This window comes from Tenrec ecaudatus, chromosome 9, assembly GCF_050624435.1.
Source record: "Tenrec ecaudatus isolate mTenEca1 chromosome 9, mTenEca1.hap1, whole genome shotgun sequence".
NCBI lineage: Eukaryota > Metazoa > Chordata > Mammalia > Afrosoricida > Tenrecidae > Tenrec > Tenrec ecaudatus.
In genome coordinates this window covers 75,161,704-75,305,882 of record NC_134538.1, presented here as the reverse complement: position 1 = coordinate 75,305,882, position 144,179 = coordinate 75,161,704, and the positions used below count along the sequence as shown (strand labels likewise).

At 43.5% G+C, this 144,179-nt stretch overlaps 2 protein-coding genes and 3 pseudogenes across 3 annotated transcripts; 3 read left to right on the top strand and 2 right to left on the bottom strand.

Moving 5' to 3' along the window:
• The first annotated feature begins 23,469 nt into the window (after positions 1-23,469).
• Positions 23,470-24,038, top strand: LOC142456015 (folate receptor alpha-like; annotated as a pseudogene).
• Positions 24,039-50,413: 26,375 nt separating this feature from the next.
• Positions 50,414-53,414, bottom strand: LOC142456014 (large ribosomal subunit protein uL18 pseudogene; annotated as a pseudogene).
• A 4,065-nt stretch (positions 53,415-57,479) lies between these two features.
• On the bottom strand, positions 57,480-61,668 carry LSM5 (LSM5 homolog, U6 small nuclear RNA and mRNA degradation associated). 2 transcript variants are annotated; one of them, XM_075558210.1, is made up of 5 exons: positions 61,574-61,668; positions 60,448-60,543; positions 59,841-59,868; positions 58,314-58,386; positions 57,480-57,755 (listed from the first exon to the last, which is right to left on the bottom strand). In XM_075558210.1, the coding sequence occupies exons 1-5, from the start codon at positions 61,617-61,619 to the stop codon at positions 57,723-57,725; spliced, it is 276 nt and encodes a 91-aa protein (XP_075414325.1). In that variant the 5' UTR covers positions 61,620-61,668; the 3' UTR covers positions 57,480-57,722. The 2 variants fall into 2 exon arrangements, with proteins under 2 accessions (XP_075414325.1, XP_075414326.1); XM_075558211.1 differs by lacking the exon at positions 61,574-61,668 and adding an exon at positions 61,051-61,350.
• A 17,436-nt stretch (positions 61,669-79,104) lies between these two features.
• Positions 79,105-140,012, top strand: AVL9 (AVL9 cell migration associated). Its single transcript, XM_075558209.1, has 16 exons — positions 79,105-79,415; positions 98,074-98,194; positions 99,022-99,107; positions 104,014-104,085; positions 109,701-109,790; positions 110,818-110,884; positions 113,013-113,053; positions 113,785-113,823; positions 116,428-116,497; positions 116,785-117,323; positions 122,000-122,134; positions 124,044-124,263; positions 127,102-127,219; positions 129,751-129,804; positions 132,035-132,123; positions 135,775-140,012. Exons 1-16 carry the CDS (start codon positions 79,323-79,325, stop codon positions 135,888-135,890), a joined length of 1,950 nt encoding a protein of 649 aa, XP_075414324.1. The 5' UTR covers positions 79,105-79,322; the 3' UTR covers positions 135,891-140,012.
• LOC142456407 (COX assembly mitochondrial protein 2 homolog pseudogene) lies at positions 123,267-123,641 on the top strand (annotated as a pseudogene).
• Positions 140,013-144,179: the final 4,167 nt, after the last annotated feature.

Below are 144,179 nucleotides of genomic sequence, written 5' to 3'. Positions count from 1 at the left end.
TCTCTCTCTCCACCAACCTCACACTCTCTGCTTAGGAGAGCCACCATTGTCCGCTGAGCCTCCTGAAGGCTTCTGAAAACTCAACTAGAGATCAGAGTTCGCACTACAGCCCTGACTGGGGCAGGGGGTCAGTCTCCGTTGAAACCAGGGGGCCAGTGGGTGTTTTTAGTAAGCTTTCAGTATGAGAGATCTTCTTTTCTTTTGTTTTTTCAATCTCTCAAGAGATTTTAAAAGTCAGGAATTTTCCCTCTAGTTACATAAAATAGGCACTGTCCTGATAAAAGCCTTGGGGTGTCACACATTCCTAAATGTAAAAGTATAATACTTTCATGGTTTCCTCAGCTGTAGGTTAAAAGATCTGGTGGGGTAGAGTACTGAATATTTCTATAGCAGTTTGCAGTTTGCCAAGTACTTCTACATGCAAGGTGCTTGAGATGTCCCATCTACCTGGAAAAATGGGTAGTGTGACCATCCCTAGTAATAGATGACAAGTTTGAGGTTCACGGAGTATCTTACCCAAGATCACAGGGAAATGAACAGATGGAGATCCAAATTCGCATGACTCAAACCTACTTGTTCTTACTAATTCTCCCAGATTTCCTACCCTTAAAAAAAAACACTCCCTTCAACTGCCACTCCAAAATCCCCTAAGAGAGCGGGGTGGGGTGCAAACACTGATTCTCATCTTTACACGTGGAACCAACAAGTAGGAATCTCCTTCCACAACCCCAGTTCCCTTGGGAGGAGAAGGGAAGGAGCGCTTCCTTCATCCTTGTTTTTCCAAGGCAGCAAGGAAGAGTTTTCCCCACGGTGCTGACGCGGGCACAGAGCTAGAAGTCAAAAATCCATAGGATGCAAACTGCCTTGTCAGTTACTGTTTAAATACCTATGAAGGATGATCTTTCTGGGAAAGAAAAGGGGGAAAAAATCCTATTGAGCTCGAATTTAGACTTCAGTTTTAAAAAGGAGAAGGGGAAGGTATGGACAAGAGGACAAGAAAAGCAAAATCTTGTTGGGAGACAAAGCTCTTTCTCCTCTCGCAGAAGGTAATAAGTCCCCCAAGGTCTCCGGACAGCGGTTCCCCAGGCTCCTGGAGCGCAATAGAGGGGACTCACCAGCTGCGCTGCGGCTTCGGGGCACGTAGGGCTGGGACATACTGTCCGCGCGCTTCAGCACCGGGGACAGCTCCGGACTCGCCAACTTCGCTAGCCCTTCCTGGCTCTCGGGGCTCCTCCGCCGAGGCTGTGGCGGCTCCCAGGCTGCGGGCGGGGCGGGCGTCGCTCGGCGTCCCCAAGTCTTGGGGAGCACCGCTGAGTCTTGGCGAGCAGCAGCAGCAGCAGCCGGAGGCGCCTCTGGCTGCGGTGGCGACGCTCCCAGTTGCACCACTGCGTTGCGGGACCGCGCCAGCGCCGAGGAGACCGAGCCCATCTCTGCGGGACCCGGCCGGGCCCAGGTGAGCGGCGGTGGCTCCCCGCGGGACCCGCACCCTGTGCCTGCCAAATGCTCGCCCGCTGCTCACGCTGGGGCGCGCCGGCTGTCTGCTCCCTCAGACCCTGCAGGCTGCAACCCCTCCTGGAGTAGAAGGCTACGGACCAGCAGGGCTGCGCGCCCACCTTAGCTGGACGGCGGGTAGGTAGCCCAGGCGACAGTCCGGAGTGGATGGCAACACTTTAGGGGGGTTCCATGTGCTGAGGTTGTCTTGAGGCTTTACTGGGGGAAGACGGGGATACTTTCTGCTCTATTTTAAACACCTGATTCACCTGGGACCAAGAGCCTGGCCAGTCCTTCCTGCTCCTCCCAGCACGTCTGAGCCACCACGGTCCCCCAGGAGGGTGGGCGGTTTCCCGAGGGCAGAGGAGGGGCTGGGTTTGTTTGCTCCTTGGTGACTCTGTCTTGAGTCAGTACCCTTGCTCTTATGGAGGCTATTCTCCCCTAGTGGCCCTGCCCTCGGCTGACCTCGAGGTTGGCGTGCCAATCCTGCTGCCCAACTTGCCCCTCCTGTCCTACCCCCACCCTCGGCGCGACCTCTTTATGGGCACCCAATGGGTCCCTGCTCCTGCAGGGGGTTAAAACCCAGAGAGGCGGGTGAACAAGATGAGGAGGGGGGAGGAGAAGGCGCCTCTCAGCTGGTTCTCTGCTGGAGAGCAAGAAGGGAGGCGCCAGGGGACCCTGGGGGCGCTGGAGAGAGGAAGCCAGAGCGGCCAGAGGTCCTATTAATAGGCCGCTCGGAAGCCACTGGCCCTCATCTCTTCTTGAACTGGCTTGAGCAAGTCATACAATCGCACGTGCACGCGCGCACGGACACTCACTGTCCTGATTCAAATCCATTCCGACTCCTGAGCTTGCTGTTGTTAAGTGCCATCGAGTTGGTTCCGACTCCTAGCGACCCTGGGAACAACAAAATGAACCACCGACCTGGTCCTGCGCCGTCCTCACGAGCGTTTCCATGGCTGAGCCCATTGTTGCAGCCACTGTGTCAATTCAGCTTGTCGAGGAATATCGACGCTATAGGACAAAGTAGAACTGTTCCATGGGGTTTCCGAAACTGTTAGTCTTTACAGAGGCGCCCTGATGACCTAGTGAGTTACAAGTTGGGCTGCTGTGCTAATTGCAAGGTCAGCGGTTTGAAACCACTAGTGGCTCCACAGGAGAAAGAGGAGACTTTCTACTCCTGCTTAAAAAAAAATTACAGGGCATTTCTACCCTGTCCTACAAAGTTGGTATGAGCTAGAATCGACTTGATGGCAGTGAGTTTGGTTGGTTTGTTTTATTAATCTTTCCAGAAGAAGAGAGCCCAATCCCTGGAGGAAGGCTTTGTGCTTGGTAACGTAGAAGGACAGTGAAAAGGAGGAAGACCCTCATCGAGGTGGACTCACACAGTGGCTGCAACTCTGGGCAACTGTGAGGATGGCACAGGGCTGGGCAGTGTGGTGTTTGTTCTGCTGTACATACAGTCATCTCCCATGAGAATGATCGGTGGCACCTAACAACTACAGAAGATTGCCCATCTTCTGGTGTGTTTGAACCTCCAACCTGTGGTTAGCAGTCCAGTAGGCCACCAGGCCTCCAGGGAAAGATAGTGGTGCTTAATCTGGAGTCAGATGCAAGAAGGGGAACCTGGAGTGTTCTAGCTAATTGCCCAGAGAGGTTTTTCTTAGGTCAGCCCCAGGACACACGGCCAGGACACACGGCCAGTTATCTAGTGGCAGAGCTAGGTCTTGAACCTACAACTCCTCTTTCTGGATCCAGGTCTCTATCTACTCTGCTTCCCATTGCCAAAGTTTTCAAGCATTGGGTTACAAAGAAAGACAGTTGTGTATTATAGGAGTTCTCTGATATTATAGTGTCTCTGAAGAGAGTGGCTAACCAGGGAATTCTCAGCTGGCCTGGGACCAACTCCCCACTTTCTGCCCATGCTATTACTCTTGACTCTGTCATCGGTCAAATGCAAAGTAGCATTCTCATGGAAGTGGCTTCTAGAACCAATCAGACCAACAGACCCCAAAATGAGGAGAAGAGGACAGGCATTTGGAATCCACAAATGGTGATTCGAGAAGAGATAAGTCAGGATGAACTGGGGCAAGGCAGCTTCTTATCCAACACAGTCTTAGCAATTCTCTTGAGGCAGACAGAATCTGAAAGCATGAACCCTGAACCAACATTACTCAGAGGAGCCTCCTCCATAGTCCCCCAGTGATCCCTCACATCATGCAAGGGTGTCCTTTCACCTAGGCCAAAGTCAGCCACCTGTCTTCTTGGATCAGGCAAAAAACAAACAAAAAATACCTATGTATCAGGGCCTACCTGGCTATGAATTTCTTAATATGTTTCTTATCACTTTTTAGTCTTCTCCAGCTTCTCTGATGAACTGCAGGCCCTAGTACACATATTTCCTCTGGTCAAGGCCCTAGGAGAACGGAAGCTTCCGGGACAGGCATATCCTAATCCTGCATCTGACTTGATTCTCTTTCAAAGCAGACACGGGCATCAGGGTCAGTGATGCCAAAGTGAGTGCTGAAAGAGCGAAGAGCTTCTTGTTCCCAGCACCGTACTCCACTCAGCTCTACTTGTGCTGACAGTGCATAGCTACTTCTCTTTGTGATGTTAATAAGCTACTGCCCCGAGCTTCCACGGTCCACCTGCCAACCTGGCTGGCCCAGGCCTTCTCCCTAGACCCACCCCCTTCTTCCCCTCCTCCCAACCTTCCGTATCTGGTTACTAAGGGGTTGGCATTTGGTACAGCAGGGACTTCCAGACCAACGGCCAGTAACTGAGTCATAGGAGCACAAAACCTGTCCTTTTAATTAATGTGTTTGTTTGTTGCAGTTTTATGAAATTTTACAGAGCAAATTCCTTTTCCCATTCAATAATTCATAGACATTTTGTTTCACGGCACTGGCTGCATTGCAGGCCATGCTCTTTTGACCTGTTTTGTACTCTGCCAAACCCCCCCACCCCCACCCCCCCTAGAGTGAGCTCAGTGAATATCGGTATCCTTCACCTTTGCTTGCCCTTAACTTAGTCCCCATCATTTTTACCCATCTGTCAACCACCTGATGGAGCCCTGGTAGCTAGTGGCTATCACTGGGCTTCTAGCTACAAAGTCCAAAGTTCTAAACCATTAGCTCCTCCTTGGGAGGAAGAGGGGGCATTCTACCCATGTAAAGAGTTACACTCTGGGAAACTCACAGGGGCAGTTCTACCCTGTCCTATCGGGTCACTACGAGTCAGCATCAATTCAATGACGGTGAATTTGGTTTGGGTGATTAAGCACCTACTGAATGCTATGCACTTGGCAAACTGTAGTGACTTTAACCTTCCTATTGGCTTTTCAGAATAAAAGTCCCCTATTTTACAGATGATCAAGCAAGCACAAGAAAGAATTACATGACTGTCCAAGGTCACCTCAGTAGTGAGTAGCAGAGTCAAGTGTCAAATCCAGCTCTCCCTGGCTCCAACACGCAGTCCACATTTCCCTTTGCTCCCTTCCCAAACAAGTTACACCCCAGAGCCCAGTTCTTCCGTGACGAAGGATGCCCTGAAAGGGCTTTGCCACCTGGGGATAACACCTTCTCCTGTCTCCTACTCTTGTGTTTGGGAAAAGCCTGCTCCCCTGGCACGTCATGCACATAAACCCCTCTGGGAAGGAAATGTGGCCCCCTAAGAGTTTGCTTGCTGCTAATCATACTCTGCTAGCTCTCAAGCCAGTGGAAATAGATGCACTAGGAAAAGTGAAAAAGCTTTCTGCTCTCATAGTCCACCTACGTTTGGAAAAACAGGTTTGTGGGTGGTCAGCTGCCGCTGGGCCAGAGGACATGCCAGCAGTGGGCAATCTCATCCCATGGCCTGTGCCTTTCTTCTTCCCAGGCTTCTGGCCTCATCCATCAAGGGCAGGCGAGCTCCTGCCAGAGTGCCACCAGTGTGTGCTCAGCGGAGTCTGCTCAAAGGGGCATTCATTCACAAGACCTTCTGATCACCCAACATCTGGCAGGAACTTGGAATTCACCAATCAAGAGCCCTTGCTTGTGGTTTACTATCTTGATGATAGTCAACCTTTTAATATATAACTAGCTCTAAGAGAAGTTCGGTTAGCTAATACTTTTCATGGAGATTAGACTTGATGGTGCTGGTGCATAATTGTTAGACTGCTAACCACAAGGTCAGTGGTTCAAGCACATCAGCCGCTGCTCAGGAGACAGATGAAGCTGTCTGGTTCCTGTTCCTGTGAAGATTTACAATCTCGGAAATGGAGCTGCCGTGAATGGAATCAACTCGATGGCAGTGTATATGAAGGGAGGTGGACAGAAGGGCAAGAATACTCTTCCTGTAAGAAGCCTAGATTTTTAAAAATTTTATCTTACCTAACCCTTACAACAATCCTACAACATAAACATTATTGTCTTTCTTTTACAGATGTGAAAATTGATGCTCAGAGAGATCAGATGCCCTAGAGATTAGTCCCAAGATCAGTAAGAACCAACTTGGAAATGAATTGCCTCCAAAAGGAACCTAAGCAATCTCGGACTCCAGCTCCCGCCTTGGACAGGTGGGGGAGATTCGAGTCAACCAGTGTGTTAGTGACAGCAGAGCCTAGACCAACTCAAATCTTCACCCTCCTAGTGCGCATCTCACTTCCGTACAACCACAGTCACCACTTCTCGCCAGTTTCCTCGTCCTTTCTGTGAACCTTACCCTGACTGCTACAAGCTAAAAGCTCAAACTCACTGCCAACGAGTCAATTCCCGTTCATAGCGACCCCACAGCACAGGTGGAACTGCCCTCTGCGGGTTTCTGAGACTTACTCTTTAGAGGAACAGAAAACCACCTCTCTCCCCTGAGGAGTGGCTGGTGGTTTCAAACTGCTCACCTGGAGGTTACAACCCAATGAGCAGCTCACTACCCCACCAGGGTTCCTCTGCTAAGGGAGGGTAAATAATTCCCAAGAAAGTTCAAAGGATTACAACAAAAGCCCCTCGCTTGGGATACCCAATTATAGCAAGTCACATCAGAACATGCAAAAATCCCAACTGGGGTCATCGGATATTGGTTGGACAGAAATCCTTTTTATAATGTGTATGTGATAAAATATTAATACATTATACTGTGTAATGCTGACTGCCTGAATGGGACCACAGGCATTGAATAGAAATAAATGCATGTGATTTGGGTCAGAGAGTGACCTGCTCCAGAGAAAGCCAAGAGATTAGAAATGGTTGGATGTAGAGCCCTGGCTTTGAGACCCCATTGCTAAACCAATGGCTTAACAAAAATATAAAAATAATAAATCATAATTATTTTTCTTAAAAACAATAAGACAGTAGGAAATCACTATGATAAATAGCCAAGAAAAGATGTTCACAATAAAAGAAACATACTTTGATGATTACTAGGGATAGAAAGGGAGGGGGAAGCAGGCAGGGAAGGAGGGCAGATGTTAACTTAGGCTAAGAGTAAGACAATACACAAGAGGCAGGGGGTGAAAAAATAGTGGAGGCAGGGCAATGCTGAGAGGTTTGCAAGAGTTCAAAGCAACAGATGCAAAGACTTTTATTTATACAATCCTGCAACATGGTGACTTATGAGTAAATTAGATAGATAGATAGATAGATAGATAGATAGATAGATAGATAGATAGATAGATAGATCAACTGATATGACATGTGCATGAAATGCTAATAAAACTGCTTTTTAAAAAAAGGAAGAGCAATTGTGAGAAGGAATGTGGGGGTATACCCACAACTATATGAATATTTGTCAGATTATAGTGTGGATGTGTATCTTTGCTGCAAATATTTCCACAAATGTGGTGAAGCAGACAGGAGACAGAATTATGAATAATTCCTAGAAATCACAAAACTCCTCACAGTAATGAGTTGCTGGACCTGCAGGATCAGGCCTATAATCTCAGGGAACACCAAGGTCAATTGACATAACATTCCCACAAAAACAATGTTCTACCTCCCTCTTGGGTGAGTAGCGACTGGGTCTTCAATGCTCATGAGCAGCCGTCTAAGGGCAATTATTGGTCTCTCTCCATCTGGAGGAAAGAAACGTGATGAAAACTGAAAGACATAGAAAACAATTAATTGAATGAACTAATAGACCACACAAATATCAATATGACCCTGGAACCAGGAGAGTCAGATGGTGCCAGGCAACCACTAACAAGTGCTCTGGAAGGGGTCAATATTAGGAGGTCCTGAGTAAAGTGGGAGGAAAATGCAGGAGAGAGCTCAAGGTCATCAAAGGGACCAGGCTTACTGGTTGGAAAGAGACTGATGTGACTCTTTCAGGTCTGGAACTGAACTCACCCCTGTGGTAAAAGAATCAACCATTTAGGAGCAAAAGAGTAGTTTTCACCAAGGGCAAAACAAATGGGATAGGAAAGAAGGAGGCCGGGAAACGGGAAATGCGGGAAGAAGTGGGATATGCAATGCTCCATTGAGGGGATTGCAATAGACGGTACACAGTGGTCTGAAGCATTGAATATAAAACTGATGAACTGCTCTGTAAACCTTTACCTAACTCGCAGACACAAAATTCAATAAAATAAACAAAAAGCAAATCTATTTTTCTGCTATACTTGTCATTATTTCATTTGTCCTCACAGTGGCTTGTAACTTCGAAAAACTAAAGTTATTTGTCACCCTTGAAAATTAGAAAGGTAAAAGGTATTATTCACCTTCTTGCAATAGAGAACAAACGCTAAGAAACCTAATATGGGTTGCCCAAACTTAAGTGGTGGTTAGAGTCACAAGTCCAGCTCTCAAGTTTTTCTGACTCCAACCAATGTTATATCTAGCGCAAAAGTCAAAAAATCATTTGAGTTCTATCTTTAGGCCATCTACTCCAACTTCCCAACCAGTGGAAGGCCTCCTTCTATAGATCTCTGACAAAAATTAAAATATGAATATTTAAATCAAATTAATGCCTTAGTAATGGCAGTTCACTAATATTTTTACCCAAAACATTCATTTTATGAGTATTAAAGTGAGCCACAGTCATGGGATAAAATTTGGAAATTACAGAAAAGCATAAAAAAAGAAAATGTTAGTATTAAGCTAGCAATTGGACATTGGGCCTCCACTCAAGTACTCCCTCAATGCAAGAACACTTTGTTCTATTAAACTGTCATTACTGGGTGCATAAGCAAATGTGGTGAAGAAAGCTGATGGTGCCCGGCTATCAAAAGACATAGTGCCTGGAGTCTTAAAGGCTTGAAGGTGAACAAGCGGCCATCTAGCTCAGAAGCAACAAAGCCCACATAGAAGAAGCACACCAGCCTGTGCGATCACGAGGTGCCAAAGGGATCAGGTATAAGGCATCATCAAAAAAAATCTTACCATAGTGAATGAAGGGGGAAGTGCAGAGTGGAGACCCAAAGCCCATTTGTCGGCCACTGGAGATCCCCTCACAGAGGGGTCTAGAGGAGGAGATGAGTCAGTCAGGGTGCGACATAGCAATGATGAAACATACAACTTTTCTCTAGTTCCTAAATGTCTCCTCCTCCTATCATGATCCCAATTCTACCTTACAAATCTGGCTAGACCAGAGGATGTACACTGGTACAGATAGGAACTGGAAACACAGGGAACCCAGGGAAGATGATCCCTTCAGGACCAGTGGTGTGAGTGGGTTGGAAAGAGGGAACCGATTATAAGGCTCTACATGTGACCTCCTCTCTGGGAGACGGACAACAGAAAAGTGGGTGAAGGGAGACATCGGACAGGGTGAGATTTTAAAAATGATATAGTATCTAGGGTCTTAAAGGATTGAAGGTAAACAAGCGACCATCTAGCTCAGAAGCAACAAAATCCACATGGGAGAAGCACACCAGCCTGTGTGATCACAAGTTGCCAAACGGATCAGGTATCAGACATCAAAAAACAAAAAATCATATCATTGTGAATGGGGGGAGATTGCAGATTGGGGACCCAAAGCCCATCTGTAGGCAGCTGGATATCCCCTTACATAAGGGTCGTTGGGAAGAGACGAGCCAGTCAGGGTGCAGTGTAGCAACAATGAAACATACAACTTTCCTCTAGTTCTTAAATGCTTCCTCCCACCCCCCCACCCCCATCATGATCCCAATTCTACTTACAAATCCAGCTAGACTAGAGGATGTACACTTGGTACAGATAGGAACTGGAAACACAGGGAATCCAGGACAGAAGATCCCTTCAGGACCAGTGGTGAGAGCAGCAATACCAGGAGGGTGGTGGGAGGGTAGAGTAGAAAGGGGGAATTGATTACAAGAATCTACATATAACCTCCCTCCTGGGGGGTAGACAACAGAAAAGTGGGTGAAGGGAGACGTTGGACAGTGTTAAGATATGACAAATAATAATAATTTATAAGTTACCAAGGGTTCATGAGGGAGGGGGGAAGCGGAGCGGGAGGGGAAAAATGAGGAGCTGATACCAAGGGCTCAAGTAGAAAGTAAATGTTTTGAGAATGATGATGGCAACAAATGTACAAATGTGCTTGACACAATGGATGGATGGATGGATTGAGATAAGAGTTGTATGAGTCACCAATAAAATGATTTAAACAATACAAACAAACCATACTAAAGAAAATACCACCCAAAAAAGAAGAAAATGTAAAAATATCTTAATACCACATGGCTTATATCCGTTATCTTCCGCATACTATATATATTTTCATTTAATGGTACTACAATGAGTAAGTAAGTTCTAAGGTATGATTTCTATTACTTTTGAAATAGTTTAATTTGATCAATAAAATCATTCAATCCAGGCCAACAGACCCATATTTCATACAATTATGATCAAACTTTATATCCTGTTGGGGAGCCAGATTTTCTTCCTGGGTGAGGTCAAACTGCCAGACTTGCCATTGGCAACAGAGTACTTAATTGTTGTACCACTAGGGCTCCTTCTATCTTAGACACTCTAAATACGCACCCCTGATTTTGAACTTATGGTGTTAGTTACTCAAGGACAATGTGAGCTGTACATGACTAACATGACCCTTATCATATAAGACATACAGGACTAAGCCACATGAGAACTCCAGACTTTTGCTCTTTCATTCAGGACAAAGCAGAGGCAGAATGACTGTTGATTAAGTCTCTGACCTTCTCTGAAGACTGAGACTCTGCCACAGACTCTATCAGAGATATCAGGGACCTCCACCAAGAGCAAACAGTTGGTCAAGCTTTCCTCTCAAGACTAGTCATCAAAAGCGAATGCATGAAGGTTGAAGATTTTGACTCTAACTTTTGGACTAACTTGGGGTCTTACCTGTGTGCTGTGTTATGACAACCTTATAATAAGCTACATGAGTCTCTATGTGGCAAGCCTGAGCTTGTACTTACTTATTGAAAAAATATTGGAAGACAACACTTTTTTTCTAAACTTTTTCCGTGAATTGGGTAAAGGTTAACCGAGCAGGTCATCAGTTGTACATTCAACAATTCATGCATGTTTTGTTTTATCTCCTTCATTGCAAGCCCCTCAGGGAAATATTACTTAGCACTTGTGTGTGTTTATACAGAGAAAGGAATTTACTTTTAGAAATTGTAGAAATAGGTAAGTCAGTTAAGTCCAATCCAGCTCAAGTCACCCTTCTCTTGACCCTTGTAGCTGTGGAAGCTGGCAATTAGGAAGCAGGAAGAAGCAGCAGAGGGGGTCACAGATTGAAGGACACAGAGGTAAATGAATCTGAGGTTGGCTTATGAATCCACCACTTCTACTGCTCCTGGGATCAGCAAGTAACACAATAGGAAAAAGATGAGATGTTGCAGGATCCAGCTCTAGTAAGAGATGAAGAGAGAACAAGAAATCTGCTCTAGTCAGTCTCTGTCTTATACAAAAGGCCACATCCCCAAGGAGGATTGATAGATTAGACTCCACCCCTACTCTTAATCAGGAGTGTCTAGTTGACATAGTCCCTAACCATTACACCCAATCTCACAAGAGGAGGCACAAGACCATGAGACAAGACTTCCTGATGGACGTCACAACCACCAAAGAAGTCTTGTCAAATAGTCAAACTTGAATCTAATCAAGCTCCTATATATGACAACTGATTTAGAGGAAACTCAAGAGACATCGAATCATGTCTTCTGTTAAACGCCACCATTGGGAGCAACACCTAGACAATGGGATAACTGGTTTCTTTAAAACATAAATGACAAAGGATGAGGGAGTCTTACACATATACAATTGTAATGTGTGAACTTTATTTGGATTATGACCCAAGAAAACTATAGTGGTTCCTACCCCCTAGCTTACCCGTGGGGGATATTTCTCAAGACTTCCCAGTGGATGCCTAAAACCCTGGATCATATCCAAATTCTACACATATTTTGTTTTTTTCCTATACATACTTACAGGTGCCCAGAGTACCCTGGGCTGACAGCAGGGGTGCCATATGCTGGCAGGATACAGCATAACCACTCACTCAACTGCTTCTCAGGCACCATTTTGGAACAGGAGTGGAACAGCACAAGATTTCACCACATTCCTCAAAACGCCCACACAAGTTAAAAATTTTTGGACTCTGATCACAGGTAGCTGAAGCCATGGAAAGTACGATCATAGCTACTCCTGGGAACTACTATATTACAAAACCATTCCATGAGACTATGGAAGAAAATATGGAAACTGATTAGATATCTGATGATTTTAACAACTATTAATAATTTCTTTAGGAAAAAATGAATATGATGGGTAATTTTTATAGAGATACATTTATTAAGTTTTTTTAAGTTTCTTTTAATAATATATATATGTACACACACACACCTGGTAATGCAGAGGAGGAAAAAATAGAATCCGTAACAATAAAAAAAATTATTTCTGATTTAAAAATGATCTGGTTCCCTCCAGGGCGAGCAATTGCACAAATGTCCACTGAGTCTGGTCCAGGGGTTAAAGGAGTAGGACAGGCCTTAAAAGGTGAAAGGGGCTTCTGCCCCAGTCTCAAGACTTCCCCAGCCCCACTGCATTTTGTAAAAGCTCTTCATCCTTTTGGGATTGGTAGTTTAGAAATGTCCATGCAGGGGAGGGGAGCCCTTAAGGGAAGGAAGGTGGCCACCTGGGGCCAAGTTTTTTTAAGTTTTAACAAGTAATGACACTGATGAAGGAGTCCATCAGCCTGCGGCTATAATGGAGCAGTGGTTAAGATTTTATAAGCAGTCCTTATTATGTAACAAGGACTACTGAACTATTCACAGATGAAAAGATATGCTTGGGAATGAGCCAGATGAGAAGAGAAGGCAGGTGGAGATGAATCAAGATTGGTTGTGAGTTGATAACTGTAACAGCAGGGTTTGGGTCCAAGAGAGTTCATTACTGTCTGTGTTTGTATATAGTATCACAGGAGATTGGCTCCAGGATCAGATACCAAAATTTGCAGATGTTCAAGTCCATTATATAAATGATGTTGTATATAACCTAAACCCATCTTCCCATATACTTTAAATCAATCATCTCTGGATTGCTCAAAATACCTCATGCAATGTAAAAGCTATGCAAAGACCACATTATCCTCTCTCTTGGCCTTTTAGGGATTGCTTTGACCATTTAATTGCTTTTCAGGAGTTACTTTGTTAGATTTTTTATCTAAAAATGGTTTTATGTGGAATCTGTTTTAAGTTTTACACACAGTTTTATTTCAAAACAAAATAGAAGTCTGTTCTACGGGTCAAGTAGAGATTGGTAAAATCTCCAGTTTCCTTCAGGCATGGAAATGAACTCACACCACCCCACAACCACCTCACCACCCCTTGGTTCAATGTTCAGCCAAACAGTTGGTCTATAACATGAACAAAATCACCAGGGAAGTCTCAATCCCTAGAACAATCAGTCATTCCAGATTAAAAGGGCAGCATTTGCCCCTCAACAAAACTCAAAGGTTTAGGAAAGAAATGGAAATGGGAAACTCATGGAGGAATGTGAACAGGATGTGATACAGTGCAGATTGCAATGAGATGAAACAAAATGTGTGAGAACTTCTGAGTGGAAAACTGATATGCTCTAGATAAGAAAAAGTTAAAAATAAAGAATAATAAATTGGGGGAATTTTTTCTTGTTTTTGTGTTGACATTAGTGTGACTTCATTTTGCACTGTAGCTCTATTCTAGAGCACAGTATTCAAGCCGTGCTTTAGGCTCTCCATAGGGCCATTACCTTGTCTTATATGCAGAAGGATCAGAAAGGAGAAGAGAGAAGATCAGAGAACATTGAAAGGGATAGAATTGAAAACTGTTTTGAACGTTTCCTTTCAAGTTTGTTCATGTATGTAGGTGTCCATTTTCTCTTACATCATAAATTATACCTTTTACTGCAGATTGGGGTCAAAATATTTTGGAAAACATTTCTCTGGTACACAAGTCAGTAAACTTTTCTATAAAAGAACAGATGGTAAATCTTCTGGCTTTGAATACCATATCATTTTTCTCTCAACTACTCTACTGTTGTGTGCAAGAGGCTAAGCGTATCTACAAATTAATGAGCATGACCAGGTTCCAGTAAAACTTTATTGATGGACACTAATTTTGTTCATTTTTCTTGTATCACAAAATATTCTCTTCTTCCAATGTTTTTCCAAATGAGTTAAAAATGTAAAAACCTTTCTCAGTTCTCAAGCTATACAAAAATAGACCATGGGCTGAATTTGGTTCTTGAGCTGTAATTGGCAAAGCTCGGCTCCAGAGTACTGATTCTCCAATGGAAAGATATCTTCTTTTTTTTCTCCAACAGTTTTATTGGTAAGTAATTTACCTATCATATAATTCAATAGTTCAATCATTCGGTCATATCAAGGAGAATTGTACAATCACCCCCACATCTATTTTTCAGACCATTCCCCCTCCCATGGTTAAATCGCCTCCAAGATGGGTTATGCAATCAATCCTTCCCAGTGCTCCCTCCCTCCTCCTGTCTTCATTAGTTGCTCCGGAGAACTCCTTACCCTCCCCATCATCCACCCCCATCCCTGTATTCCCTATAGCCCCTTGCATGTATGATTCTCATTATGTATCCTCTCTTCCTGTGCTTCACAGCTGGGAGACCCAATAGACAACAATAAAAATACAAAATCCTGCTAAGGTGGTAAGGATAAAAACATAATAGTATTCAGAAAAAGATACAAATAATGCTTAAGAAGGGACAGACTGCTAACAACATTCAAAAAGCCAGGGAAGAGATTTCTGTCATGGAACCAGTAAGAGATACTTGCACCCAGACATGTTCAGCTTCCATCTGTAAAGTGGTCAAGTATCAAGTATCTGTAAAGTGACCAAGTATCAAGGTCGATCCGGCATAATCAGGATGACAATGGTCTCTGCTTAGTAAGGCTGTTGGAGCCTTTTGCTTGTGCCTTAAGAGGATCTGCCAGTGTCCAGCCTGACTAGATACTCTGCGGATGGGTTTGGGGCTCCCACCGTCCCCCACAGCCTTCCACAAATTGAGTGTTCAGAATTTTTGCTCTGATGCTTTTTCTCTTCACCATATTTGAATTTTCTAATTGTCATCTCTGGGTCACACACGCTGGTGGACTTCTTCCTTGTGGACTTAGTTGATTCCTCACTTAGATGGCTGCTTGCTTGAATACAAGCTTTTAAGACCCCAGACACTATCCAATTGATAGCCGAACACCATCTGGTTTCTTCACCACACTTTGCTGTAGCTCCCTTATCTTCAGGGAGTACTTCATGAAGGTGAGCATGTAGCAGGGCCATGATGTAAGAACTAATTGTTCTTAAATTGGAGCTAGGATTCAGTACGAGCCCAAAACCCTTTCCTGGATCTATGCCCCCACCTTCTCCTTTTTTTTTAACTTGCTGCAACTTGGAAGCCAATACAGATGTCATATAATTCCATAATTCAATCAAGTCGAACATAATGGTGCAATTTCTTCCATAATCATACATGTTTTCCAAAACATACTTTTCCTTCCTGGACTTCTTGACATCATCTCCTTCTTATCTCCCCCTATCCTTCTATAACCCCCTTCCCTCAAACTCCTGTTATAGTTTCTTTCCCTGTAGGTTCAGAATCCCTGGGTTTCATTTACTGAAAAACAAGGCAACAAATTACATGTTCACGAGGGTGAGCCCCAATGGTGACGCACCTCTGAGATACACCTTCATATAAATGAGTATAAACAGGATATAACCGAATGGCCATCACAGAATGGCTGGAGTAATATGGATCCCAATACCACATACAGGGTGTTGATGTTCCAAGACCTTGTTTGTTCACCAACCAAAAGTACACTGCTCCTGGTACAGCTGTCTTCTTCTACCTCAGCCACCATGTGTTTTCTGGCGTAAGTACTCAGCTTACAAGTGTGTCTTGGGCAGGGTCCAGTTCACCCAGTGGAGTTCCCAGTTGGGGTCTCACCAATGCAGCCACTGGAGCATGATGTGCACCTCAAAGATCAAGGACTCAGTGTTCTGCGGTGTCTGCCCTGGGTTCCCCAGTACCCCCAGATGTCCTAGGTCAATTCTGCCCTCCCCCTGCACACCATTGAAGACCTCCCTCCTAATGATTGAAAGGGCATCCTCAGAATCTCCTCCCTGCACCTGTTGGTCAGCCCTTCCTCCCCTCCCCCCAATAGACATGCACCTATGTTTTCCCTGACTTGACCATTCCCTATCCCCTCTCCTGTACTTCCCCTCCATCAGTAAGCCTCATCCCTCTGACAGGGCCACCTCTCTCTCCAATGGAAAGGTTTATGGTATGGAGGAGGAAGGTGAGGTTCAAGAAATATATATAATTTGAGAAGTACCTTTAAGTTTACCATTGATTTGATGTGTTGTGGGATGAAACATTAAATTTATTTTAAGGTTTTAAATATTATTTTTAAGGGATTAAGCTTCCTTTGGGGGATGAGGAGGAGATTCTGGCCATCAAAAATTGATTTTTGTTTTGTTTTTAATATATATCATATCATTTCATTCCATAGTTCAAGTATATCAAACAGAGTTGTACAATAACTACCACAGTTTCCCACTATTCTTTTTCTACATGAACTCTTTGGCATCGTCTCCCCTTTCTATTGTCTTTCTAAAGACGCATGGATTTTTATAAATTAAGAAACACTCCCCACAGCAATACAAACAGCATGTGACTTTTCTATGTAATGAAATTGTCATTGCCATTGCACTCCATCGCCTTTCCCTTTTGCACGCTGACTGATACCAGATCCATCCATCTTTCCCATAAGCTGGGCTTCTCCGGCTTCTGGGAAGCCAGAAGTCAGAAGCCTGTTGATGCAGTACACACAGGACAACTTCCCAGGTTTAGAAACCAAAAAAACTGAACACTTAGTGTGTTAGGCTAGTTTGGTGAGAAGTATCTGGGGTTTTAAACGCTTGCAAGTTGCTATTTAAGATACAACTATTCTGCATGTGACCTCCTCCCTGGGGGACGGACAACAGAAAAGTGGGTGAAGGGAGACGTCAGGAAGGGCAAGATATGACAAAATAATTTATAAATTATCAAGGGTTCATGAGGGAGGGGCAGCGGGGAGGGAGGGGGAAAAATGAGGACCTGATGCCAGGGGCTTGAGTGGTGAGCAAATGTTTTGAGAATGATGAGGGCAATGAATGTACAAATGTGCTTTACACAATTGATGTATGTATGGATTGTGATAAGAGTTATATGAGCCCCTAATAAAACTATTTTAAAAAATAAGATATAACTATCGGTCTCTACTTCTCTGGAGCAAAAGAGAATGAAGGATAAGGGGGAGTGGGGAGGGAGGGGGAAATGAGCAGCAGATATTAAGGGCTCAAGTAGAAGACAGATGTTTTGGGAATGATGATGGCAACAAATGTACATATGTTCTTGACACAATGGATGGATGTATGGATTGTGATGGGAATTGTACGAGCCCCCAATAAAATGATTTTTTTTAAGAGAGCGAATGAAGGACACCCAAGAGTCAAAGAAGAAAATAGTGCATAGGTCTGTCAGCAGACCGAGCCGTCTAACCTGAGATGAGAAAAACTGAATGGTGCTCAGTTAACACCACCAACTATTCTGCCCAGGGACACAATGTAAAATCCCAGATGTGTAACCAATTTTGAATTCCTAAAGAGGCTAGATGTGCTGGACTGACAGAGACTAGAGGAACTCCCAAGTCTATCTCCCGAAGATACCCTTGGAACTTGGCACTACGTCTACTCCTGGAGTCACGTTTCAGCCAAACAAAGAGACTGGCTTGTGAGACAAGCAATATCATCTGTGAGTAGTGTGTTCCCATAAATAATCAACTCTATGAGATCAGACAATCAATAGATCCAAACGCAAATATATGAAGGCAAGGGCAGAAAAGAAGCTAAAGCGATGAAAATAGATGTGTATTATTCCGACAAACCTGTGACGGACATTATCAGTGATTATTATTGTAAATTTCCCTGAAAATTAACCCCCACTGTCTGTGTAAATTGCTTCCAGCCATTAAAGGATTGATTCTGTACAAGTGAATAATTCAGGTACTGTGCTATGGAATTAGACTATATTGGCTCAGGATCCCTTTCTCAACAGGGCTTCAAAAATTAGTACCAGGGGCTAGTCAAAGACAATATTAATGTAGGGCTGTTGTGCCCCAGGGGGACAATTGATAAGACTCTACCATAAATTAACAAGGAGGTTTTGAAAGGGAGCCAAAGGCAGCTAACAGACAAAACATAGATGTAGGAATAGGTTAGGGGCTCACACTAAATCCTAGCCCCCACTTAAGCAAAACTAGTTCTTACATAAGGCCACCCTTGATACTCGCCCTCAGGAAGGGAACACAGAGGATATGGGTGCTATAGCAAGATGTGCGAAGAATTTAGATGGTGACTGGCTATCAGATAAAATAGTGTCTGGGGTCTTAAAGGCTTGTCTTCAAACAAGCAGCCATCCAAGAGAGATGTCAACTAAGTCCACATGGAAGAAGCACATCATCATCCGTCACTGAAGGATTGTAAATCATAAAATCCGAAGTCAGAGGAGGGATGAGTATCAGAGCCTAAATTGTGAGAATCCAGTGTGCAGAAAGCTATGGATGGCAGTGGGAGCCCAAGATACATTTGTGGGAACAACATAGGAAATAAGCTTCTAGTGATCTCCCTCTATCCTTAATTGAGGGGTGGGAGGACAGTGGTTACTAAGCAGAGTGCATTGGAGGGATCAAAGGGATAAAACTGACTTGAACAGTTAAAATTTTATCAGTTGATCCCTCCTCTGATGCACAGCACGCTGGACCTGATCTGGTTTTCTATGTTTTTGTTTGTTCATGTTAGGGTCTATTGTTATGTTGTTATGTCATTGGGGGTCACTCTCTTGAAGTTCTTTTATATGTTTTTCCTGTTTTAGGGTATATGAAACCCATGATTGATTAACCTATAGGAACAGCAAGTAGAATAAGGTTTGGGGATGGGTGGTACAGTGGTCATGGTGTGGGTAAAAGGGAGGCGATGTCAAGAATCCAGGAAGGAAAACAATGTTTGAAAACTGATTGTGATGGCAATTATACAATATTGCTTGATATGATTGAACTATGGAATGGTGTATACATTAACTCACAATTAATAATAATTTTTTAAAAGAAAATAGACCAAATAGAATGGATGCAAAGAGAATTTGAATACACTGTGGAAACTCTAACCAATTTCACAAGACAACTATTGTAAAAGTTATTAAATGAAAACCTAATTTGCTATTTATATTTTCCCCTAAAACACAATGAAATATTAAATTGTGACATGTAATTACATTTTAATTTTAATAAGTGACCAATCATTTTCAGTATGGTATGTTTCAAATATTGCTTGGACTGCATTTATACTAAAATAATTATTTGCTATTTGGAAGTCAAACTGAAGTAGGCACCTTGTATTTCATCTGGCAACTCTGAGATGCAGGGCACAGGACAGGGTAAAGAAAGGTGGAGACACTGAGGCGAAGCGCTAAGGTTTGCAACAGAGCAGTAAGGGGAGCAGACCAATGAAGTCCCCAAAGAAGACCAAAAAGAAAATTTGGGTCCAGGGCGTGGCACCCCAGCAGACTCAACCAGAAAACATTCCTAAAGGTCAACAAACAGACCTGGAACTATTTTTAGAGTCACAACAGACCTGGAATTATTTTTCTTTTTGTCGTTGTTTTATTGTTTGTTTTTCTTGTTTTCTTTTGTTGTTTTCTTTTGCTCTGTCTGGGTTTTGTGCTTATTAGTGTCTCTGCAGGTCTATCTAGATAGATAGGCGGGATAAATAATCCAGGGGAGAAAACAATGCACTGATGGTTCCTGGGGTGCATGGGAGATGGGCAGGAGGGCGGGGGAGAGGAAGTGGGTATTAACACACCCAGGGACAAGTGATCTAAAATAGATGGCGAGGAGGGCATAGGATGCCTAGGTCAAAGGCAATGTAAGTGAGCGGAATTACTGAAACCTAAATGAAGACCAAACATGATAGTGGGACAAGAGGGAAGTAAAAGGAAAGAGCTAGGAGGCAAAGGGCATTTATAGAGGTCTAAATACAGGCATGTACATATGCAAATATACTTATATATAACAATAGGGAAATAGGTATATATACATATATTTATATGCTAAGTATCAAGGTAGCAGATTAGGCCTCTACTCAAATACTCCCTCAAAGCAAGAGCACTTGGTTCTAATAACCTAGCATTGTGTGATGTTCACCTTCCCAACATGATCGCTGAAGACAAAATGGGTACATAAGTAAATATGGTGAAGAAAGTCAATGGTGCCCATCTATCAAAAGATATAGCATCTGGGGTCTTAAAGGCTTGAAGGTGAACAAGTTGCCATCTAGCTCAGAAGCAACAAAGCCCACATGGAAGAAGCACACCAGGCTGTGTGATCACGAGGTGTCAATGTGATCAGGTATCATGGATCAAAAAAAATCTTATCAATGAGAATGAAGGGAAGAGAGGAGTGGAGACCCCAAGCCCATGTGTAGACAATTGGACATCCCCTTACAGAAGGGTCACAAGGAAGAGAGGAGCCAGTCAGGGTGCAGTATAGAACCAATGAAATATACAACTTTCCTCTAGTTCTTTAATGCTTCCTCCCCCTACCACTATCATGACTCCAATTCTACCTTACAAATCCAGTTAGACCAGAGGATGTACACTTATACAGATAAGAGCTGGAAACACGGGGAATTCAGGATAAACCCCTCAGGGCCAATTAAGAGAGTAGGGATAACAGGAGGATAAAGGGAAGACAGGGGAAGAAAGAGGGAGCTGATCACAATGATCTTCATATAGCCCCCTCCCAGGGGTGTGGACAACAGAAAAGTGGTTGAAGGAAGACATCAGTCAGTGTAAGACATGAAAAAATAATAACAATTTTAAAATTATCCAGGGTTCCTGAGGGAGGGAGAGAAAAAAAAATGAGGATCTGATACCAAGGGCTCAGCTAGAAAGAAAATGTTTTGAAAATGATGGCAACAAATGTACAAATGTGCTTGACACAATGGATTGTGATAAGAACTGCATGAGCCCCCAATAAAATTATTTAAAGAAAGAAAGAAAGGTGGAGAGTGGGTCTGAAGGAAAAATCCAGACTATTTTCATTTGCTAATACTTCTATTCTTCCCTTTTCCTTCCTCATTCTAGCTTCCAAGCTTCTCAAGTAGCCTTCATCCCTCTCGGTGCTGACTAGTGAAAAACACCAGCTGTGAACGTGGGGAGGGGTGGGGGTGGACGGGACATCTCCACACGACAAATAGTGCTCCCTCTCCCCTCTCAGCTGCAGAAAAACAACTAGGATTCTATATCCCAAACTTGCCCTGGTCAATGGTTTCTCTAACCCAGGAGTCTTCCGAGACACACCCAAACTGTGAAAGGAAACCTTTACTCACTTTAAAAGTCAGTAATTTTACTTAGTTGTCCCTCTTAATCATGTATGAGGGGGAATAAAAAGGTATTACTTCAAAATCATAGAAACCCTTCTTAAGCAAAAATATGAAATGGTAAGACTATCATTTCTCAACATGCCTCCCTCTGGATCTAGGCAGTTCTGAAGATGATGTTTTCATCTCTCCATCCCTTCCCTGGAAAATTCTCTGACCCACACTGTGTTAGACAGGGTTCTCTAGAGAGACAAAAACAGATTGCTAATAATTTTATATATATTTATACAGATAGATATGTAACATAAGAAATAAACAGTTAATTAATCTATAAAGCAGTACAAATGGCTCAGTACAACTCACTCTCGTGAGACAGTTGTGAGACACTGGCAGCCTTCAAGTCTTGAGGGCCGCTGGGTAGTCCTCTGTAGAGCAATTCAGGCTCTCCGGGCACAGGCAGCAAACAGCAAGGCAGGTCACCAACAGTCAGCCAGATGACAGGGTCTGACAGTTCCCAGCTCAAGAGATGTAAATTCCAATTATGTGGTGAAGCAGGTCTTGAAGGAACCTCAAATTTCAGCAACACAGTCCACGGGTTAGGTGTCCCAAAGATAGTGTAGCTTGCAAATTGAGGCAAAAAAAAACAAAAACCCAAGCAAGGCAGCCACACACTGGTCCTATGATCAAAGAGCAAGAGACAAGAAAGGCGAAGCTCCTCGAGCCATTTATCTCTCCACCCTTCAATTAATCCCACGTGTGTTTATCGGCCAGGTTGACACAATAAACTACCTCATTCACTTTACAGCACCACAGCAAAACAGCAGTGTGGGAATCCTTGAGAGCTCAAATTGTGTGCCTTTTCCATGTTCTCTGGGCTTGAGGAACAAAAGACGTCTGAAGGGGCAAGATCAGGGCTGTGGAGTGGATGGTGTAGCATTTCCCAGTGAAATTCTTCTAGCTTTCAGTTTTTACGGCCTTCCAAGAATGAGCAGATGCATGGTTGTGAAGGGGGAAACGTCCTGACTCAAATTTCCTGGGCTTTTCTCCTCAATGCGTTCTTTCCCTCCCTAAAAACTTCTTCAGAATAAGCCCCCAGGATTATCTCATGTCCTTTGAGAAAGCCTCTCAAGATGCCTTGCTTGATGTCCCGACACCTGCCTTGGATTTAACTGGCCCCACAGAGGCCCCGAGAGGCCACTCTTTTGATTGGACTTTTGTTGCAAGGCACCCTAACAAGACTTACACAGGTGTGTTCCTGGGAGAACTTGTCTGCAATCGTCCACTGATTGCAGAGTCCTGTTGGGACACGCTTTGTCAGGGATAGGCCTGAGCATGCATGAACTGGACACACAGTCGCAGTCATTTTTTACATATGGTCATGATGCTCCGGCAATCATGTCTGATCTCTGTGTCTTCTGGAATGGACAAGTACTTGTGCATTTCTCCTTCAGCTAGGAAAAGATGAATGGCATCCTCCTGGGGCCATAAACACAAACGAAAATGCAACGGCTAAATAAATGACTCATAAAATGACTCTAGCTACATTGTTTATTTAAGCAACTAGTTGGAAGAACAATAATACTACAAACTATCTGCTGCATAGTCACTGTGAAAATGAAATGGGCTGATGAATGGGGAAGAGCAAGTGATTACACATAATCAACTCGCTTCTTCAGAACTGGCGGTTAAAATCGCAGACTATGTTGTGTGCTCATGTGCATGAAAACAGAAACTCAGAAAGGGGAGGAAACAGAACTGGGAGGGTAGTAGACACAGTGAGCAAGAGGCAGGCCCGAGAGCAGCCCTGGGAGGGAGAGTGCAGGCAGGAGGAGGAGCCTGGGAGGAAGACTGTTGGCCTGAATGGAGGCCCCGAAGACGCTGACCGGAAGACCAATAGGAGGTGGTCCACACAAAAACCTGACACAGGGAGTTGGAGCTCTTCTCAGTGTGCCTAAAATATTTTATAATCGCAAGTTATAGTATAAACTAAAACTAACCTTTAACCCCTTTTAAGGGTCTTTGCATGTACTCGCTTGTATTGTTCTTATGTTACTATCTTTGGAGCACTTTAAAGAGTTTTAAACTGACAGCTCTTCCTCCAGAGACGGACATGGCGGTGACAGATGACAATGCAGCTACTGTTCCTCTTGCTGTTGGTGGCTGACAGATGGGGTATCATGCGCCAGGCTACGCCGGCCAGGACTGAACTTCTCAGTGTCTGCATGGACGCCAAGCACCACAAGGAAAAGCCAGGCCCTGAGGGCATGTTGCACGACCAGTGCAGCCCCTGGAAGAAGAACGCCTGCAGCTCGGTCAACACCAGCCAGGAGCCCCACGAGGACGTGTCCTACCTGTACAGATTCAACTGGGAGCACTGCGGGAAGATGCAGCCTGCCTGCGAGCGCCACTTCATCCAGGACGCCTGCTTCTAGGAGAGCTCCCCCAACTTGGGAACCTAGATCCAACAGGTGGACCAGAGCTGGCGCAAAGAGCGGGTGCTGAACATGCCCTTGTGCCAAGAGGATTGTCAGAGGTGGTGGGAGGACTGCCGCTCGTCTTAAACCACTGGCACAAGGGCTGGAACCGGACTTCAGGGTATAACCAGCGCCCAGCAGGAGCTGCTCGCCTGCGCATGGATTTCTACTTCCCCACGCCTGCGGCCCTGTGTGAGGACACCTGGAGCCACTCCTAAAGTTAAACAGCTGGGCCAGGGACCAGCCGCTGCATGCAGGTGTGGTTCGACCCAGCCCAGGTGGCCAAGTTCTATCCTGAGACCATGATCGCGGCCACAGCCCCCTGGGCCCAGACCCGTGCTCTACTCCTCTGCCCAGTCCTGCTGCTCTGGCTGTTGGGCTGATCGCCTGCTGCCTGCTGGTACCCACACAGCACAGGCCTGGCCTGGCCCCCAGCTCTCAGTGACTCCGTGTGTGCTCCGTAGCAGGGCCTTCTGAATGCCAGTTTAGTGACCCCACCTGTAAAAAATAAATTAAAAAAAGGAGTTTTAAACCAACTAATTGAATAGTATGTGGTAGTTACATAATGTCATGTCAACTTAAAGATATATAATAGTGGAGGGTGGAGTTTAGCCTGACAATCAGGTCTCGGCCTGATGGTGACTCCTTATGGGTGTGGCTTTTCATAAGTGGAGCTGTGTCCACCACCATTGGATCCACAAGACTTCATGCCCACCAACCTGTGATTTTCCTGCATCAGTGCATGTGGTTGTGTGAGTCTGAAGAGGGATTTATGGACTAGTATCAGCCTATGTGCTTGAGTTGGACTGGGATGCTTTCTCGATAGATGTCTACTTCTTGACATAAAGCTCTCCCTTACACATACACGAGTGTCGCTGGATTTGTTTCTTTAGTCAACCCGGCCTAACGCATAGTATTTATGACTGAATGTGCGCCCTTATCAATAATAATCATAGAGAGTCCTCTTGAGCACTTCCTACAGGCTGAGAGGTAGATGAAATGTACTACTTTGCTTATTTTTTATAGCAGTGCCTCTGATGACAGATATTCTAGACTCACAGCTGAGATGAATAACTAGCGAAATGCTGGTGGATTAGCTAATCCTCCTAACTTTCAGGTGCTTCGTCTGTAAAATGAGATGAGGAAAACAATGCATCCCTCAGAAGTCTGGTTTTATAAAAACCCTTGCCCATAGTATCTATTAAATTCGCTGCAAAGATTAACCAAAGCCAGGCCAGAGAGAAGAAAAGAGTTTATTCTGTGTCTCCTGGGAGGGAAATCAGAGAATCCGCCCTGCAGGGGTGAGGGGTAAGGGAGAGAAGGGAAAGGGAGAGAAAGAGATGGAGCCCTGAACTCCTGGGCTAATTCCATGGGGGGACCCAAGAAGTCATGCTTCTCTGTGGTGTTTTAAGCTGGTCAGCGGGGAGGGTAAAGCAGTAAAGCAAGTGAGTGGAAAGCGCAGGTGGGCAAATAAAGAGGAAGAGGAGAGGATTCTCCATCCATAAAAATTCAGAGGCAGGGTGGTGCTTTGATCAGTCCATTTGGCGCCGTGTCAGATGGCTCATTGATTTGTGGCTCTCTGGTCTGATGGGGCAGGCAAGCTATTCCTCCTCTGACCGGTGTCTGGCCCAACATTACATTAAATATTAATAGATATTAGTATACATCATCTCATTTCACGACCATAGTTCCATGAGCCTATACAAGCAAGAGCCTGACTTTACAGGAAAGGAAAACAGGTCCTGAGAGGTTAAATTACTTTTCCAAGTTCACGCAGCCCAAGTCCAAACTCAGGTCTTTCTCATGCAGATGACCTGAATGTTCTTAACCACTGTACTACCTCACCATTTATATGCAGCATTCTGAAATCCCTTGGTTTGGATCTGAGTTTGTGCATTCTGCTTTGTCAATTTCTTTAACCCTTGAAGAATTTCCTTGCCAGTTGTGCAAAGGGTCATTTCTCCAGCCTAGAACTGGGGGTGCAGCAGACTATTAAGCTCTGGCCTGAGAATCAAAGGATGAGATCTGGGATATCAGGAGTCAGGGGCTGGGGGGCAGGTGGGGGAAGGGAGGTATGGCTGACACAAGGTCAGCAGTATTCTTTTAATCCAAGCAACAATGCCCCATTGAGGCCAGGCATGTTCACTTTATTTGGTCTCCACAGTAATCTTAAATGTATGATTATCGCCAATAAATCAATATGAAGCTGGGACATAGAAAAGTTAAATGATGTACCATCTAAGTATAGGGTGTAAGGAAGTTTGAACTAGAACTAAACATGTGGGAGCATGGTGTGGAAGATGGTGAGGTTGGAAATGAAAGAAGGGGCCGTCACACAAACAAAGCACTGATTAGAAGGGGCCCAAGGGGATTGCAGATGGTGCATCGCATCAATGCCCTGGAGTGATAGGGGCCCTCTGAGCATTTTCTAAGATGGAAGGATTCCAGCCAAAATGAACCACATCCAAATCCATCTGGAGTATGAACTGTCTGAGGGTCTCCCTGAAGGGCAGGGGTGGCTGCCTCCACAGGAGGGCACTTCCTGAAGGATGTAAGGAGGAAGCAGACCTGAAGATAAAGGGCTGTGAGGGAAAGTAAGACCTGTCGGGACTCAGCCTCCGTTCAGACTCTAGTGTACTGTCCTCTTTACCAGAGCCAAACGCTCATCATCCCAAGGTGCTACACAATTCTGCAGCTGCCTTGGACCGCAACTTGGAAACGCCAACTCTGTACTCAAGGGGATGGCACTGAGGCATCCAACTTCATTTACCCTCTGGCCGAAGGACAATTCTGTGGTCCTATGTCAGTTGTATATAAACAAGGACTTTACTGTAAGAACATTTCTTGATCTAGTCTAACAAAATGTCTGGAGGTGGGCAGCGCCATGATTGTTCCAGCCTCTCTGTGACCACGTTGGAGTTCTTCCCCGGGTCATATCGCTGCCCAAGGTCCCTGCATTGGGTCCTCACAGAATAGAAATGGGAGCAGAGAGAACGAGGACTGGTTAGAAAGGGCCTTCTCTTGTAGGAGGAAGGACATTGCACCCTGGAACTTACCAAGCAAACTTCCTGTGGTAGTTACATAGTTTCAGGTCAACTTGAATATATATAAAAGTGTAGCCTGTCAATCAGGTCGCAGCTTGACGTTTGCATGGTCCATTAATGCCTTGGCCTAATTGTCTCCATGTGTCTTCAATTTTCATCACTCACAGTGTTTTCCTGTTGTATGATATGCCGATTGGCCTTAGTGTACCCCAAGACTGTGGTCCTTAGCCCTCAGGCCAAGCAATGCATCCCACCAAGGAGGTTGGTTATGTGTAAATAGTTTTTGTACCTTTCCCCCCATAGCTTATCCATCATATTCATGCAGCAAAGGTAAATTCCCATGAAAAATATCCCCTGTGTGTGTGTGTGTGTGTGTGTGTGTGTGTGTAGATATTCCTACTGTCCATCCCACACCTGTTCATTAACCCACTCACTGTGATTGCAGGATCGTGCACCTATAAGACTACCTCTGTTGCCTTTAAATCTGCACCACTCTCGGTGTCTTCTCTGGCCTCCATCATTGTGTGCCAACCTCTCTATTCTGTAGATTGCCTTAGCGGTCACTTGAACACTACCCTCTAGCCAGTGACTTGCCATCCCATCCTTTCCCAGTGAAGTCCTAGTAACAATCATTGGGATCCAGAGAGTGTGGATCCTCAGGAGGAGTTTCTACTTTCTCTCTCCCAAAATCAAAAGACTCGGCACTTTAGTACACCTTCAGCATTGATTACAACTCAATGTCAAGAAAGTCCACATCCTCACAGCAGACATCATCAGGATAACTGGAGAAAGACTAAGTTGTCAAGAACTTCATCTTCCTTGGATCCACAATTGGTGTTTATGGAAGCAGCAGTCAAGAGAGCAAATGATGAATTGCATTGGGTGAATCTGCTGCACGAGATGCCACTCCAAGCCGTGGTATTTTCAATCACCTACAATGCATGTGAAAGGTGGGTGAAGACTGAAGCGGAATCAATGCACTTGATTTACAGTGTTGGGGGAAAAACCTTGGAAGTGCCATAACCTGTCAGAAGAACAAACAGATGTGTCTTGAAAGAAGTACAAGCCCAATGCTTCCTAGAAATAACCATGGTGAGACTTCTTCTCTTGTACAGTGGACCTGTTACCAGGAGGGACCCGTCCTTGGAACAGGAGATCATGTTTGGTAAAGGAGAAAAGCCACACAATAAGAAGAAAACCCTTGACATGGTGGCTGCAACATGAGCTCAAACACGGGAACAATTGTGAGGGTGGTGCAGGAGCGGGCGCTTCTTCGTTCTGCTGTACGTAGGGTCTGTGTGGGTCAGAACTGACGCAATGGCACCTAACAACAATGACACTGAGTGCCACTGTTTTCCTTCTCTGGAGAAACAAGCCTAACACATGGAGTGGCCGCCTTTAGGTCACCCAAGGGTAACTAAACTTTTGTTTGTTTACTTTTTACCGTGAGTTGGATGGAGGCTTGCAGACTTGATCCTAGGGTTGCATTCAACCATTCATACCCTTTCTGATTCCACTCGTCCATTGCCAGTCCCTCAGGGCTCCCTCACTTGTCACACTTCCTCCCTGGGTTTCCCACCTTCCATTCGCCTTCTTTCCTAACTCACAGAACTCCGTCCTTGGGCAAATGCTGCCCTTTTGGTCTTAAACGGTTAATGATTTTAAGCAGAAATGTGTTCAGTTCCAGTAAGGGCCATCATCTCAGGGGTCTCTCTCAGACTTAAAATATACCCCCAAATAAATGCCCCTCCAATGCACACTTGGAAATGGTTAACGTGCAAAGCATGTATGGGGTGAGGCGCTTCCAAAAGTTCATGGGAATATGCTTTACACAGTTGATGGATGGATGGATTGTGATAAGAGTTGTACAGTCCCCTAATAAAATGATTTTTTTAAGTTTATGGGAAATTTGAAATAGCTTTTCATTCCACTTTCCACACTTTTTGAAGTTCCTTTGTATATCTAAAACAAAACCAAGACAGTTTGGGTTCTCATATCTTGTTTTCTTTAGTTATATTTCATGATCAAACTTTTTCTATACAGAAAATATGTATATTTGAAATATCAAGATCAATTACCCAAATGGGCTCAATGCCCCAAACCCTTAGAGAGCTTGCCATGGTGAAACCAATTTCACAGGCGTCAGTCTGACATACAGCCAATTACTCGGGTCCCTCTAGGATCTGCTGTACCTGAGGGCCTGCCATGCTCTCCTTCCCTTCTGCGAGATCCAGATGGAACCCTGTGGAAATAATGTGAATGGTCTCTGGGAACTAATGTAAATGGTCAAGACATTTTGACATTAGTCTGCTGAGAGCTGAGGCTGGGGAAGCTTATAAAGTGGCTAAGAACTATTAACAGATTCAATATGGGATCATTGAGAGCAATGAACTAGTAACTTGGCTTAGTTATTATACCCTTATTACTCTCTCAGCAAGCTGCCCTGACCCTTTGTTTCTATTTCTGCTGTTATGTGGAGTTCCTGGTGGTGCAAAAGATTGAGGTGCTGAGCTGCTAACAGAAAAGTTGGTGGCTCTATCTATAATGGAAAACCTTCAGGAGTCCCTATATGCTTGAGTATAAGTCGACCCGAATATCAGCCAAGGCACCTAATTTTACCACAAGAACTGCATTAAAAATATGCTGAAAAATTCAGCTTATAAATGAGTATATACGGTACATTTCTACGCTGACACACGTGGAGTTATCATGAGTCAGAACTGATTCAACAGCAACCAGGTTGTAGTTTGTTTCTTTCTTGGTTGTTGTTTTTTTATTTAAAATTTTCTTTTTAAATCATTTTATTAGGAGTTCATACAACTCTTATCACAATCCATCATTTGTGTAAAGCACATTGTACATTCATTGCCTTTATCATTCTCAAAACATTTGCTCTCCACCTAAGGCCCTGGCATCAGCTGCTAATTTTCTCCCCCTCCCCACTCCCTCTCCCTCATGAACCCATGATAATTTATAAATTATTATTTCGTCACAACTTACACCTGTCTGATGTCTCTCTTCACCCACTTTTCTGTTGTCCGTCCCCCAGGGAGGAGGTCACATGTAGATTCTAGTAATTGGTTCCCCCTTTTGAACCCACCCTCCCTCCGCCCTCCTAGTATCACCACTCACACCACTGGTCCTGAAGGGATCATTCACCCTGGATTCCCTGTTTCCAGTTTCTATCTGTACCAGGGTCCATCCTCTAGTCAAGCCAGATTTGTAAGCTAGAATTGGGATCATGATAGTGGGGGAGGAGGAAATATTTAGGAACTAGAGGAAAGTTGTATGTTTCATCGTTGCTACATTGCACACCCTGACTGGCTCGTCTCCTCCCTGAGACCCTTCTGTAAGAGGATGTCCAGTGGCCTACAAATGAGCTTTGGTTCTCCACTCCGCACTCCCCCCGTCATTCACTATGATACAATTTTTTACTCTGATGATGCCTGATACCTGATCCCTTCGACAACTCATGATCACACAGGCTAGTGTGCTTCTTCCATGTGAGCTTTGTTGCTTCTGAGCTAGATGGCCGCTTGTTTACCTTCAAGCTTTTAAGACACCAGACACTCTATCTTTTGATAGCCAGGCACCATCAGCTTTCTTCCCCACATTTGCTTATTCACTCGCTTTGTCTTCAGCGGTTGTATTGGGAAGGTGGGCATCATAGAATGCCAATTTAACATAAGAAAGTATCCTTGCATTGAGGGAGTACTTGAGTGGAGGCCCAATGTCCTTCTGCTACCTTAATTCTAAACCTATAAATATAGGCACATAGATCTATTTGCCCATCCTCATATATAAATATATTTGCATATGTACATGTCTTTATTTAGACCTCTATAAATGCCCTTTGCCTCCTAGCTCTTTCCTCTATTTCCTTTGACTTTCCTCTTGTCCCACTATCATGCTCAGTCTTCATTTGGGTTTCAGCAATTCCTCTTGGTTGCATTACCCTTGATCAAGCCCTACCAGGCCTCCTACACCCTCCTCACCACCGATTTGGATCATTTCTTGTTCCCTTGTCCCTGGGTTTGTTAACATCACTACCTTTCCCCCCACCTCCCCCTCTCCCATGTTCCCCGGAACTGTCAGTCCCATTGTTTTCTCCTTCAGATTGTTCATCCAGCCTTTCTTACTTAGACAGACCTGCAGAGATAATAACATACACAAAAACAAGACAGAGCAAAACCAAGCAGCAATATACAACAAAACAACAACAAACCAATGACAAACAAAACACAACAAGAAAGAAAACCTTGTAGTTAGTTCAAGGACTGTTTGTTGGCCTTTAGGAGTGTTTTCCAGTCCAATCTGTTGAGGCACCAAGCCCTGGCCCCAAAGTCCACCTTCAGCATTCCCTGGGGACCTTGCCGCTCCATTCCCTTGCTGTTCTGTTGCACCCCCCCTTAGTGTTTTGCCTTAGTATGGCGGGATCCGATCAGGCGCAATTCCCACACTGTCTCTGGCGTTGTCCCCTATAGGGCTATGGGTCAGTGAGGGATGTCATGTCTCATAGTGGGGCCGGCCATGTGGTCTTCTCTGTGGATTGGCTGCTCTAATCAGGTACATCGTCCTCAAGACCTGGTGAGCCAGAATGTGCTCCACTCTCTCCTCCTCCCCTTTCATCTGTTCCCATGGGCTCCGATTATATATGTCCCTCTCCTGGAGCTACAGATTCAATGCTGTCCTTTGAAATAAATTCTTCTGGGGGGAGGGACAGGTATCCACATAGTAGTTGGGATTGGGGCCGGCCCCTCAGACCTCTCCTGTAGTTTGTTTCTTACTATGTGTTGGGGGAATCTCACACCAAGACAGATTTACTATTCCGCTTATGTCTGTGAGTTGACTGGAAGTTCTTCTGCTCTGAGTGGCGTGGCTGAGTGCTGGGAGGGCAACTGGGGATGAATGCTCTTTTTTACATGGCCTCCCTTTGCATGTGGTGTTTCTGACTCTGTCTCCTCCCCATATGGGCTCCCTGTCCGATAGGATCATCCAGACATTATTGCAAGGTGGTGGGGTATTCCAGAGGACAAGCCAAAACCTACAAATCCAGCCTTGGCTCATATCACATCTGCTAATGTCTCACTGACCAAAAAAGTCACACCCCCAAGTCCAGTGTCAATGTGAGACTTTAGGCCACACAAGTGATTCATTGGGGGACCCACCATAATTTTTCATCACAACCTCGAAGCATTAATTTCCTTACCTTCCTCTCTGGGGAGCATGATACTCTGCAGGAAGAACAATTAGGAGACCCTGTGGGCTAGAGACCACATCCACAGGAAAATACGCTGTCATGATTTTAGAACCAATGACACTTTAGAATGTATGTTGTTAGGAAGATGTGTGACTTGGTACTACCTAGAAATCATATTAATAATGGTCAGTGAAATTATAAATCCCAGGAATTTGGTTAGAAAGTCTTGAATTATAAAGAGTAATTATGAAAGCTAGTGCTTAATTAAAACATCCTCAGGAATGCTTTTCTGATGTCTTTTTCCCAAGTCCATACTTTATCCACTTTTATATTTGTTCAGTAAGTGCTATGAAACGGCAGACACCATTTTCCATGCTAAGTCATTCTGCTGGGTCTAATTCCCGTTCTTACCTTCTCCCAGCTGGACTATGGCAATGGTCCAATAGAGGATCTCTTCACCCCACCCACACCTCCACAAGCACCCCAATATTATCCTATCTCATTCGGTATTGTGCTTCAACACAGATCTTGAAATGTCTGTATTGAATTCATCGTACCTGGCACAGTAAACCATATATGTGTTTGTCTGACTCAGTGTTGGTCCGTTTCAGCCCACAGATGTCTTGGATGTTGTTCTCGATGTGTTCCACGTCATTTCTATGACCTCCGGTTTTCCTCCTTTCATATCCATATGCTCTATGTTCTGATTATTAATAGATGCTTGTAATCACTTCTCATTTTGACTTGTGCCCATCAGCAAATGAAGGTCCCCAAAGCTGTACTCTAATCGGCCATTATATTCAACTTGACTTTGAGGAGGACCTCACCATTTGTATTTTGCGTGCCTTCCAAGCTGAGGGGTCCTCTCCTGGTACTTTATCAAATAATGTCCTGCTGCTTTTCATAAGGCATCCAGTGATATCTCTCTCACACAAACACACACACACACACACACACACACCTCATTCTTTCTTTTTATCCCTTCAAAGTCTTTCACAACCTTTCGGCAGTTCCTCTAGCCTGCCAACAGGAAACTCAACCATCCCCTTTCAGTTGCATAGGAAATCCCTAAACACTTCTGGCCACATTCCTAAGCATAGTCTACACCTTGCTCTTAGAATGGGCCTCTCTTCAGTTGGAAGTATTCTGCTGATCACTCTTTTAGTTTATTCAACAAGTGCTTCCTTCTACACTCATGATAGACCAAGCAACAAAGATTCAGAAGTGCAAAGGACAATTCCTGCTTAAGAAGGGAAGTTGTGCTCTGACTCACTGCCATTGAGTCAATTCCCACTGACGGTCACCTTTTGGATAGAGTAGAGTACTCCTGTGAGTGTCCAAGACTGTACATCTTTACAGGAGTAGAAAGTTTTGTCTTTCTCCTATGGAGCAACTGTGGTTTCAAACTGCCAACCTTTCAGTGAGCAGCCTAACTGGTGCCCCACTATGCCACCTGGGAAATTCACTAAAGCCCATCTATTCTCTAACTGTGAGTAGTGATGGAGCTTCCCGTCTAGTGGATGGACATGCCAGCCGTCCTGAGTGAAAGAGGAATGCCCAAAGGAGACCGGAAAAGGACATTCAAAGAGGAAAGAGAAAGACCAAGAGAGACCAGGACAAGGCAGCCAGAGAAGGAGAGGGTTTCCAGAACAATGATATAGTGATACAAAGAGGCAACCACAGTAGCATAGGTGCTTGAGAACATAAATATGCCAATTTATTTTGGAAACTGCTCTTGGCAAATGGAGACAGAAGTCAAGCTACCCATTGCCACCAAGTCCAACCTAACTCATAGTTACCCGATAGGTCATAGGATTTGCAAGGCTACAAATCTTAACAGAAGTAGATTATCATATATTCCTCCCCCAGCGTGGCTGGTGGGTTTGAGTTACCAACCTTTGAGTTGGCAGCCAAGCAGTGAGCCACGGCACCACCTGGGCTCCATTCGAACTCATATGACTCAGGGCTGTTGAATGAAATATGGGGTATAATATAGAGACTTGGTGTAATTATTTTTTCTTTTGAAGGAATAGAGAGTAACTGGAAAAGACAGCTGAGAGGGAAGAGAGTGTGGGCAGAGCTGCTAGTCATCTCCCGGAGAAAAATCAGCTATATCGTGGTACAGAGAGAGCACTCGTACTGAAAGAAAAAATATATAGTTTCACCTCTTGGCTATGAGATTTGGGATTTGTTAAGTAACAGTCTCTATGGACCTTGACCTCGTCAATGCAGGGATAGTACCACTTCAATGTATTATTCGATGGCATAATCTTGGTAAAAGGCAAAAATAAATCTAGCATATAACATGTGCCCATTGTGTGCTACTTTAAGCCTCAGAGAGCAAGCAACTACTATCTTGGTGAATCCCCATGGCATTCATTAGCTATTTCTTTGCTTGGCTTCTTTTTTTTAATCCTGTCTGAGTGGGGGTTGCTCTAACCTCTTGTTAATAAAAATTTGCATTTAAGGCTGTTTTAAAATAAGGATTGGGGGGGGTGTGATCTGACTTTGCTTTGATTTGCTTTAATGAAGAGCAAAGCCCAGAAAGGGAACAAGACTTGTTGACTGGTGACAACAGCCCTAGCCAGTCATAGACCTTAAAATCCAGGTCTCATGGAATAGTCCACTGCCCTTTCCATGGTGTTAATTGGACCCCAGGACAGAACTGTGATGTGGACCAGTGAAAACATGAACAGCTCCTTTTCATAAACTAGGAGACAAAACAACCAAGAACTGAAACAGCTTGTGGTCGAATGGATATAAACCCCAATCCTCCAACCGACAGCCTTCTCCCAAATCCACCCCTTCCACGTGAAGTACTGGCAATAAATGACAGTAGGTTTCCTTTCCATCCTAACTAGGGGAAAACAACTTCACTTTCCCTCCTCTAGGCAGCAACCTAATTTGTCTCCACTTGGCCACATAGCTCAGGACAAGAGATTTTGAAATTAATGATGCTTCCCTAAGAGTAATTACTGTGCTCTGATCACATGCTATTTCTTGCTGCCCTCGGGGCTCAGCATTAAGATTGCTTAAAGGAATCAGTAAATTGCCTGAAATGTGTCACCAAGATGCTTAATAGATGGTGATGAGTCCCTCTAAGCAGGCAGCCACCGCACATCCCTTACAAAGTGAGTTTTTGTGTCAAAGCAATCTCCACGAGGCCAACCAGGATGTGGGTCTGGGGGAAGAGGGTTCAGATTTTTTTTTAACCTTCCTTGTTTTTTCTCAGCTCCTTCAGCTAATGAAAAACACTTGACTAGACCCACTCCCAAGAACTCACCAAAAATCCTCAGATTGAAGTGATTATGCTGTAATACATGTCACACCATGGTTCTTGTTTGAAAGCTCTTTCAAAGAAAAATATACTATTTCTACAATAATAACTAAGCATTACTCTGGTAGCTTTGATTTTACCTCTTACTATGCTGAAGTTTGGGAGAAAGATGAGGCTTTCTCCTCCTGTAAAGATTTACAGTCTCGGAAACCCACAGGGACAGGTCTACTCTGTGCTATAGGGTCGCTAGGAAGCAGAAGTGGCACAATGGCAGGGAGCTGAGAGGTGACATTTAAGGAGCACGGGTGGTGCTGTGGACTAGGTCTTGGGCTGCAAACCCAGCAGCCGCTTCATGGGAGAAAGGTGAGGCTGTCTATATCTTGCAAGTATCTACAGTCTCTGACACCCTACATCGGCTCATCATGAGTTGGAATCATGATGGCAGTGGGTTTGGGATTTATACGGAAGTTCAAAACTCAAAATGCCCCTCAAATGTGTTAATAATAACTTTCATTTTCAATTCACAGACTTGTTTGTAGAATGGATTCTATCTGTACCCCCCCCTTTTTTTAAATATTTATCAAAATGGAAATCTACCCAGACACATCTCTACCTCTTTTCTGAATTACTCAGATGGGTTGTCCAGCCAGCATGCATATGAAGCTCAACTCTCCTGCTATGCAGGTTAACCATGTGGCTTTGCTCTTAGGAAAAGATAAAAGGTTGCCTTGTGGATAAATAACCTAATTCTCAGGGAGTTTTTCCCACCATCACTTTTGGCAATTTTCGAACAGTAGCCCAGGAAAACAATTAGTGTTTACTCATTAATACTCGCTTCTTGACACTCTTCTACTGACTGGTATTTCTGTTATTAAAACAATCTTTTGCCTGAGAGACTTGCCACTTCAGAATACAAACGCAAAAGCATATGTAACGCCAGTGAGTGAGTGGACAGGGCGAGGAAGAGAAGAACTGAAGGATGGATAGTATGCCCTTGAAGGCACTCAAAACAAAGCCGTCAATGTCTCGTGTGAAAAAGCAAAATAAAAGATTGGTTTGGGTTCGTTTTGATGGCTTTAGGGCAGTGTGGGTACATCTTGTTCTACTGCGCTTCGTTTCCTTGGGCTTCGCAGCTATTGTGTGTTTTGACAAATTGGAAGTTGGAGGCAAGCCTGCATCGAGCAAGTCCATCAACGGCAAGTGCTCACGTCCTGCCTGTGCCACGTCTGAGCAGTTCTCGTGACGCTTACCCCTTTCCCACGCTGCGGCACACGTCCAGACTGCACTATAGGGTAAGGGAGTGTGGCTCCCTTGACTGCGTTACTGGCCCTGTGAGAGCTCTGGGGCCACCCCTGCAGCAGCCCTGAAGAAGTCCTGTGTCTGCGAAAAGCGGCGACATAAAAGTATTGAGAAATCAAGGCAGGGTAAAAATGTAGTGTACCACTTAACGGATAAAATGGAAGCGTATCATAAAATGCGTCTCAAAGAACTAGAAATTACTGTAGATCTTCTAAATTAAGTTTGAAACCCATTCAGACAGTCAATATCTGCTCATCAGTTTAATAATGGACTGAATGAGTAATTCAATTGCTGGACAACACTGAAGTGTTACGACTTAGAAGGTCTACTGGAAACACAGGAAATCCAGGACAGACGATCTCTTCAGGACCAGTGCTGAGAGTGGTGATACCAGGGTAGAAAGGGGGAACCGATTACAAGGATCTACATATAACCCCCTCACTGGAGCATGGACAACAGACAAGTGGGTGAAGGGAGACGTCTGACAGTGTAAGATATGACAAAATAATAATAATTTATAAATTATCAAGGGTTCATGAGGGGGGAGCAGTGAGAGAGGAGCTGATATTAAGGGCTCAAGTAGAAAGCAAATGTTTTGAGAATGATGATGGCAACAAATGTACAAATGTACAAATGTGCTTATGGATATATGGGCTGTGATAGAGTTGAACTAGCCCCCAATAAAATGATTTTTGAAAAAAACTTAGACGTTCTAGTAATTGTGGGAAGTTAGCACATATTTTAGTAGACCGGGTAGTTCAGTGGCTGCTATGGAAACGAGTGGAGGTTCAAGTCTACCCACAAGTGCCTTGGAAGAAAGGTCTGGAAATCTATTTCTGACAAAACAGCTATGCAAAACTGGGTGTCGAGTTTTACTCTGATACACATGGTGTCACCTTTGATCAGAATCAATTCAACAGTCATTGTTTTGGTGTTGTTTTTAACAATTTTATTGGCATACAATTCACATAGCATGTAATTCAGTCGTTCAATCACATCAAGAAGAGTTGTACAATCATCACCACCATCACTTTGAGAACATTTTCTTTATTTTTGTCCTCTTCCTTAGTAGCCCCCACTTCCCCGCAACCTCCCCTGCCGTACCCCCAAGGAACCACTAATCCAGTGGTTATCTCTATAGAGCTTCCTATCCTGGATTTCACATACAGAAAACCACTTTATTTTAAACCAACAGCAATAACAAAGTAAACCAACTGAAAACCTCAATCAAGAAGAGAGCAGAAAATATTAAAAACTAGGAAAAATTTAAACTGGATCATAAGAGATATAAAATGACAGGGTGTTACATTTTAACCTCACTTCACCTACAATGATCCACCTGCCAATGCATTCTGCACGATAACATGGTTATTCACACGCCTGGTCCAGGGTTAGAGGGGACTCAACAGGGGCTTAAGCTATGTGAGTTTTCCCTTCACTTTTTTTTAACTGAAAAAAAAAAAACTTTAAAATGAGTCCAAAAGGAGATCAAATGAAGCAATATTAAATTTTAACCTCTGCCTTAATCGACTTTACAATGCTGTCTGTCTGATAACAAGACTATTCACAACCTTCAACTGAGATCAGAGGGGAGCCCAGAGCCTTAATCTATGTGTGGACCCTGTCATTGACAGCCTTCTGCAGACCCAGAGTTCATCATTTAAGCTCTGATATCATTTCCTCCTTTAGATTTGGATTATATTGTTTATCCTTGGATCACACAGGCTGATGTGCTTCTTCCATGTGGACTTAGTTAACACCTCACTTAATGACTGGATAATTGGTTTTATAAAAGTTATGGTGATGTCCTAGTTGGATTAAAGGCAATTCATAAAACTGTAGTTATAATTACATTGCTTTTTGAGTCAGTGGCCATTTTTTAGCTAAGTAAAATTGGGTTCAACTTAAGCAAAATACATAAATTTGCTTATTTCAACCCTATTAAAACAAAGATAATATTCAAAGTATTACAAGATTTCCTAGTGTTTATTCAGAAGAAATGGGCTAATTTCACAAAGAGCTCTTTCATAATATTGTTACTACAAATAAGCTCATGTTCAAAGTGCTTTAATAAGAAGCTGACAATTTCAGAGGTATGTATACTCAATTTCCACAAGGGAGAGATAGGTTACATAAGGGAATTAGAGACATTTGTACGATTGTGGTCTTACTTTATGATGAAAACAAGAGTAAACATTGACTGTCAGACAAGTCAAAATAACACAAAAATATCTCATCAGGACAAATAGAATTAAAAATAAAACAAAGCTCCCTTTATTCCTATGTATTACCTCCTACAACCATAAAGATATCTCTGAGGTGTAAAGGGAAGAGGTGGGGTGAGTAGTAAGACAGATGAATCTCAATGGTCTGATACGTTAACATTCATTCTTTTATTGCATTTTGGGGTGTTTTTTTTAGTTCAAAAGATGTTATTTGGGAGCATAATAGCCTGTACTATAGAGCGGCACAGCTGAACAGGAGGCCGAGTTGCCATTGCATGCCGCGCATAGCTAGGGCTTAATGAAGCCAGCGGATGCTTGGTGGCAGGGGCAGGACAAGAAGAAAAGGCAGGGTGGGAAGGGGCTGGCTGAAATAGAGAGGTCAGGCTCTGAAGGATATATTTTTATTTCTGCTAGCGACGCTTTGCCTCTTTCTCATTCATTCTGTTGCCACACAAGCAAAGAAATGACTAGCATATGTTTGGGTACAGACTGTGCAATCTTTTTGACATTTCGTGAAGCCTTGTCATTTCCCCACCTGTGTTCCTCTGGATGTTTGTGACCTGTAAGTAACAGGGAAATCACTAACACGAGGTTGTTGGGCTGTACAATGGGATGAGGATGCAGAGACCCCTGGCCAGAAAAGACCTCTTCTTGCGCAGAAACAAGTCCAACAGCGCAAAGACAGACTTTTGAGAACCGGCACTCAACAAAGTATCAGAATGCAGGGACCACCTCAGAGCGGGGCCAGCTGATAGAGCTGCTCACCGACCATAAAAGCAGAAGCAGAACGAGAGGCCAGCATTTTACAGAGTATTCTGGAGGGAACACATCTCCATAGAAATCAATTGGTGAACACTGCAGTAAACTTGAACTTTCGGCAAACATTTTCAAAACTATACTCAAAGAACCCACTCTAAGAACACCATTTCTGTGATTGATCATGGATCAACATGGACTAGATGGAGGAGAGGCAACAGATTAAGGATACAGAAGACTTGATTTGAGCAGATTAAAACTGTATTCGTATTGCCTGAGAGTTATGCCGTAGTTCATGCTCTTTTAGAAAGAAAAGAAACCCCAACCCAAATTAGGTGACATTATAAGGAAATTCACTGATACACTAGGGGAAGGCGGAGGTAGGGGAGTTCTGTCTCCATTTCTTTACCCTCCTCCACGTCTTGTAGAAAAGTAGTTGCAGCAGTTCCTCCAAACGTTAACAAGGCCCAGAGAAAGAAGAGAACATCCCTAAGAGTCTTCCTGAACAGTGAATTAATCAACTTTTGCCAGAATCCTCCAACTCAAAAAAAAAGCCCTACCGCCATTGAGTCAATTCCAAATCATAGCAACCCATAGGGCAGGGTAGAACTGCCCTTGTGGGCTTCTGAGACTGTAACTCTTTACAGGAAAAGAAAGCTTCATCTTTCTCCCTCGGAGAAGCTTGTGGACTCGAACTGCTGACCTTGAGGTTAGCAGCCCAGCTTGTAAACCAGGGTTCTTGAATCCTCCAAAACCCTTGGGCAAACTGAGTCACAAACCATTTCTGCGGAGTAGAATCTGACTCGTGGTGACCCTCGCGTGTCATGTAGAGCTGTGCTGCACAAGGTTTTCAATGGCTGACTGTTGGGAGTGCTTCTGGGTGGACTTGAGCTTCCAACCTTTGGTTAACCGCAAGCCTGTTTATCATTTGTATCACCTAGGAACTCCACATACATACATGCTCTCTATATGGAAACAGAGACCTGAGAGGGCACTAACTTACTCTATCTCAAATAGCAAGGAAATGACACAACTAAGACTCAACCCAAGAGAGATACAGGGAAACCCCATGCCCCATGGACAGAACCAGCAGTTCTTTGCTGCTCAAGGAGACCCTTGCCCTTAGATCAAGAGACCCAGGTTGAAAGAGCTGCTGGGAACTTCAGAAAGCCGCAGTCCTCTCAGGGCCTGCAGTGAAGTGAGCTCCAAGGGCACCTTTCACGAACACTATAATGGGGCCACCCATACCTGTCTGTCTGTCACCAAGTCCGTCATGCACATCCACTCACTCAACACAAAGCCCTTGGTACGCCAGGCCAGGGGCCTTTGCCTCTCTGAGTTCATAGAAGGGATTGATGGAGAACAAGCCGTCAGGCAGAAACCTCTGCATGTCACCTCTCTCAGGGGTGGGACGCCCTAGAATTAAAGGAATTTGGTGCCTGTTAAAGAGACTTTCCTACCAGAGCAGCATTTTTTTTTTCCAGAGCAGCAAATTGTTAAGAGTCCATGTGACATGTGTGACCGTGTTTTCCAGCCTGGGGACTGGGTTACACAAAAGGACTAGGTAATTTTAGCAAGCTCACCTGCAGACGATTTCCCCACTGAGCCACCCTCCCTCCTGAGAAGACTCCTTCCCTCTCCAGGGCAACATGAGCCTGGATTATTCTCTCCTCTCCTGGAAGCCATTGGGTTCCCACATAAAATCCTTTTGCTCCCCCAGGAAGTCCCTAGCAACAATCACCTTGGTTTCCTGTTACACCTCTGGCTAATAATACCATTCATTCACAGGCATGCCATGGGGCCTCCACGAAGCCATGCCCTGGGAAGTGCACCCGAGGTGACAAGCATGACCAAGGTCTGATGCTGACCCCAAAGAACCTCCAGTGGCGGCGGATTTGCATGGATTGCATTAGACAGCCAATGTGCAGGAACCGGGTTGAGACTAGCCAATGGTTCCATTTCACTGTCTGCCCCTCTCTACCCCTTAAAGGTTTCCCTGTAAGTAGCTTGCATTCAGCCATTTGATTTTTTAGAAACAACTTGGTCTCCCTGTACGAAGACAGAATAACTGCTTGAATAGCCCTATATACTGTATTTCTACTTCGACTATTTCTTTTAACACCTGTCATCTCCCCTAAGCACAACTGGAGCAGACCAGAGGAGATGGAGTGGAGTCCAGAAAGGGAAGAGGTGAAGCACTAGAGGGAACAGCAGAAGCTTCAGTACACTCTGTCTCTTCAAATTCCCTGGCAATGCTCCGGGGGGGAAGGTTGTTCTGCTGTCACAGAGGAGGGCACTGGGGCCTGGTGTTACGGTAGCATCTCCCAGGTCACATTACCCCTTGCTCCACCTTTAAACCACGTTCTAGGATCTCTCCCTCCTATGCCATCTAACCCCATTCCTCTACCTGCTCCACTCCTGAGAAACACATTTCTCTGGACATGCCAGGCCCCTGGGAGACCAAACAAGGTGACATCCCTCAGCTCTTGGGGAGAAGGGCAATTTTATCCAGATAACCCAATCAGCACCCTCCAGTCCTGGCAGCAGAGTCACATAGTCCAGAGCACCGAATCAGCTCAGCCTGAGTCCCTCAAACTCTTAGGGTCTACATATCTTTATAAAAGAAGGGGCTGGGCCTGCAAGGGCCTCTCCACCTCGTCATATTCGTGAGAGTTGAGAGGCCGCACATCTCAGTACAAGCATAATTTAGAATGAGGGAGGACAGGCTCCCTGGGGTGGGGTTCTCACCTCTTGGAGCTCATCATCGATTTTTCAGGTGGGAGAAAAGAAACTTGGTGTCTATTGGGGCTCATTTGTGGTCCCCATCACTATGGAAAATTCCAAAAGCAAAAACAAAAAAAATCCCGACAGTAGGCAAAGTAAATGTCTGCAGTCCCCACCTGTGGTGTTGTGAACACCCAGTCTGAATACAAGTGCAAACTTGGGCCAATTTGCCCCATGGGGAGCCCAGCTTCTTCCCCAGCCCTTTCTCACCCCCTCTTGCTGGCACAGGCTGCTTCTTGTCTGATGCTAGCTTCTCCACTAATTAAATGTCACACTCCCGGCTGCAACCACCGGGCAATTCAGAGGACAAAATAAGGTCTTCCCCATTTCTTACCACCCTGATGAGACAATGGCTAAGCCCAATGACAAATAACAGAGTTGCTATGAGGGAGTGCAAATGGGATCCATGGGCCAAGAAGCAGCAATAAGGAAACAAGATGAAATACTTCAAAGGAAATAAACCCTTGCCCTGAGGATGCAGGAGCCAGAAGAGCCCATGACCCGCTTCTCTCTGATTTATCACACCCTGTGGTCCTGATCCTCCAGTCCCGCTAGATTTCTCTATTTATGGGAACTATTGTGACCAGCAGTTCTGCAGGCATTCTTGAAGACTGCCACAGTTCTTTGTGGGACAGCGAGGGATACAGATTTCAGTTGGGCGGATGTAGCAGCTGGTCCTAACTAGGAAAGAGTCACGAGGTGGATCCCAGCGTCATCTTCACATTGACGCAGGCAGCTATTTCTGCTAAACCGTCCATATCTGTTTTTTGTCGTTGTTGCTGGGTGCCATCAAGTTGGCTCTGACCCATCGTGACCCTATTCACAACAGAAGGAAACAATACCGGGTCCTAAGCCGTCCTCACAATCGTTCCTCTGCTTGAGCCCATTGTTGCCGCCACTGTGTCCATCCATCTCGTTGAGAGCCTTCCTCTTTTTGAGCTCCTCTACTTTACCAAGCAGGCTGTCCGACCAGTCTCTCCTGATAGCATGTCGAAGGACGTGAGATGAAGTCTCTCCATCCGTGCCTCCAAGGAGTGGTCCGGCCGTACTTCTTCTCATATCGATAGACTCCCTACAGACCATAAGAGGGTAAATGACCTGCTGGGGCTCACACAGGGATTCTCTTTTATAGGCAAGGAGTTCCTCTGGACAAAGATTCCACCATGCGCTTTGTCAATTTTGTGCTTATTGAAATAGAATAGAAAGGGGACAGGTAGCAAGGAGAATGACTTTGGAAGACTAGTCACAGTCTCCAAAACTATAAATTCCTGTGGGGGACAATTAGTCATGTACATTCAGCAGACATGGGAAGGTACCGCAGGCTTCCAACAGCTACCACAGCACAGTGCATTCCAAACCTCCCACAGCTAGTGGAGATGGGTGGTTAGTGGCTGAGCCTTCAGTCTGTGTCTGCTCAGTGCATGAGAAACCACATGGACCACTAGCCTTGAGCTGGTTTTCTCATCCAGTGAAATTAGACAACCAAAGGCTGAGAGGCTGAGGGCTGAGAGAAACCCCCAACTCCCATTCGACTCTTGTTTGACAGGTGCAAATTGAAGACCCCACCCCACCCACAAAAAGGGGCTTTCCCAAGTTTACCCAACCACTTGGCAGCAGATCCAGGTGTCCTGACTGCCTGTCCCTTCTCCTTCCACACCTGCCAGGATGACTGAGAGTCCTGCGAGCTCAGGGGTCCTATCAATGTGCCGGAGGGAAATCCCTGGCCCTGGAATCATAGAGTTTGGAGAGGCAGCTCTTTCCACTCTCTCAGACCACACCTTTCCTTCTGAGGACACCGCCCCCCAGCCCCCTAGAGGGGCTGAGCTAGGATTAGTTCAAACAGGGTCACCAAGCTTTCTTGGAACCTTCATTCCTATCTGGTTTTCTTGTTTATCGTGGCCCTTGAGAACACGCACCGCAAAACATACACCACCGATGACATTCTTTGAGATGTACAGATAACCTCACCCTCCTTTGCTGAGTTGTCCCTCCACAATTAGCATCATTGTGATGCCCCTCGGGTTCCTAGCTAACCTTCTGAGTTGTTGTTGTTGTCAATATGGCCAGGTTTTAAACAAACAAACACTTCTGTTGAGTAGATTCGTCTTGTTTGTTTGTGTTCAAAACCATCTTCTTGGGAGCTAATACATCTATCATAGCATTCCACAGTTCAAGCACAGCAAGCAGTATTGCACAATTGCTACCAGTCGGTTTCCAAACATGTTCTTCCTTCTTCAACTCCTTGACATCAGCTCCTTTTCAGGCCCCACCCCCACCAGGGCACTGTGCCCCTCAGAAGCCCTTATTCTACTTGCTTTCCCTACAACCCTATCAAGCCTGGGTTTTCATATACTGAAAAACAGAAAAACATATCAATAACAAAAATTCTACAGGGTCTCCCCCAATGACCAAATACATCTGAGATAGTAGCAACCCTACAGGACAGAATAGAACTGAACCATAGGGTTTCTGCGCCTATAATTCTTTATGAAAGCAGACGGCTTCGTCTTGCTTTCAGGAACAGCTGGTGGATTCTAACTCCGATCCCATTCGACTCTTGTTTGACAGGTGAAAATGGAAGACCTCACCCCACCCTTAAACACTGTGCAACCCATGTAGGAGGGTCTAAAAAGAGCATACTGCTCAAGGCAGACATTCTTTATTAGTTAAGTTAAACTGTTGTTTGGTTTTAAGAAGACGTCAGTGGATATTTTTGGTTCGAGGTTTAACGATTATCTTAGGGCAATAATTTTGGGATTCATCCAACTTCCATGGCTCTAAAACCCTGGATTCTATGAGAATCTGAAATGTCCTCCCTTTTCACGGGATTCTTCTGTAGAGTCAGAATGTTTAGTACTAGTTACTGGGCACCATCTAGTTCTTCTGGTCTCATGACAAAGAAGGCAGTTGTTCAGTGAGGTAATTAACCACACATTCCACTTTCCCCTCTAATTCTTGACTCCTTTACTTCTTCTGTTGCTCCAGGCAAATAGAGACCAACTATTGTACCTTGGGTAGTCATTTGAAAGCTTTTAAAACACCATGTACTACACAGTGAACTAAGAGAACAAAAGCACTGAATGTGTTATTAGGCCAAGTAACTGGAATGTCATGATGTCCCATGAAACTATGACCTTACTCAGAAACAACAAAGCCCACATGAAAGAAACACACCAGCCCATGTGTTTACAAGGTGTCAAAGGGATCAGGTATCAGGCATCATCAGAACAAAAAAATCTTACCGTAGTGACTGAGGGGGAGAGTGCGAAGTGGAGACCCAAAGCCCATTTGTCAGCCACTGGAGATCCCCTTGCAGAGGAGTCTCGGGGAGGAGAAGAGCCAGTCAAGTTCCTAAATGCTTCCTCCTCCCCCACTATCATGATCCAAATTCTTCCTTGCAAGTCTGGCTAGACCAGAGGATGTACACTGGTACAGATGGGAACTGGAAACACAGGGAATCCAGGGTGGATGATCCCTTCAGGACCAGTGGTGTGAGTAGCGATACTAGAAGGGTAGAGGGAGGGTGGGTTGGAAAGGGGGAACCAATTACAAGGATCTGCATGTGACTTTCTCCCTGGGGGACACACAACAGAAAAATGAGTGAAGGGAGATGTCAGACAGGGCAAGATATGACAAAATAATAATTTATAAATTATCAAGCACTCATGAGGGAGGGGGGAACGGGGAGGAAGGGGGGGAAAATGAGGATCTGATGCCAGTGGCTTAAGTGGAGAGCAAATGTTTTGAGAATGATGAGGGCAATGAATGTACAGATGTGCTTTAAACAATTGATATATGTATGGATTGTGATAAGAGTTGTATGAGCTCCTAATAAAACAATTTTTAAAAAAAGAAGAAACTATGACCTTAAACCTCCAAAGGAGCCAAATTTCATACAGTGATTGGCTGTACATAATCAGCCTCAGCAGCTGATTGTTGTTGTAAATATATCTATCACACAATTATTGCCAAGTCAACTTTTTACAACACATTGACAGAACTTACATTAATCACATGCATTTTTATGCCACTTCATTATACTTGTGATTCTTTCTTCCCTTCTGATGAAACCTCAAGACCTCTGAATCCTTCCCTTCAAAACACCTCACCTCTGAAATCTCCCAAATAAATCTAAATGTCTAAACCTACAACCCCCCAAAGACAGCTACCCCCCTTATTAATCAGATGCTTTCAAGAAAGGAATTCCTTGGCTCCAGACTCCAGACGTTTCCAAGTCTGGGTTCTGGTTCAACTGGCTGCTCCCTTTATCCCAGGACCCCAGACCACTCATCTCAGACGCAAATACCAAGACCTTCACATGTCCCTGCCTGTCTCCTTTGCCAGGAATGTCTTTCCCCCTCTTCTCTGCTTGGTAGATACCTGCTCATTTTCCAGGGCCAGCTCAAGTTTTCCCCATTCCAGAACATTTTATCCAGCTGGGTCCCAGTAAGGTTCAAATGAAGACATTTTTGAGGATTTCATACAACAAATAATGACCAGGAGACAGTGAGACACCAGCGACTATGGGAAGCCATGAGAAGCAGGACTGAAAGAAACAAGGGGAGGCAATGTTATTGCAGAGCCCTCAAAAGCCATAGGAATGCAGCAGGAGTTGACGGCATGCGCCACAGCCCAGAGCAATCATGCTCGCTGCCAGACGTACTGCTGAAGCAGGAAAGGAGTATCCCAGTCTCTTTCTCTTCACCTATAGATGGTTGCTATCGTTGGAAGAAACCCAACCAGAAGCAGAGGGCGAGGGACCACAGGTGAGGCCATATGCAGAATTAGCATCCCAGGGCACAGAGCTAACCGGAGTGGATGTCAGTGGAGAGAGGTGGGGATCTAACAGAATAACTAGCATAGCTGCCTTCCCACCACCAGCAGAATCGGTCCTGCTCCTCTTGCCACGCTCTCAGAGAGCAAACTCGTGGCATTACATTAGATAGATCTCGATCTCCCTGGAAAACAGGTTCAAAGTAGATGCTCAATAAAGGACTGCCTTATTAGTCAATTATTAATTATGGCCATATCTTGACATTTCCTTGCCTCTTATAATTTGTACTCATCTGAAAGGAATCCAAATGGTACTACTTTCTCAGTGTTAACCAAAGGGTTGACAGTTCAAGACCACCAGCAGCACTTCAGAAAAAAGACCCGGGAGTCTTATTTTCCAATTTCAGCCACTGAAAAGTCTATGCAGCATGGTTCTACGCTGATGCAAGTGGGATCGCCAAAAGCTGGGCTGGCCTCCAGGGCAACTGGCACTGATCCTAGTCAGAAAAATACATATTTAGTAAGTTCAGGCACTTTCTGACCAATGAAACCCACTTTATCTTTAAAACAAAGTTTTCTATTCTCATGTCACTACTTAATTTAACAAATACTATTTGGGCTTCTGTGCCCCAAGAATTATGCTTTGTGTGGGAGCAGATAACTAGGGGTTCATTCAGTCTTAGGGACAAATGTTACGAACTATCAAAACCAAAAAAGCTAAACCCACTGCCACTGAGTTGATTCTGGCTCACACTGACCTATAGTTTCTTCAAGTCTGAATCTTGATTTGAACAGACAGACAGCTAGTTGCACCTTCTGGCTGAAAAGTAACTGGTAAGTTTCAAACTGTGCTTGTGGTTAGCAATCCAGTGCCTAACACCCTACCAGAGCACTACCAGGACTCTACCACAAAAAAAAAAAAAAAAAAATCTCACTGCCATCGACCCAATTCTGACTAATGGTGGCCCTATGGGCAGAGTGGCACCACACCTGTGAGTCTCCGAGACCGTAACTATTTATAGGCATAGAACACCCCATCCTTTTCCCCGAGGAGCACCAGGTATTTTGAACGCCAACCTTGAGGAGCGAAGCCCAGTGTGTAACCACTATGCTGTCAGGGCTCCCGTTTGTCTATCTTAGTGGTTAATAAATCTAAAGGACAGATGTTCTCAGCTGAGTGACTAATAGCTTGAACTGTTGACAAAAGAACTGTTATGACATACATTTAAGTTTTGATTAAGAGTCGTTAAATAATAGTGGCAACAATCACCACTGGTTGCGTACTTACTATATCAGAGAAACCATGTGCTTTCTATATATTCGTTAATCTTTACAACCCTGAGAGGTGGGATTATTATCTCCAATTTACAGACAAAGGAATTGAAACCAGAGAGGTTAAGTAACTTGCCCATAATCACAAAACAAATGATTGAAAGGAATTAGAGTTGTGTATGTCTGATTAAGGGCTAAATGTATATCTCCTAGATCTTTTTCTTTTTTTAACCTTTTTATTGTAAATAAGGTAAAGGTTTACAGGGCAGACCATCAACAACTCAAACATCTTTCGCGACAGCACCTCCATCGCCATCCCCTTTTCCTTTGGGCAAGTGCTCCCTTTTGATATTGAACTGTCAGTTATCTCACCACAGGGGGGAGCTCAATTCCAGATCTGAAAGGTAACAGTCTCAGGGGCTCCACCTGCCTCCAACCTGTTAAGTCTGGTCTCTTTTGTGAATCTGAGTTGTGCACAGTGTTCTTAAAGATCTTTTTTAATTTTCAACAGTATAAAATGCACCTCACGTTAGAAAACAAATTTCTGCAGTACATGAATGAAAAGCAGATTCCCTTTTCAAAACAGAGAGAGGGCAGACTCTGGTTTGTCTCCCCTTGTGCAATCTGGTTCTAAGGACAGAACTGGGAGAGAACAGAAGCCTGAGTGCCTTCAAATACAGGTTGGTTCTCTAGGGAAAACTAAAATTTGCATCTACTTGTGTGTGTGTAAGTTTATTGTCTTTCTGTGAGAAACCATCATAGAAAATTATGGCTTGTGCTCAATGTAAACAGAGCTCAATCATTTAAGAATTCAATCTGTACAAAGCGACAACTTAGATTGCAGTTCAAAGCATGACTGTACTTACTAGCATAACCTCCTTTTCTTAAAGGTACCTTAAACCTATGCCATTGGATAAATGTTAAGACTGCTAAAGTAAACCATAATCCTTCACAGCCCGTGGACAAGCAGATGGATTCTAGGTTCCCACCTAACTCTAGCCCCAATCCAAGAACAGTTAGTTCTTATAACATGGCCCTTCTCGAAGGGCCTTCATGAAGTGGTCACTGAAGATACAGGCGCTACAGCAAAGTGTGGTACAGAAAGCTGATGGTGCTCCACTAGCAATTGCAATAGTTTCTGGGGGCCTCAAGACTTGTACTCAAACAATCTGTTATCTAAGTGAAGAATCAACTAAATCTGCATCGAAAAAGCACACCAATCTGTGTAATCCGAAGATGACAATGACAAAATCCAAATATGATGTAGGGAAAGTACCAGAGCTTAAACGGTGAACACCCAATTTGTAGATGGCTGTGAAGGACCGCGGGAGCCCACAGTCCATCTGCGGAGTACCTGGTTGGTTTAAGCCTTTGACAGATCCCCTCTGGCCACAGCCTTGTTATCAGAGATTATTGTAAACTTGATGATGGTAGATGAAACTATGATATAATATACCTGGGCATTGACCTTCCCCTTGACCCAACCTCAATTTGCTCTAGGTTTAAATACTTCTCACTAATTCCATAACAGAAATTTTCTCTGGCTTTTACGAATGTTGTCAGTAGTCTTTTCTTCCTTCCTCTTTATTTAATTTACTTTTTGTTTTGTTTTTGATTGTTTCTGTTGTTTCCCAGTTTATGAAACACAGGAGGCACGATGCAGAGGTAATAACTAATGCAATGGTTCATCGGGGATTAGGGAGGGGAAGAGAATTGGAGAGCAGTCCATGAATTTAGGAAGGGGAGGATGCACGAGAACTGATTATGATGATGTATATACAACTCTTTTTAAAAGCAACTTTAACTATGAAGTGTATGATATGCACATTTTATACCAGTGAAACGATTTAAACATTAAACTTGCACAAATCAAATACAATATTCCACAGTAAATTCTTTATTTTCTTATTTTAAGTACTAAATAAAACTGCACTTTACTCTTAAAAGAAAATTATGGTTTGGTTTAGCTCTCAGCAGATGGCTTCTGAGCTCTGAGGAAACTTGCCTTCCTCTGAGCTCCCCAATCTTTCTGTTGGTCAAGAGACATTTTGGGACAATTCCATCTCTTCTTTTTAACATCTTTCTTAGGCTTCTTCTCACCAACTGGATCCTTTCATATAGTAGCATGTGCTTTCTTATATAGCTCCTCCATGTCAGGAATTACATTGCTCTCTGTGTATTGAGAAGATTGTTTCTTGTAAGCATCTTCACCCACTTCCATTAAGCAATGCATATAAATCTGCAACGTTGTGACCCATGATGTGGTTCCAATGTACTTCTGCCCTGAATTCCTTGCTCTCTGAATCAAAACTAGGGAATTGCCTGGTGCTATGAGGGGTAGGCAAGCCTCCGTCCACAGCTCCCATCAGAGCTCCAAACACTTTCCTTCCAGTGGAAGTTCTTTCAGGGCCTGCACCCAGATAGCAGGTTGACCCCCATGCTTTCCATGTTGTATTCATCTCCAGTTATTTCCACTCAGCCATCATAGATCTTGTCCATGCCAAACCTATTAGGAAGCCTTCAGGACAGTAGCAGGCCAGTACAACATCTTACGGTATGATGGATCGGGCCAGCGCTTACACCATACTTTCAAAGCTCATGAGCATAAGCTGCGCGGACTGTCACATCCCCTTCTATGATATCCGTGTTGGTTTCACAGGCTATCATCCTGTATTGAGGGGTGTTGTACTTATTTTTATCTTGGATTACCAAGCATCTTAGAGCATAGTAATCAGTGTCATCCTCTCATCTGCTTCTAAATTGCACTCGGTATCTCTTGAAATAGGCTTTGTCTTGACAACTTTAACAAAACCCCATCCTGCAGAAGAGAAGTGACCCAGGCAGGCCACAGACCTGTAGGGCCAGCAGCTGAACAGCGGGCGAAAGGGGCAAGCTGAGCCCTTCCTTTCCCATTCCTTTTAAACCTATGCTTTCCTTGGTGCACGGTTCCACAGCACCCTCTGGTGGCGACTTGATGTCATGAATTTTTCTTAAATTCAAACATGAGCTGCGATAAAGGAAGATTATTAAGTAAAGGCGAACCTGTTTTCCAGCCCATTTTTTTGTTCCAGCCTCATGCCCACTGACCTCACACTCTGGACTTCAACGATCAAGAGCATTAATTTGGGTGCCAGACTGGCATGAGCTAGCATGCCACCATTCACAAAGGTGTCAACGAGGTGAGCTGCTGCCTTCCAAGAGCGGGACTCACAGAGTGACTGCTGGAGACCTGCTCTAGCTAAGAATCAGTGCGCTGAGGGTCAGGCAACCATGGAAACCCACTGAAATACTCAGATTTGGGTGGCGGTGCCCAACCTCTGGTCCAACGGTGACAGGATGTGCTTCCCTGAGACAGAACACTTGTGTGACATTAGGTGCTTGAAGCTACTTTTCTCAGAAAGGGGTAGCTGAGTAAGAAAATACTCTGGAAGCCCCCACGTGCCGTCCAGTATAATTCCCTAGCTCCAGCACAGTGGGGTGGGGCGTAAGAAGGGACCTATGGACAGGACTCTCTGCAGGAGGGGCACCGCAGCTGAGTCTTACAGGTGGAGAAGGAAAGCAAGTGAAGAGGAATTTGAACATGAGTAAAATCAAGTCCAATGGGAGAGGTGGTCAGTGTTACAAGGACTTCTCTAGGGCAAGGCTACAAGGTAAACAGGTCTCCCCTCCATGTTTTGTTCAGGAATCCCGGCTTTCATTCCCAAACCGAAAGATGCTGACGGGTCTGAAAGCCAATGTGTGACATGGCTGCATCTGCACTGAGGTGAATCACATTTCAGGTGAATCTCCTGGCTGAGGACAGATGTGACAGGGTGCGAGAGGGAGCAGAAAGACAAAGGAATCGTGTTGGTCCGGCAGACCTGAGGGCTAGAGGCGTCTCTGAGAGGGCAAGTACTAAATTTCCCTCCTTCCATGCTGGAATTCTGAACCAGCTGAGGGGGCAGGGGGAAGATCAAGCCCAACATATCGTTTAGATTACGACTAGCCTAGGCTCTTGGTGCAGTCCCTGAAGCTCAGTACAAGACCTCAGTCACTAACTCGCCCTTGGGCATGTTCCCAGGAGCAGATTGCCATGCCAGTGGTAACTGTCTCACTGCCTAGGAGCGGAGTTTTCTGAAGCCGCTGCATCAATTTCTATTCCCACCAGAGAGGGATGAGGGTGCCAGTTTCTGCCCCTCGCCATTCTCGTGGGTGTGAAGTGTTATCGCATTGTAGTTTTGATGGCATTTCCCAGCTTTTCGTGTTTCCTGGGCATGTGCACATCTTCTTTCCCAGACTTGCTGATGATACTGTTTGTTGGCTATGATGCTACCACTGTGGCTACGGAGAACTCTGGAGTCGTGAGGTCCCGCAAGACTGAGGGAGTGGCCCAGACTGCAGAGGACCGGAGTGCAGCACCAGATCCAGGGCAGGCTCCTTTTGCTGGAAAGGAAACTGAGTCTGAGGGGTCCTGAGTGAGGGCTACATGACTGGGGTCTGCGGCATTCTTTCAATGCTTCTTCCATAAAGAAAATGCTTTTAAAACTAAACCACAATGCCCAGCCACAGAGGCCTTCCTCCTTAGGCTTACAATGATTTCCCTGAGGCTTTTGTGAACCTCAATAACAGATGATACAGTCACTTTCCAAAAAGGACCCAGGTTTTCCTCATGAATGAAAGTCTACCACCTTCCTGTGGGTCAAGCTGGGATTAGGACCCTGACATCTCAAGCCATGATTAGTTAGTCATCAACAAATTGCACATGGAACTGGGCCCACATGCTGGGAGATGACGCTCGCGCCTGACGTGACCCCTCCACAGACCTCTCTTCCAAGGTGGCTCGGGGTCGGTTAGCCGTCAAGCGTGTTAACCACTTGCACCACTGGGGCTCATCCAAAGAAAGAAAAAGTCAGTGCCATCAAGTCACTTCTGACTCACCGTGACTCCAGGCGTTCCCAAGGCTTTGCGGGCGCAGAGAGCCTCATCGTTCTCCCTGAATGGCTGACCTGCAGATGTGTGGTTAGCAGACACTACCCCACCAAGGCTCGTACACACATTCTCATGCACTTAATAACGCCTCAGATCACAGGGCTTTCTTCCACTAGTGCACGGGCTGAAGACCTCCGTTCCCAGAGCCCACGTACATACATACACGGTCACACAAACAAAGGGGAGAGGGGATGCTAGGGATGGGGAGCTAACACGTACAAGGAAAAAGACGTGTCCTCAAGTTGACTGGGGGGATGATTACACAACTCCTTTGAATTATGACTGGACTATTGGAATGTATGACATACGAATTACATGCCAATAAAATGGACAAAAGGGGCCAATAAAAGGAACTTTTTATTGAGCTATGATGTTACCCAATGGGGCTAGACCAACAGTTCTCAACCCTTGGGTCGCGACCCCTTTGGGGGCTGAATGACCCTTTCACAGGAATCACCAAAGACCACCAGAAAACACATTATTTCCAATGGTCTTAGGAGCCAAGACACCACTCCTCTATCGTCTCCAGGAGGGTCCGCCACATGCAGATACAGCCACATATGAGTACCCGGCCTGAAGACTGTCACCCATGCTACAAGACAAAATTTCATTTATTTGTAATCAGAAATAAACATTTCACAATATATAATTACCTATTGTTTTGTGATTAATCACTCTGCTTTATGTTCAATTTGTTAAAATGAAAATACATCCTACGTATCAGATATTTACATTACGATTCATAACAGTAGCAAAATTATAATTATGAAGTAGCAACAAAAATAATTTTATGGTTGGGGGTCACCGCATGAGGAACTGTGTTAAAGGGTGTCAGAATTGGGAAGGTGGAGAACCACTGGGTTAGACATTAGGTTCCCAAACTTATTTGGCCTACTGGTCCCTTGTCGGAAATAAAAGCATTCAGGGCACCCCAGCAACCAGTGCTGTACCGTAGCCCATTCCTTCTCCAGGGTGAAGTGTAGGCGTGTGCTTTCACAGGACCTCTGGGTCACTCCAGCACCGTCCCCCTCCCCACCCTACGGGTGGGGGGGCAGAATCACCTTCTTTGGGAAACCCGGGGCGAGGCAGTTTCCGTCTTTGCAACACCCCGATGAGCCCCATTGCCACACAGCAACCTTATAGATAGGAAATCCAAGACTGTAAATCTTCACAGGAGCAGATAACCTCACCTCTCTCCCACAGAACAGCTGGTGGGCTTGAACTACCAACCTTGCAGTTCATAGTCCAACACCTAACCCACAGTGGCTTTCAGGGCTCCTTAATAACCCTATAAGTATTATGACTCTCCTATCATGGATTAAAAACTGAGGTCCAGATCATGAATTTTTTAATGAGGAAACACTTCTTTTAATGTGGCAAAACAATTCCAGATACACTCAAGATTTAAATGTAATAAAAAAAACACACCAGAAAAATATAATCAGGATGGACATTATCATGAAGTAAAACTGCTTATATATGGCTCTTCTATGTCTCTGAAAGCCCCACCTAAGGATTGGGTGGGACCATACAAATAGGGTGTGTGAAACCCTAATCAAGGGGATGTGTGAGTATTAAGGAGGCATCTCAGAGGCAGACAGCGAGAGAATTCCCAGGACCATGGAGGAAGATGAGCCACAAGCAGGTATATCTTTTCGACATCCCTGCCTGAAATGAGGGAGGCCAAAGAGGTTATGCCACACTAAGACCCCAAATACCAGAGCCAAAGATCACAGAGCTGAGATTAGAGACAATAGACTGTGAGGTATGGCGGCTGGTGGACTTCCCATCCTATGCAACAAGGCAGAAGCCAAAGGGCCTTGTGGCTGAAAAGCTGAACCAGAGAGGTACTAGGCTGCTGGCGAGACAAGGCACTGCTGAGGATCAGTGACCATCTCTTTAATGTTTTCTGACCCTGGCTTGTAACCTGTACCTTCTCTACTAAGCCCCCTTAGTTAGGAGTACCATCTGTCAGTTCTGTGTGCCAACTGCAATGGATTATCAAACCCAGCAAATAAGTACAGCATGTGGGAGGAATGGTTGGTGTGAAACTAATGTACTAGGATGGAGAGGCCCCCAGGGAGGCATGCCTGACCTCTGTCTTGTAGCTGTCAGCCTCAGGCTGGTGTGGAATTGGATTCTCCTCCTGCTCAGGCCGAAGGAGGTCCAATGCGGCCCCTATACCGTTTTTGCCCTCATTTTACCCTACACCAAAAGCAAACCCAATAAAGGGCAATACTAGCATATGACTACACCCCAAAATACATTAGTCATATCAAAAACTACCACTAAATGGCAAACTACAAACTCAAAAAATTGACAAAATACACAACTAAGTGCAACCTATTTGGGAATCATTGTAAATGGGCAAGACAAACATCTCCACGGCAAAAGGCCTATGTATACACAAAATACACATGAAACATGAACTCCAAATTAAGAGACTAAAGAGTTCAAAATTCAGAGGGGAAAGTTCAAGATTAAAAAAGAGCACACACGGTTTTGTCTATCGCAATGGTAGAGAAGGGGAGAATACGAAGAGCCAACACTGGGGAGGACATGAACAGTGCTATCAAAAGCTGCTGGCAAGAAACGGGTTACTTTGGAATTTGGGTAGCAACATGACAATCTATATACCCTTTGAGATGTAGTCAATTCATGACCTTCTCCTATATCCCTTGATGTGATGGATCATAAGTCTAGACTCTCCCTGTGGCTACAATCCCATTTTGGAGCGAGTTCTCTGCTGGTGTGGAATTTGGACAGGATTTGGGTGGGATTAGGCTGTATTACCTTGGGGTGGTCTGCTGGAAGACAAAAGCCGCAGCTCAAAGTCATTCCTCTGTGTTTAAGAGCCATCTTGGAAGCAAGGAAAAACCCCTAGATCATCAGAGATGATCCGTCTGAGATCCGTCTGAAATGGCAGAGGCTGAAACCAAAGGCACCAGAGACTAAGGGCGAGAGCAAAGGAAGCAGGTGGAGACCAAAGGTTGGCAAGGAATCCAGGACAGAGCAGAGAAACAGGACCCTGACGGTGAGACAGAAAACTGGGCCTCAGAGGCAGAAGCCAAGGGACCACGCAGCTGAGAAGGTGAAGGCAGAAAGAGACTTTGCCATGACCTAAGGGGAGTTGTTGCCATATACCACTCAATGACTGTATCCTTACTGACCCTGACTTGGGGTAAAATGTTAACTCCTATAATCCCAAGTTTGAGTACTGCCTGAGTTGTGTGGCCACTAAAACGAATTATCAAACCCAGCAAAGAAGTAATGTGTTGTGGGAGGAACAATTGGTGTCAGAAAAAGCAAAGGATGATGGAGACTAGAGCCATGTCTACGCCCTGTCTCATTGCCAATAGGGAAACAAGAAGTCAGATATGGCTCCTGTGCCATTTTTGGCACCCTCTGACTTTAGACATTTATGAATCTATTATATGAAAACTTAGTGGCCTCGAGTCAATTCTAACTCATAGCAACTGAGAGAACTCACAGAACTTCTCCCTAGGCTATCTAAGACTGTAATGCTTTTAAACAGCAGAAAGTAAAGCCAAAATGCAAAAAGATCTGGTTAGACTGCTAGGACAAGTGATAGGAACAGGCTAAGAAATCTGAAACAAATCCATTTAATTTAATATACATATAAAATGGTTCCTATTTAAATTCAAAAGAGGACTTAGACAGTGACTACAAAATAGTATGTTCAAGATGAACAACTTTTTAAAAAGTAAAATACACACTGAGAAAGTAAGAGAATGTACAGCAAAACGGGCTTTTCAACAACATGAATCTACGACCTGTACATTGTTTATTTTAAAAGGGTTAACAGAATTTGAGTTCAATAGAAAAACCCCTCTTAGGAAACGTGAGAGCTTATACTAAATTTTGTTAGCAACCACTTCAAATGTTTAAAATGCACTTACTCAAAGTCAAAGTTCATCATTCTGTTTGGTACAGTTTTTGTTTGAAAAGCAAATGGCCATGTAATTCAGGAAACAAACAGGCATAAAAACAAGTGACAATCTTTGTCACACTGACCATTACAGTAAAATAAGTAATAAAGCTGAAATTAACAAAAAACACCTTTATTTTCATCATTAAACAACAAACTTGTTAACTTGTTGTTCTCCCAAGATAATCATGATTACCTTTCACAAAAATTGGGCATTTACAGTGCATCTTCAAAGTATTTCCCTTTAACGGGAAACTTGGCATCATAGTATCTCAAGATTATAAAAAGTTAAAAAAAGTCCATCTTGTGGCTTTTATAAACAAAATATAAGCAAACATAAGTCAAGAAAATCCACTCATACTTCAGGTCCTTCTCCTCCAGGAACCAGCTGCATAGAAGGGGAAGAAAGGTTTATTTTAAATATCACATTATCGAAAAACTACACCTCATTGATCAAAGCCACCTTGCTTTTCTCCCCTCTCAACTTCACTCCCATTTTCTCCAGGTCATCAAAAAACAATCAAACCAAATCAGTCTGTCCAGTGGATTCCAACTTAGAGTGAATCTCTAGGGCAGAGTAGACCTGCCCTATAGGGCTTCCAAGGCTGCATCTTTACAAAAGCAGACTCCTGGGAGACTCAAACTACAGACAGTTCAGCGAGCAGTCAAGCACGTAACACTGTGCTATCAGGGCTTATAATTTTCTATTAAAATTAAAGTTGTATCTGACAGTGATTTCTGACAACAACAAAAAGTTAAGTCCAAGCAATCCAATGTTTAGGCCCAAGGCCATATTCAATAGCTCAGCTTTAGCGCCTTGGACCACTACAGTACCCCTCCTCTCCCAGATCTTAAGCAAATGGCATCATAAATTAGTTCTGTAACCCTTGTGTCACAAAATGGGCTATAGTTTAAGTTAAACATCATTGGCTTCCATGTGTCTTACCATTGTTATGTTATTTCCATTTAGCAAAATCTGATCTAGTTTAGTAATTCTTCTTCCTTCTGGTGTGATTTCACTAAATAAATAGATAAAAATACAGTCTGGTTAAATAGTTGTAAGAGAAGCCAACATTCCTGAAACATTTCCCCCACTAAAAAAGGTTACTCTTCTACATACGGTGAGGTGGTTAGGCAATGTCAGTAACTATCAAGACAAAGGTTCTCCATGAGGTTAATGTACTTTCTTCCTTAAAGAGTGAACTGACCGGATTCCACTAGGACTGCTCTTCATAAAAGAAGTAAAACTTGTCATGGCCAAATATGAAAGATTTTGTTTTGAGAATGATGATGGCAACAAATGTACAAATGTGTGGGACACAATGGAGGGAGGGATGGTAATAAGAGCTGTAAGAGCCCCCAATAAAATTTTTTTTAAGAAATATTTTACCAACCCAACTCTTTTTAACACATCTATTATTGCTAATTCTCCATCCATTAAAGAAACCTGTAACCAATTCCATTTTGAAAGCAGAGCTATTGGTCAGGTTCCTTACGATTAACACGAGTGAAACATTCAATGTTATGATTTCTCATTATCATGCACATCTTATGTAATCATACTATTATCTGTTCCTTGATTTAACACACGAGTTTACTCGTGTTTCACGTGCCATCTGTTACAGACGGATCACGAGATAACTCGTGATTTCTACACGCTGTCTTCAGATGCCATCTGCTTGGATATATTTTAACTACTTCGTCTATTTAGGTGTTTACATCAGTAGTGAATGTATCAAACTCGATTGTCTTCATGTTCTTTTTGCTTATTTATCACTTTAGTGCATTTTGGTTAAATTGAAGTTACTATTTGTTTGAGTTGTTTTGCAAGGAGTTGTGCACTTCTCATGATCATCCCTCCGTGAAACATAAAACAGCACCTATTTCGCTCACGTGCTCTCCCGTCACACAAAAAGACATGGAGAAATTCTTAGCCCTAATTCTTCTAATTTTCCAAAGTAATATGGATTATGTTGATTATTTTTACAAGAAGTTTATCATTTCATGAAGATTATAGTTCATAAAAGTAATAATGTTCCACATACATTGCAAATTATTGTTTCATAATGTGAGACGTTTTATATTCAAAAACTAAAAGTTATAAACAATTATGATAAAATGTTGATGAGATGTAAACCCATTTATGGTTTAATGCAAAAAAACAACAAAAAACTAACAGCCGAAAAAATACCAGGCCGCTTGGGTAAGTTGGTAAAAAAAATCCGGTTTTTACTAACTTGACCTGAGCAGTTTTTACTGCTGTTTTACTATGAAGTTGTTTCTAATAATCCCCCAGCAGTGCAGTGATAATTATATCAAAGTAATAACCCTTTGGTACAGTTTTACTAACACCAGTAGATAAAATTTCTAACTTGAACATAATATCAACAGGCAATATTTATTTATAAATCATTTTACTGACTGGGTAGTAGTACAATTGACTTTAATTAAGAATATTTTTAACTCTACTTACAATTCAGTGACATCTTCCAATACCATATCTGAAATTTAGTGTTAAGAAAACGCTTCAGGTTGAAATTACTGTCTCCTAACTTTGCTGAATATTTGTGCTAACAACTAACACATGACTTAAAACGTTAATGTCTGTTATTGTTAGAACATTATCTTCTGTGGGTACTTACATCTCTAAAAGTAGCATCAGTTCCCCAGAGTGAATTTATTTGTATTGTAATAATGCTTGTGCTTTATAACATTTATCAGTGGTTCTCAACCTGTGGGTCACGACCCCTTTAGGGGTCAAATGACCTTTTCACAGGGGTTGCCCGATTCACAACAGTAGCAAAATCACAATTATGAAGTAGCAAAGAAAATAATGTTATGGTTGGGGAGTTACCACAACATGAGGAACTGTATTAAAGAATCGTGGAATTAAGAAAGTTGAGAATCCCTGACATGTATTAAATAAGTGCTACCCACTGTCACTGAGTCAATTCTGACTCATGGGCAACCTATATAGTGCTTCCAAGAAACAATCCACAAAGGAGCACCAGCCTCATCTTTCTCCCGATGCTATTCAACACCTCAGACAAACCCATCATCGCCGCCTTGTAAAAGGATACTGACAAAGTCGTCGAAACCTAGAAGGGTGCCAACAATTTCCTTGTCACTCTTCATCACAATGTGAATTCTTGATCCTATACATTTGTCCACAAGCTCTGGAGACATTAAAGAGAATAAAGGAGGAAGAAAAGGATTATTTCATCAATTCATTATGTCAACCATTATTTGAGTGTCTACTGCATAAGGTGAAGGACACACCAGAGAGAATATCCATTCAACAACTTCAGCTCTCAGACGAGAAGTCCCTGGTTCAATCATTAATTTAACAGGAGGGTTTTCCCTGAGCTTTGCTTTGTGCCGTGGTTGTGGTCTTAGATGTTCTGATAATTTGATTGATATATGAACATCCCACTAGACTGAGGACAGAGGCTGCTGTGCTGCTCACCCTACAAGATCCCAGACACTCCGAAAGAGCTTATCAAACGGAAGAACAGAAACGCATCTACCACAGCCTTCTCCATGAGATCAATCACTTCACCAGTCCCAAGACCAAGGCGGCGGCACCATTGCCTTCACCGGGTCCCGTTTCTCCACGACCCGCCTCTCCCAACGAGGTCTAAATCCTCTGACCGTCGACTGAGCAGTGTGCTTGGCATTGTTACCCGGTGTGTTATCTATTCCTCCGCTCGTTGGGGTTATCCGACAGTGGTTTCCACTGGAGGAACCGTGGACAGTGTGGTCACTGGTGTCCGCTCAAGAACCGTTTGCTAGATGCTAAATGCAACCCGTTTCCAAGCTTCCTTTTAAGTAGTCTCCTTCCGGGTGGGAGTGCCGCTCTCAGTAACCGGCCAGCCCTCGGGTACCAGAAGGTGTCCTCTGAGGGCCACTCCCAGAGACCCTTAGGACAGGGCAGAAGAGTCCCGGTCCTCACCGGGCGAGCGGAAAGCCCGGTCTTTCTCCAGCGGAGCCAACGGTGGCTCCGAGCGGCCGGCCTCGAAGATGACACCCCGACGCGTAGCCAGCGGACCCACCCCGCCGAGGGAGCAGGGGTCGGGGCCGCAGACGTGGAGCCAGAGATGAGCCCCCCCCCAGGAGGAAAGAGCAAATGGCCGTACACGTCCCCCCACTCCGCCGCCCGGAGCCCCGCTCGTCGCCACCCCACGCGGCTACGCGCACGACGCTCACCTAGAGGCAGCAGCTGCGACGGGTTCGTGGTAGCGTTCGCCGCCATGGCTACGCCGGAAGTGGGCTGCCCCGGCCGACGTCGGGACGGCAAGTTTGAAAGAGCGCGCTTCCGCTTTCCGTCTCCGCCGGCCAGGCTCGACCAATCTGAGGCCGAGCGAGGGATCGGGCCGAGGCCGCGTGTCTCCCGGCCGCTAGCTTTGTGAGAAGCGCGTCTCTGAGCAGCGCGTGTTCGGCCATCGTAAGGAGATGCCGACCGTCCCTCGGAATTCCAGAGATGCGCTACAGATGCCTTGCCAAGGCGCCCTCTAACCCAGAAGAGTTTGAAAAAGACAGAAGTCAGAGTCGTTTTCTTCTCCTTTAGAACGTTGCACCTCTTCTAAAACCAGGCTTTTTCTTCAGACTAATAAATCTATTTCGTTTCTCCACCCACCTACTAGCTCACTGTCTTGCAATATTTTTATTTTTTTTTAAACATGGTAAGTATTAAGATAGCAGATGGACTTTGGGCCTCCCTTAACCCAAGAACAGTTTGTTCTGATAATCTGGCACTCTGATACTCACCTTCCAGGCATGATCGCTGAAGACAAAATGGGTGCATAAGCAAATGTGGTGAAGAGAGCAAATGGTGCGCTATCAAAATATACAGCATCTGGGGTCTTAGAGGCTTGAAATAAACAAGTGTCTATCTAGCAGAGAAGCAACAAAACCCACATGGAAGAAGCACACCAGCCTGTGCAATCATGAGATGTAGATGGGATCAGGCAAAAGGTATCAAAAGATCCAAAACAAACAACTACATCAGTGCAAAAGAGGAAGATTGGAATGGAGACACAAAGCCCATCTGTAGATAGTTGGATATACACCCCCACAGAGTGGTATAAGGAAGGGATAATTCAACCAAGGTGTAGTATAACATCAACTAATCACATATCATTCCTCTAGCTCCTGAATACTTCCTCCTCCCTACTACCATGGCCCAGTTCTACCTTACAAATCTGGCTAGACCAGAGAACACACATTGGTACAGATAAGAGCTCTTGACACAGGGAATTCAGGAAAGATAAACCCCACAGGAACAGTAATGGGAGTATTGATATCTTGAGGGTAGGGGGATGGCTAAGGAGGATGAAGGATGAGAAAAGGGGAACCCATCACAAGATTGCATATACAGCTGCCACCACCACCCCCAAGGGGACAAATAAAGGAAATGTGGGTGAAGGGAGACAAAGGACCGTGTAAGATAAGCAATAACATTAACAATATATAATTGATCAAGGATTCAGGACAGAGGGGCGGGGGAGGGAGGGGGTAAAAGAGGAGCTTATATCAAGGGCTCAAGCAGAAGATGTCTTGGAAATGATGATGGCAACATATGTACAGATGTGCTTGATACAAGTGATGTATGGAATGTTGTAAGAGCCCCCAATAAAATGATGGGGGGAGGGACAAAAAAACTTATTAGAAATTCTTTTTTGACCTCTTGATAATGGTCATTCATGTGGATGATGTGTGCATCTCTGTGTTGTCTGTCTCCTTTTAAACTTAATAGATTCTTCTTAAACTATAGTTGAGATTGGGGATTCTTTTCTATTCTAAAACAAGTGGCATCGTCGGAAAACATGATTCCAAAGCTGACTTCCTGGTGGGATCTCTGGAGGGTCTGGGATACGTGACGGCAGAAAAAAGGTCCTTTGCTTCACATTCCTGTGGGGTCATCAGAGACTTGCAAGGGCAAGCACTCTTGGAATTACAAACCGGGTTTGGGGGCTTTCGGAAACTGAAACTGGCCTCGAGAAAGAGATCATTGGTAAAGCCTTGGAAAAGGCTGCAGGAAAAGAGTTCTTGGACTCCGTCTTGCAGCTTTGTAAATCCCAAGGCCCTTTGGAAGATGAAGAAGCTGCTGTGGCTGAGCTGCCAAACGTGCCATCCACCGTCACGTCCCTCAGCAGGGCTCTGACAAATGTGAAGAACGGCTTGAAGGGACCATCAAAATTTGCTTGTTGGCAGCAGGGAGCAAGAAGCTAAAGTCTACCACACTCACATTTTTTCCCTCTCACAACTCGCAGTACATTGTGGTGGCCGGAGGAGGCTCTGCAGGAGTGGAGATGGCAGCAGGTCGTGACCCTGGTTCCATAGAAGCCAGCGTGAAATGCCATCTTGGGCGCCTTGACTTCCCCATGTCACCAAGGCCATAGACGTTGCTAGGGCTACCTCCACCTGGAGGTATCATTAACGTGCCCAGCACTTTTGCTGGCCATTTAGCTCTTTAGCCCCAGCTGCACTCCTTACGGGAGAAGGTTCTCCTTCACTCCCTGGCAAACTCTGTTGGGTCATCTTTCTTTGGAATGGGTTCAAATATAGATCTTTTCCAGTCAGTTGGCCAAGTAACTGTCTTCCAGATGCCCCGGCTTAAACGAGTGCCTGTTTCTAGTGCTTCATCAGCTGGTTGAAACATTCCATCAGTGTTCCGTCAATTCCAGGAGCCTGGTTTTGGCTAATGCTTTCAGTGTAGCTTGACCGTCTTCCTTCTGACCCATTGGTTCTTGCTTGGATGCTACCTCCTGAAATGCTGGGATAACCGCTAGTGCATTTTGCTAACGTGGCTCTTTGCCATCTTCCTGCTGGTGCCTCTTGCATCCTTCAATATTTTGTCCGTAGAATCTTTCAAAATTGTAACTCAAGGCTTGGTTACCCCAGGTAACCATCAAAATCTGTTTCTTTTTAAAATCATTTTATTGGGGGCTCGTTCAACTCTTATCACAATCCACACATCCATCCATTGTGTCCAGCACATTTGTACATATGTCACCATCATCGTTCTCAAAACATTTGCTTTCTACTTGAGCCCTTGGTATCAGCTCCTCATTTTTCCCTCTCTTCTCGCTCCCCCTCCCCCATGAACCCTTGATAATTTATAGATTATTATTATTTTGTCATATCTTACACCATCTGACGTCTCCCTTCACCCACTTCTCTGCTGTCTGTCCCCCAGGGAGGAGGTTATATGTAGATCCATGTAATCTGTTCCACCTTTCTCCCTCACCTTCCCTCCACCCTCCCGGTATCGCCACCCTCACCACTGATCCTGAGGCATTCATCTCTCCTAGATTCCCTGTGTTTCCAGTTCCTATCTGTACCAGTGTACATCCTCCAGTTCAGCTGGATTTGTAAGATAGAATTGGGATCATGATAGTGGGGGGGGGGCGGGGGGAAGCATTCAAGAACTAGAGGAAAGTTGTATGTTTAATCATTGCTACACTGCACCCTCACTGGCTCATCTCCTTCCTGCAGCCCTTCTGCAAGGGGATGTCCAGTTGCCTATAGTTGGGCCCTGGGTCCCCACTCCGCACTCCCCCTCATTCACAATGCTATGTTTTGGGAGGTTTAGGGGAGGGGATCTTTGATGACTGATACCTGATCCCTTCGATGCCTTGTGATCTCACAAGCAGGTGTGCTTCTTCCATGTGGGCTTTGTTGTTTCTCAGTTAGATGGCCCTTTGTTTATCTACAATCTGTTTCTTTTGCTATGAAAATCCTGACTTTTTTTCCCCAACAGTGGTCTCAAACAACATTTGTCCTTTTGTGTTTGACTAATGTCACTCAGCATAATGTCCTCCAAATCCATCCATGTCATGAATGTTTCACAGTTTCGTCGTTATTCCGTCAGCAGTGCATAGTACGGCATTGCGTGTATGGACCAAAGTTTCGGTCATTTAGGTTGTTTCCATCTTCTTGCTGTTGTGAACAGTGCTGTGATGGACATGCATGTACATATATCTGCTCATGCAGTGTTCTTTATTTCTTTAGAGTATTGAGCAAGTAGCACTATCGTTGGGCCACATGGTATTTCTAGTCCCAATTGGATGAGGAGGCACCGTACGACTTTCCACAGGGGTTGTGCCTTTTTACAGTCCCACAGCAGTGTCTGAGGGACCCGGTCTCTCTGCGCTCCCTTCAGAGTCATTGCCTGCTGCCTTTCTTTCACTTCTGCGATGAGGTAGTACTATCTCGTTGTTGTTTGAGGTGCATCTCTTCGATAGAGACTGGTCATCAGCTCTTCTTCCTGTGTTGTTGGCTGCCTGAATGGCTTCTTCGGTAAATTGTCTGTCCAGGTAAATGGTTTCCCTTTGGTCTTCTGCTGGCGGATTGTTCTGAAGATTAGCTTCCTTGTGGGTGTTAGAGCTCGCTCTCTAGGTCTGTTTATTGTTGGGTTGAAAGGTGGTCGGGTTCAAGTCCAGCTTTGAAAGGCGTCTAGAGGCCATAGTCGCTGGTGCTCCACCAGTCTCTATCAGACCAGTAAGTGTGGTCTGTTTTAATTTTGTTTATGTTTTCATCTCATCCTCTCTAGAAACTTCTCTGGGGATCCTGATGCAAGCTATCCTGTTTTCCTGGTCTCAGGCTGGGGGAATCTGTGGTTGGTGGGATCTATTAGTCCTCTGAACTAATTGTTTCCTTGTTTTTGTAATCTTATTCACTCTTTGCTTCAGTCTGGAAGAGACTAGCAGCTGCATATTATGTGGCCACTCAAAAGCTTATGAGACCCCAGGCACCACGTCCCCAAGACACATGTAGAACATGGTGTTTCGGAAATATGTCCTTCCTCACTCTGCTGCTAAGTGACTCAGTCCCTCAGTGACTCAGTCCCTCAAGGTGTCTGGTTTTGATGAAGAAGTTTTGAATACCTTGTCACCTGTATACGCTAATCTATAGAAAGGGGCTTCAGAAAGTTCCTGGGGGGGAAATTCTTTTTATATGATCTGTTTTTGTTACTATTTATTTGATCCAATTTTTTTTACCATGTTAAGTACCTAGCAATATAATTTATACTGTGTGGCTCTTTTTGTTGTTGTTGTTTGCCATTTCTTCCATAATAGGTTGTCTAACAGGCAACCACCAGATGTCACTCTAGATTATATGTTACTGTCAAACCAGAAAACCACGATGCTTTGCTCTTGTTTTGAAAATAATAGACAGTGAAGCCAAAGCGGGTGAACAAGCAAATGTGGTGAAGCAAGCTGATGGTGCCCGGCTATCAAAAGAGATACCATCTGGGGTCTTAAAGGCTTGAAGATAAACAAGCAGCCATTGAGCTCAGAAGCAACAAAGCCGACATGGAAGAACACACCAGCCTCTGTGATCACGTGGTTCCGAAGGGATCAATTATCAGACATCAAAGAACAAAAATCATATCATTTGGTGCACGCCTCCATGATACGACCACTGAGGACAAACGGGTGCATAAGCAAATGTGGCGAAGAAAGCTGATGGTGCCCGGATATCAAAAGAGATAGTATCTGGGGTCTTAAAGGCTTGAAGGTAAACAAGTGGCCATCTAGCTCAGAAGCAACAAAGCCCACATGGAAAAAGCACACCAGCCTGTGAAATCACGAGGTGTCGAAGGGATCAGGTCAAAGGCATCATCAGAAAGAAAGAAAAAAAAATCTTACCATAGTGAATGAAGGGGGAAGTGCAGAGTGGAGACTCAAAGCCCATTTGTCGGCCGCTGGAGATCCCCTTGCAGAGGGTTCTAGGGAAGGAGATGAGTCAGTCAGGGTGCGATGTAGCACCGATGAAGAATGCAGCTTTCCTCCAGTTCCTAAATGCTTCCTCCCCCCCTATCATGATCCGAATTCTACCTTGCAAGTCTGGATAGAGCAGAGGATGTAAACTGGTGCAGATAGTATCTGGAGGCACAGGGAATCCAGGACGGATGATACCTTCGGGACCAGTGGTGTGAGGGGCGATACTGGGAGGATAGAGGGTGAGTGGGTTGGGAGGATAGAGAGTGAGTGGGTTGGAAAGAGGGAAGCGTACAAGGATCTACATGTGACCTCCTCCCTGGGGGATGGACAACAGGAAAGGGGGTGAAGGGAGATGCCGGACAGGGCAAGATATGACAAAATAATAATTTATAAATTATCAAGGGCGCATGAGGGAGGCGGGAGCAGGGAGGGAGGGGGAAAAAAGAGAACTTGATGCAAAGGGTTTAAGTGGAGAGCAAATGCTTTGAAAATGATGAAAGTAAAGAATGTACCGATGTGCTTTATACAATTGATGTATGTATGGATTGGGATAAGAGTTGTATGAGTCCCTAATAAAATGTTAAAAAAATAAAAACTTAAAATTAAAAAAGAAAATAATAGACAGCAAACAAATATTTCTGCCTTGTTCGATTTTGTATTTGTCTCCTGGGAAGTTAAAGCAAAAGAGTCTAAATTTGAGAGGCCAGAAAGAGCATCACGTATTCATCCAGCAAAAGCACTCATCACTGAACAGTTAGGTATTATTGTACTCTATTTGGCTAGTGAACAGATAGCTATGATTGTATGCTATTTGGTTAGTATTTTGCTGAGTAGAAAACAGTATACTCACAAGAAGAGGTCTCCTGCCTTGGTCAGAGCTTAAAAGTAAACAGGGTATAAAATGTAACTAACACTCGATATGATATCGTGTAGCTTAATATATCAAGCACAAAGACTCCCTTTATCTTCAGGGAACCTAGAAAACTAGGGATGATTTGAGTCAAACATTGGAAAATAAAGGTGCTCTGGTGGCATCATCGGTATGTACCCCACTGCTAACCCACCGGCCACCTCGAGGGAGAAAGATGTGCCTGAAGATTTGAATCAACTCACTGGCAGTGGGTTTTTGCTTGTTCTGCTCAGGAAACTCAGAGGTACTCACAGTTCAAGGTTCAGCCCCCTTTTAAATACCATCCCAGTCCTAGCTTTCTTGCATTAAACAAATATTGAGAAACACTATGCTCCGGAACCCTTAATAAATACAGGGGAACCTCAAGAAGTTCCTGGAAATTTTCCATCATATTTTAGTTTCATTTTTCCACACAATTTTTGAAGCCCCCTCATATCCTTAATCGTTACAACTATTCACTGCGACAGGTCTCATGATGAAGTTCTTCCTGCTCAGGTTACTTCACTTGGCCTCTGACTACATAGATCGCTTGGGAAGCTTCTGAGAAGAATTGACAAGAGCAGAATCTTAAAGAATGAGTATAAATTGGCTAGGCAGAGAGGGGCAGCCTCCCCATGAGAAGGGACACCGTGTCTAACTAACTGACAGGTGCCCACCTAGCAAGACCTCGCTTGCTGTGCTTTAAGTATCTAAATTTTGTCTACGTCTTACATATCACCCTTCTCTCCCCAAAATGATTGCACCCATGATATAGCTACCCCCAATTCTGATAAAATCCTATTCAAGGAAGCTGCTCAAGTGTCCCTGCCTCCATAAGGCGCTTTCTGACTCTTACAAATTTGGTGAGCTCTCTCATTGCCCTATAAGGACCCCTGGTAGTGTAGTGGTTATGCCTTGGGCTGCTAACTACAAGGACAACGGTTTGAAACCACCAGTCACTTTCTGAGAGAAAGATGAAGTTTTCTACTGCTGCAGCGAGTTCGAGTCTCAGAAACCCACAGGCGCAATTCTAGTCTCCTACAGGGGCGCTAGGAGTCAGAATAAACTTGATGGGAGTGGCGGGGCCTATTGCCCTGCAGCAATGCTAACAGTTCTCAGAATGCCCTCAATAGATTAGTGTGCAGCTTCCCACACAGCTACCTCCCCTGAAAAGACTGTTGAGTTCCTCAAGGCCAAGGTTTTGGGGGAATAAATTCAATGGTGATCACTCCAATGGTTCTGATGTTCAGTGAGTTTGGTTCCATTCTCAGCTCCACTACGTTCGCATTATTCAACTTTGGGTACACTGTTTGACACTTATAAATTTCTATTGACTCAGGGGATACAATGGATATCATAATACTAGGCATTCATGAAATTGTGGTGAAGATTAAATGTGATCATGTCCAGTGAGTATCATAGAACTTGACCCTTATGAAGCTCTCATTGAATGTGAGCCATTACGATGTATCTTTGTGTCCCATCATACTATCTGCCTTAAAGGAGGTGTTACATAAATCTAACATTAATAACTGGCTTCACGTTTATCTTATTTTTATAACCAGACACTTCAAGACAACCCTTTCTTTTGTTCACTTCAAAGTGCCTGACACCACTCCAATGTTCTGCAAGGTTTAGGGAACATTCTTTGGGTCTCACTATTACATTAGTTCCCATCAACAGTCTCCTAAGTCTTCATAGAGTTCTAACATCAAAAGTATGCTAACTTTGCCTATGGGGCCTTTTCCCGGGCTTTCCTAGTTTTGTTTTCTGTCTCTCTGAGGAAATGGCATGGGACAATGTATCACCTTCTCCAGCTACACTGGGGAGAGGGAGAATCCATCTTCATAACGGCTTAGCGATGATTCCTAGGAGGTGGAGTCAGACATGCCTCCACGCTCCGTCCTTCTTTATCCTGTTCTGACACCAGCCGTCCCTCCCACAGCACTCTGCTTCCATGTTGGGTTTGAGAATCTGTTGCAACATTCACACAGTATCACAGACAATACTCATGATTTGGGGGGTTATTAGGTGACCAGACAGGTTACTTACCACAAGGCAGGATCACAAAACATTAAAGATTCAGCCCTTTGTCCACAGCGACTCCTGTCAGCCATATTGGCAGGTACCTCTCTCTGGTCCTTGGGCTCTTAGCCACTCAACCCCTTGGCCTCTGTCTTGCTTGGGAAAGTGTTGCAAAGCTCTCTTCGGGCTGATAAATGCCCAAAGGATGCCTCACTCTGCAAGCCACCTGCCTTAAGGCTCTCAGTTGCATTTGTCCCCGGGCCCAGGAAGTCCACCCGTCTGCCTCCCTGTCTCATCGCTGCTCCTCTACTGTCTCGTGGGCTCAGTGCTGCAGCCTATGATATTCTGCTGCCTCTGCCACTTCAGGCAGGCAGCTTGCAAGGACTCCACTAGAGGTTCTTCTTTCTTGATAGTTGGAGGATCCTGCTGTCCCTGCTTCTAAGACAGCTCACTTTTACATAGACTGTGGTAGTTACATAATCTGGTGTCAATTTGAGACTTAAGAGTGAAGGGGTGGAGTTTAACCTGTCAATCAGGTCACAGCTTGATGACCTCATTTGAAGGTGCTGAGATAAATAGCTCACTGGGGGCTGGACACGTTCACTCCCTTCAAGACGTTCTTTCCGAGAAGACATATGGAGTTACTAGAGCCCTGGGAGCTGGAGGAGCCACATGGAGACCCCTGCCAGTGCTGAGATGCTTCTACCACCACGGGATCCACCAGACTTTCCACCCAGTGACCTGAGATCTTCCTGCATTTGGCGTTATTGCATGGCTGCATGAGTCTAAAGAGGAATTTATGAACTAGTATTGAGCATATGAGCTAATTCTGGACTTTGGGGCTTGGTCTGGACTAGGCTGGGATGTGTTCTTAATGTACAATTACTCTTGCTCTTTCTTACACACACGAGTGCCTATGAATTTTGTTTCTCTAGTTAACCCAGACTAACACATTAACCTTTATACAAGTGACTTTTATAGCAAAATAGTCAAATTCCCACGTTAGGGTCCTCTACATCTTATTGTCATGAGCTGCCGACCTTGAGGTTAATAGTTTGCTGCTTACCCAACAGCCCTATCAGACAGAGGTCCCTTTTCTATCCCTAGTCCTCTTTTATTTCACCATTCCCCCAGGAGAGAATGGCGCCACGGATCAGAGGCATTACTCTGTTTCTGTTACTTGATAAAGTTTAAAAATATGGCTTTTTAAATAGCCCAGTTTGCACTTCATGTGCGACTACCAGAATAGAATGAATGTTAGCTGTTTTCAGTGGCATCAGTTAAGAAAAGAAGTCTCTCTGGAATCTCTCAAAGGAACCACAGAGTCTACAGGAAGTCTTGAGCTATTGAAGATTGCGGAAACTACTGAAGGTGGCGGGAAGGAAGTGGTTTTATTTGACTGAGTCCTTTCCAGACCAAAGCTACAAAAAGAAACAGCAACTCAATTTCATACAGAGAGTTCATTTTTAATCCACTTAAAAATGTTATAACACATTTCAAGGATTTTTTTCAAAGTAATTTACAGAGCAAATGAGATGGAACTTGTAATTCAGTATACAATGTATGTTCCTAGTGGGGGCTTTTGGATATAGTAAGTGTTCAGAAAGGCATTTCTGATATTTCCCTTGGACATAAGTGCCAGTATAAAAATAAAATTAAAATATCCATTTTAAAATAATGATCTGAATGTATTCAATTATCTCAAATTGATATTTCCCATCTTGGTAATTTCCTGCCAACATTTTTTTTAAACCAAGGGTAAGTTATTTTTCCAACCGATACTTATTTGCCCTTGCGTATGAGGGACTTCAAAAGTTAGTGGGAAAATTCCATTTTCTTTTCATTCCATTTTTCCATTGACTTTTCGAAGCTCCCCTTGTACAATATTTTGAAAATAATTCAATTCTGTATTAACACAATTCACTTAAAAATTAATGTAAAGTGTTATTCTGAACTGATAAATACACTGATATGTATACTTAGAGATGGAAAAGCAATCCTGGAAAGTTCCTTGCTTATTTTTTCCTCCTTTTTTGCCCAGTACTATAGCTTGTTTATAGCATTCTGATTAAAATAATTATTAAATGAACATTTAAGCAACGTATCAATATGAATGTATGATTTAATCTTAGTCTAAACCTATAGGATGTGAAGGTGACCCACATTTTCAGTCATTTTATTGGGGGCTCTTATACTTCTTATACCAATCTATACATCAAGCGGATCAGGCACATTTGTACATGTTGCCATCATCATCATTTTCAAAACATTTTCTTTCTGCTTGAGCCCTTGGTATCAGCTTCTTATTTTCTCCTTCCCTCCCCCACGCTCCTACCCTCATGAACCTTTGATATATTATAAATTATTATTATTTTGATATCTTACACCATCCACTGTCTCCCTTCACCCATGTTTCTGTTGCTTATCCCCCTGGGGGGAGTTAGACGTCAATCACTGCAATAAATTCCCCTTTTATCCCCCTTCTTCCCCCACGTTCCCCCTACCTTCATGGTACCACTACTCCCATTACTGTTCCTGAGGGATTTATCTGTCCTGGATTCCATGTGTTGAGAGCTCTTATCTGTATCAGTGTACATGCTCCAGTCTGGTGGATTTGTAAGGTGGAACTGGGGTCATGATAGTGGGGGTAGGGGTGGAAAGCACTGAAGTACAAAAGGAATGTTGTGTGTTTCCTCGGTGCTATTCTGTACCTTGGCTGACTCGTCCCTTCCTTGTGACCCTTCTGTGAGGGGAGGTCCAGTTGTCTACAGATGGACCTTGGGTCTCCACTCCATCCCCTCTTGTTTGTATCAATATGATTATTTGTCTTGGGTCTTCTGATGCCTGATACCTGATCCCTGATCCCATTGACACTTCATGATCACACATGCTAGTGTGCTTCTTCCATGTGGGCTTTCTTGTTTCCCTGCTAGATGGCCACTTATTTAACTTCAAGCCTTTAAGACCTCAGATGCTATATCTGGGCATCATCTGCTTTCTTCACTACATTTGCTTATTTACCTGTTTTGTCTTCAGCGATTGTGTCAGGAAGGTGAACATCACAGAATGCCAGGTTATTAGAACAAAGTGTTCTTAGATTGTGGGAGGACTTGAATAGAGGCCCAGTGTTCTCCGGCTACCTTAATAATTAACATATAAATATATGTACACAGACCTATATCCCTATTGATACATATTAATGTATTTACATATATACAGTGACTATATTTATACCTCTATAAATGTCCTTTGCCCAGTTCTTTCCTCTATTTCCTTTCACTTTTCTCCTGTCCCACAATCATATTTCACCTTCATTTGGCTCTCAGGAATTTCTTTTGGCTACATTGCACTTGATCAAACCTCACCAGGCTTTCTACGCCCTCTTCAACTTCAATTTCAGATCCCTTGTTGTTCCCTTGTCCCTGGGTTTGTTGGCTCCCACCTCCCTTTTCCCCACCTCCTTTTCTCCCATGATCAAACCCCCCCACCCTCACCCAGCCTCCGAACCATAGGTCCCATTGTTTTCTCTTTGGAATTACAAACAATCCTGTCTATGTTACATAGATAAACATGGAAGGGGTGAGGGTGCCTTATAAATAGTTCCAGGTCTGTCTGCTGACCCTTATGAATGTTTTCTGATCAGTCTAATGCCTCACCGAGTCAGAAGTCTATTTTGGGGATTCCTCGGGGTCTTCGTTTCTTTGCTCCCCTTGCTGCTCTATTCCACTCCCTTTGTGTTTCGTTGCCATGGGCATAATTCCCACATTGTGTCTCCAGTGCTGTCCCCTGCAGCATTGTGGGTCAGTGAGGGGATGCCTCATCACGTGTCTCATGGTGTGGCTGGTCCTACAGTCCTTTCTGTGGCTTGGCTGCTCCAAGCAGGAATGGCATCCTCTAGGCTTGGTGGGCCAGGATGTGGTCCTCTCGCTCTCTTTCCTCTTAGTTTGCTTCTCTGTGGTCTGGGCAGACCCGCCACTCCCCCCTGGGGCTAACTAGTCAGTGCTGTCCTCCGCAGTGCATTCTTCTGAGTCAATGTAGCTGGGATTGGGGCCAGCCCAGCAGTCCTCTCTGTTAGTTCGCTGCTCCATGCCAGTCTGTTGCCCTCAAGGCTTGGTGCACCAGGATAAGGTCTGGTCTCTCTCTCCCTTTCCTATGGAGACATAAACAATACCCTCCCTGTGGGTATGTCCATGAACTGTTCCCCCATGACCCTCTTTTTTTTTCTTTTCCCTCATTTTCAGTTGGCTGCCATGTGAATCATGACACACAATGAAAAAAAATATTTTTATTGGGGGCTCGTCCAACTCTTATCACAATCCATACATACATCTGTTGTGTCAAGCACATTTGTACATTTGTGGCCATCATCATTCTCAAAACATTTGCTTTCTACTTGAGTCCTTGGTATCTTCTCATTTTCCCCCTCCCTCCCCACCTCTCACCCCTCATGAACTCTTGATAATTTATAAATTATTATTATTTTGTCACATCATACATTGTTCAACATCTCCCCTCGCCCTCTCCTGTCCTGTCCATCCCCCAGGGAGGGAGATGTATGTAGATCCTTGTAATTGGGTCCCCCTTTCTACCCCACCTTCCATCCACTCTCCCGGTATCACCACTCTCACCACAGGTCCTGAAGGGATCATCCACCTGGATTCCCTGTGTTTCCAGTTCCTATCAGTACCAGTATACATATGCTGGTCTAGCCAGATTTTTAAGGCATAATTGAGATCATGATAGTGGGGGGGAAGCATTTAAGAACTAGAGGAAAGTTGTATGTTTCATTGTTGCTACACTGCACCCTGACTGGCTCATCTCCTCCTGGTGACCCTTCTAAAAGGCGATGTCCAGTGGCCTACAAATGGCCTTTGGGTCTCCACTCCACACTACCCTCCTCATTCACAATGATATGATTTTTTGTTCTTTGATTCCTGATACCTGATCCCATCGACACCTCATGATCACACAGGCTAGTGTGTTTCTTCCATGTGGGCTTTGTTACTTCTGAGCTAGATGGCCACTTGTTTACCTTCAAACCTTTAAGACCCCAGATGCTATCTCTTTTGATAGCCAGGCACCATCAGCTTTCTTCACCATATTTGCTTGTGTACCCACTTTGTCTTCAGCAATCATATAGGAAAGGTGAGCACCAAGGAATGCCAGTGTAATAGAACAAAGTATTCTTGTGTTGAGGGAGTACTTGAGTGGAAGCCCAATATCCATCTGCTACCTTAATAGTAAACCTATAAATATATACACATATATCTATTTCCCCATCATCACATTTAAAATATTTACATATATACATGCCTGTATTTAGACCACTATAAATGTCCTTGCCTCCTAGTTTTTTCCTCTGTTTCCTTTTACTTTCCACTTGTTCCACTATATTCAACCTTCATTTGGGTTTCAGTAATTCCTCTCTGTTACATTGCCCTTGATTAAGCCCTACCAGGCCTCATGCCCGCACCTCGCCACCAATTTTAGATCACTTGTTTTTCCCTTGTCCCTGGGTTTGTTAACACCCACTTCCTTTCCCCCACTGCACACTCTCCCATGTCACCCCGGAACCATTGGTCCTGTTGTTTTCTCCTCCAGCTTGTTTATCCCACCTATCTTATCTAGATAGACCTGCAGAGACAATAATATGTACAAAAACAAAACAACAACAACAAAATAATGACATACAAAAAGAAAAGCCTATACATAGTTCAAGGTCTGTCTTTTGATCCCCTAGGAGCACTTTGCAGTCGAGTCTGATGGAGAGCCAAGCACTGGCCCTAAAGTCTATTTTTGGTATTCCCTGGGGACTTCCCTGCTCCACTTCCCCCCCCCTACCTCGCTGCATGCCCTCAGCGCTTTGCCTCCGTGTGTGGGGGGGGGAGGCGGGGGGATGTCATGTCTCGTAGTGGGGCCGGCCATATGGTCTTCTCTGTGATTGGCTGCTCTGAACGAGGATATCGTCCTCAAGGCTTGGTGAGTCAGGATGTGCTCCACTCTGTCTTCCTCCCCCTTTATTTGCTCCTGTGTGCTCTGATCAGACATGTCCCTCTCTCTGAGCTATAGCTTCAGTGCTGTCTGGCGAAGTAAATACTTCTGCAGGGAGGGGCAGTTGTCCACGTAGTTGGGATTGGGGCCAGCCCCTCAGACCTCTCTACTGGTTCCCTGCTTCATGCCGGTATGTTGCATTCACATCTTGGAGCACCGGGTCCCTCTCTCCCTTTGAAGATACCTTACCCTTGGGTAGATTAGTGCCCTGTTCCCCTGCTACCCATTTCTCGCCCCCCCCTTTTTTGTTGACTACCATATGCATGACACACATTTTTATAAGGCTGTTACTGGATATCCTACCTGCAAGGATGGAGGTTCAAATCCACCAGCTGCTCCATGGGAGAAAGATGAGACTTTCCCATAAAAAAGTACAGCCTTGGAAACCCCATTGGGGCACTATGAGTTGCCATGGACTCAGTGGCAGTGGGTTTGGGCACTAGATAGTAGAGACAGAGTCCTGAGATGCTTCATTTCTTGTCATTTCAGTTATTTGGGTTCACAAAGTTTATTGAAAATCAACGAATAGAAAAACTTTACATGAAATATCTTCATTTTCACTTCCATGTGTTGCTCATTCACAAACTGGAAATATGATCCCTTTTGTTAAGCCTAGAGGATTTTGAAATATTGTAATGTTTTGCAACATTTGAAAATTGTCTATAGTATTCTAAGCATCAAAACAGTTCAACCGAACTATATAAACTATACTTGATTATACAGTCTCAGCTGTGCTTTGAATTCAAGTCCTTAAATGTCAGAGTCAGTTGTGGGAAATATCAGCTACCAAGCTTGCCAAAGAAAAGGGATGTGCATGTAGCAATGGTAATCTCCACAGTCCATTTAGTAATTCCAAATCTGATTTCAAGTAGGCACCTACTCTTTATTCCAAAACTGCCCTGAAGAAATCCAAGCAAACCTTATAATAGATTCTGACCCTTAGACACTGTGGTGGTTAGATTTTTGTCACGCTGATGGTACCTGTGTGGAGGTAGGGGTGGAGTTCAACCTGCCAATCAGGTTGTAACCTCCTTAGGGGTGTCGCCTTTGTAAGAGAGACCCTGAGAACCTCTCTCTTGGCCCTTACCTTCCTCCTTGCCTGGACTCTGCCTCCAGGGTGACTGTCTGTGGGCCACTAACTCTGGGAGCTAGTGACGCTCTGCCATGCTCCCACAGACTTTGGATCCGCGTGACTCTGCACTCATCAGCCTGTGATATCCCTGCTCCCCAACTCACTTTTCTGCATTCTCAGCCTGCAGCCCCATGAGTCTGAAGTGGACCCCGGCCAGCATCCTACCCAGGATGTGAATTGGACTGGGTGAAAATGCCTTCTTCATATAAAGTCACTTCTCAATATAAAGCTCTTTCTTATACACATATTGTTTCTCTAGACAACCCAGCCTCACTCAGCCTCCCTGTAGGACGGAAAAGCCCTTTGCTATTTCCAAGGCTGTCATCTCTACAGAAGCAGACTACCACCTCATTGGAGCAGCGATGAGTTCAATCCGCTGACTTTTCCCTAGCACCCGGGCCCTTGGCTCCTTCTGCCCTGGAGAAAATGTGCTGGTCGTGTTGGCAATTTTGTTTCAAATACTTGTATCGCTAAAGAAATTCAAACTCTGGTGACAACAGACCCCATGTTCTGTGCTGACCTGAATGCTGAGCAAGCCTAGAAAAAGACAGAGTGAAAAGAACACTTCTTGAAAATTCACAGGACTAACCGTTTGCATTTCTCCCTGTGTGCTGGTTACACGGTTTTATGTCAACGTGCGAAAAGAACGAAGGGGTGGAGTCTATCCTGTCACTCAGGTCACAGCCTAGTGAATCCTTCTCATGAGGATTCTGGGAGTTTTCCTCCCTTTCTCCCTGGAGGGGGACACACACTCTCTCTCTGCTACACATTCCCGTTGACAAGCCCCATGGAGTCACGCTGATGGCAGTCAGAGTCCTGGAGATGTTTCCACCGCCACTGGACCCACAGGGCTTTCCACCTACTGGCCTGTGATCTTCCTGTGTTTAGCATCATTGCATGTGCTATATGAGTCTAAAGAGGAATTCATGGGCTAATATCAGACATACAGGCTAATATAGAACTATGGACTTGATCTGGACCGGGTTGGGATGTTTTATTGATGCATAATTACTTCTTGTATACAGTTTTCTCTTACACACATAGAAGTGCCTCTGGATCTTTTTCTCTAGTCAACCCAGCCTAACACACCCTGTAAACATCCTTTGTTTACAAACAGCCTAACACACCCTGTAAACATCCTTTGTCTGCTTCTTGACTTAAGTCGCTTTCACACTTCAATAATATATTTAAATGAAACATAAAAATCTAAGATGAAGTAAGAGAGAAATCCCTGGTGAACACGCAATGCAAAGGTGGTGGTTGCTAGGTCATGTTGGTTGAGACTCATAGTGACTCTGTACAACAGAGCGAACACGGCCCAGTCCTGTGCCATCCTCACAGTTGTTCTTAAGTTCGAGTCCATCCTTGAGGCCATGTGTCCATTTATCTTGTCAAGAGCCTTTCTCTTTTTCACTGTCCCTTTACTTGACCAAGCATGATGCCCTTCTCCAGGTCTCTCTTGACAACATGTGCAAAGTAAGTGAGATGAAGTCTTGCCATTCTCGCCTCTAAAAGCAATCTAGCTGTACTTCTTCCCAGACAATTCAGTTTGAATTCTGCAAAATACCCAGTCATATAAATGTACTTCCAGGGCATCAATAATGCAATGAGAGACCTTAGTTCATAGAGAAGGAAGCCTGTCGAAGAAACTGTCCAAGAATTAATGGAAAATATCAAGGAAAGCTGAAGAAAGATGACGTAAGGCAGAACTTAAGGAAAGGTTGGGGAAGCTCTTGGGTGCGGAATGGCCGGATTGGGGTAGCCCGGCCCCGCCCCGCCCCTCCGGCCCCGCCCTCCGGCCCCGCCCCGGTCCCGTCGGCTCCTCCCCAGGCCCCGCCCCACGCGTCCCTCCGAGTCGGCCCCGCCCTGCCTCGCTGGAGGCGTCCGCGTCAGGTGACAGCCCGGAAGCTGCGGACGCGCTCGTAGGCAGTCCGGCGGAGAGCCCGGGGGCGGCGCTGACGTGCGCCCGCCGCTCCGCCACCTCCGGGCTACCTGCGCGGCCCTCATGCTTCCCACCCGCTGACACCTGAAGACCGCCGCTCCCCGCCCTCCTGGGGGCCGCGGGGTCGTCCGCCGCCGCCCGCCATTGGCGGTTGAAGTCGTCGTCGTGCGGAACCGTGGCGGCCAGCCATGGAGAAGCCCGAGCCGGACGGCGATGGCGCCCCGCGGGGCCCAGTTCTTCACATCGTGGTGGTCGGCTTTCACCACAAGAAGGGCTGCCAGGTGAGGAGGGTGCGCGCTCGCCCCGCTGGGCCGCGCGCCGCCGGCCCGCGGCCTCGCCTCGGCGCTCGCCTGCTTTCCAGCTGCTCTCCCCGCGAGCCCTGCCCCCGCGCCCCGATCTTTCTGCGCAGCCGGAAGGTGATACTGTGAGCGCGGTGTGGGGGGATTGGTAGTTTGGTTTTTAGTTCTCCTTTGGTGAAGCAGGAAGGAAGCATCGAAGATCTGCGACGGTCGTTCTCTTCTTCGCTGTCTCCACTAGGGTGTGGGGGTGTTCACCTACGACGGGACCCTTTAGACAAATTCCCGCCAGTGAACCCCGTTTTCCATGGAATGAGCTCTTGAGGCTCCTTTACAAACGACCTCAGGTTGATTGAAGCACTTGGAAGCATTCTAGGGAAATCGGTCAGAAGCTTTTGTTTATTATGTGAGGGACGGACAGTGATCTTAAGGATTTACATTTGTCAACTGACGCTGCCCCTCCCACTTATTGAGTCTTAGTTGTGCGACCTAATCTCTCTTCCAGATGTTACCTTTGGCATCTCCAGGATCAGTTGCAATAAGGGAATGTGTATTTGTCCAGCATCAAATGTGCGAAGGCGGTATTGTTTTTTTGTTTGTTTTTAAGGCGGTTCGCTGTTGGTTGAAGACAGCATTTGAAATGGTGAACAAGAACAATGGAACATTTGCATCCTATATCTTGAAGGCAAAGGGACAAACTAGGACCAGGATTACTCAATGAGAGCTCCCATACCAGAAAGCAATGATGTCATAATGTCTAGTAAACAAAGTTAAATGCTTTTTTTTTCAAGTATTAAAAAGAATGAAAAAAATGTTTGCACCTTGCATCTAGGTGATGATACCATCCGTTTCCTTGTACTACACACACACACACACACACACACACACGACACACTTTAGGAGACTTCTTGGGGAATGTTAAGTTCTTTAGAGGACAGAAAGAGAAAAGTGCTGAAGGGAGTGAAAAGATGGTTGAATATTGCCCCACACGCACACACAAAAATATGTTCTGTTAAGCCAACTCTCTGACTGAGGTTACAATCTCATTTGGGATCGGGTTTGGTTTTGTTATGTTGTTGCTGCAGGATTAGTGTAGGGTGTACCATGACTCAAACCCTTTAGAGATAGAGATTACATCTTCTGAGATAGAGAGCAAGCTAGCAGAGATGGGGGAGTAGAGAAGGATGCCAAGCCATGTGATGATCAACCAGGAGCAGACTGAGGAGCCCACAGAGAGAAAGCCTTCAGGTAGAGCCACCGCCTCGAATTTGCGTGTCTAGCCTTCAAAACTGTGACAAAATAGATTTCTGCTTGTGGTATTTGACGTATTGCAGCACTTGATAACTAAGACAGATGCCACGAAGAAATGGCTGTTCTCCGTGGCACTGAAAACAAATTACCCAGTAGCAATGGGATAGCCTTTTTGAAAAATGCAGCCCCGTATTTAGAGGTAAAAGACCTTTGAGACTATCATGACAGGAACATTAATTAGATTTTTTTATATTTGCATTTTTTAACTTAGTAGTTATTTTATGATTTTGGGTATGCTAAAAAACTCTCAAGTTCACTGCCATGAAGTTGATTCTGACTCATAGGGACCCTATCAGAAGAGGGCAGAACTGCCCTTGTGGGTTTCTGAGACTGTCACTCCTTTGGGGAGTAGAAAACCACCCCCAGGGAGTGGCTAGTGTATTCAAACTGCTGACCTTCCGGTTAGCACCCCAATGCCTAACTACTATGCCACCAGGGCACTCTTTCTGTGGGTATAGGTGAAGTAATTGAAACTCTGAGCAAGTAAAATGAAGTCAGCACTAGAATTGCTTCTGGTACTATGTTTCATCGGTTTGGCTACATGGTTTCTGGGTAAACTAAGTAGGAGCCCACTTGAGAACCCAAAAAGGAAATATCTATATTGGCAGGAGATAAGATTAAAATCTCATGATTTTTTGCTATATAACGCGGAGAAAAAAAATAGTCTATACCTGCAGTACTGGGAAAGTACATAGTATTTCCAAAAAGGAAAAGTTTCTCATATGAAAATATAATGTTGCTTACGTTTCAAAGAAAACAGAGGGATAGTTTGTTAGAGGCTAGCTGCTTTGGCCTATCATATAGCATCTTTGGTGCATGGCATTTTAGGGGGATTTGCCTGGCTTTGGCTTCAACACTGATAGGAAGGCGTTGGGCTATTAATCCACAGGTCAACAGTTCAGACCTATCAGCCACTCCTCAGAAGAAAGGTGAGGCTCTCTGCCCCTATAAAGATGTATTGCCTTGGAAACCCAAAGGAGCATCAGTACATTGCTGTTCTATAGGGTATGAGTCAGAATTGATTCAATGGCAGTGTATTTGTTTTAGGCTTGTAAAATGTGCATTGTGCCAGAGTTAGAGACCTAGGCAACATCTTGGCTTGTTCATTCAAGTCCAAATTGCTTAACACCTTTTTAACCTCATCTTCTACTGCAATACAAAGGCAAGGTGGGACACGCATGGTGTAGGGGTTGTTTCTATCTCAGGTCACAAAGTGGCTGGTTTGATAGTGATAGTGCTGAGTGGAAGAAGATAGCATTTTGCACGCCACTTCTCTCTTGGGTTGTGGCAGAAAATGAAGAACTGTCTGGAAATCCTAACTGCCAGGCAAGGTTTATATTGAAGACCTATGCCATCAGAGGAGTCTGTGTGTTTTGTGTTTATCTTGAAGAATTTACCATAAGAAATGGTGATAATAAACACGCAATCTCCTGTAAAATAGAAAGAAAATGAAGAGCGGAGAACCCATTGTATTCCTTTCCTTGGGCTGCAGTAACCAAGAACCATACACTGGGTGACTTAAAAGAACAGAAATTCATTCTCGCATAGCTCAGTAGGCTAGAAGTCTTACATGGAGATGTTGCTGACCTGCCATCCTCCCGCCAGGCTTAGGTTAGAATCTCCCTCCTGGTCTCTACCAGCCTCTGGTAGACTCAGGCACTCCTTGCTTTGAGGCATTTCTCCAGTCTCTGCCTGTAGTTTCACAGTCTTCTCTCCCTCTCTGAATGCCTGTTTCTTATAAGAACATCAGTCAGAGTGGATTGAGGGCCCACCCTCTTCCATTATGACATCATCTTAGCTAATTACATTCACAAGTAAGGTCATGTCTTGAGGACCCAGAAAAGATGTGAATTTGGGGTCGAGGAACATAATCTAACCCAGTAGACTTGTTCTAACTTGCACGTGCTTGGCAAATCACATTTGAGAATGAAGCTAATCAGAGTCACGATGCACAATGAGTAAAAAGGGTCATTTGTCAGAGCTGTTAGAAAATTATCAGTTGTACTTATTAGCTCGAATCGTGTCTTCTGTATTTTTTACAAGAGCCAAACATTTATACTCTTAGTGAAAACCTTACTAGTTCTCAGAAAACTTTTGGCTTACCGGTAATTTGTGAATTTTCGACTGTTCCTCTAATGGAGGTTGGTTGGATCGGTGGCCCTAGAATTTCTGGATTCCAAAGAGTTAGGTGAATGGATGATTGATATAAAACCATTATGGAAACCCTCTTTGTTGTGTCTGGGTGGTATCTAGGAGCTGCTGCTACCAGAGCCCGTTTGGTCAGGTCATGTTGTGAATAAAAAAGTTTCACGCTGGGTTGGCTGGTGAAATTGACAGTTCAGTTAAGTCAGAAACAATGGAAACTTTGCTGGAGACATTGAGCTGGAACAGGACAATGAATTGATGTGCGCTTTGATTGGCCAAAAAAAAGGAAAAATAATTTCACTACCTTTTATTTCCCTACGGTTCCCCCACTTAAGTCTTATTTTTTAAAAAATATTAAGAACCGTGTTAATTTTGCCAGAAGAAAAGCCATATTATAAAAGCAAGTACCCCAAACTCCACTGCCATCAAGTCAATTCTGTCTCAGCGGGACCCTATGGGACAGAGTAGAACTGCCCCTTTGGGTTTCTGAGGCTAAGTCTTTCAGGAGCAGACAGCCTCATAGTTCTCCCGGAGTGGCTGTGGGTTCAGAGTACCAGTCTTGTGCTTAGCAGCTCACTGTGTGGCCCACTATGCTATGGCACCAGAATTCCTCAAAAGCAAGTACCAACCTACCGCTATTGAGTCTGTTGTGATTTGAGGCAACCTTATATAGACTTCTGAGGCTGTAAATCTTTACAGGAGTAGATTGCCTTTTTTTTTTCTCCTGTAAAGCAGCTGGTGGATTTGAACGACTGACGTTGTGGCTAGCAGGTTCTACTCACCATCACCACCAGAGCTCCTTAAAAGGAAGTACACTATCCTAACGTTTCCAACATATAAATTCACTTGTTACCATCAAGTCAATGCTTACTCATAGCAACCCAAACATATATTAGTTCTTAAAAGATGTTCTTCACTTCTGTAAATAAGTCTTTTACCATGTTCTATAACTCTACTTTCTTAGTACCCTCCCAAACCAACTACTTTTCATGGTTTGGAAACTATGTATGTCACATGCCTAAGTTGTGGACAGAATGATTTTTCTAGAGATTATTCTTTTTAACTGGCATGTGAGGTGTTGCAGAAGTTCTTATTATATAAGGTTTATCCCAGGATCGATTTCTCAGTTGCCTCATTCTGCATTTTAAGATATGACTTCCAGGTGTGAAGGACAAAAGTGCTTGACTTGTGCACTTGTGATTCTGATGGCAGAGGGTTTCAGTTAGTGTGAGGATGCTTTGCTAGACTCTTCCAAAATTGTCACTGGACACATTCACCACTCTGTCTTCTCCTGCCTAGAGGTTGTTCACAGATGCTTCCATAACAAAAATTCCCATAAACCAGAAAACCTCACTGCCTTCACGTTGTTTCTGACTCATAGCGACCCTATGGGACAGAGTAGAACTGGCCCTGTGGGTTTCCCAGACTGTAAATCTCTCAGAAAGCAGACAGTCTCATCTTTCTCCCTCGGAGCAGCTGCTGGGTTCAAACTACTAACCTTGCTGTTAACAGCCTAAAGTGTACCTCTATGCCTCCAGGGCCCCTTTCAGATTCAGGTGAGGTGCAAAATAAAACCTTTGTTTGAAAGAAATGCCTTCGAGTAGTGTGCATGGTTACACATGACAACTACATGTAGGCATGCACTGTCTTTATGGTCGAGCAATAGTTTCATGCAGACCTCAGGGAAGGCAGCCTTTTAACACAGCTGTGCTGCCACAGACTAACCATGTGGAAGGTGTTTGCTTATCTTGCCTTTTTCCCTCACATTTCCCTCCTTTGAAGTCCTTAGATGTATTTCAAGTGGAAAAATGCTTTCGTTGATTTAAATAAAGATGGGCCTCTGGAACAGAATTATAGGGTGTGTGTTTCTGAAGATCCCATGTTATTATTCCAGTGGCAATTCTGCCACTTTGTTGTTTATTCCACATGTAGAAATTTAAGTGATTTTAAGTAGTATTGTGACATTTAACAGATTTGAAAACTAAACATAAAATGTTTATTCCATTTATTTTGTTGAAAAAATATTTTAATACAGTATTTAACAAAAGGCGTCTTTCCTTAGAAACCCCCCTGGAACTAGATTCTTTGACATAAGATAAATTATGGGCACCTCCACTGTATAGTAAGTTTTCTTGTTATCATCCATATTTGCTCTATGCCAGTAAATACACCAACTATATTTGTCAAGTTAGCATCATGTTTTGCTAAAAATCAAGTTTATATCAAGTAAACTCTTTGATTCTTTAACAGATGGGTTAAACGTTTTAAAAGCTATTAATTTAACCAGGAATTGTTATTTTCCAAAGTGATAACATAGGTGGTTGGACTTTTCATGGTTTTGTATACACAACTAGCAGTTGTCACTTTTAATAAACTGGTTTTACCAGTCTGCTTCTAAAGTAGCAGAAGTATAAAAGAACTATGCCTTATATTTACACTCGTGCTAACAGTGAATAAAAGGGTACCAGGTGGCCTGTTGGGCAGACTTTGGACAGCTAGCTAGTCACAGAGTCCGCAGCTCAAACCCATCAGCCACTCTGAGAGAAAAAGAAAAGTTGAGGTGCCATCTTCCTATACAGAGTTACAGCCTCAGAAACGCAATGCTCTGTGAGTCAGAATGGACTCCGCGGCAGTGTGTGGGTAGCAGTGAAGAGAGAGGCATGTTTTCCTGGGGGTCTGAGTGAATGATTACAGAAACATCTCTAAGGGTAGCTGAACGTTGCTTTGCGAATTCAGGAATGGGTTGAGGTAATTAGGGGATAGTTTATATTTAGGACAATTTAAGGCCTGACCCACTCTGGTTATGGTGACAGATGGCCAGCTGACAAGCATATTGTTTTGACCTCTGCTACTGATAGAATCCTGTGGTGACCATGGTGAACCGTTCTGCTGGGTGAGGGTGTGTGAATCTTGTTGGAGTAAATGGGCCTCTGGAACAGAAGAACAAAGTACTGGAGAGTTGCATTTTAGGGGCAGAGCCTTGGTGGTGTCAACGGTAAACATTCAGTACTGTTCAAAAGGTTGGTTGGTTGAACCAATCCAGTGGCTTGTGGGAGAAAAATCTGAAAATCTGCTTCCATTCAGGTCGTGGTTGTGGTTTGGGTGCGGTCACGAAGATAGGGACCCCTGTGACCCCGTAGAGTTCTGCCCCCTGTGAAATCTTTATGGGAGCAGATGACCAACTCTTTTTGTCTAGGGAGCTGCTGGTGGATTCAAACCTCCAGCCTTTTGTTTAGCAGACAAATGCTTCACGATTGTTCCAAGAGGGCTCCTCTTTCATAAAGACTGCAGCAGAAAACACCCAATGGGACAGGTTTACTCTATCACATAGGGTCGCTTTGACTCGAAAACACCTGAACAGCACCCAACAAAGCAAGAGTTTAGGGAAGAATAGTTTTATCCGAACACTCTTTCGAACTACTAGCTTTAAGGAACCCTGGCTGCAGTGATGAAGTCTAAACTGCCAGCCACTGTCAGGTGGTTGGAACTCACCCAAGCCTCTCTGCTGGAGAAAGACCGGTGATGTGCGTAAGTAAAGACTGCAGCCTAGGTCAGTGGTTCTCCACCTTCCTCATGCCCAGACCCTTTAGCAGGTGGTGGTGACCCCCACCATAAAATTATGTTCATTGTTACTTCTTAACTGTAATTTTGCTACTGTTATGAATTGGGTGACCCCTGTGAAAGGGTCATTTGACCCCAAAAGAGGTTGCGATCCACAGGTTGAGAACCACTGGCTTAGGTAACCCTGTGGGGTGGGGTGATTCTACTCCATCCTATAAGGTCAGTTTGAGTCAAAAATCAACAATAGTTAACAACCACCTTAAAAACAAAACAAAACATTGCCATCTAGTTGATTCTGACTCAGAGCGACCCTATAGGACCGAGTACAACAGCCCCTGTGGGTTTCTGGACTGGAAACGTTGACAGGAGCAGACAGGCTAGCCTCCTCTTTCTGCAGAGGAGCCGCTAGTGGGTTTAAACCCCCAGCCCCGTGGTTAGAAGCCCAGCAAGTAACCAACTGCACTGTGAGAGCTTCTTAGCAACAGTCTTGCAGATGCTTTATCCGTAAACAAGAGTCCATTGTCTGGCTCTCCTCAACACTTTCATCTCCTAATATTTTGGTGATGGTCTGTTTCTGATTTGGACATGCTTGGTTTTTTTTGGTTTTTGATATGCTGAAATAGTGATCTCTGATTTTGCAGGGCAGCGTGTTAACCCTTAGAACAGCATGCCTCGGCAGTATCAACCTTTGTAGTGGAAATTTAGAAATTTCAGGAAGATTCCTTTGTCCTCTTACGATTTCTCCCAGCTACCAGCTAGTTAGCAAATACTTTATTCTTCTTTTAATTTAAGCCTTTGATCCCTAGTGAAAAGCTTATACACCTGAGGTAACCTTCACCTTCATGTTACAGTGTGATTTGGAGCCTTTACTGAGCACAGCTTTTGCTAGAGAGGGGACGAGCCCATCTACTAGGAATAGGGACTGTAAGAGAAAGAGGAAGGTATGTAGGGAGAGGTGCCTTTACCTACTTAATAATTTTGAGCAAAGCACAAACTCTCTGCTATTAGTCCATTCCAACTCATAATGGGCCCACGGACAGAGTAGAACTGCCCCTGTGGTTTTCCAAGGCCATATCTCTATGAGAGTAGAAAGCCTGATCTTTCTCTTCAGAAGCAGCTGGTGGCTTTGAACTGCTGACTTGACAATTAGCAGGCCAGTTCTAAACCCCAGTGCCACTGGGGCTCCTGACCCTCCTTTATTTTCTGGTTACACTGGTGTCAGTAAAAATTCCTTTGCTCGCTAGCATATTTTCAGAGGATGTTATGTAAATTGATGTTTTGGGCAATCTTTAAATTAAGCTATCTTTAAAGTTAAAGTTAAAGTAGCATTTCTTAGGTCAGAAGTAATTCACTTGTGTATGTGCTCACCGTAGTAGAAACAAATGGAAAAATGTAGACAACAGAATGGGAGGGAAGCAAGATAACACTTCTAATCCTGGACTCGAGAGAAATCTGTTCCTAGCACTTTGGTATGACTAATCAATCCTTCAGTTTTCTTTAAAGATAATGTACTTTAAAAATGTATTTTGACAAAGTTTTGTTTCAAGGAGAACCCATGTAGCGATAGTTATATCTGTCCATATTAATGAATATTCAATAACAGCATTTAAAACTTGCTATATAGGGCTTAGGTGGCATGTCGGTTTTTTACTGTGTGGAACAGTGCTGCAGAAACACCCGTGTGGCTGTTGGCACCTTTCATTTTACTTTAGTTCAGACTTCATTTTAGCTTGTGCTTTAATGGAAGTCTTTGGCAGATTTTAAAACAACATATTGAACACAATTTAAGTGAACATGGGCGACTCTGCCTTCCTAATAACCATCAGTCATTGCACTGTGACATTCTAGGGTTATTTTGGCATACTGAGTGTTTTGCATGTGGCTCTGACTCAGAGGGGCGGGCAGTCGGGGAGGCTGCTGAGATATTAGCAGTTACCACTCAGTGTTGACACAATAGGCATTGGTGGGAACCAGCAACAATTCTCCATTTGCCTTCATTAAATGTTAAGACTTAAAAGTATGTCATTTAGGAAAAAAGGAGAATAAGTCAAAGAAACAATGGGTCTTCTCATTTCTTATATAATCCCATCACATACTGCTCTAAATAAGCGTGGTATTTTCAGAGACTTAAAAGCCACAGCTTATTTAGTATGGGAACCCAGACCTCTCTTGGAAATTAATGTACCTTAAGTACTGAGAGTGTACGTTTCCATTAAGTAAAGTGGCTTTTTTTAAAAACTCTGAAAACAAGTTATGTGAAGTTTCTAAACTCCAAGAGTATACCCTAAATACAATCTGTGCTTGTTGTGAACTATTTAAAAACTATTTATGAGAGTTTATACCAATATAGATTGCCACCTTGCCATTTGTCTTTGTTGTTCTATGATGACATTATTAATAGCTACCATTTATTGACTTGTTGCTGTACAAGCATTACATTAGATATACTGATTTTTTCATTTGTTTCTCCTTACAGCCTCCCAGGTAATAACAGCACATTTTTATAGAGTTTCAGAGACGAGGAAATGGAAGTTGAGAGATGATCAGCAACTTGCTCAAGGTCACAGCCATTAAGTAGCAAGCTGGGAACTGGAATTCAATGCCTACTCATTTTCAAAGACCCATATTGATTTTTTTAAAGTATGCTGTTTTATTAACTTGAGGGATAATTTATGATCACTTAACACACACAGACCTTAAGGGTGTAGCTCAGTAAGTCTTTAAATGATGTGCACACCCATGTAAACACTACCCAGATCAAGATACAGAACAATGTCAATATTTTAGAAGGTTCCCACATACAAGTAGGTTCTCTCCTTCCAGGTAGTATCCACCTAAAGGTGTTCCCCCGTGTCACCATAGATCGGTGTTGTCTCTTTTGTGCCAGACTTCTTTTACTCTGGTTATGTCTGAGATTGATCTTGTTCCTTATAGTCAGTCATCGCTTTATAGTAGTATATCATCTGAATATACTATGATTTACTCAGTCAGTTATGGAGGACATGTGGATCGTTTGCCTTCTGGGGTGATTACAAATAAAGCAAAAAATGTGTCATTTTACAAGTTCTGTTTGTGTTTTAATTGTTGAATTTTATTTAAGTCTGTGAAACTTGGACTTTTTCCCAGATAGTTATACACATTTGTGCTTCATGACCAAAGTGTTTACATGGAGCCTAAGATAATATAGGAGCTCTAGATTATCTTTTAAATAAGTAATCCTTGTTAGACACTGTTCTGTGCCTCAATTTTTTAAAGGGCACACTACCTGTGGGATGCCTAGCCTGTGGACTGTGTTGCTGTAGGTTTGAGGTCCCTTTAAGGCCACAGGATTGAAATTTACATCTCCGGAGCTGAGGACTGACAGTTGGTGACCTGCCTTGCTGTTTGCTGCCTGTGCTGGGATAGCCTAGCTCTCTCTACAGAGGACTACCTGACGGCCCTCAAGACTTGAAGGACTGCTAGTGTCTCAACTCTCTCACGGGAGTGAGTCGCACTGAGCCATTTGTATTGATTTATAATTTAACTCTTTATTTCTTGTATTATATATCTATCTGTTTATAATTTAACTGTTCATTTCTTGTGTTATATATCTATCTTTATAAATATATATATATATATAATTATCAGCAACCTAGTTTTATCTCTCTAGAGAACCCTGTCTAACATAGTCACATACACTTAAGCTCCTTTGTGATAATTTTTCCCTTTTAACTAGGAGCTAACAATTAATGAATGCATTTGAAGCCATCTAGCTTCCTATAAAGTAGCTCTCAAAAACTAATTTTACTGGAAAGGAAACAATGTTCTCATCTGCCTAAAAACTGACTGCATCTCTGATCTGTGAGTTGTAGATCTGCAACTACTCATGTTCCAAAGAATGCTGTGTTAGTCTGGGTAGACTAGAGAAACAAATCCATGGATACACATATGCGTATAAGAAAGAGTTTTATATACAAGAGCAACTGGACATTGAGAAAATATCCTAACCCAGTCTAGATCAAGTTCATAAGTACAATATTAGCCCATATGTCTGATCCCAATCTATAAAGTCCTCTTCAGACTCATGAAACGCATGTAATGACGCCGAATGTAGAAGATCACAGGCCAGTGGGTAGAAAGTCCTTGGATCCAATGGCATTGAAAACATCTCAGCCTTGGCAGGAGTCTTTTGCATCAGGGTGGGTCCATGTGTTTTGTCAGCTGCTATATCTCCCAAGGAGTGGCAGAGAGAAGTGTTCCCCCTCATTGCTACCCCCCTCCAAGGAGGAAGTACCAGAATTCTCAGGAGAAGGCCATGCCCACACATAGGTTTCATTGGCTATGATCTGATTGACAAGCTAGACTCACCCCTACACTCTTAATTCTCAGATTGACAAACGATTATATATCTACCACAAATGCCAAGTCCTGAGAATAGAGAGTCACTTTAAGTTGTGCAGTAGAGTCACACAGCTGTCTAGGGCACTCCTGAGTCTGGGAATCATAAACAAAACCCAATCCAAATCCTCAGAGACACATTTAGGCTGATTAGTTCATTAGGGTTACTATTAGATAGTAAAAGTTCACTACCCCAAATCTCAGTTAAACTATGAGCTCAAGATGGGGTCTGGAAGGGCATTTGACATATAAAAAAATTTTGATGGATGTATCAAATGTCCTCCAAAAGAAGAAATTTATTAAATCATGAAACCAGTAAATTTAAATATGAAAAGATGCATAAATATAAAATCATCAAACTTCAAATATCTACCTATTTATATCACTGGATATTCAAGTGGCAGGATCCACTTTACTTAGAGCTAGTCATAGTATTTACATAACAGTTACAAAGAGAAAAGGTGGGAGGAAGGAAAAACACTAAAATGGCTGATTTCTGAGAGGTGCAAGCTGGACAAAAATGCTTTCAACACAAGGAATGAAAAGATGGTTTTTCTGAATGCTACATTTGAACTGTCCAAGAAATGGTGATATAAGTCAGTCTTCTAGTAATGGTAAAAAGTACTGTGTCAACAGAAGGACATTGGGCCTCCACTCAGTACTCCCTCAATGCAAGAATATTTTCTTTTATTAAATTGGCATACTATGATGCTCACCTTCCCAACACAACTGATGAAGACAAAGCGGGCGAATAAGCAAATGTGGTGAAGATAGCCGATGGTGCCCAGCTATCAAAAGATATAGCATCTGGGGTCTTAAAGGCTTGAAGGTAAACAAGCGGCCATCTAGCTCAGAAGCAACAAAGCTCACATTGAAGAAGCACACCAGCATGTGTGATCACGAGGTGTCGAAGGGATCAGGTATCAAGCATCATCAGAACAAAAAATTGTATCATAGTGAATGAGGGAGGGAGTGTAGAGTAGAGACCCAAAGCCCACTGGACATCCCCTTACAGAAGGGTCTCGGGGAGGAAACGAGCCAGTCAGGGTGCGATGTACCAACGATGAAAAATACAACTTTCCTCTAGTTCCTAAATGCTTCCACCTCCCCCACTATCATGATCCCAATTCTACCTTACAAATATGGCTAGACCAGGGGATGTACACCGGTACAGATAGGAACTGGAAACGCAGGGTATCCAGGGTGGATGATCCCTTCAGGACCAGTGGTGTGAGTGGCAATACTGGGAGGTTAGAAGGAGGGTGGGTTGGAAAGGGGGAACTGATTAAAGGATCTACATGTGACCTCCTCCCTGGGGGACAGACAACAGAAAAGTGAGTGAAGGGAGACATCAGACAGGGCAAGATAGGACAAAGTAATAATTTATAAATTATCAAGGGCTCATGAGGGGGAGAGTGGGGAGGGAGATAAAAAATGAGCTGATGCCAGGATGGAGAGCAAATGCTTTGAGAATGATGAGGGTGATGAATGTACAAATGTGCTTTACACAATTGATGTATGTGTGGATTGCGATGAGTTGTATGAGCCCCTAATAAAACGATTTAAAAAAATTTTAAGTACTATGTCTTTCATAGCTTACAAATGAAACTGGTATCTTGTGGGTTCTATTTACCTGTTATCAGAAGAAAAAATGGCAGTGGGGTGGGTAAGAGGCCTACAACAAAACAAATCATAGCCTATTATGAACTTGTGCTGTTTTCAAAGTACCCTTGTTTCATGCCTTAACAGTGAAGAGAAAGCACAGTGCAAACTACCAGTTTACCAATTGAACACACCTGTGGGCTCCACAGATATACACAGGTATCCAAGATGGCTTCCCAGCAATTCAGGGCCAGTTGCTCTGTACCTCTCTCCCTTTTCCAGGCATCCCTGATGGAATGTGTCCCCTTTACAGCAACACTGTTTTCTTCAGAGCCATGCGTTTTAGCACCAAAGCCAAGGCTCTGTCATGTTTTCACTTAAGACCCTCTGGTCCTGGCAGATGTATACCTCCTCTCCAACTCTCTTAAAAAAATCAAAACCACAAAAGGATTGGTATGAATTGGTGCTTACCCTCTCCTCTCCACTCCATTACATAACTAGCAAGTAATGACCACACTGGTCGTCTCTAGGATGCAAATATCTGCTTTACTAATGCTTAACATGCACAATGAACCGATTGTTGTAAAGCCTGTTATAGAAAAGGTACTTACAAATGAGTGCTGTTTTGAGACAGGCAACAAAATATTATAGTCCTGTGTTAAAGGTGTTTTACTGTATCTAGAAGTATTTCATTAATGTTTAATAGTTTTTATCATTTTATTGGGGGCTCATACAGCTCTTATCACAATCCATACATCCATCCATTGTGTCAAGCACATTTGTACATATGTTGCCATCATCATTTTGAAAACATTTTCTATTTGAGTCCTTAGTATCAGCATCTTTTTTTCTCACCCTCCCTCCCCCACCCTCTTGAACCCTTGATAATTTATAAATTATTATTTTTTCATGTCTTATACTGACCGATGTCTTCCTTCGCCTACTTTTCTGTTGTCATCCCCCTGGGAGGGGGTTATATGTAGATCATTATGATCAGTTCCCCCCTTCTCCCCCCACCCTCCCCTACCCCTCCTCCTATCGCTACTCTCAATATTGTTTCTGAGGAGTTTATGCTCTGGTCTAGCCAGATTTGTAAAGTAGAATTGGGGTCATGATAGTGTGGGGTGGGGGTGGAGGGAGCATTAAAGGACTAGAGGAAAGTCGTATGCTTCATTGGTGCTATACTGCACCCTGACTGGGTCGTCTAATGTGTACTAGTTTTATGCATAAAAAGGCACACTATATTCAGAGACAAACACGACTAACTGATGGTTTATCTAGCCACTCCAATGCAAATAGAAATTTGACTTAAAGACTGCTTTTAAGAACAGAGCCCATTTGTAATCCGGGGACTGCCTGTTTTTGTTGGCTGTTTATTTTTGACACAGAACGTTTGGGGCTTAACACTTCTACCTCAGCATCACAGGTTATTGCAGGGTTTACGATGTACTAGGTCTCCTGAGAAATACAATCATGTATACGGTAAAGGTAAAAGTACTATTGAGACTTACCAAGTTAAAATCAAGCTTTTAAAAAAAGTTAAATGGAAACAACTATTTTAAAGCATTTACTTTTATACATAATTAGAGAAATTTTACTATCCCCTAGTCCTTTATGTAAGATGAGATGGTTGGATTATAAACAGAAAGATAGGTGATTTTGTTTCAGATTTATTTTGCATATTTTAAATGTAGAAATGTATTCTTTTTATACTGATAAATTTAATTTTTATATAGTTGTGAATTTTACTTCTGTGAACTGGAATCATATAAAATTTAAAAAATAACAAAACAGAAACTCACTGCTATTGAATCGATTCCGACTCATAGTGAACCTTTAGGACAGAGTAGAACTGCCCCTGTAGGTTTCCAAGGCTGTAACTCTGTACAGGAGTAGAACCCTCTATGTAATAAATTCTGTGTCTGAATTATTTTGGACATATAGAAAGGAAAGATGTAAAGTATGATCAGTATTCAAAATATGAAGAATATTCTATTTAAGATAGAAAAACCTTTTCAATTTGGAAATAACTGGTTCTCTCCCCCCCATTTGAATGGTACTGAAACGTTTATAATGTTCTTTTTAAAAGCTAGAAACATTAAATATTAGATAATTTAGACTTAATTAAACAAGGAAATAGTACTATATAGCTATTAAAATTATTTGATGTCAGTGAATTTGGAATTTTGAGTTTTATACATAGACATAGGAAGAAGCCTACATGAACTATTTTTTAACATAATTAACCAGTTTAGCAGTTAACAAATGCAAGAATTTGGTGGTAGCAAAGAAGCTCTAAAAAGCTGCTAACAAGATAGGCATTATAGAATTTGTGAATGAATTGTGTTCCAAAAGTTGATGGTTGGAATTCCAGAAAATCGTGTAAATACTCAAGGCCCAAATCAGCCCAGGGCCATAAACTTTAGTCATAACATTCTTGGAGTGTGTTATGTACACTTGTCTCTACATAAAGCACTTTTATGGGTAGCTGCATTTGGGCTTCCAACTAGAGTTGCTCAGAACCGATTGCCTTTCTTCAATAGAGTTGGGAATACAGAGAATATATTGATGATAAAGTAACGTCAGGCATTAATTAAGTAAACTTCTGGTCACTGGTAATTTATTTACTAAACCTTCATTCAGGATAGATTTTTATACCTCCCTTTGCCTCCAAGAGAGTTGGGTGGATATAAGATCTCCTTGAGAGGTTAAGAATTGTTTATAGTTGTCTTTTTTTAATTCCAAAGGAAATATGGATCCATTTAAGAGTAAATACCAACTTAATTAAAAGTAAAGCATACGTGATAATGTCTCAATTTGCTATCAAAAGGTTCGGAAAGACTGTGTGTTTTGTATACACAAGTAACAGTAAAGCAGATGTGTCAAGAAGTTAGCAATTGGTGAATGTAGATGAAGGCTATGCAGATGTCTGTACTCTCTGAACTTCTCTGTCAATTTGAGATTTTCTAAACAAAAGGAAGATTGGAAAAAGGCTTACCAGATTATTCTCTTTTTCTGTATGAAACTTACTCTTCTCTCCAGGAATAAAACCTCTGTTAAGCTTGGGTTTGCTTTTTTAAAAATCATTTTATTGGGGTCTTGAACGGGTCTTATCACAATCAATACATACGTCTTTTGTGTCAAGCACATTTGTGCATATATTGACATTATTCTCAAAACACGTTCTTTCTACTTGAGCCCTTGGCTTCATCTCCTCATTTTTCCCTCCCTCCCCAACCCTTCTTACCTCAAGAACCCTTAATAATTTATAAATTATTATGATTTTTTCATGTCTTATACTTACTGATGTCTCCCTTCACTCACTTTTCTGTTGTCTGTCCCCCTAAGTTTGTTTGTTTGTTTGTGTTTTCAAGCATGTGTGTAACTACATTTTTTGCGTAAACAGAATCATGAAATTGGTAAGATTATCTTGTCTAGCGCTAGTGGCACAGTGGGTTACGCATTGGACTGCTTGAAGTCAGGTCACACCTGTCACCTGTGTGCGAGAGAAAGATGAGGCTTTCTATTCCTGTTAAAAATTGCACTCCAGGAAACCCACAGGGGCAGCCACTCTGACACACAGAGTCACACAGAATCAGAATCCATCAGTGGCAGTGCGTTTGACGGGTTTTTTGTTTTCAGTTTGCTGATACTCTGCTTGTTTTTTAACTTAGCAGTATGTATTAGTTTTCTACTGCTCCCGTAACAAATCTCACACACTTAGTGTAAACACACCGCCGTCCAGTTGACCCACACTTGTAGCAGCCCTGTGGGACCGAGTGGACCTGCCCCATAGAGTTTCTGAGACTGTAAATCCTCATGGGAGCAGACTGTCTCATCTTTCTACCTTAGAGTAGGTTCAAACCTCCAACCTTGCAGTTAACAGCCCAACACTTATCCCACTGTGCTACCAGCATAACCTGCATTAAATTTCTGCTGGTAACTCGTCTGCCTTCCCTTAAAGGGCCTTTGTGACTCAGGTGGCAACTTGGTTCTGTTGAAATGGGAGGGAGCAAGTGAGCCACCATCACATCTTTCTTCATCACAGATGGGAAATAAATATGCTGCTCCTTTTTTTCAAAACCATTTTTTAGGAAGCAATCCAGACTTCATACCGTTCCATAGTTGTCACATCAAGCAGTATTGTACAACTGCTCCCAGTATCAGTTTCAAGAGATTCTTTTCCTTTTTGAACTCCTTAATATCAGCTCCCCTTACTCCTTCACTGGACCCCCCCCCCCCCAGGGACTTTTCTTCTAGTTGTTGTCTCTGTAGGTTCATCAATCTTGAATTTCATATATCAGAAAACACATAGAAAAATAAAGAGCAAAGATTAAAGAATGCTACTCACAATGTCAAAATACCAAAAAGAATGTTAAAGTTACACAAAAATTTTAAAAACCAGATCAAGTCCAAAGAGAGCATGTGACAAAGTTTTAACCATTCAAGTCAGATTTATCATTTTAATCTCTTGTAGTCATCTCTCCAGTGTTCCCTGTCTGGTAATCAGTTTATTGAATAAACTTCATTCCTATCCCTCAATTATAGAGTTAGAAGGATATCGCTGGAGGCTTACTCCCTTTGTAAATCTCAGAAATGTATTTTGGGCTTCCACTGTCATCTATAGCCTTCCGAGTTAAGCTCTGAATACCATTCCTTCTTTTGGATTTGGATTATATAATTTATAACCTTGGGTTATGGATATTGGAGTGCTTCTTCCATGTGGACTTAGTTGACATCTCACTTAGATGGCTGCTGGTTTGGAAGCAATCCTTTAAAGCCCCAGTTGCTATTCAGCCTGATACCCGGGGACCACCTAATTTCTTCACCACACTTTGCTATAGCACCCATATCTTCTGTTAAGCATGCTTCTTTTTTCTTACATTTGTCCAACTTTAAAGTGTATATTACTAATACGAATATAAATTCCTGCTTAGATATATTTTGATAGAAAAACAAAGCATAAACTACCTTAAATTTATGAATCAACTTGGTAACCTAAACCCCATATATGTAATTGTTTTCTTCAAATTTTTCATTAAAATAACAAGAAGTAGAAACAGAAAAAGCTAATAAATGCAGGGAATAATAGGAATTAATCATGTTAACTTCACGGGAAGTTCAAGCTCATTTCTTAAAATCACCTGTAGTGCTGGTTCAGCCTTCCCCTAACAACTTTGTCGAAACCCTAAGATCACAGGCACAGGTATTGGAAGCAAGAGAGCCAATTCATGCAGAGCAAACCTACATCTCAACTTGACTTCGCTGGCCCCTTTGTTGGACCTCTTCTACTCATTCATTAGTAGGTTGGTTTTTCTCAGGACTCCACAGCTTCAGTTCTCCAAAATCTGAATCTAGACACCACCATACCTCCACTAGAACCCCTACCCCTGACTCGTCTACGCACACAACCTGTAAATTAGAATGGAGGAAAGGTTTGAAATCATTGCTTCATTTACTCCATTTTGTGGCCCCTGTGGGAAGGCAGAGAGGTTTTGTTTTGTTCTATGGCTAAGACTTCTCAGTGATGCCTAGTGACATCAACAAATGAAGCTTATAACTCCACTCCTGTCATTCAGGGATGAAAATCATTCTCAGTGCTCCCTTTGGTCAACAACCTTTTGGCTAACATTCCTTACCATTTTAGGTTGAATTCTCCTACCCGCCCCTGATTCCGGGAGATGGACATGACAGCCACGCTCTACCTGAAGAATGGAAGTATTTGCCTTTCCTTGCCTTACCAGATGGCGCTCACAACTACCAAGAAGGTGTGTAAGGAGAGAGTGGAGCAATTAGTAAATTATATACAACATGTAGATAATAAAATATATAATCTAAGTGGCCAAGCTGATTTTGATTCTGCGTACTTTGGTGAATGAAAGGTTTACTTGTGAAAATTTATTAACTATTTAAACTACTTGTTTGGAGGTAACCAGTCATGCTTTTGAGGACATTCAGAGGAGTGCCGTGGAGGGGGGCAAAAAAAGTACAGTGAATATTCTACAGTTTTCTTTTTTACAGGTCTGTTTCATTTTATCTGAGTATGTGTAGTTTTGGTTTTTCCCCCTCAACTATTGAAAATCATTTGCAAACATGGCACTTTCCCTGTAAACACTTAAAGTGTGCATGTCCTGGGAGTAAGGTCAATCTCCAGGGAGACTTCTGACATCATTATGACAGCTGAGAGGCTGAGCAGCAATTCCATAGTCACCTCACATCCACACTCTGTTCAGATTCCCCTAAGTGACCCTTGAATTTTTTAGATCCATTAAGGTTCTTGTGTTACTTTGGTTTTTATGACTCTACTTTAAAAATCTGGAACCAATAATCTCTGAAGGAAGTGATAGTAGTCTCAGTTCAACCTATTATAATTCAGCCTCTTGGACTCTTTTTTTGAGTATACACGGGAAGGCAATGAGAGAAATTATAAGAAGCCAGTGGTTGGATGCGGGAAATAAGTATGGCATAGATTTCTTGTTTATTACACCATCATGTTTGTCTTAATGACCAACATATTTATAATAACTTCTAATTTCATGGTTTATTAGTAAGGGTTAAGTTCTCTCTGTACTTAATATGTGTCTGTATCTTTTAGATACTGTGTATTTTCATTTGCCACCCAGAAGTGGAAACGGAGCCACAGTATATGGCATCTCTTGCTATCGACAAATTGAAGCCAAGGTATGGGAGATCCCAAAGCAAACCAAACCCACTGCCATGGAGTCGCTCGGACCCCAGTGACCGTATTTGGCAGAGTTTCTCAAAGTGGATGATGCCATCCTCTGGGGGTGCTGGAGCAATGGGGTGGGGTGAAGGGTGCTGTAAAAGCAGATGCCGTATATACTCAAGATTAAGCTGACCTGATTATCAGCCAAAGCACCTAATTGTACCACAACACTGCATAAAAACTGTGCTGGAAAAACTCGGTTTCTACACAAGTATATACGGTACTTACATGTTATCCTAGATTATGGACTATTGTACAAAATTGTTAATTGCGAAAGGGATACTGCATACATTTTTTTATCTAAAGAGTTGGCAGGCCAAATGAATTTGAGAACTTATGCATGGGGTTTCCAATGCTATAACTCCTTATAGTAGAGGGTAGCCTCATCTCTCCGTCCTCACAACAGCTGGTGAGCTTGAGTCACTGACCTTGCTGTTAGCATTCCCACACTCACCCAACAATGCTGCCAGGGCTCCTTCCAAGGCGTGGGGGTTATGGTGGGTTTACAAGTGAAACAAACAAAAATTCTCTCACAGTGTTTGACCCCTCAAAACATATCATTGGGGACACAGTATTTTTCATGTGGTGTCCATGATAACATTTTAAGATGTTATAAATCATTTGTTGCTATTTTTCCAAAAGCCCTACTTATTCACATGGAAGTGTTTTCTATAAGTTGACATTGGTGAATATAATTATATGCATCTCATGTAATATTTTACATTGTTTTTAGATAGTGATACCTAAATTATCCATTTGTCTCCAAAATACTCAGTGATTTCCTTTATTGTCCTAGTTCCAGAAATGGATTCAGTTCATAACTTAAAGCAGTGGAGAAGCAGGTGTGCTGAGAAGGAGCGCTGACAGTACAACAGCGAACCAGAGGGTCCACAGTTCAAATCTACCAGTGACTCCCAGTGAGGCAGGGCCTGGCGATCTGCTCCTGTGAAGATCACAGCCTAAGAAACCCTTAGGGCAGTCCCCTGTGATCCAGAGTCACTGAGTCAGTACTGGCATGATGCACACAACCACATGTATTGTGTTTTTTGTTTTTGTTTTTAAAGTGAAATTACATACAGTAACTTCCAACAAATCACGTTACCTTAATTGCCTATAAAGTTTTGTGATACTTGTACAAATAAACCAAGAATGGAAAATAAAATAAATAAATAAAAATAAAGCAAGATTGATAGTCCTAACTTTCTTGGTTAGCTCTTGAGCAGCACTGTTTTTTTTTTCTGATGGAAACAGTTTTCTTTTTTTTTTTTAACTTTCTATTTTGACTTAGAAGAAAGTTGAAAGAACAGATCACAGTTTTACATTTGATAAATCATACAAATCGATTCAACTTACCTATTGCAATCTGCTCAATGTACCACACTTACCCACTTCCTCTCTGTCTCCTGCATCCCTTCCTCCTCCTTTCCCACTCCTCTGAACTTTGTCTTTGGATAAATGCTGCCCTTTTGATCTTCAATGGTTGATTATTCTAATGTACAGGTTAAGTTCAGTTCTAGATGTGAAGCGTAAGGGCCACAAGGGGTCTCACCAGTATCTACCCAACCAGTAAGCCTGGTATTTTGAGTTCTGTTTCACAGTTTCTCCCACTCTGTCGAGGACCTTCTATTGTGATCCTTTTCAGAGCAGTTGGTAGTGGTAGCTGGGCACCATCTAGTTCTTCTGGTCTCGAGGCTGTAGAGACTAATATTTGCATGACAGTTCGTCATTTGGTCTAATTATTTTGGGGGGAATAATCATTTGGGTTTTTTAAAAATTTTATTAGGGGCTCATACAATTCTTTTCACAATCCGTACATACATCATTTGTGTCCAGCACATTCGTACATATGTTGCCATCATCATTCTCAAAACACCTGCTTTTCTACTTGAGCTCCTCATTTTTCCCCTCCCTCCCAGTTCCTCCCTCCCCCCTTCCCCTTGATAATTTATAAATTATTATTATTTTATCATATCTTACACCACCCAGCGTCTCCCTCACCCATTTCTCCACTGTCTGTCCTCCAGGGAGGAGGTTGTATGTAGACATTGTCATCTGTTCCCCCTTTCTCCCTCACCTTCCCTCTACCCTCCTGATACCACCACTCTCACCACTGGTCCTGAGGGGTTCATCTGTCCTGGATTCTCTATATTTCTAGTTCCTATCTGTGCCAGTGTACATCCTCCGGTTCAGCCAGATATGTAAGGTAGAATTGGGATCATGATAGTAGCGGGGAGGAAGCATTTAAGAACTAGAGAAAAATTGTATATTTCATCATTGCTACACTGAACTCTGATTGGCTCGTCTCCCCTTGCAGCCCTTCTGCAAGGGGATTTCCAATTTCCCCCAGATGGGCCCTGGGTCCCCACTCTGCACTCCCCCTCATTCACAATGCTATGATTTTATTTTATTTTTTGGTCTTTGATGCCTGATAATCTGATCCCTTCAACGCCTTCTCATCTCACAGGCTGGGGTGCTTTGTTGTTCCTCAGTTAGATAGCCCCTTGTTTATCTTCCAACCTATGAGACCCCCGATTCTATATATTTTGACAGCTGGGCACCGCACTTGCCTATGACCTACTTGTTTCCAGCGTTCATGTCGGGGTAGGCTGGTGTGCTTCTTCCATGTGGGCTTTGTTGTTTCTTAGCTAGATGGCTGCCTGATTGTCTTCAAGCCTTTAAGACCCCAGATGTTATATCATTTGATAGCCAGGCACCATCAGCTTTCTTCACCACCTTTGCTTATGCACCCACTTTGTCCTCAGTGATCGAGTTGGGACAGGCTGGTATGCTTCCATATGGGTTTTGTTGTCTCTCAGCTAGATGGCTGCTTGTTTATCTTCAGGTCTTTAAGACTTCAGGTGCTATATCTTTTGGTAACTTGGCACCATCGGGATTCTTCACCACATTTGCTTGTGCACCCATTGTCTTCAGCGACTTTAGGTGCTATATCTTTTGGTAGCTGGGCACCATCAGCTTTCTTCACCACATTTGCATGTACACCCATTATCATCAGCGATCGTGCCAGGAAGGTGAGCATCTCAGACTGCCGAATTGTTTGAACAAAGTGTTCTTGTGTTGAGGGAGTGCTTGTGCAGGGGCCCACTGTCAGTTTTCCTTAATACTAAACTTATAAATATATGTACATACATCTGTTTCCCCCTCGTCGTATATAAATATATTTACATCTTTATATGCCTATATTTAAATCTCTGTGACCACCCTTTGCCTCCTAGTTCTTTCCTCTATTTCTTTGTACTTTCCTCTTGTCCCACTATCATGTTATGCCTTCATTTAGGTTTTAGGAATTTCTCTTAGTTGCATTGCCCTTGATCCAGCCCTGCCAGACCTCCCACACCCTCCTTGACACTGATTTTGGATCACTTGTTGTTCCCTTGTCCTTGGGTTTATTAACATCCTCTTCCTTTCCCCTGCCTCCCCTACCCCCATGGCCCCTGGAACTGTCATCCCATTGTTCTCTCTTCTGGCCTGTTTATTCCTCCTATCGCTTCCAGGTAGACATGCTATGTACTATCACAAGACTGAGTACAACAAAGTAAAAACAGAAAGTGAAACAATAGCAACAACAGCAACACACACCTGCATACACACATAAATGTATGAATAGTTCAGGGTCTGTTTGTTTTCCTTCACGGGTGCTTTCCAGTCCAGTCTGACGGGGTGCCATGACTGGCACCGCCTCTATCCCTGGGGACTTCATTGCTCTTCTCCCCCTGCGGCTCTGCTACATGCAGGTGGGAACAATCTTGATGAGTAAAATTTCTTCTCATGAATTAATACTCTAAAGCAGTGATTCTCAACCTTAGCTGTACAGTGGATCACCTAGAACAGCGATTCTCAACCTGTGGGTCGCAACCTCTTGGGGGGTTGAATGACCCTTTCACAGGGGTCACCTAAGACCATCGGAAAACATGTATTTCCAATGGTCTTAGAAACTGAGACACTGCTCCTCTATCTCTAAGAGGGTCCGCCCACATTCAAATACACCCACATACGGGTATAACACGTGAAGACTGTTACCCATATACACTATGCTTCAAGACAAAATTTCATTTATTTTTAATTAGAAATAAATATTTCACAATATATAATATTAAACAATATATAATTATATGTTGTTTATGTGATTGATCACTATGCTTTAATTATGTTCAATTTGTAACCATGAAAGTACATCATGCATATCAGATATTTACATTATAACTAATAACAGTAGCAAAATGACAGTTATGAAGTAGCAACGAAAACAGTTTTATGATTGGGGATCACTACAACATGAGGAATTATATTAAAGGGTCTCTGCATTAGGAAGGTTGAGAACCACTGGGCTTAAAGAACCTATGCACCTTGCTTGCCCCAATTGTAAGCCTTGTGAAAGTGTTAATAATCATTTTTCAGTGGAAAAGGTATATTAGTTTTCATCAAACTTAATAAAGATCAAAAAAAGAAGGAAAAAAATTAAGAAAGATCTTTGTCTTCCCAAAGGGCTGTTTTGCTAAATATAAAATTCTGAGATTTTTTTCCTTTCTTTCTAAAGAAACTGGGATACTTAATACTGGAACACTCTTCTAGATTGTTCCTTGACATGGAACAGTCAATTTAAGAAAACTGGAAACAACATTTCCTGCTCTGGGGAACAAGCCTTTATCTTCAGCACTACAGTGCTGGTGCCCTCACAGATTCTGGCCCTGAGTGCTCACACTGGTATCTGCGTTCCATTTCCTGCATACTCACTCAACTAAATACATCATATGTCTTCTATTAACTTGCTAAATTTGTATTTTAAAAAATCGGAATCCTTTACTGTGAAATCCTTCTAATGATGACTGTTTTTTATAATAGGCCTTGAAAGTAAGACAAGCAGATGTCACCAGAGAAACTGTTCAGAAAAGTGTCTGTGTCCTAAGCAAGCTGGTAAGAGACTACTAACCTGTTCTCATGTTTTTGGAACAGTCAAGGAAGACTGGCGGTTTTAATGGAGGATAAGGCAGTGTCTGAATGAGCGGAGATTGTTACTGCAAGAGCGTATTACAACTGATCAGGAAGTTGGCAGTAGGCTCATTAGCTATGGTCTTGTTGCTTTTCTTTCTCTTTGCTTCTACTAAAAATGGAATTAAAAGATAAAGTAGGAGTGGGGAGGGAGGGGGGAAAAAAGGAGGACCTGATGCAAAGGGCTTAAGTGGAGAGCAAATGCTTTGAAAATGATTAGGACAAAGAATGTACGGATATGCTTTATACAATTGATGTATGTATATGTATGGATTGTGATAAGAGTTGTATGAGCCCCTAATATAATGTAAAAAAAGGGAAAATCCTTAAAAAATAAATAAAGATACAGTAATTTTTCCACACGCACTTTCTCTTCCCTTCTTGTATATAGTGTTTTGGGTTTTGTTTCACAGCTTTCATTGTTAAATTATCTGCCATGGTCTAATGGGATAATAGTACCCATATCAGGAATATCCGATGCCTGGTGGCAAACTAATATTCTCCCTTCCTAATCTAAAACTAAAGATCTATATTATTTATCTTCAATTTATATGATTATTATAAGCAAAGTTTTTGTAATTTCTAGAGTTAGTCTAATGTAAAAATTGACCTATAACCCATAGGAATCCTAAAAGGGTCAAATAATTTAATGAACTGACTTCAAGGCATCTCTAATTCCTTTAGAATGGATTTTGCTTTTTATGGGAAAAATTAGGTCATTAACTTTCACCAGAATCTTAGAGCGTTCTGAGACCCCCCAATAAACACTGGTGCCTTAAAGAGTGAGTTCGAAAGTTTTACTTGCCAGTTTGATATTAAAGAACTAACCTTTGCAATAAGTGAGATTAGTTTCATATGCAGGGTTGCTCTGAACACCCCATGAAAAAAAGCAAAAAATATCGTCATGTATAAATGAGCGTATGAAACAGAGGTTTTCTGATGTGATTTCTCAGTAAAGGTACTTTTTCTTTTTCCTTTCCTTTGCTTTCTCTGCCCTATTTGCTATAACCAGTCAGACCCTCTTTATTTATTTATGTATAAGTCATTTTATTGGGGGCTTATACAACCCTTATTGTAATCCATGCATACAACCATTCTGTCAAGTACATTTGTTGCCATCATAATTCTCAAAACATTTGCTTTCCACTGGGGCCCTTGGTATCAGCTCCTCATTTTTCCTCTCCCTCCCTACCCCGTCCCTCATGAACCCTTGATAATTTAGAAATTATTATTTTGTCATGTCTTATATTGTCTGACATCTGCCTTCACCGACTTTGCTGTTGTCTGTTCCCCCTTTCTACTCCACCTTCCCCTTCCCCTCCTGGTATCTCTACTCTCACTACTGGTCATGAAGGGATCATCTGTCTTGGATTCCCTGTGTTTGTAGTTACTTTCTGCAACCGTGTACCTCCTCTGGTCTAGCCAGATTTGTAAGGTAGAATTGGGATCATGATAGTAGGGGGAGGAAGCATTTAAGAACTAGAGGAAAGTTCTATGTTTCATTGTTGCTACACTGCACCCTGACTGGCTCATCTCCGCCGCCCCCTCCCCACCCTACCCAGAGACCCTTCTGTAAAGGAATGTCCAGTTGCCTACAGATGGGCTTTGGGTTTCCACTCCGCACTACCCTCATTTTTTGTTCTTTGATGCCTGTTACCCGATCCTATCGACACCTCGTGATCACACAGGCTGGTGTGCTTCTTCCATGTGGGCTTTGTTGCTTCTCAGCTAGCTGGCTGCTTGTTTATCTTCAAGCCTTTAAGACCCCAGATGCTGTATCTTTTGATAGCCAGGTACCATCAGCTTTCTTTACCACATTTGCTTATACACCCATTTGTCTTCAGCAATCATGTCGGGAAGGTGAGCATCATAGAATGCCAGATTAATAGAACAAAGTGTTCTTGCATTGAGGGAGTACTTGAGTGGAGGCCCAATGTCCATTTGCTACCTTAATACCAAATCTATAAATATATGCACATAGATCTATTTCCCCATCTTCATATATATATATATATATATATATATATATATATATATATATATATATATATATATATATATACATGCCTGTATTTAGACTTCTATAAATGCTCTTTACCTCCTAGTTCTTTCTTCTATTTTCTTTTACTTTCCTCTTGTCCCACTGTCATGTTCAGCCTTCATTTTGGTTTCAGTAACTCCTCTCAGCTACATTGCCTTTGATAAAACCCTGCCAGGCAAATGTTTTAGTCCATTCGTCAGTTGATGGAAATTTGGTTTTTTTCCAACTCCTTATAATGGTGAACTGTGTTGTGATGAACATTGGAGCACAGATCATACCCTCCTTATTTAAGTGACTAGTTTTATGTTAGTGCTTTGGTTTTCCAGTCCTGTTTCAGAAAGCCCCAGAAGGGACTTTCACAGAAAATATTAGGTTCATTAAAGATTAGCACTTATCTGGGGGAGAAAAGAGGGCAATCCTTTAGAGCTGCGGTTCTCAACCTGTGGGTTGTAACCCCTTTGGGGGTTGAACAACCCTTTCACAGGGGTCGCCCGATTCATAACAGTAGCAAAATTACAGTTATGAAGTAGCAACGAAAATAGTTTTATGGTTGGGTGTCACCACAACATGAGGATCACGGCATTGGGACAGTTGAGAACCACTGCTTTAGAGGACTTGTCATTATTTGATAGTTGATTTAAAATATTTTCATTTTGATAAAATTGTTCCTGTCGTGTGAGGAATGAGCTGTTTTCTGGAGATCGGTGATTCTAGAACTCTGAAAATCAACTAATAAATCTCAGAGAAGCCCCTTACATAATGGAGCCATGCTCTCACATGACTTCAGAGTGGGGATGCTACTTAGTATCACACAAGTCTGTGTTCAGCAACCTAGGGCCTGACTTTTTTTTTCCCTTAAAAGTATAATGGAATATCTAGGTGATATTTTCCCCCTCAAAAAAGTTTTTTTTGTGATAGCTAAGTTGATATTAGTAGGGGATCAAATTTTTTCTCTTTTAAGCTATTTTATATCAAAAGAATCCCTGGTGACACATTGGGTTAAGTGTTGGACTACTAACCCCAAGGCCTTTGGCTCAAACCCACCAGCCACTCAGGGGAGCTAGAGTGGCAGTCTGCTTTCATAAAGATTGCTCACCTTGGAAAACCAAGTAGCAGCTCTTCTCTGTCCTGTAGGGTCACAGTAGGTCAGAATCAACTTGATGGTAATGGGATTTTTATTTGATGTATCGTGAAGGGGATCCAGATTGTGCCCTGGATAGTCACGAATACACACAAGAAAACATTGGGGTTCTATTTTGTTACAGAGCCTCCTTTTGTTTGCTCTCCATCCGTCTCCCCGACACCATCCCAAGATGTCACAATCCTATCAGCTTTTCACTAAACATCCTAATAGACCAAAGCAGGGACTCGAGGCCACATGGGAGCTGTCTGGCTCTTGACTTTATTCCTGAATAGATTCTAATTACTACACATGCTCTCTTGCTGTCCTGAAATCTTAAATCAGATAAAGTGTTATTGTAACATGTATATAATGAATACTTATTTCCTTATCATTGAAACTACTTTATAAAATGTCTTCCAAGTTTTTCAACTGCTTTGTGTAAAACATTATTTCCCCTGCTATTGTCCAGTTTCTTATATCCAGAGGCAGTATAAATATATTTTTCAAAATAGAATTTATTTTTGGCCTTTATTATGTTAAGAAAAGACCCTTGGATAATAATAGAATACTGTGGTCTTCATAAAAAGTTTTTGAAAGTCAGTATTTTGTCTAAATTATAATTTTAAATACAGAATAAGAATTTCCAAATTCCCTGCTTTTGAATCAGTTCCCACTCCAAGCAGCTCTGTGGGACAGAGTAGAATTGCTTCATAGTGTTTCCAAGGCTACCAGTCTTTACTGAAGAAGATAGCCATGTCTTACTCCTGTGGACAAGGCATTGGGTTGGAACCTTTTGGTTAGCAGCCAAGCATATTTTTTAAATCATTTTATTGGGAGCTCGTACAATTCTTATCACATCCATTGTGTCAAGCACATATATATATTTGTTGCCATCATCATTCCCAAAACATTTGCCTTCTACTTGAGCCCTTAATATGGGTTCCTCCTTTTTCCCCCTCCTTCCCCACTCCCCCTCCCTCATGAACCCTTCATAATTCATGAAATTATTATTATTTTGTCATATGTTACACTATCCGACGTCTCTCCGCCCTCTTCTCTGTTGTCCATCCCCCAGGGAGGAGGCTATACGTAGATTCTTGTAATCGGTTCTCCCTTTCCACCCCACATTCACTCCAACCTCCAGGCATCACCACTCTGACCACTGGTCCTGAAGGAGTCATCTGTCCTGGATTCCCTGTGTTTCCAGTTGCTATCTGTACCAATGTACACCCTCTGGTCGTAGAATTGGGATCATGATAGTGGGGAGGAGGAAGCATTTAAGAACTAGAGGAAAGTTGTATGTTTCATCGTTGCTACCCTGCACCCTGACTGGCTCATCTCCTCCCCACAACCCTTCAGTAAGGGGGTGTCCAGTTTCCTATTGATGGGCTGTGAGTCTCCACAGCAGTCAAGCATTGTGACCATTGTTCCATAAGGACTCCTAGATCAAGACAAATCCTATAGAAATTGAGTGGTTAGAAAAGACTCTAGTATCAAAAGATTGCTCGTCTGATTCTTTTATACCATTTCTTTTACATGTCAGCGAATTACCTTTTTTAAATATTGGACCAGGTGATCAAAGTAGAAGAGTAGTAGATGATTACAGCAAACACGGCATGTTTAGAGACTTCCTCAGTAATCACTACTCAAAAGGACAATTGTCATAATGATATTTACTAAGAGTGCTTTGGGTCAGGTATACTAATTATTCACCAATTCTACTTCCAATGTAATTGCCATTTTCATCCTCATTACAGCATACGTTCATCCTCGTCACAGCAGTGAGGTGGATTGTTGCTATTACTTAGGAAAGATGACACATTTGAGAAGGGGAGAGGTCTGATTTCCCTTAGACACATCCCTTGTTTGTGGGCTGCTGTGTGGATAATGGAATGTTACCACAAGCCAGCAGAACAGGGCATAGAATTAGAAAAGACTTTCAACTGTACGTTAATCATAGCTACTGTTTGGGTGCTTTTTCTGTGTGCCTTCTACTAATCGCTTTTACCTGTGTTATGTAACTGCACAAGGCGCACTGTATTATACATCTATTTTCAGATCGGCAAACACATAGCGGGAGGTCAAGTGTTGAGAGTTTTGCAGGAAGCCTGAGCCTGCACTCTGAACCATTCTTCTGTGGCTTTGCCACACACAGGCGTTCTTTCCCTCCGGCCAAAGAGCTAACGGCTGAGTTCCCAGCTCTCAGCTGTAGGAAATTCATAAAGTGTTCAAGTGGACACCACTTAACTTCTTCCCCTCCCCTCCCTCTGAAAAAGGGTGTGTGTGTGTATGTGTGTGTGCGCGCGCGCGCATTTTACTGTTGTGTTTGTTTAAAACTAATTGTGACCTAATGGTAAGCTTTCTGCTTTCTTCAAGCCTCTCTATGGATTACTTCAAGCAAAACTTCAACTCATTACACATGCATATTTTGAAGAAAAGGACTTTTCCCAAATTTCCATTCTAAAGGTACTTCATACCTCTTTTTAGACAAATTCAGGAGGCAAGGACATCAGTGATATGGAGGAGGTAATCACTGGGTTGCTTTGGAAAGACATTCTACTTTGTTATGAGGATTACAACTACAGTTCTATAGTAAAACTGCCTTGTATTTGGAAATAGCGACTACAAGTTACTGCAGCATTAAATAAAAACAAAAATCCAGTGTCATCAAGCTGATTCCAACTCATGGAAATCCTATATCGTTCCCAAGACTAAATCTTTCTAAGAGCGGGCAGCCTCATCTTCCTTGCTCAAAGCAGCTGGTAGGTTTGAATTACTGACCGTGAAGTTAGCAGTCCAGTGCCTAAACAGCAGTTCTACTATAACATCAGTGTTCCTCTTAATGGAAAAGAGCCCTTTTCCTGTGCTATTTGAGTCTATAAATTTGCTTATTTTATTATTAAATGCAATATTTTTATAGCAACCTTCTGATTCACAGTTTCCGTAGTTAAATTAGGTTAACCACATGACTGTTCCACTGGGAGTGGGCAGCATGCTTCTCTCCAGTGTACCATGAGTGTGCAGAACACGGACCTCTCCTGGATTCTGTTCTGAACCTCATGAGAGGCAGTGACGTGTTCATCAAGAAGGGGGAGGGCGTTTATCCTTGACTCCTGCGCCACCAGCTGAACGAATGAAATTCTAAAATGCTGACGTGGGGGCCCTTCTGCCCGAGGAACGGGCCACACAGGTACCCTGAGAGTTTCTCCAGGTAGGGCCTAGCAAGACAATTTGCCTCACTTATTTTCCCATGATCATCATACTTCTAAGTCATCATCTGAAACAGTGTTTCCCAAAGTGGGCAATTCAGCCCTTTGGGGGACGCTGAGATGTTCCAGAAGGGCTGCATACACAGATTCCTGGACTTTATCCTGGATTAATCGCCTTAGGGGCACTAAGTAATTTGCTTTAAGGATGCAATAGGCCAAGTAAGTTTGGGAACCTATGCAGTGTAAGTGTAAAAATGTCCAAAACTGCATTCATTGTGTTTTAGGAGCTTTACGAACATATGAATAGCTCCCTGGGAGGAACGTCACTAGAAGGTTCCCAAGTATACCTTGGTAAGTAATTCAGAATTATTAAAAAGACACCCTCATTTTTCTTTTTCACCAAACAGAATTGCATGTGAAACTTCATCGTCAGATTGCATCCACATATAGAATCTAAATTCTTCAGTGTTTGATGCTGCTATTGTCTTTGAACGCTTTAAACCCTCTATTTAGAAAGATTACTACAAGACTAGTCTCACTGAACTGGAGATTCAAAAGGTCCCAAATATGACTTTTTCATAAGCTGTGCCACTCCATCGTTTCTAATATGAAGCCATCCCTCTGCTCAGTACATGCCCTCGCATCCCAGAGCTCTGCAGTCCCCTGTGATAGCTCACCAACCGATAAGGAAATAGCTCCCATTGTTATGGAGGCTGAAAACTCCTGGGTCTGAAGTTCAGACATCCTCAAGAGGTGGCTCCTCATCCACAAGGCTGCAGAAGCAAGGCTGGTCAAATCAGGGCAGGTGACAGTCCCAAGAACCTATGGAAACAATGAGTGACTCATGCTTACTCGGTTCTATTTCAGAGGTCAGAGAGGCAAGCTAGAGGCAGGCTTATTGCAAGGGTGGAAGACACCTTTTGGGGGAAACCAGGCCTCACTTGCTTAGACAGGCTCAAAGCATGCTGGAACTCATGTTAAGGTGCTGCCCGAGTCCTGAGCCAGAAGCCTTTTTCAGGTGGTAACTGGCATCTGATTAGTCTTCCACACATGCTCAGTAGGGGGAGGGGTTGCAAAGATGGCATTGATGTAAGTGTGGTTTTGTGCTTTCTGCAGACCATACCCCCAAGGGGACAAAGGACCATGACTTGATTCACATCCTCTAGTAAGTTGGGGACACAGAATTTATCCTGCCTTAATCCTGCCTCATTAGCATAACATGACTCGCTCTAAAATGAGACTGTAGCCACACATACAGAGGCTAGAATATACAACACATCACCAAGAGGCGGACTTTGGCTGGAAAGTGGGACCACATTTAGTAATTAACTACATCTCAATGAGAATTGAGTTAGAGAAAACGGTTTCTTAAATATTTTCTTAATATTTATGTTGAGAAACATTACCATAACATACTTGTACTATTTGTACAGAGCTGTTATTGCACAAAGTTCATTTCTGCTTTCAAAGCAGTAAAAAAGAGTTGAGTTTAATATTGTTGTTTTCTCTATCAAGTAATGCTGGTTAGCTAATGTCCATATAGCAGAGAAGGAGAGTCAGAGATCTGTAGAGATCTGTTCACCTCTTTCCTGTTCTAAGAGTCTTCGGGTTGGGAATTTTGTCTAGTTCATACTGCATTGAACCGAGACTATACATTGATGAGAACTCAGAAAATATATATTTCTTGATTAAAACAAGAAAGTTTTAATCACCTAGTGACTTAAGTTCACTCAGTTTCTATTTCAGAATGAAGCGGCCCCCACTGTGCTAGCTCACATCTACACACCTGTGTGTTTTTCTCTAAACCATTGCCTTTTGTCCTGTGGTGTTTGAGGCAAATGACCAGCGAAGACATGATTCAGAAATAATAGCATAGAGTCTCCAAAATCCCCAAACCTGCAATCAAGTGCATTTGGACTCATTGCTGCCCTTTGGAGGGGTTCTGAGACTGTCCGTATCGCTCTACTGCAGAGCAATGGATGGTTTTGAATGCCAACCCTACCGGCCCAACACTGCCACAGCTCCTTAGAGTGCCGTGACCAAGAACTTTGATTTACATGACTGCCACTCTCTGTAGTATCCTTTGTATGGAACTAGGGGAATGGGTTAGATGTGCACCATGCAGAGTAGTAGCCCCCTAGCCAGGGCGGCTGTTTGCACTCAGATGAAAGTTAATACAAACAGAATTTTAAAATTCCACTTATTAGTAGAACTTGCCACTTTTCAAGTTCTCATTCACCATGTGTGGTATAATTGAACAGTGCAAAATACTGAACATTTTTATCATCAACAAAGTTGTGCTATTGCCAGTGAACTTGATAAACACTGAGGGTGTGTGTATTTCATCAAGTATTACATGTATTTCTGAGTATTTGTATAATAATACTTTCTTTTTATCATGCTGTCCTTTGAAGGGGGAAAACCTTTAGCCCAGGCAGTAGATTGTATTTACAGGGTAGCTCTTTTGTTACTATTACAGGCCTGTCTCCTCGAGATCTTGTCCTTCATTTTAGGCACAAGGTAAGGTAATCTTAATTGATTCATAATTAGTGCAGTGGTGCATGCTGTTCTTAGTGTTCGCCTTTCCCTGGGCAGATTCCACGTGCTAAGTGGTGAAACACAGACAATAGCGGATGGTTTACTTTTTCTGGAACAGCACTGGGTCTGGTGACTGTCACTTTGAAAATGCTGTGATAGTGCCAGTTCGTTTTCTAAAAGTTGATAAATACCCATTTGTTTGCTGCTTTGCAGCGTGAGCATTTATTTCTATTGTCTCTTTAGTTACAACTGTTATGAGTGGATAGAAACAACCCTGCAGATTGTTGCCCTGAGAGTGGAACATTTTCTAGTAAAATATCTGTATTTGTACTTTCTGAGCTTTGTTAGGACACAAACGTGGATCATTTACTTAACAAACACTTACCTGGCTGCCTGAGATGTGGACACCGGGACAGCCAGAAGTAAGAGAGTAGTCCCTGCCTTTTAAGGAGCTCACACATATTTCACACAAAAGTTGGTGTCACTCTTTCCAAAAAACAAAATTTCAAGACATTTAAGTACTTCTCAATTTTGTTTTTAGAAAATGCAGGTGATACTTAATTTTCTCAGTGTAAGTTCACATTCTTTCATGTTTTTAAAGCACTATAATAATATTACTTAAATGATACATCCTTATCTTTGAGGAGGGAAAAAAGGGAAATGAGAATAAGAATAAGATAATTGCCTTCTTTTAATAGAACTTCTTTCTGCAGGTCTTAATCCTGTTTAAACTGATTCTTCTTGAGAAAAAGGTAAGATTTAAAGAGGTAGAAGACAAGATTGAATATTTAACAGTTACTGATATATCTTTAATGTTACATAAAATTGATAAAATATTGATTATACTTCTTGCCTTTCAAATTGGGGTGCACTAAAACCCATATTTTTGTTCACTGCTATAGATATATATATTCATGCAGTTTTTCTCAGGGAAATTTCAGAGTAGATTGAGGATGGTTTTAACTACAGGTAGTCACTCAGTGTCCAAGACGGGTACTATGTATGTTTTGTTTGTTTTTTTACTGTATGTTTTCATTCATTCATCTGTATTGGAATGCAAGGCTCCTCTCTAAGTCCAGCCCAGCATTAAAAAAAAAATCATTTTTCTGTATAAAAGTAAGGCAAGTTACAGTGAAAGTATGATTTTAATAATGACAAATTATAAGTCGTTGGCTAAATTATAATTTATATATTGTATATAGCTCTAACTAATAATTTTTATGTTGCTGGGAATATTTGTTATAAAGTTGTTTCATGACTAGTTAAATAAACCCATTTATCCAACTACATATCAAAATCACAATACCAGTTTTATGAATATATATTCAATGGAAAGCCTCTGGAAGTGACAGACATCAGCATAGTTTGATGAAAATATAGGTTGTGTTTTTAAAAGGAAGTAATTCACCATATCTGGTAGTTTTCTGTAGTAAATATATATTGCTTCTTTGAAAATGAAGAGAGTGTGTATTTTAATGAGTGCAGCACATACAGTACAGTGTTTCAAAGCTTTTTATCACCAACCATCAATGTTTTGCATAACAAGCTAGAGAATGCTCTCTTTTGTATGAGTCATCAGTTTTACACTGTAATGTCCTCATATGAACAATATGCAGGGACATCTGTGATCCAGTAAACTTAACATGATAAATCTTAGATACACTCTCTTTTTATTGACTGGATAAGGGCTGTCTGTAATGTGATACTCGATTTTCTATCTGCAGAGTATTCCTTAAATAAGACCAAGATGAGGGGAGCAGCAAAGATTGTAGACGGTTTTCCTCTGTTATATAACCCTGTGGTGCCACAAGTGTGGATAGGTGGACAGGTTCACAGGACCGTGTGGGTCAAGATGACAGGAGCCCTGATGGCCTATTAGGCCACTAACTGCAAGGGTAGCAGTTTGAATCCACGAGCCACTCCTCCGCGGAAGAAAGATGAGGTCAGGCTGACTGTCCTGAAGATTTGGTCTCGAAAACCCACAGGGACAGTTAGTTCTACTCTGTCCTGGAGGGTCTCTGTGAGACGGCGTTGACTTACTGGCAGGGAGTTTGTTTTTTTGGTTGGTTGACAATGATTCATGAGCTAGCAATTTGTCTTTTACTGCTACTTTCTTAAACCAAAAAGGGCATTACTGAAAGAATAGTTTTTCTTCAGCAGATGTACTGAATAAGTTGGTTTTCTTCAGATATGTAGACATATGATGAAACCTGGAGAGCAAAGGAGTGTGTTATGTCTACTCATAGAAAGACTCATGATATGGTTATCTTTGCATGACCTTGAGCCCTGCTGAATTGGGTTGGGGTTCTATTCTTTTTTTAAATTTTTTATTAGGGGCTCATACAACTCTTATCACAGTCCATACATATACATACATCAATTGTATAAAGCACATCTGTACATTCTTTGCCGTAATCATTGGGGTTCTATTCTAATGAAAAGAAATTATGAAGCAAATGCTATTTAATTTCTCTTAAATTATGGCTGGATTTAATTGAAGTCCCCTTGATTTAATTGAACGTTGCTTTTTAAGTAATATTAGCTAAAGTTAGTATAAACTATCTAATAGAATCCCATTACTCACTTAATTTTTCCTTAACTTTTATTCTAAAAAAAGTCAGGCATAAAGAAAAGTTTATAAACTAATATATTGAATACTTTTTACACCCTTCATCTATATTCACTAGTTGACATTTTGCCAGTTTGCATTATATTGTTTTTATGTGTGTATGTGATTTTATTGTTGCTTGGGAAATATACTCACTTCCCTCTCTGAGTCACAATAATTTTCCATCATGATACTTCACTTCTAAATATTTTAGGATGTATTTCTTAAGACTAAGGGTCTAGTCCAACCTAGCCAAAATGTCATTTCCCATTTAGGAAATGTAACATTGAGGTACTAAATAATATCTCATCTAGATCCCATTCCCACATTTCTTCAGATGACATAGATAATGTTCTGTATAGCTAGCTCATTCTTGCTCACTGTGGGACCCAGTCAGGCACTGATTGCAGTTAGGTAATCTACGGGATCCTAAGTGTACGTTACATGAGAAGATCCTCTTTCCTGACAACTTTTCACAGTAGTTTCATTGGCTCCTGTAAATTTTTTCTTAAACCACTTGTTATTTTGGTGGGTGCCAAAAGGTGATTTTCTAGTTCTGTCATTTCTTCCACATTTGTTAGTTCTCAGTCTTCTGCACAAAAGAAGCACCCCCACCCTTATCTTTACTATCATTATAGACGCATAGATTTTCTAATTGACTTCAGGAGATGGAAGTGGTGGATGCCCTGATGCCCAGGGAGCTCCACTCCTGGGTTTTCTAATGGAATTGTGATGCACTCCATTTCAGGTTCTCTTCTACATTTCTCCAGTGAATAAATTGGTGGGGACATTGATGACTGTGTTATCCCTTTTTCCAGGTAAGCGAGCAGCAATACTCTGTCTGGGGGCTCACTTGTACTGTCACTTTCAATGTAAACGTTTTTAAAGATAAACTCATTCAGGATATTTCTGTATTAATAGTGACTTTTTCCTTTTGACAGTAGATTTCTATTTGGCCTTTTTGATATGTAAATTAAATGGTGGGCATGTGTAGTTTGTTACAGTTTCTATAGAAAACTCTAACTAATGTGAAACGGAATATACAGCTATTTCCTCCTGTGTTGTCATCATATGCCAAGCTCTTCTCCAATGTTGCATGTTTTAGGCATGATTGAGCATGGTCTCAGTGACTGTTCTCAGTACAGACCCCGCAAAAGTATGTCTGAAGATGCTGGCCTTCAGGAAACGAATCCTCCGGCAGATGCCTTTGTTTCTGTGTCTGCGCCTGACATGCCAAACAGCATCCCGGGAACTGAGAAGAAACCCATGGCGAGCACCCACGGAGGAGATGCTGTTACCCAGACTGGAGAACCTCTACTCCGAGGAGTCCGTGACGACAGCAAAGTGCTGGAACCTACTAACACCCATCAGTCTTTGAAGCTTCCTCCCCGCCTTTCTCCAGAGTCCTCCGAAAGTGAGTGGGAGACGGTGGACCCCAGTGTCCTAGAGGACCCCAACTTGAAAGAAAGGGACCACTTAGGGTCAGTACAGACAAACTTATTTCCAAAGGACTCTGTGTGCTCGGACAGTTCTCCAATTACTGTACAACCGCAAGCAAATACAGGGCAGCTGGTCCTGATACCAGGACTGATATCGGGTTTGGAAGAAGACCAGTACGGCATGCCATTGGCCATCTTCACAAAGGTAAAGTTACGCCACCTTTACTTAGTGAGTACCATGTCGAATGTGACAAAATCAGAGTTTGACTTTTCATGTTAAACACATTTTCACAACTGAAAAATGTCCTTTAAAAAGTATACCATACTGCATGCTTGATCATAATGCAGTACTTCAAAGTTTGGCATCTGTGACCATAAACTCAAAAAAAAAACAACCCCACAAAACTCACTGCTATCAAGTTGATTCCAACTCACAGGTGCTGTAGAGGACAGAAGGAAAATTTCAGCTCATGTGAGTTTCCAAGACTGTCACCTTTAGAAGTAGGTAGTCTCATCTTTCTTCTGCAGAGTGGCTGAAGCACTCAAACTGCTGACCTTGCGGTGAGCAGTGTGATGTGTAACCCACTACACCACCAGGGCCCTTTCTGTGACCACAGTGTACAGCTTTTTTATTTGAAAGCCTTTTGTAACTTAGGAGATAGGAAGTCAGCTTTCAATATATTGGGTCTTTTTTTTCTTTTAAAATATTTTACTGTGCTTATGTCTATTTTCAATTATTCTGATTTCTGTTTGAAAGAAGGTGAATTGAAGACATCCAAAAGTTTTGCATTGCATTTAATGATCTATATTAAAATACAAAATTCTAGAAGCACAGTTTTAAAAGAAAAAAACTCAATATCTACTATAAATATTAAGACTTCATTTAAATTCAGTTCCATGTTTTACTTCATTTTATCTTATAAAGAAATTTTTAATTGCTTCATGAAAAAAGCATTTAAAATTTATTTTTAATTTTAAAAAATGCTCATAACTTAATTACAACATAGTGATTCAAATCAAATCTTTGATCCAAGATACTCTATCTCCAGCTAGCCTTTCTCAGTGTACAAACAAGACTACTTTAAGATTGTGAGAGAGGCTCTTGGTCTTTTGTCTTGTTTTGCTTGGGTGGTCTGGTAGTCTTCGTGGGAGGAGAGAGATCCTTGCGTGTCCCGGAGCAGTCTCTGCCAGGCCGCATGGTCAAAGGAATCCTATGGGTGCCGCGTAAAACCTGATGCTTCTTTGAATTTTCATTAAATTCACTTGGATCACGAAAAAAAAAAAAAAAAGATTGTGAGAGAGTATTCAAGGCGTATCTGGATATGCTACATTGTCTTAGTGAACACTGAAGGAACAATAAAGGAGACTTGTTTCCTGACTCATTATCAAATGAATAAATGGAAACAGATTTGTACACAAAAATAAAAGTACGCCTGAAGGAATCCCCAGCTCTCCAACTTTCTAGTCTAGTTTCTGGCGTTTGAAATTACTTTCCAAGGATGACACCGCCTGCGTCGTTGGTAGCAAAGAGGCTTACTGTTTGAGTGTTAGAGATACCAAGTTCTGTAATAAGCTCACATCTTTTCTAGAGCTGATTTAGATGGTGTGTCAGGTGGGAATCTGACCATGGCTAGAGGCAACCGTGGGATATACTACTCATGAGGTGATGGGGGAAAGCAAATACCAAAAAAAGTAAGAAAATTAGAAAATAAATTGTACCCAGAGCTTTATCCAGCTCAGCCAGATTTATTCCTGCCCAACAAGCAACCAAACCCACTGCCATCGAGTCAATTCTGACTCATAGACACCTTATCAAATGGAGTAGAGATGCCCCTTTGGGTTTCTGAAACTAAACCTCTGTGGGTGCAGGAAGCATCTTTCTCATGTGGAGCTGACTTTGTAGTTAGCAGTCTACTGTGTAACCCAGGACACCACCGAGGCTCCTAGAAGAAGCATCGAGCGAGACCAGCGGGGGAAATGCTTTTTGAAGCTCTGCTGGAAGGAATCTCCCGCTTAGAAAACAAGTGCAGCTTGCATTTGATCAGTAGTTTTACCAACGCTGTATTCAGAGGCATCTGTTTTCCTTCAGTCTTTCTTACTCACTGTCTAGCTCTCACACACATGAGTGGCAGATTAAAATACCATAGTTAGGTCAGGTGCTTCTTAGTCCTTAATAGGACATTCTTCCTTTGAAACACTCTAAAGAGATATTTTTCAGCAGGTATGCACAAGGCAATCGTTCAGTTGATTTCCTCACTGCTGCTTCCTTGGGCATTGATTGTGAACGAAATTGTAGCAGCATTAGTATTTTCTCTGCTTATCATGGTGCTGCTTATTGGTTCAATTGTGAGGATTTTTTCATGGTTGAGTATGAACTGTATTGATGGTTATAGTCTTTGATCTCCATCAGTGAGTGCGTCAAGTGTTCACTTTCAGCAAGCAAAGGTTTGCCATGTGAATATCACTGGTTCTAATGAGCCTTCCTCAAATCTTGATGCTACATTCTTCATGTAGTCCAATGTCTCAGCTTATTTGCTTAGCAGACAGACTGAATGTCTCAGGTTATTTGCTTAGCAGACAGACTAAAGCAAAAGGGTACAACCCGGGTGTATACCTTTCCTGGTTTGAAACCGCTCCATATCCCCTTGTTTTGATCTATGTACAAGTTCCACATGAGCACAATTAGTGTTATGGAATGTCCTTCATTTCAATATTATCCATAAAATGTTATAATCCACACAATTAGGTGCCTTTGTATAGTCTAGAACATAGGAAGACATCTTTCTTCCCGGGTATTCTCTGATTTTAGCAGAGAATATTCCTGTTTATTTCTATTTATTCTATTTCTGGAAAGTAAGTCAAAAAATTAAATCACTTTTGATTTAAGGTTAAGTGATCATTAAAAGTACTGATAACAAAATTTTTAAATCATTTTATTGAGGGCTCGTACAACTCTTATCACAATGCATACATCCATCCATTGTGTGAGGACAAATTTTTAAAGCTGTTTTGAGCTGCCGCTTTTAAACCATTTTTTGAATTTCAGTATTAAAGTCATTAAAATCATTTCACTTAGTTCAGTATTAAAAAAAAACTTTCCCTAACATCTTTAATGAAAAGCCCTCTCCTCCAGTCTAGCCCTTGCTACCGAACAACCCCCTGTAGTGGCGGCCATTCTTACCTATGTCTGGTGGTACTTTTTACATACATTTTATCCCACATGAGAAGGCATAGGATAACTTGCTAAAGGAAGAATGGCAAATCTAAGGTATTTATAATTTTAAAGGGAATGTAGGTTAACATGTTTTAAATAGCTTTTGGATGGCTTTCTTGTTTTGGGGGTTGGGGCCTGAGGGGTTTGGTGTCTTGGGTTTTGTTTTCTCTGGATGCTGCTAATATACTGAGCCAAGAATCCCAGTGTTGACAATAGACTTTTCCTCCCTTACAGAATCAATTATGAAATGTAATGATGTGAGTGATTATATTATGGTCTCTAACTGCTATTTTGTAGTGTAACCATTTTATACTGATTAGAAGTTCTGTGGAAGAATGTTCATTCCCAGCTAGGGCACAGTTGTCCCAGGAAGTCTGAAAGTGTATTCAGTATTTTACTATCTGACGTTTAGAGCAGCGAGGGAGAGGTCCGTTATTTCTGAATGCATACACACTAAGAGCAGAGCCTGGGAGAGTAGACTGCAATGCTGATGAAGGGCAGGCCTCCTGGAGCAGGGCCCCTTTCTGTGTTAGTCACCTGGGGCATTGGGGGATTCAGGAGCCCTATCCTGATTGTGTCTAATGCAGAAACATAGGTTTACCTTTGGTGCTTCTGTTAGAGTTCCATAAAGCAGATATTGTCAAGAATAATACATATGCGGGGAGGGAGTTCTACTGAGTTATTAGATCTGTATTCCCACTGTGGAAGCCTTTCTTTCCCCCATGAAGTAATTAAAGCCACCAGTCCGGTTATTTGGTCAAGTGACGCGTGACTGTCGTAGAGACAGGAAAGAACCACACAAGGAGGAGCTCCTCCTGCCTTCCTGCAGCCACCCACCCCCACAGTCAGCAAGACGCAGGCCTGGGCCACTACAGCGCCGTGTGCACACAGTGATGGAAAGTAGCAGAGGAAAGCGTTGCAAAACTTGGGGCTTCGCAGTCTGCCCTCCTGGCTTGTGTACAGATTGCAGTACCTGGTGGAAATCTGTTGGGAATGTTGCAGAAATTCCCTGTTCTCCCACAGTGATTCCGTCTCAGGAAATGTGCTCCCTTTTATACCTCACTGCCTGCTGGGGGTGGGCAATGGAACTGTGCTTCTCGGGAACGTGATAGTTTGAAATACAAGTTGAACGGTTAATGCTGCATGACCATTGGCCAGGCCATTTTTGCCTATAACGTTTAGCATTTATCTGGAAATACTTCCGCATGACTTTGACGACAGGTTAATAAAACAGATGCTATGCAGGGCTTTGCTCTTTTCCTAATTGTACATTGGTGTTTCTGTCCAGATGCATGTGTTTTAAAATGTTACTGAAAGAACTAACAGCTTCCTACTAAACAGCATACCATGAGCTTAGCTAATACTTCATTTCCTTAGTAAACAAGTCCACCCCCTTAGTTCCTGGGGAGGCTTGAACTGAAAACAAAGTGATCCATCAAGATAGTCTTCGTGTTCAGCCACCTTGCCAAGAGTTGACCATTCACTGGCCTTGTTGCTCTCACAGCGTGGGGTTCCCCCAGAACATCGTTTCTGTGAATCAGAGGTTAGCTGCATTCGGGAGGGGGTCAGGGGAGAAAGAAGGCGATTGCTTGTTCTGTTTCTAGCCTTTCAGAGAGAGCGCATTCTGTCACGACCCTAATGCCTTCTATTGCTCTTGTGATTCGCAGGGCTATCTCTGCCTGCCGTATATGGCACTGCAGCAGCATCATCTGCTCTCCGATGTGACCGTGCGGGGATTTGTTGCTGGAGCTACTAACATCCTTTTTCGACAACAGAAACATCTCAGTGATGCCATTGTGGAAGTACGTTTACGTGTGTGTGTGTGTGTGTGTGTGTGTGTGTGTGTGTGACACACACACACACACACACACTGCTGGACCCTCTTTTCCTTTCCTAAATGCTATTGTGGTAATAAAACTAATAATAATAATAATTCTAGGCATTCTGAGCACTTTATACAAAGGTAAGTCCAAAAGTATTGAGTTACGATACAGCGGCATGTTTAGACATGTCTCTGTGATTGGTACGGTGGCTGCAGACATGTCCTCTCAGTAATACCCTTGTCTTGGTCTCCTTAGAGTACTTTCAAAAAAGATCCAGTCAAAGCAGTCGCTTCCAAGGGGATCCACTGGGAAAGTGAAATCTGCTGGGAAAAGGCAGGGCGATCAGATCAGAAAGTTATGGTGACCTTTGGGGGGTTCTGAAAGGGGTCATCTTGAGAGACTTTCTCCGAGGACACAGGACCATCAAGAGGGCTTAAAGAAGTAGGAAGGAGTTTCAGAAACTTGAGAGCTGCAGGGAACTTGCTGCACAGTCTCTTTTCTCAGCAGGCTTCCCTGCTTGTTTTCCATGGTAGCCAGGCCTGTCCTGTGAGAGGTTTATTGGGAGACCTTCCCCTGTCTGCCTTACAACCCTGACCTTGCTGCCTCGGTCTTCTCTTTGAAAAGAGTATTTCGAAGGACCTCGCGTGAGTCATCACAGCTGCTGCTTTCGTGTGCAAATCAAAGCGGGCAGCATCTCTGGGGTTAGCATGCTGAGAACAAACACTGCCTTCAGAAATGGACGGCCCACTCTGCCTGTCCTAAGGAGAAAAGCAGGAAGAGAACTACGCATGAAAACAAGTCATTTTCAACTGTGAACTAGTAGACCACACGGCCAGGATTCTCCATTAGACCAGAACGACATGATGCCTGGGAGAAAGATATGAACGAACTGGAATGCATAAAGCCTGGCCTACTGACAAACAGCAACTGAGATACAGGGGTGCTTGCTCACCCTTAAGATCTGGAACTGGGAGTTGTCACCGCCCGCCCAGGCGGCCCGGCTTTGGCCTCATGGGCCTCTTGGTCGCCCGCCTCCGAGGGACACACCGCTCCAGGCCTCGGGGGGTGGCAGCGAGCGAGTTGCTGTGCTGTGACCCTTGGTCTTCTAGAGATGCATCCTGACTTGTCTCCACGCCTGCACTGAAGAAGGCACCGCCTTGACGACCTTGCTGAAGGAGCACCACAGAAATCACAGCGTTCTGAAAGTTTGTGGGCATTGCAATGATCTTGATCGGGAGATGAGAAAATGCCTGAAACATGAGTACGCGGAAAAGAGGGCCAGGAGCAGGGAGCATGGTGATTTGATGCCAAAGAGACTCTTGAATCCTCCAGAGGAGTCTGGGAAATGAAGTACATTTTCTCCTGAAGCCTCCACTGAGCGAAGACCTCAAGACTCTTGGTTGATACTCTGTTTTATTTGGTCTCCACGATCCTGTGACTGAAAGTGTGGCCTACTTTTGAACTTGAAGAAGTGGGGAGCCCAGGACTTTGTGGTTGTCAAGGTGGAGCCTTTAGCAGTAGTGGTCTGCCTCCTGCCAACGCACTTCTAACATGTTACCTTCACCGTCTACAACCAGCTAACGTGGAGGAACTTATCTCCCTCAATAAAATAGCTTATTTAAAAAAATTTTTTTAAAGATATGGAACTGAACTCAAAATTAGATATTATATGTGTGCTTTCTGAAATCAAAATGAATGTTTTTAAACTAGAGCTCCCCCCCAAAAGTGTGAAAAACCCTAACTTTGGGGGATTCACCTTTTGCAAATGCTGCTATTCATATTTTTTTATTTCCACCTGCACCATCCCAGTCAGTCTTTGATCTGTAAAGGGTGGCATGGATATCCACGCGAATGCCCAGACTCTGATTTCTACCTGACTCCCCTCTAGGTAGAAGAAGCTGTGATCCAGATCCACGATCCAGAACTCAGGAAGCTGCTTAACCCAACCACAGCAGACCTAAGGTTCGCAGACTACCTAGTGAGGCACGTGACCGAGAACCGGGATGACGTCTTCCTGGATGGCACAGGCTGGGAGGGCGGAGACGAGTGGATCCGGGCCCAGTTTGCCGTCTACGTCCATGCGCTGCTCGCTGCCACCCTGCAGCTTGGTGAGAGAGCCGCCCACACATGCAGCCGCCCTTTGTGCTCTCATGTTCTCGTTGTAGCACCTGTGTTTTGAATGGCGCAACAAACACCTATTCTTTCACAGGGTAAACCGCCTGTGGTTAGCCCAGACGGGGGCCTGTCTGTGTTCTACTAGCCTAGAGGTTGGTGATTTGACCTTTCTTACCCTCAGAGGTGCCTCAGAAGACAGCCTGGCAGTCCGCATCTAGAAATTCTGCTGTTGAAAACCCTTTGAAGCAGTTGTATTTTGTGTACACAGGGTCCTGATTCTGAATTAACCCCAAGAGCAGCTAACAACAGAACTGCCCCATCCACAGATAACTACTCCTAACATCTGGGCGCTGTCTGTGTCCAGGCACTGTTTATGCATCTGTGTTTTATTTTGTTAGTTCTGTTGTGTACATGGTGGTACTTTTATCAAAGTGGATCCTAATAACCAAACTCATTTCCATCGAGTCAATTCCAACTCGTAGAAGACCCCGTAAGACGAGAGTAGAACTGCCCCTGTGGGTGTCTGAGGCTGTCACTCGTTACAGGAGTCAGAAGCTCCATCTTTCTCCCTTGAACCTGCTGGTGGTTTCAAAGGGCTGACCTTGCTGTTAGCAGCTCAGCACCCAACCCACTGTGCCCGCAGGGCCTTGCCTGTCACTGATCTGCTCTGTAAACTCTTCCCCATTTCACATAGCAGAAAAAAGTTAAAAACAGACCGAAAAAGAAAAGTGAAATGAATTAAAAAATAAAATGAATAAAGGAAAATGATTGAAATAAAATCATTTTTACTAAATGCTTGAAAACTACATTTATACCCCATTCTCTGAAATGTTATTTCTTTCAACTGGTTAAAACAAAGAAGGTAAACTTTGAATTACCCATTGATGGTTTCCCAGAAGGAAGGGTGTTGGCATGATGGGGGGGGGGGGGGCGCGGTTTCTGCAAAAGGCGATAGTTGTACTTTTTGTTAGATTATAGGCCCTAGGCCAGAGTATTGAAGTTTTCATTGTCGGGAGGCTTCTGAGTCATCTTCTTTTTTCTGACAAGGGAGTGGTAGGCCAGATAAGCGTGGGAGCTGTGGATTAAGCTTTGGGTGGAACCATTGTTAGTGATGAGAAGCCTGGGATCCAGGCTGACCTCTCCCTTTTTCCTTAGAAACGGTGTATGGAGAGAAAGGAGGGCCCCGCAGTGAGCTTTCCCATCTCGGTTGTTTCTCCCGGGACGCTGGCAGATACTCAGTAGATTGTTTTACTCACCCACCACTGCCCTCGCCCCCTTTGCTCAGGGTCGTTCCTCATGCAGTACACGTAGAGTTGGGACCAGGTTTCTAGTCTCCTTGTTCGTGGGGGAAGGCTGAGTAATGAGGCTTGTTTGTTAATGAGTCCTTAGGAGGTCTGCTCTCTCTTCACCTAGTGCATATGAGACACCAAATTAAGTCCTCTCTCCCAGAATCAGCATTCTAGAAAGAAAACTCCGGCACATGTGTAACTTCGGGAATCTTTAATGTGCCTTTTCAAAATATTTGCCCAGGTCATGGTAAGCAATAATAACAGCTAACTCTTGGGGAGCACCTAATAGGTGCTAAGGAACTGTTCCTTTCGAACGTTGAAGATGTGTGAGGAGCCGTTCTGAGCAGTCTGTATGATCTCATGCATGCCATCTTCACAAGAATCCCAGAAGTAGCCAACCTCTCTTTCCCCTTTCACAGAAGAGAAAATGAGACCCAGAAGGGTCCTGATGCCTTGGCCACCCATCTGGTTACAGACTAAGCTGACTCTGAACCAGGTAAAGGCTGACACTGAGCAGTTCAGAGAGGACACTGCCTGAGGCGTGTGTTCTAAAATGCCCAGCCTTGTGCTGCAGACGGGCCCTGCTCTGTTGCTAGCAGCCTCTCTCGTGGAATGGAATCCGTGGCCTTTGGGTTTTCTTCTTCTTTCCCGGCCACAACAGACCCCGATAGTTTACCTTCGTCCAGAGCACGCAGTGTGCAGTCAGTATATGAAGACGTCCCTAGGCCTAGTCTCTTCTTCCAGGTAGGAGAAACACTTTCTGAGGGCGCTTCAACAAGTCTGTGGGGAAATAGAAATAAAAGATAATGGTGTTTTCTCACAAACTGATTGAAGCCCTCTTGTGAACTCAAGGTTTCCCATGGTGTTAATAAAGTAGAACACTTTAAATACTAAATAGGAAAATCACCTTTATTATTTTAGGGTTTTTGACTGTGAAATGCCCAGACACTGAAGAATAAACACCAGGCTAGTGTCAGGAAGTTCAAAGAAGATAAGACAGTGGCTAAAAGAAGCACTTCATCTAGTCATTGTTCCCATTCCCCCAAAATTGATATCTGTGAAGAGGTAGGTAGAACCCAACTGTCTGTTTGCATGAAGACTCACACCTGTTGCTCTCAGATCAGTTTGATGCAGGTGACAACAGGGCCTGTGTGCGTATAGGGCCGCATTGATACATTTACTCACTCTGAAGGCATCGTTCTTATCGTCTACGTAATGTTCTGTTGATAGCCGCAGTAAGAACATAGAAGTATTTTGGAGTTATAAGGACCTTTAGAAAATACCTAGCTCAATCCTCTCATTTTCCGCTTAGGAAAATGAAGTTCTGACTGAGTAAGGAACTTGCCAAAGGCCACGTAGCTCCTTAACAGGATTTCTGGAACTAGACCCAAGTTTCCTGACATCTGGTAGGCTATCTCCCAAAAAAAAGCAGGGGTGGGGGGTGGGGCAGGATAAATGGTTTCATCCTTTTGTGGTGGTAATCTCCACACCCCCTCGCTGGCTTTCATCAAGCTCAATTTCTTTCCAATGTTCTCTTGGCAGATAACGAAAAGCTATTATCGGACTATGGCACGGCCTTTGTTACCACGTGGAAGAATACACACAACTACAGGGTCTGGAACAGCAACAAGCACCCGGCACTTGCAGAGATCAACCCTAAGTAAGCCTATCTTCTGAGGCATTCAAGAGTCTGTAGCATGCCTGGTTTCCTGGGGGTGCCCCATAGAAAGGCAGCGCATAGTCTTGATGACACTGTGATGGCCGTACAAGAGCCTCCTGCAACTAGCTGCACAAGTGCCCGTCTAGTGCCCCAGACTGAAGACAAGAACCGGCTGTCTTCAGTTGTTTGCAGGAGATGTGATTTAGAGATGGTGCCAACCTCACGCTGAGACTGGAGGCCTATGGAACCCTTTCTCCGATTCCTACAGCTTAGACAAGGCTAACTGCCCTCTAACTGCTCTCTGCAAGGAGGAGGAAGCGACTGTGACCCCAAAACACAGCCTCCCAAAGATAACAGAGAAGGACCCCGTGATCTCCAGTTGTTTCAGCCCGTGACTCAGGAACCAAGAAGAAGGGGGTTGTTGCATGTGCTTGTTCTGACCCAAAAAGAGCAATTGGCAGTCGATTGAAAAACCGTAAATAGCATTTGAATGTTTTCCTGATGAGCTGTAGAGTGCACCAGTCTTTTTCTTCTGACAGACCCCCAAGTACAAAATAAGAATTTGGATATTCAATAGCCTCGTTTCTCACAGTGTAACTTTGGTCAAGCCACCTTATTCTGATATGCATGCTGGCCCTGTCTCTCACACAACTCTGCTTTGTCGTCTGGCTTCCAGAATGCCTTGCAGTGGATACAGTTGTTCAGTCAGACAGCTTACAAAGTTCCTTTTAGGGTTGCTAATCAATGCCCAAAGGGCATGCCACTCCACTGTGAGCTTCAGCCTAAACTCACTCAGCTCCAGCTCCCGGGGTCAGTCAGCCTGACTCCCTGAATTGAGTTCCCCAGAGGCACCCGAGTCTCCATAAGCCAGCCTCCTGTCCCAAAGCATTCAGCTTTGCCAGCTCTCAGACCTGGGGAGTCCACCACTCTGTCTCACGCTTCCACTCCTGGTTCTGCCTCTGCTCTCTGTTGCTCCTCGGTTGTCAGAACTGTCCTCTGGGTCCAGGAGGTTCACTGCACAGGGATCGGGGGTCCAGAGGACGCGTACAATTCCTGGCTCTTGCCAGGTCATTTGGTGGGAGTTCCAGAGACTAGGGCCAGAAGAGCCACATCAAGTAATTTGATGTCCTGCACACACGTAAGTCCCAAGTCCCTGCAAACAACACTGGAGACACTCCCAGAGCCTTTGCACATGGACAGCAGGGAGCCACGAGGGCATAGAGGAGTTTGATGGTGAGGAGCTGCTGTTCACACTCTGTTGCTGCGCTGCCACGTCTGGTCTCTGCCCCCTTTGCTGCTGTCCTGCTCTCAACTAGCAGGCAGTCCTTACATGGCTGGACCCCAGCTCCTCAGGCAGGCCCCCACCACCCTGTACAGGGCCCCAGAACCGCCTCTGGGCCTCACTCTGTCCACAGCCCACTCCTCTCAGAGGTTTCTGCCACTTACGGTGCTGTTTTGCCGGTTCTTTCTGTTGAGTTTTCCAGTCTCTTCTCCCCAAGGGACACTGATGTCTCTGACCCTGGATGCAGGCTTGTTCTTCGGCCGACCCCCCCTCCAAAGAAGTTGGCACTTTCCAGCCCAACAGAGGCCGGGAAGCCCCTCCTGAGGCTTGGCATAGACAGGTTGTTGTGGGTGCATCCCCTTGGTCAGGCCAGCCCTGGCTGCTCTAACTCATAGGGGGTGGGCCTATTCCCACAAGCAGGGCCCACAGGCCAGACCATCCACTGCAGAAGGCATGCCTGAGTCCCCGCGGCTCGCACAAGCTCCCTTCCTCGCCGTTGTGTACTCCACAGAGGAAAGTAAGCATAATGTGCTTTCAAACCGAAATGCAGTGCCCGTGGCTTCTCTAGTGGAAAGTAGGGGTTTGGCTGAGCCATGCACAAATCGTTGCATGTCCAGTAGCAATTAATTGTTCCAAATGTGTCCAGGGTTCAGTCTAGAATTTGAAACTCTGGCTATCCTGGGGCGGTTTTGTTTGCTTTTTAAATTGTGAAAATATGCACACCCAAACATTGACCCCTACGACACCCATGTTCATCAGTCAACCGTGCTCATTATATTTGCCACAGTGTTCCACCATGATTGCGCTCCTTTTCCAAACCCCCACCCCAGACCCTTGATGGCCATTAATGGTCTTGGATTTCGAGCTATCTGCTCATTTCTTACAAGGCGATCACATGGATTTTCTCCTTCTGTGGCAGGCGTCCTTCACTCCGCAGAATGGCGTGAGAGGACCCAAGAGCTTTTCACAACGTGCTGCCTCGGCACTGCCCCAGACCACACTAACACCACCTCTCAATAGAAACAAACACAAACGCCTGTAGTGCAGCTGAGGAAACTCGGAACATTGACACGGCTGTATGTGGGTCCCCTGGCGTAAGGGGCAGAGCTGTGCTCCAGGCTGTCACGTTGAGCCCGGCCACAGCTATGTGACCACAGGAAACTCCCCAGTGTTTCCCCGGGTCGCCCCTTTGTGCTGCTTTCTTGATGGAGTGCTCACAGTCTAACTAGACTCAAACTCTGTTTTACAGCCATCCCTTTCAAGGCCAGTACTCGGTGTCCGACATGAAGTTAAGATTCTCTCAGTGAGTATGCGGGGAAAGAGGGGGGAACTCTGGTATCTGAATGTGTGCCGGGTGTTTCCTTGCTAATTGGGAGTTGTTGTTCTCCACTTGTTAGACTGGCGCTTCAAATAGTAACCAAACATGTGCATGACAGTCTTGGGCTCAGCAGTGTGTGCATTCTAAAATGAAAACACTGCTGTCACATAGAGAACGGTGTGAACTAATAGAATTCGCCACTTCTATTCTGACGATACACTCACAGCACATCATGTCTTGTCGGAGGAATTCACCACCATCCACACATCATGACTTTTTGGCCCATTTTGACTATGCTTTTAATTCCTGACAACCCACAAACCCAGGGACAAGGGAACAACAAGTGATCCAAATTGGTGGTGAGGTGGGTGTGGGAGGGCATGATCAAGGGTAATGTAACCAAGAGGTATTGCTGAAACCTAGGTGGGGCCTGAGCATGACAGTGGGACAGGAGGAAAGTCAAGGAAAATAGAGGAAAGAGCTGGGAGACAACAGGCATTTATAGAGGTCTAGTTAAAGACATGTATATATGCAAATATATTTTATATGAGGATAGGGAAATAAATCTGTGTGCCTATATTTATAGGTTTAGTATTAAGGTAGCAGAAGGACATTGGGCCTCCACTCAAGTACTCCCTCAATGCAAGAATACTTTCTTCTATTAAATTGGCATTCTATGATGCTCATTGTCCCGACACAACCACTGAAGACAAAGTGGGTGAATAAGCAAATGTGATGAAGAAAGCTGATGGTGCCCGGCTATCAAAAAATATAGCATCTGGAGTCTTAAAAGCTTGAGGGTAAATAAGCAGCCATCTAGCTCAGAAGCAACAAAGCCCACATGAAAGAACACACCAGCCTGTGTGATCACGAGATGCTGAAGGGATCAGTTATCAGCAATCAAACAACAAAAAAATCTTATCATTGGGTGCACACCTCCATGATAGATCGCTAAGGACAAATGGGTGCATAAGCAAATGTGACAAAGAAAGCTGACGCTGCCCGGCTATCAAAAGGTATAGTGTCTGGGGTCTTAAAGGCTTGAAGGTAAACAAGCGGCCATCTAGCTCAGAAGCAACAAAGCCCACATGGAAGAAGTACACCAGCCTGTGTGATCACAAGGTGTTGAAGGGATCAGGTATAAGGCATCATCAGAACAAAAAAATCTTACCACAGTGAATGAGGGGGAGAGTGCAGAGTGGAGACCCAAAGCCCATTTGTCAGCCACTGGAGATCCCCTTGCAGAGAGGTCTAGGGGAGGAGACAAGCCAGTCAAGGTGCGATGTAGCACCAATGAAAAATACAACTTTCCTCTAGTTCCTAAATACTTACACACACACACTATCTTGATCGGAATTCTACCTTGTAAGTCTGACTAGACCAGAGGATGTACACTGGTACAGATAGGAACTGGAAACAGGGAATCCAGGGTGGATGATCCCTTCAGGACCAGCAATGTGAGTGGCGATACTGGGAGGGTAGAGGGAGAGTGGGTTGGAAGGAGGGAACAAATTACAAGGATCTGCATGTGACCTCCATGGGGAAACGACAACAGAAGAGTGGGTGAAGGGAGACATCGGACAGGGCAAGATATCACAAAATAATAATTTATAAATTATCAAGCATTCATGAGGGTGGGGGAGGGGGGAAAATGAGGACCTGATGCCAAGGGCTTAAGTGGAGAGCAAATGTTTTGAGAATGATGAGGGCAATGAATGTACAGAAGTGCTTTACACAATTGATGTATGTATGGTGATAAGAGTTGTATGAGCCTCTAATAAAATTATTTTTAAAGTTGGTAAGCTAATTTAACCATAACAAATCATGCGTAATTTAGCTTCTTTTCTACATAATGCTCATTCAGGATGGTTACAGAGTGGTTACCAGGATTTTACATTTGACTACAGCAGTGGTTCCCAACCTTCTTAATGCCGAGACCCTTTAATACAGTTCAGTTGAGGTGATGACCCCCTCCCCAACAATAAAATTACTTGCGTTGCTACCTCACAACTGTCATTTTGCTACTGTTATGAATCAGGCGACCCCTGTGAAAGGGTTTTTCAACCCCCAAAGGGGTCGCGACCCCCAGGTTGAGAACCGCTGGACTAGAGGGAGGGAGAGGGGTGTGTATGTGTGTGTTTGTATGTAGGTGGGCTTATGAAATATTTTTAACTTAACACTTTTTTTGTAACTAACTCTTCTTTCCTTTCCTCAGTTCTGTTCAGAATAGTGAACGGGGCAAAAAATTTGGGAGTGTCATGGTCACAACCAGCCGGAACGTCGTGCAAACAGGAAAAGCTGTTGGTAAGGCATCCCTGTAGCGAGAAACAGGTTGAAATCATAATGTATTGGTTTTTTAGTGTCTTCACTATATAATTGATAAAAACATCAACTGGTAGAGATCCAGGGCCTGCCTGGTGGTACAGTGGTTTGAGCACCCCACTGCTAATAAGTAAGTCACCAGTTCAGCCCACCAGTCAGAAAGACCAGGCATACTGCTTCCATAAGGAGTCACAGCCATGGAAACCTTCTGAGCAGTTGCTTATGAGTAGGAATTTCACACCAATGATGTTTTGTTTTTAAGTAGAAATTCTTGTATCCCATGATACAAAGTAGTTGAAAACTTTAAAATGAAATTTGTTATCTTATTCAAAAGTATTTGTGGCCTAAGATAATAGCAAACAAAATTCAAATTTAAAAAATACTGTGAACAACTTAATGCCAACAGATTTGGCAATTTAAATGAAAAGCTCACATTCCAAATGGAATAGAAAATTTTAATAACTATCTGTTAAGTCAAATTTTAAAACCGCATACCTTCCACACAAAAATGTCTAAGCCCAGGTAGCTTTACTAATGCATTGTAGCAAACATTGAAGGAAGACATGGTTCTAATTTTGCACAGACTTTCAGAGACGAGTGGGTGAGGACTACTCTTGAAATCATTTCACGAGAGGCCAGCGTTCCGCAAAGCCAGGCAAATGTGCGCTTGTGCTCTTCCACATCTGCCGTTCTTCATGTAGACGACTTTGACGTTTGTTCCACATCAAACATAAGGAAATATCTAAAGCACTGTCACATTAATCCAAGTTACTCACTGTTGCTTCACATTCACCACTAGGCTACATTTTCCATCATTTGTTTTGGTAACCCTGTATCCACCTTCTACCTTAGCTGCTGAGAGAGGCTGGTCAACTCTGACTCCAGGCAATTCGAACCTTCCAGATTAGGTGATCTCTGTGGAGAGCTCTTCCTAGTGCTAGCACTGTATACCTATCAAGTGGCGAGCTAAAGGACTCGACAGGCTTTTATTTGAAAAGACAGTACATTTGGTGTATTTTATTCTAAAGCAATGGAATTTTATGTGTAAGTATTTTAATTTCACATAGCAGTATGCATTTGACTCATTTTGAATTCTTTTTCTTTTTTAATCATTTTATTGGGGCCTCATACAACTCTTATCACAATCCATCCATTCATCCATTGTGTCAAGCACATTTGTACTTTTGTTGCCATCATCATTCTGAAAACATTTTCTTTCTACATGAGTCCTTGGTATCAGCTTATTTTTTTATCCCTTCTTCCCCACCCCCACCCCACTGGCAAACTCTCAATAATTTATAAATTATTATTATTTTGTCATGTCTTACACTGTCCAACGTCTCCCTTCATCCACTTTTCTGTTGTCCATCCACCAGTGAGGGTGTTATATGTAGATCCTTGTAGTCAGTTCCCCATTCTACCCCACTTTCCCCGTCCCTCCTGGTATAGCTACTCTCATTATTGGTCCTGAGTGGTGTATCTGTCCTGGATTCCCTTTGTTTCCAGTTCCTATCTGTACCAGTGTACATCCTCTGGTCTAGCCAGATTTGTAAGGTAGAATTGGGATCATAATAGTGGGGCGGGGGGGGGGGGGAAGAAGCATTAAAGAACTAGAGGAATGTTGTATGTTTCATCGTTGCTACACTGCACCCTGGCTGGTTCGTCTCCTCCCCGCGAACCTTCTGTAAGGGATGTCCAGTTGTCTACAGATGGGCTTTGGGTCTCCACTCTGCGCTCCCCCTCATTCACAATGATAGGATTTTTTTGTTCTTTGTTGCCTGATACCTGATCCCATCGACACCTTGTGATCACACAGGCTGGTAGACTTTTTGCTTCTCAGCTAGCTGGCCGCTTGTTTATCTTCAAACCTTTAAGACCCCAGATGCTGTATCTTTTGATAGCTGGGCACCATCAGCTTTTTTCACCACATTTGCTTATGCATCAGCTTTGTCTTCAGCAATCATGTCAGGAAGGTGAGTATCACGGAATGCCAGTTTAATAGACCAAAGTGTTCTTGCAGAGGGAGTACTTGAGTGGAGGCCCAATGCCCATCTGCTACCTTAATACCAAACCTATAAATATAGGCACACAGATATATTTCCCCATTGTCATACATAAATATATTTACATATGTACATGACTGTATTTACACCTCTATAAATGCCCTTTGCCTCCTAGTTCTTTTCTCTATTTCCTTTGACTTTCCTCTTGTCCCACTATCATGCTCAGCCTTCATTTGGCTTTCAGTAATTCCTCTAGGTTACATTACCCTTTATCAAACCCTACCAGGCCTCCTACACCCTCCTCGCCACCGATTTTTAGATCACTTGTTTTTCCCTTGTCCCTGTGTTTGTTAACATCTACTTCCTTTCCTCCGCTTCTACTTCTCCCATGTCTCCTGGGAATCATCAGTCCCGTTCTTTAATCTTCCAGCTTGTTTATCCTGCCTATCTTATCTAGATAGACCTGCAGAGATAATAATATGCACATAAAACAAGACAGAGCAAAACAAAGCAACAAAAGAAAACAACCAAAAAACCGACTATTTTTAATAGAAAACTCCCACTTCGTTCTAGTTGTATGTTGAGAAATTTTTCACGATGCATTTACTGATAATTCTAAAAAAGTTCGTTCTGCTCTCTTCCCAAAGCTTAATGGGATCATGTGATTCAACCTAAGTCATCTGATGTTAGCATTAAGTTTTCAAAACAGTTTTATTGGCCTGTAATTCTTGTGCCATACAGTTCAGTGGTTTAAATATGTTCAAAAGAGTTGTTCAGTCAGCATCAACTTTTTTTTAAATAGGAAAGATTTTAATAGTTCATCAACATTTAAGATAATGTTTTATAAAACAAAATAGACTTATATCCCCTGAAGTCTTCTTAATAGGAAACCGTAGTTTGGCCTAACTAGTGAAGGATGCGTGCCTTGAGCAGTGTGTTCTTTTAAGAACTGCCCGTGTGAGCTCAAACTCAAAAGATGTGATTAGAAACTGGGAGGGGCGGGGAGTTTCTGCTAATGGGGGAGGAACAATTCAGAGAAGGGGCATGAAATGGCATTACTTAAAGAACATAATCAGTGTCAGTCACTGAACTAGTGTTGAATTGGTGTATGTTCTGCTTTGTATCATCTCCACAAAAATAAATCATTAAAAAATATTTGTAAAGACCAGAGACAGGTGGAGCTTGCTGACTATGAGGGGCTTCAAAAACACTGTGGAAACCTCTGTGATCTTTCCATCTCGCAGTTTAAGCCCCCTCTTAGATTTATATTTAGGACAGCAGTGTCGGGGCAGAAGCACGTTGTCCTTGAACACGGTCGGTCCTGTGTCACCGTCTTGTCATGTCAGTTCCGAGAGCACCTGGTGTTGAGCATCAGGGCCCTCTCTCGCGCTGTGGGGAGACAGCAGTGTGATGGAGAGGAGGCATTTATGCCAAGAAATAATCCACTTTCTCCTAGGAGGTCCCCATGGGAAAGCATTGTTTTAAAGTGAGCAATGCAGACAGCAGTTGAATTGTGGTTAGCATACTGCTGTGTCAGGGGCGATTCACTCATTACTTAGCATTGGTCTTTCACTGTGTCTTCACAAAGGTGAGCCATTTTTCCTTTTGTTTTCCCTGCTTCTCCATCCAGGCCAGTCGGTGGGAGGAGCTTTCTCCAGCGCAAAGACGGCCATGTCCTCCTGGCTTTCCACTTTCACTGCCTCCGCGCCACAAAGCCTCACGGAGCCACCCAATGGGAAGCCCTGAGCGCCGTCCACAGGCTGCTGTTGCCCTCCCAGCTCTCAGTGTCCCTGTCTGTCCACCACTCCCTGTCTGCTCTTCAGCACCAGCCACGAAGCCCATGGCAGGGGACCGAGCTGTCCACCTGTGCAAGCGCACGGCTACCCTCTGCCCATGTGACTGTCAGGGTGCTGGAAAATGAACTCACAGCCATGGCAGGGAAGGTCTCCAGGCTGGGGTTTAAATTGACGACTTTCATTTTACCCTGAGCCTGATTAAAACACACGTGGAAACGAACCCTGTAATGAACTTGGAGTTCTGACTTCGTATGTTGGTTTACTTTAGATGAGTTTTTAACTTCTGTACCTTTTGTTCTATTTTGCTATTTGAATATCCAGGTGGTCACTGTAATTTATATTTGCTGAAATTAAGTTATGTAACTATTTTAATTTCTCTAATGTGGACCCTCAAAGTGCTTATAAAGTTAAGGGGCTACGGAGCCCAGCCCTCTGTTATTCTGCTGAGTTACCTAATGGTTGGTTGGTTTGCTCCTCACAAACCCACGTATCCCTTCACTCCCTCCAGAAACATGGAAGTCGGAGGCAGTGTTGTGAAGTTTTTAACTGGTTCTTTCCAAATCCTTAAAAACCTTTCTATGTGGCGCGGCAGCCAGGAACGCCACTCGCTTTCTCTCTCGCCCTAATTGTGCATGTAGGTGTGCAGAGAAACACGTGACAACTGTACTGGGGTTCACGCCCTTACCACCAGTGTGTAACTCGGGCAATATTGTACAAGACTATGTGTTCCTTTTGTCAATGCCGGTAATTTCACAATCCTTGACAAGCATTTTTAAATCCAAAGTTTGTGCCTTCTAATTTCTTTGAATAGCTCTCCATGGGGTGTTTACAGGTTTTCCCACAGGCCTGATCTTCAATACGCTTTTCCAGGCACGTGGCTTTCCTGCTTCCTGGACTGAAAGTCCTCTGTAGTCAATCCCCACTCCTCCGCAAAGTAGCTGTCAAAGCAGAGCAAGACGATCCACGAGTAGTAAACAGAACCCCGTCTTTGCTCGACGTTAGAGAAGCCAGAGGAGAAAGAAGGAAAACCACCGTCCGCCCATGGATTTGCACAGCCGGCCCGTGAGCTGTGCACTGAGCGCTGACTTGGGATGGACGTTCTCAGGGAGTACTGTCTGTGGAGGACAGCCTGCCTTCTCGGGAACAAGGATACTTGGAGAACTCAGTGGGAGTGCTGCAGAACCCCGTGAACACAGTGAGGAAGGACACTGATGGTGTCTGTCTCTTCTGTACGAAGCACATCCAGAGGTCGTCTAAACCCCCCTGGCACTTCCCGGCTGCATTTTCACACAGCACTGCGTCCTTCCCTTAGTGCATGCCAGCTCAAGAATTCAGCGATGCCAAGGGAGCGGATGGAATGTGGGCGCTCCTTTCGCTCCACCTTTGCTGGGAAAGGTCGCCTTCTCAGGAAGTCCTGTTTGAAGAGGAGGAAATAATACCGAGCGAGACCTGCCTTCCTTGGTGTCGCACAGAAAGGGGAGAGAATTCACAAGGCCGCACTGTTGGTTGGCGTGTAGAGTGTATCTGTGTTCTTCAGGTGAGGAGCGCCATGAGGAGAAGCAGGGCAGGCTGCTGGTGTGCCGTTTCCTTTGTGTGGCTGTCTGCCTGAGTCAAGCCGTCCGTCCCACATCCCACACTTTGAAACCCCACTGAAATAAAAATAATGACATGAAATTTAGGTGTTTCAGTACTACTAGTTCTCCATTTGAAATAAACACATTTTCCCACTAATATTTTTAGTGAAGAGCTCACCTCTTAAAGTGATCCTTTAACTGACTTCTAAGATAAAATGAGTCTTTCGGAAGCGAAAACTGTGCTCATAGAAACAGCGAAAAGACCATACCTGTGTTTTCTTCGGGTTCTAGGCGACGTTGGGTGTTTTCAGGGATGGTAGGTCATGACATTGTTGGCAAGAGCCCCAGGGCAGCTGCACAGAGAAGCCTGGAAGCCTGGTCCTTTCCCTGTGTGCCTACCGATTTCAGGCGTGGCCGGCCCAGACCCAGTGGCTCCCCTCCAGGCACTGGCTTTGTGAGTTGAGTCATCAGTGCCCCTGGGAGAGGTATGTGTCCTGGTGGCCACACTTGGCTCCAGTGCTTTCCAAGTCTTTTTAGTGTTTAAGAACTGAGTATTTGTAAACAGGCTTGAGAGAGGGAGGGCTATCCAGCCTTCCTCGGGTGTGCCAGGCACAGAGACTGTGTCTGTACCTGATGGTGACCTCAAATCTGTCCAGGTGACTTAAAGATGAAATTGGGGGAAGTCCATGGTTTACTCTAATTTCTACTAGGCCCTGAAGGGACAGTGGATCAGGTAAGGAAAAGAGAAGCAACACTAACCGGCCATCCTGGGCTAGGTGAGTAGAAAACCTGGCTCATCTGATGAAGGCTTCGCTGTATTTTGCGTATGTGTTTAGCTTATGTAACCAGTGTGACTCGTCTCCCAAAGGCCAGTAGTGATAAACTTAGGCCCCGCGGCTTGAAAAAATTCCCATCTACTTTCTGTTTTAAGAAACACGGCCGCAATAGTCTTTGTTGGCAAGTCAATATATGATGTGACTTCTTAAGCCTTATCTTGCATTCCAAGTTCTGTATTAAGCATTTAAAGTTGTTTAGAAAGTTGAGGGGATCATAGAAATGAAACATTGCCAGGCCATGGAACAAAGTCCCTAAAATTTGAATTACAATATCTTGAGAGTAGTATTTAATATCCGCTAAAGGTTAGGTAAGAATTAGAAAGGTGTGAAAATTTTAATCTGCAAGTTTTAGGTTTTTAATTAAAGGTATAAGCATTTTCTCCCTGGCAGCCAGATTTTATTTGATATTGTCTAGAAAAAAAGTTTTGTGTAAGTTACAGCCAGTGGTACTTTTCCCTCCAGAGCTAGTGACAAGTTGGAGAACACGGCGCTCTGTAAGGGGCCAGTGGACTGCCTGGTTCTGACCCAGGACCCTAGTGGTCTTCTCAGAGAGTTGACTTAGACTCTTGGAATGTACCACCATTTGCACCCCCATCCTGCTCCTATCACGAGGGCGCTGACATCCCTGGCTTTCCCACGCAGTCCCTCCCTCGGTAGCCTGTGAGCGCGGTTCTAGAAGATGAGCACCCGTCTAGACTGTAGTGCAATGTGCTCCCGGGTGTTTCCCCACCCCAAGGACTGCAGAACCTTAGAACCACTGTTTCATCGTTTCAAACATTCCATCAATATTTGTTAGGAACAAAGAAAGAGAGTGAGGATCCTTAGTCTTTTGATTTGTATAACTAATAACTTTGTATACATGATTTCCCGCTCTGCGTATGAAGGAACAAACCCCTTGCTTGGAAACTCTCAGAGGATGGTGCACGTCTAAGGGATCAGATATATTTTGTAAAACTATCTTGCATTTGTATTCTGTGCTACTCTGAAGTTTGCCTTTTTACTTACCTTTAATTAAAGATAGAGAAGTTATATATTTCAATCATGTAAATGGAACACAATTTACGGTTTGTTTGGTTTTTTCCAATGTTATTTTTTGCGTCAGCTTCTCAAACACACATGGTATGCTGCTTAAATGTGTGTGTGTGTGTGTGTGTGTGTGTGGCCGTGCACGCGCGCACACACAAATGTGCGTGCAATATACACATTGTGGACATTAAAGTCAGGTACTGAGCCAGAAAAGGTTAATTGAAGTTTTCAAAAAAGCTGCTGTGTTTGAATGTTTTTTTGTTTGTTTAATAGTAATAATTTATAGCTGGATAATGGGATCAAGACTTTGTGTTTTGGGTTCCTGGGTCATTCATTCCTAAATTTAGGAAGTACTTGATTAAAGAGTTGGTGAAGGCATTTAGTGGTTACAAAAAATAGTTTAAATATTTGCGATGAAACCCTTTCTAAGAAGGTTTCCTAAGAAAGTTTAGTTTGCAGCACATGCTTTGATCAGAAAAGTAATTTCCCTTTGCTAAAGTAGTTTCATAATTTGTACTAGTAATTCATTTCTTTTGTTGTTTGGTTTTTAAGAAAAAAATGGTAAAATATAAATCATGGCTAATCATACTGAATTGTAAAACTTCTGTATTTTAAGGGGGAAAAATGAGAATAAAATTATCCTGTTTGCCCTGCATATTGTTGTCCTCACCCTGTCTCTCTCACATAACTTGGCAGATGGGCTGTGTGGTTTCTGCCCATTTCAGAGTTGGGCAGTGGTACCAGCTTCATTGATTAAGCAGTCAGCTTAATAAAGCTGCGTGGACGACAGGACCAGCCCTTCTCTCATCTCTCATCCGGGCCTTGCTTACAGTGCAGTACCGTGGCTTCTATGGTGGCGGCCCCTTTAGGAAGAATCACTGGGTGCATGATCCCTCAGCCTCTGCGGACTGCTGAGTGTACAGCCCTGCACAAAGTGCGCACACCGCTTGGTCCTGTGCCTCGGCACGTGCTTCACAGACAGGCACTCCCAGGGCACAGGACATCGTCCCAAGAGCCCGTTGTCCCACAAGTGCAGTGCAGTGAGTTCGTGCTTATTGGGGGCTGATCCGTAGAAAAGCAGAGACTCGCAGAGAACGGTGTTAAGAATTACAGTACAACTTACAGGAGGCAACGGGCAGGTGTAGCGTAAGTGCTTTAACAGATGAATAAACAAAATGCGCACACAGTAGGCTGCATACATACAGTGGGGGGGGACACGCAGCCATAGAAAGGGCATTCTGATGCATGCTAAGAGCAGATGCGCCTTGGAAATGTTACTTGAGGGAAGTAAGTCAGACAAAAGAAATATTGTATAGAACGTTTATCAAATTTCTAGAATCGGCAAATGTACAGAGAGCAAAGTTTAGTAGTGATTACCAAGAGATGTGGGAACAGGGACAGTCACTGCCTAGGCTACCAGGCTTCTACAACAAGCCCACTGTCTGAGTCAGAGCTGGCTCATAGCTCTTCCCCTATGTTTAGGGTTTCATGTTTCATCTATCAACGTTCATATGTCTCAAGGTCATGAGGCTATTCCCTGAAAGTTTTTCAGTAGTTTCCCTACACAATGATTTTACTAACTTTTTAAAAATGATGTAAAATAGGGATCTAATGTCCTTCATCCATGTAGAGTTTTGCCACATTTAGAAATCATATATACTCGAGTATAAACCAACCCGAACGTCATCCGAGGCACCTAATTTTACCACAAAACTGCATTAAAAATGTGCTGAAAACTCGGTTTATACATGAGTATATACGGTAAGTACGAACTGTCTCTAACCTACCCTCCCTTATTGTCAGTACTTCACATAAAGACATTTTAATACCATAATATGGGAAGGGGATAGATTCTGAATAAATAGACTTTTAAATCAACTATTTGAGCTGAATTAATGTAATTTGACCATATGATTTTTTCCCATTTGCTACTAGACTACAAATTTAGCTTTTTTGTCTGGTTTGTGGAGATGGGTGAAGGAACACACCTTTTTTGTACAATCTAAAGCCCAACAATCACATTAATTTGCAGGTCTCTCCAGAATGACCTTGTCAGCCACAAGCTCGATGGGCAACACTGGCCCCCAGAGACTGCACTTCGCCCACCTTCCACTAACCTGCACGAGAAACCCCTCCTAGGACTTGCCCGCCTTCCTCTCCACGCTTTTGTCTCCCTCACCCTACACCTGAAGCCCAGCCTTCTCCCACCCACACGAGAAAGATGAGGTTTTGTGCTCCGGTAAATAATTCAAGCCTCAGAAACCCACAGGGGTGGTTGTGTTAGCAATCAGAATCCAGTCAACGGCCAGCCATGAGGTTAGGTTTTTGGTTCCTCACCCACCAAGTGTGAGTCCTGTGGTCTGCTGCGTAAGGCGGGGGACGGACAGACTGACCCTCTGGCACCCAGCAGCTCAGCAGAGAGATGAAGTACAGAGTGCTGCCCTGAGCGGGTCTGAGGAGAATCTGCTGGGAGCCCCCGTTGAGGCCCAGTGACAGTGTGAGAGTGAGGCCTGGGGTGCAGGTGGTGGAGAGGTGAAACGCTGGGGGCTGTGTGGCTTTGGGGAACCCAGTGTTCACTGGTGTGTCTGGAAATGACTGAGGGGTTCAGGCAGGAGATGAGGCAGGAAAAGGAAGGCCCGGCCCAAGGAGAACCTGGTCTAAAGGGCAACAAGAGAACTTTGAAGGGTTTCTTGCAAGGAAGGGGCTGATTCGGTGGTACGGTTTAGGAAATGCTCACTCAGGAGAAGGACGCCAACCAAGCATTCAATTTGCCTTCAACTCTAGATTCACGGATGTTTCCCACTGGCCGCCTCGGAACTCGTATCATGGACCCAACTTCACAACTTTCCACCCACTGAAGTCTCATTCACACCACATCGAAGCCTTGTTTTGTTGGGGGACATGTTTTCACTTAGGCAGTTTTTACATTGATTGTTTTCATTTTGCTTTGTTTTTACTTTTTAATTATGATTTGGGTGACGGTTGACAGAGCAGATCATAGGTTTATACATTTTGTTTCAGCTCCTGCATTTCAATGCCCCCAGTGAATTACCACCTACCCCACTTCCAGTGTTTGCTACTTCCATTCCTCCTCCTGCCCCGACGCTGCACCCTCTTGATCTGAAGTGGTTGGCTATACCATAGGAGTGAGCCCAGTTCCACACCTCACGGGTGTCTGGGGCCATAGTCTTGGAGGTTCCACTTGTCTCTAGGCAATAAGCTCGGTTTCTTTTATGTTCCACATTCCCCCCCCCCCCCCACTCTCTGCAGACATTCCAATGTGATCCTTTTCAGAGTAGGTGGTCGTGGTAGCCAGGCACCATCTAGTTCTTCTGGTCTCAAGGCTGTTGATCCCTTTGTCCATTGCACTAATTGTCTCCATGTGTTGCGCATTTTCGTCACTCTTTCCTCCAGACAGAGACCAGTGTTTGCACCTTAGCTGGTAGCTCACAAGTTTTTAAGACTCCAGTTGAATAGACTCGCTTTTAACACCCAAGAACAAATCTCTCATGGCATGACCGTCAGGCTAGTGACCTTGAGAACACATGTTTTTCTTTGATTTCCAGTTAGCGTGAGCTGTTAATGAAAAGGAAGTATGAAGCGACAGTGGGCTGTGCAGGGAGGTCAGTGCAACATCTGTGAAAGTGACTCTTTGGCAAAGTGGAGACCCAAGAGACATGTGTTGATGTGTTGAAACCGAAAACTCTCCTTTTCTGCATAAATTTGACAAGCAGGAAGGGAGTCGTTTGTATACTCAAAAAGTCCATCTGTGGCTAACATCTGGATTTTCACTTATATTCCATCCAGTCCATGGAACTTTTCTTTCCCGATAAACTTTACCAGATGGACCATGTGCCTGCTCTGAGGAATGAGGAGGTCAAAGAAGGACAAAGGAGACTTTGAAAAAGTAGCCTTTCCACCTGCCTCCTCCCAGCTCTGCTCTAGAAACAGCCCCGGCAGCACTTCCTCGAAGCCACTGAGATAAGTTACACCGTCCGTGGCTACAATGGTCCTGAATTGGGTCTTTGTACAAGACTGTCCACTGGGAAACCAAAGCCTCTGTGCCCTCAATATGCCATTCACCGTCACTAAATGCCTTCAAAATGGAAATTCCCAGGTCAAGGCTTCACACTGAAGAGGAGGATTTTTTTACATATTTATTTTACAATCATTTGGGTGTATTTTTCCATGTGATTGGGCCCTTACCCTGAGACTCCAAATTTTAAAAATTTGTGAGTGCCGTTTGTTCCGTTCCTTTGAGCACCTTAGAGAAGTATATGTTGGAGTCTTTTCTTCTTGAACATAAACCATCACTAGTCACTCCTCTGGATCTCTGGTGGCGTAGTGGTTAGGAGTTGGGCTGCTAACCATAAAGTCAGCTGTTTGAAGCCACCAGTCACTGAAGGAGAAATATGAGGCTTTCTACTCCCATAAAGAGTTACAATCTCGGAAACCCACAGGGACAGTTCTACCTCATCCTATAAAGGCAGTAGTTTGGCTGGTTTGGGGGTCACTCCTGTTTGGAAAATGTGACTTCTTGTCATACAAGTCAAGTTAAAGACTATGGCTCTTCTCTCTTGAAGGGAAGTCGAGGTTGCCAAAGTCCCTGTAGCAGTTACATAATGTCCTGTCAACTTGAGCAAAGGGGTGGAGTCTAGCCTGACCTGATTGCCAATGGTGCCTCTGTGTGGGCATGGCCTTCTGAGGATTCTGGAACTCTGGTCTAACTGCCTGGAGGCAGATGGGACACAATCTCTCTCTGCTACACACTCCTGTTGGCAAGCCACATGGAGCCACACTGAT

Excerpts from the sequence above, each read along its gene's own strand:
- LSM5 (XM_075558210.1), bottom strand. The coding sequence starts at position 61,619 with ATGGCGGCGAACGCTACCACGAACCCGTCGCAGCTGCTGCCTCTAG. Across the intron at positions 58,387-59,840 it reads TTGGAAGATGTCACTGAATT|TGAAATCACACCAGAAGGAA; the intron begins GTAAGTAGAGTT and ends CTATTTATTTAG. Across the intron at positions 57,756-58,313 it reads ATGGAAATAACATAACAATG|CTGGTTCCTGGAGGAGAAGG; the intron begins GTAAGACACATG and ends CCTTCTATGCAG.
- AVL9 (XM_075558209.1), top strand. The coding sequence starts at position 79,323 with ATGGAGAAGCCCGAGCCGGACGGCGATGGCGCCCCGCGGGGCCCAGTT. Across the intron at positions 104,086-109,700 it reads TCTGTGTCCTAAGCAAGCTG|CCTCTCTATGGATTACTTCA; the intron begins GTAAGAGACTAC and ends GCTTTCTTCAAG. Across the intron at positions 113,054-113,784 it reads TCCTTCATTTTAGGCACAAG|GTCTTAATCCTGTTTAAACT; the intron begins GTAAGGTAATCT and ends TTCTTTCTGCAG.